This window comes from Poecile atricapillus, chromosome 15, assembly GCF_030490865.1.
Source record: "Poecile atricapillus isolate bPoeAtr1 chromosome 15, bPoeAtr1.hap1, whole genome shotgun sequence".
NCBI lineage: Eukaryota > Metazoa > Chordata > Aves > Passeriformes > Paridae > Poecile > Poecile atricapillus.
In genome coordinates, this window is record NC_081263.1 from 13,017,688 (window position 1) to 13,158,792 (window position 141,105).

General features: G+C 51.2%; 2 protein-coding genes across 6 annotated transcripts; one reads left to right on the top strand and one right to left on the bottom strand.

Moving 5' to 3' along the window:
* Positions 1-2,247: 2,247 nt before the first annotated feature.
* Positions 2,248-116,051, top strand: RALY (RALY heterogeneous nuclear ribonucleoprotein). Of its 5 annotated transcripts, XM_058851009.1 has the most exons (11): positions 2,250-2,385; positions 41,539-41,617; positions 50,795-50,838; positions 96,927-97,191; positions 101,912-101,984; positions 107,738-107,785; positions 107,960-108,120; positions 108,894-109,007; positions 110,347-110,492; positions 114,201-114,249; positions 114,467-116,051. In XM_058851009.1, the coding sequence occupies exons 4-10, from the start codon at positions 96,936-96,938 to the stop codon at positions 114,243-114,245; spliced, it is 843 nt and encodes a 280-aa protein (XP_058706992.1). In that variant the 5' UTR covers positions 2,250-2,385; positions 41,539-41,617; positions 50,795-50,838; positions 96,927-96,935; the 3' UTR covers positions 114,246-114,249; positions 114,467-116,051. The 5 variants fall into 5 exon arrangements, with proteins under 5 accessions (XP_058706993.1, XP_058706992.1, XP_058706994.1 ...); XM_058851011.1 differs by lacking the exon at positions 50,795-50,838 and having other exon boundaries at positions 114,354-116,051; XM_058851007.1 differs by lacking the exon at positions 50,795-50,838.
* Positions 116,052-124,488: 8,437 nt separating this feature from the next.
* On the bottom strand, positions 124,489-134,480 carry EIF2S2 (eukaryotic translation initiation factor 2 subunit beta). The gene is made up of 9 exons (XM_058850669.1): positions 134,342-134,480; positions 130,033-130,216; positions 129,031-129,134; positions 127,900-128,035; positions 127,514-127,614; positions 126,987-127,135; positions 126,118-126,174; positions 125,621-125,706; positions 124,489-124,964 (listed from the first exon to the last, which is right to left on the bottom strand). Exons 1-9 carry the CDS (start codon positions 134,354-134,356, stop codon positions 124,789-124,791), a joined length of 1,008 nt encoding a protein of 335 aa, XP_058706652.1. The 5' UTR covers positions 134,357-134,480; the 3' UTR covers positions 124,489-124,788.
* Positions 134,481-141,105: the final 6,625 nt, after the last annotated feature.

Genomic DNA, 141,105 nt, shown 5'->3' on the forward strand with positions numbered 1-141,105 from the left:
AATAATGAAAGAAGCTTTTGTATTGCTTCCCACCCATAGACTTTCAAGTGATTTTTAAGCAATAATAAATAGGTCTCTAAAGAAAATCAGGGCTTGATGAAAACTTGATTCTGGACTAATAAGAGAAGCACCTGCTGTTGCACAAGTTTACAGACACTCCTGGGGCTTTGGTTGGTGGAGAATTTTGGTGAAAGGTCTGAGTGTTCCAACCCTGGGATAATGTCACTAAATGATTCTGAAATGTTGTTGTATAGCTCCATGGGAATTAGAATTTGGAAGGAAACCAGGAGATGCCATGCCCAGGACAGGCACTTTGATGCCCTGATCCAGCACTGCTGTGATGCCTGTCCAATCTCGCTCTGAGGGGGAATTTATCATGGAAAGCCAAAGGGGATGTTGTTCTCTGAGGAGAGAGGGAGAGCAACATCCCGTGTCAGATTTGGATTTCCTGGGCAAACAATGTATTCCACCAGGAAGCTGTTGTGGCTTTCAACCCTGCCAAGGGAAAGCACATGGTGCAGGTGAAAAACTGAAGCTTGGAAAGGGATATCATGGAATAATGGAATGGGTTTGGTTGGAAAAGACCTTAAAGCTCATCTCATTCTGTCCTCTCCTGCCATGGGCAGGGACACCTTCTACTACCTCAGGCTGCTCCAAGCCCCGTCCAGCCTGGTCCTGGACACTTCCAGGAATCCAGGGTCAGCTACAGCTTCTCTGGGCAGCCTGTACCAGGGCCTCAGCACCCTCACAGGGAAGAATTTCTTCCTGATATCCCATCTCATCCCTGCCCTCTGTCAGCCATGAGTTGTCCAAGAAAAATTAAGCTGAAAAAGCCAGATAATTGCTCACATTTGGGCTGGTAGGTACCGAGTTCTCCAGCTCACAGCCAGAGAGGTCTTGATGTTGGCAGAAGAGTTCAGCTTACTGAGGAGTCTTTACCCAACATTCAGAGGCATCTTCTGAGCACCTCAACGTTCCCACCAGTCCCATCAGCAGTCAGCACTGTGTTGGGAAGTTTTGAGTTCCTGAGATCACTTCTATACCACTATAATTCTGTTGGGATGAGTGGGGGAACCGTCAGGGGGATTTGCCTTGATTGTTAATTAACCATTTGTGCTGTGGCACTATCCGAGACATGTAACAGGAATAAATTTCTTCACTAAAAGGGTTGTCCAGCCCTGGAACAGCTGCCCAGGGCAGTGGGGGGAGTCACCATCCCTGCAGGGATTTAAAAGCTGTGAGGATGCGGCACTTGGGGCCATAGGTTAGCAGTAGTCTTGGCAGTGCTGGGATAATGGTGGGACCAGATGGTGATTCTATGATTTATACCTCTGTGATGGGTCGCTCCTGCTGGTGAGCTCTTGCCCTTCCCTAACACGCTGTTGAGAGCAGCTGCATAAAACTATTTGCATTGATGTGAGCTGAAGACGGCTGCCGTGAGCTGGGAGCACACAGCGGGAGCCGTGGAACCGTGTGCCAGCTCCGGCCGGTGCTGTCCGCAGCCCGCGATTCCCCGCACAGCTCGGCGGGTGCCTGTCCCTCTAGCGCCGGGGCTCTCCGCCTGGGCTTCCTACGCCTCCACACACTGACGAAATGCTGGACGTTAATTTCGGTCAGGAAACATCATTTTCCCAAGAGAAGCGTTTTCTTCCCGGTGAGTGCCAGGAGCAGGCGAACGGAACAGCCGACCTGAGCATCGCGTCCTTACCGAGAGCCGCTGGGGAAGAGCGGCCGGGCCGGAGCTCCGGGCTGGACCCGCGGCTCCGCTCCGCGCTCAGCGGGGACGCCGCGGGTGCGAACTTCGGCTGCGGCTCCGCTGAACCGGGTGGAGGCAAAGAGCGAGAGGTGCCGGTGCGAGCGATGGGAGCGGCTGCTATGCAGGTCCCGGGCCGCGCTGCGGGGCCGGAACCCCCCAACACCGGGACCGGCTCGGGCCCCGCCGCGGCCGCCCCGCCGCTCCCTCACGGGGACCCGCGCCCGGAGCAGCCCCGCGCGCCCGGCCCCGCCCGCGCCCGCCCCGCTCTGGACTCTTCCACCGCGCGGGCAGCGGAGCGGGAGGGAGCGGGCGCTGCGGGGCGAGCGGCGCTGCCCCGGCCGAGCCTCAGCGGCGCTGCCCTGCCCGGCACAGCCCCGTGAGGGAGGATCGCTGCGGGCCGCGCCGCGGCAGCAGAGAGAGCGAGCGGCGGGCGGCGGGGTGGGTTCTCCGCGGAGCGCGGGTCCCCCCCGGCGTGGAGCCGTGGTACGGTCGGCGGGAAGGAGCCGCGGCGCGGGGCGGTGCGCGGCACTGAGCCGGCGGCTCCCGCGGGCGAGGCGGGACGGGCCGGGCCCTCCGTCCGCACGGCACCGACCTGCCCGGCACCGACCTGCCCGGCACCGACCTGCCCGGTGAGTGCTGCCGCCCCTTCCCCCGGCTGCTGCGGGGGCCGCTCCCGCCAGCCGGAACGTGCGGTCCGTACTGGCAGCGCGGGTCCCCCTGCCAGTGACTTAGTGCCGCTTTATCGTTATTTTTTTTTTTTTCCTTTAAATCTTCGTTTTTCCCACCGTGTGCGCTTAGGTTTTTTCCGCCCCTGATGCGCGTTTTCCCCGTTTAACGGGAAGCGGAGATGCCGGCGTCCGCGGGATGGGGAAGTGCCGCGCCTGGAAGCGGCTGCCGGGTGGGTCCGACCCCGCCGGGGCTGGCGATGGCTCCGGGGCTGAGCCCTCCGCGGGTCCCGGACGCTTGGGAGGGATATCCGCGGTGTGACCGCGCGATCGCGGGGTACTTTGTGCCTCTTGCGAACCGGAGATGCTCCGCTGCTCTGCCAGCGGGGCCTCGGGCGGCCGGGAGCGGCTCGGTAGCGAGAAAACAGGCGGAATATGGAGCCCGAGCGGCGCTGAGCCGCACCGCTCCCCGCGGGGCCGTGCGGAGCCGGGGCCGCCGGAGCTTCTCGGACGCGATTCTGTTGGGGCTGCTGATTTCTGTCGGGAGTTGTGTTTGGGAACAGGCTTCCCAGGGAAATGGTGGAGTCACCATCCTTGGGAATGTGAAAAATGAGCAGATGTGTCACTCTGCCGTACGGTTTAGTGGGCATGGGAGGACTTGGTCAGAGGTTGGAACTCGATGGGTTTTTTCCAACCTTCGTGATTCCACTGATTTGAGGTGATGTATGACACTCCGGGTTTTACTCCAGAGCAGCTTTGGTGAGTGTGAAGCAGTCAGATCCAGCCGTGTTTTTGGAAGGGTGTCTGGCTGCTGATTTCCTCTTTAGACAGCCACAAGCTGCCGGGATGGACAACGGGCTGGATGTGCACCTTTATTTTCCTGACTTGCTCCTGAAGAGCAAGAGCCCACCTGCAGGAACGACCCATCGCAGCCGTGCTCGCTGCAGTGCTTCAGCACAGAATCCCAGAATCGCTTGGGTTGGAAAAGCCCGCTCAGATCGAGAGCAGCCTTTAAACCCAGCACTGCCAAGCCCACCACTAAACCATGTCCCCAAGTGCCACCTCTACACCTCTTATAAATCCCTCAAGGGATGGTGACTTCACCACTTCTGAGTATAATTCTCCCGTGGTTTTGGCATGGGGAAGGGCTGGGAGCCAGCCCGTGCTGATTGTGGCTCTGGGGCCTTCCCACCCTCCAGCGGCTGCTCAGGCTTTTCAGGAGACTGAAGTCAGTGGCATCACGGCTGCCTTGAGCTGACTTTCAAGGCCAGAAGAAAAGACCCTCTTATTTCATATTGAGGAAATTGTTGTTTTTCCCCCAGCAGTAAATCCCGTGTGGTGACCGATGGCCGGGCAGGGAGGGACCGGGGTGGCAGCGCAGCTCGGACACCGCTGCTGGCCCTTCCCGAGCTGGCACAAGCCCTTGGCATTTGCCCTGGCTGAATCTGTTTTCCTCGGCTGTGTCAGCAGCCAAGGAGAGCTGGGCAGTGTCACAGCACTCCGGATTGTCCCTGCTGTGGGGAGGGCTGAACTCTTCCACAGGTGCCTCCACTCTTGGTCTCCCTATAGCAGTTAAGTGCAAGATGGTGCTTTCCCTTTCATTTTGCCCTGTCCTTTATTCTGTTTGTTGGGATCTTTGCATTATTCTGAAGGACAGGGAAGGAGCCTGGCTTCCAAGTGAGCTCCGGGATGGGGTGGCAAGGGAAGGACTGCTGTTGTCAGGGAGTTGAGGAGCTGTGCCACGAGCAGAACCGCAGATGTGTGACCCTGCAGCACCTTGGTGGGCTGCCTGCTCTGGGTGACAGCTTGTCACAAGGTTCATTGTTCCTGGAAGCCTTTTGTGACTTGTTTTTGGCCGCGTGTGAAAGCTTCCTTGGAGAGGGGTGGGTGTTCAGACTCTCCCAGCTCTCTGAGCCAGGGAGGATTGCTGCTGTTTCACTTCTGTCAGGCTAATATTGGAGACGGATTTCAGGGGAACGGCAAAGCAGAGAGAGGTGTGTCTCTTAAGAACCACTTTCTTTAGAAATGGCTGATAATAGGCAGTGAGTTTGGGGAGGATGTTTTATTTAGGGATTGAAAAGAGAGGATTAAAGCTCTTGACAGAGAACAGTTTATGTGGAGTAAGTGATGGGACTTGATCATTCAGAAAAAGACTCTAACGTGTTCCCATCACCAAGACAGCTTACAGCTCTCCTTGTCCCAAATCATTCAGTAAAAGCGACAAAACTCCTTTTGATTTGAGTTCTTTGCTGGTGGCTGCTAAAGGAGTTTTCAGACCTAGCAGTAAATTTGTATGTGCTCAAAGGAAACAGCCTATGGGTATAAAAAATCTGTGATTTGCTAAAGTACTGTGGATTTATCCAAGGTGTTAATTATAGGCATTGGAAGTAGCAGTGTCTGTCTTGGAGAATTGCAGCTTTTTCTTCCTTGCCCCCTCCCATCAAGTTACTGTGCTCCTGGATTTGCAAAAACACAGAGTCACTGCTCGTAAAATCACTGAAATAAAAAAGGTTTGTGCAGGGGAGAAGAAACAAGAATCAAATTTTAGGCTCAAATTGTGATTCCAAAACAAGTTGCTCATTCTTCTCACAGCTTGAGATTTGTGATGGAAAGGTTGCAAATACCCAGCAGAAAAACAGGCTGGGAAAAAAAAAAATCAGAATAAAGTGTCGTCAGAGAGTCTTTATAAACCTGCTGGAGAAAAGACAGGGAGCAACCATTCAGATCAATAACAAGTTCTTATTTTGTAACTGTAGAGCTTTAATCATATAGTTTAAAAAAATAATCCTAAATGTGTGCATTTTATACCTGTGCTGGTAGCTGGGGCTAAATCTGCAGAGTTCATGCTGATCTGGGTAATCTGAATCAAGCTGAATAGTAAAGAGGCTCTTAGGAGGATCTGAAACCCAGGAGGCATTTTTCAAACCTGAGTTATGTCACTTTTTTTAGAGGTGCCTGAGGCAATTGCATTTTAAGAAGACAAAGCTTTTGTTTTCAAGCTGGCCTAGAAAAATGCCAAGGATGAATCCAAAGTAAAGGCTTTCAGAAGTTGTCATTTGTGATTAAGTTGATTTTGCTGTTGTGCACAGAAGGCCGCTGCCTTTCCCGGCGTGCTGAGAGCTGGGGCTATTTTTATTTTTGCCACCAGTGCTGGTGTACCTGTTTAATTCCAGTGAGTAGCAGTGCCCAGGGGCTCTCACCTGAAAATGTGTGTTTAATGAGAAGGTCGGGTGTCTACCAGCTCCATCTCCAATAGAAAACGAGCTTATAAAAGGTAGAATTGAGGTGATACCGGGCAGGGATTGACTTAGATGAGTGTTCTGCAGAATTAACATCTGTCTGCGTCTACTTTTGTATTTGAGACGTTGGAAATACCAAAGCCAAGGCTTCGAACCACGAGCAAAGGCTGTTTCCTTTCACAGAGACCAGCCTGCACGCACGGAGGGAATCCAAAGCTTTTCTTGGGGCTTCTCACATTACTTGCAGCCTAAAACAATCAGAAAGTGTATCCTGCTGTTGCCAGGCTGTGGGCAAATAAGAGGAGCTGCTCCTGCAGAGCCCGAGCTGAGGGAATATTGTGCAGGATGTAACAGATGATGCTGGAGCATGGATGTGGAAAAGTCTGCTGCCTGCAATCTGGAGTGCTGTGAGCTCCCAGCGAGATGCTCCTTGTTAGAGAAAGGTGAAATCCTGCGAGTATTGTAATGACTTCTTGTTCTTAAATAAAACGAGAGTTGGTTTTGTCTGAAAATCTGTCTGAAAGCAGCTCTGGCTGCAGGAGCAATGCCACGGCTGTCTCACCTGGGCAGGGGGTGTCCCTGCAGCTCCCCTGTCCCTGGGAGCAGCTGATTCCTCAGCCTTTCCTGGCTCTGGATAGCCAGGGAAGGGCTAGAAGGGCAGCCTGAGTCATCCTTTTGGCTCTTGTATAACACCCAAACAATGCTGTTTGTCCTGCTCTTGGATTGCCCAGCACAGAGAGATGTGGGACTGGATGGACCTCTCCAGGAGCACCTCTGAGCTGCAGCTTCTGGAGCAGCTGGGTCCTGCAGCTCTTACCGTGGCACTTCATAATCCTAATTTTTATTTTTTATTTTTTTTTAAAGCAAGCCTCGAGAATGTGTTGGAAATGTGCAGAGCAAGTGGTGCTGGCGATCTGAGGCAAGACTTGGCCTTGCCTTTGCAGGGAAGGTTCCCAGTTGATTCCTGGGCTTTTCCTTCCCCTCTGTTGCTGCCTGGCAGGTTGCCAAGCTGTGTTCCATGAGCATCTTTGCACCTGTATTTCCTTTATTGAACATCCACACACTTTGCACAACTGTATGTTTTTTGGGGTTTTTTTTTCCTTGTTTTGTTTTTTTGGTTTTGTTTCAAATTTGTTCCAAAAGATCTGGTTTTAAAATAGAAAACACAACAGCGGGTTGCTAGGGTTTATTTCTACCAAGAGAAAGGTAAATAGTTGGGCACCTCTGGACAATGTCTGTGTGAATTGAGTGACTCGCAGGTGGTACCTGCAGCATCACCTCCATGTGGGGATGGTACCAAACAAAAGGAGCTGAGAAGTGCCAGGGCTTTATCTGATGCTTTTGCAAGCAGCTTACATTTCAACAAATACAGCCGCGCTGGGAATGAAGGTGAACTCATTTTCAGGTTGCTACTGCAGGCAGAATAAGAATGGCCAGGTTAAATGTGTGAGCTGGAGTAATAACTGAGGCAGTGCAGCTCCGGCTCCTGCTGGGTCAGGATTGCCAGTGGCTCCCACCTTCCCTGGAGGGAGAACAACCTTCCCCTGGGGCTCTGCCTGCTGGGCTTAAACAGGAGACAATTTCTGCCAGAGGAGGTGTTGAGGAAAAGGTGACAATGGATTATCCTTGTGGAACCATTGTTGTTCATTTTAATGTGTGAATTTCTGAGTTCAGGATAGGATGTGGCAAAGGCCACAGGGTGGACAGAGGAGGTGGTCGCAGGTCTCGCCCACCAAAGCTCTTGATGAATTTATTAATCTAAATCTTGTCCTGCCCTTCTGTCTTTAGCAAACTTTCTTTTGGAAACTGTCTTGGGAGCATTTGTGAGAGAAGATGTTCCTTTGGAAGGATGTGGGGAGCACTGGCTCTGCCAGTTCTGCTTGGGGCTGGTGTGTCACTGTGCCCTCGGTGCTCACAGCTGCCTCTCACCTGGCCCTCAGTGACATCCTCCACTTGCCAGGGCTTCAAGGTGACTCTTCTGGCCTGGGATGTGGCCCCTGTGTAGAAGACTGCAGGTGGCTGCTGCTCAAACATAATTGTGGTTTTTTTGCATCTAGAAAAATCTCAGTGGTTGCTGTGGGACAGACCTTGCAGAGGTGATGGTGCTGCCGGGCCTGAGCTGTGTTCCTGCTGAGGGGCAGCACTGGAGGGGTTTGGTGGTTCAGCAGCTCCTGGTTCCTGTCTCTGGAGCTGTGTCTGCTGTAAAACAGGTATTTTTTGTTGGTGCTGCAGCAATCTGCAATGCTTGGAGCTCTCACAGCTCCCAAAGCTCCTTCTGGAGCTGGTAAAAGCTGTCAGCACTGCAGAAATCCTCTTGAGCTCTTCTAGTAATTCAAACTTAATTTTTTTTTGTTTATAATTTTTAACTCCTGCTCCAAAGAGTGCAGCTCTTATGTTCACACATTTCAGCAGGCCAGTAAAACCTCACCTGTCTCTGTGGTGGCTCTGAGAGACTCCCAGGAAGGTTTGGGTTTGAAGGGACCTTGAAGCCCATCCAGTGCCACCCCTGCCATGGCAGGGACACCTTCCACTGTCCCAGGCTGCTCCAAGCCCTGTCCAGCCTGGCCTTGGACACTGCCAGGGATCCAGGGGCAGCCACAGCTGCTCTGGGCACCCTGTGCCAGGGCCTGCCCACCCTCACAGGGAAGAATTCCTGCCCAATATCCCATCCATCCCTGCCCTCTGGCACTGGGAAGCCATTCCCTGTGTCCTGTCCCTCCATCCCTTGTCCAAAGTCAAGGACCTGGCTCTGAAATGGCAGCTTAAGATGAAAAATCCTTGGTGCAGTTCACACCCTGCAGTGTCCATTCTGTACCTCAGGTGGCACCTAAGCACCCTCAGGGCCCAGGTGAGGAGAAACTCCCCATGGGAAGTTCCCCTGGCAGGAAACCTGTGCAGGTAAGGCTGTGGAGCATCTCCAGCACTGGAGGAGTGGCTGCTGCACATCAAAGGTGGGATCTGTGTGTTTTCCCCTTAACCAGGAGCCAGTGCTTCCCTGCAGCTGGGCTCCCCAGCCATTTGACTGCGGCATAAACAGCATTTCCAGGGAGGCCACGGTAATAAGGCTGAGTTTGCTGATACCTCCTGTGAGCACAGCCACACCTCGTGGCAGGAGAGAGGCAGGGAGGGCTTAGATGATTTAATTAAAGTTGTTGTGAGGAAGAAATTAAATTTGGTCTGTTGCCCTGGTCGTATTACGAGGGAGTGAGTGCAGCCTTTCTGAACTGAGCCTTTCCTTGCCTTCTGTTTGCCTTGGAAAAAAGCAATTTCTCTGGCAGCTTTTAGCCTGGCTCCCGAGCCCCAATTGCTTGTTTATCTTCAGCAGCTCCCCAAATCGCTTTGAAGATGGGCGTAAACATTGATCATCTCTTACAATCCTTCATCTTTCCTCTGCCAGCAGACATTAGGAGAGATATTTTAAATTGCCTTTTTTCCCCCCAAATGAATGGGCTGCGTATGGGCTGGGAGAATTAAAGCTTTTTCAGCCACGGTATAAGTCAGCTGCTCCCGTGTTTTCGCCCAGTTCTCCTGGATTCATCTTCCAGCCCAGTCTGCAAAGCAGCAGGGATTCCAGGAAAGATAAAAGCCAAAGTGAAACTTAATTTTGAGGCAGAATCTACCAGTTTTCCCTTTGGGGAGCAGGATCCTGTTTAAAAATTACTTTTTTTTCCCCTTTATTGCAGAAGTGGGATCTTTCTTCTTGCCACTCCCTAGGTAGGGGCTGGGGAGCCCCATGGGGTGATGCCCTCCAGACAGTGGGATGCAGAGGTGAGGTGATGCCTGACACTGGCAGCTGCTGGCAGGGAAGTTTGGAAAATAAACTTTGGATCACTTCCTTTGCCTTTAGAGCACTGAGATCTGGGGAAAAAAAAAACTACTCGCTAACAGCAGAACATTTATTCTGTGTCAAACAGGCAGCAGACAGCAGAGGTGGTTAATTCAGCATGGAAAAGCCCAGAGCTACAGCTGAACAGGCAGGAAGGTTTAATCAATCATTTGGAGCAGGTTTCTGATGCTCCTTTATGCAGACAGTTTTTTGCTGTGGTGTTGTTAACACTTCATTGGTAACAGGTCACACCAGTCTCTCTCCCAAGCACAGCCAGAAGGGAGCAGTTTATTTAGATGCACAGTCACCCTTATTCCTGGTGTATGTCCCAAAATACTGCTGAGAGGAAGGTCCTGCAGGGCTTGGGCTGAGGGGTTTGGCTCAGTGAAGGGGCATGCAGCAGCCTGAGCTGTGTGGGTTTGTGATCCAGGCTGGGGTCTGCATTCATTGCTTTTATTATCATTTATCCTATCACAGAGTCACAGGCTGGTTTGGGTTGGAAGGGACCTTAAGGCTGATCTCATTCCAGTCTCCTGCAGTTCAGTTTGCAGATTCCACGTCCCCATCCCCTTCTGTGTGCTGATGCTCTCTGCCTTTTCAACCCCTCATTTGCAAGAGGGGCAAAAACAGTGTGACCTCATAATGAATAGATTTTAGCCTTATATGTAGCATAAACATCTATATTTTATAGTTTATTGTGAGGCATTGGTGTAGGGGATTCTGGCTCAGCGAGTCAGAGGCTTTTACCACTCGGTAATTTATGGCTTGTCCCAAGTCTGCACAGCTGGGTTGCCAAACTACAGCATGTTGGGGAGTAAATATTGCATGTTTACACAAAGCCTTTTCTCTCCAAGTCCCCAGAAAGAGGATGAACCACTTTAACAGGCTGCTCAGGCTGGGTGGGTGTCATATCCCAGGGCAAAATGCAGTTGGACAAAGCAGCCCAGCAATCGTATAAACACAGTGAATTTCAAATTCTTTCCTGGGTTGTTACAGGAGGGGAGCATTCCTGAGCATCTCCACAACCTGCAGTGATGTGAGAGGGAAGGCTTTGTGCAGTGATGGCAAGCAGCCTTTAGATTCACTGAGCTTTTGTTAAAAGAAAGTGTTTTCAGAATCTGCTGCCTTTGGAAGTAGCTGCCCTCAGCCCATACTGGAATTGTTTTCTCTGTTAGTACCAAACAAGCTGATGCTGCTGAGGTGCAGGGAGCCAGGACTTGTGCTGCCAGTGGCTGCTTTATACATTTCCAGGTTAAATTAGGCAATGGGTTTGGATTTATTTTTTTTTTCTTATCCTGAAGCTTGTCAGCCTCTTATTTTACTCTGAGTCTCACAGTCCTGAGCAAGAGGAATCTCCAGCAAATAGACCAGCTGATAAAATTGATGGAAACCAATTTATTTTGTTAGAAATATGAAATACTCTGAGCTGGAAGGGACGCACAAGGATTGAGTCCAACTCCTGGACACTCCAACTATCCCACCCTGTGCCTGAGAGCATTGTCCAAGTATCCCTTGAGCTCTGGCAGGCTTGGTGCTATGACTACTTCCTTGAATTCTCCTTCATCCCTCGAATTTGGCTTCTCAAAGTTATCTAGTGAGAATAAAGGCAACCAGGAGGTATTGATAAGGCTTCCCACCCTCTAGAGTTGCTTCTGCCCCTACCATGAAAAAAAATTTTAACCAAATCTGAGAAATCTGTAGGACTTGGTGGGCAGTGCTGACATTTGCCGTGCAGCAGGGTGCTATCTGCAGCTCCGGGCTTGGTGCGGCGCGGTCGTGGCTCTGGCGTTGATGCTCTAAATATATAACAGGTAGGAGGGCATGTGGCTTGGCCTGACCTTGGGCAGCAGCAGAGCTGGGAGCCAAGCCAGCTTTCAGCTCCCAGTCCCTGCCATGTGACGTTCTCTGGGCTGCTCTGGCCTCCCCCAGACCCTGCAGGTCCCTGGCCCAGCCCCAGCGAGGTGCGGGGTGCCCGAGCCCAGGCGCTGCTGCTGCTCCCGGCCATTCCCACCCCATTCCTGGGGCTCTGCCCTGTCACAGCTGATTTTCTCGGAGGGTCTGGACTCCAGGGAATGGCTGGCACGTGGGATTTCGCTCGGTGCAGCTGCATAGCAGCCGTTTTTGCCGGGCTTAGTGCTGGGTTGAGGAGCTGGCCCTGCTCTGAGCACCCTCCTTGGCAAATCTGCCTGCAGCACCTGTTTCCTGTTGCTGCATCGACTGATTCTCCTTCCTTATTTTGTCTCAGGGTTAAACTCTGGGAGGTAACAGACACCTGAAATTACAGAATCACTGAGGTTGGAAATGACCTCTGAGACCATTGGGTGTAACTGTTAACCCAGCATTGTGTTTGTCACTAACCCATGTCCCCAGGTGCCACATCCACATGGCTTTTGAACACTTGCAGTGACTGTGCCTCTCCCCTGGGCAGCTTACCTTGATACCTGACCTCTCTTTCCAGTGATTTTCCCTAATATCCACACTAAACTTCCCCTGGCACAGCTTCAGGCTGTTTCATCCTGTTGTTTGCTCCCTAAGAGAAGAGCCTGACCCCAACCTGTCCTAATGGACTTGGACTTTGTCACCTGGGTGCTGCAGGCGTGTGCAGCTTATTTCAGGTGAAGAGGTTTTGCAGCAGTGCTGGCAGTGCTGTGACTGTCCCCTGATTCAGCAGCCCAGGGCTCTGTCCCTGTGTTGGTGCCATTTATCATCCTGTGAGGATCCCTGGGGGATGGATGTCAATCCTTCATACTCCTGGCCAAGGTTACAGGGCTGTTAGCCCTGGGAATAAAAGCTGTGCCCCAGTCTTGAAAATCATAGAATCCTGCAATGGTTTGGGTTGGAGGGACCTTAAAGCCCATCCCATTTCACCCCCTGCTAGGGGCAGGGACACCTTCCACTAGCCCAGCTTCCCCCAGTCCCTGTCCAACCTGGCCCTGAACACTTTCAAGGATGGACAAGTATATTTAAACAAAAAAAGATGGACGTGCTGCTCCCAAGTTCCCATCTGAATCCTGGTGCAGCACTCCTGTGCACAGCTGCCTTTTGTTCCTGCACATTCCCAGGCAAAGCAGGTGGTGTTTAATTTTTTTCTGCATTAAAAAAAAAAAAAAATAATCTGTGGCGTGCTGTGCGAGGCTACTCACATCTGTGCACTCTATGTAGGTCAGATGTGTGGTTGCTTCTTTACGAAGACTAAACTTGACAGCGTTTCCTCACTGCAGCCAGCGAGGGAGGATCACAAAATTCACATGCTGTCTCCATGAGAAATGTCCTCAGGGAAGACCCCACGGGGGCTGTGTGTGCAGGTGAAGTTTGTTGCCATCCTGCTGTGCTCCAGGTTTGTGACAATGAGCTTTTATTGATGGAGATTTATCGGAGCTGTGTATCCAGGCTTGATTCAGTGTCATATCAGATTAGCCTTGCAGCTGGAAATGCTAAATGCTTCCCTGCCCTGCTTCCAGCAGCTGCCTCTTGCTCTGCTCCCACTAAAAAGCCTGTTCCCTGATCTCTGCAGCCCGTGTTTCTCTTGCTCTATCTCTTCACCTGCAAACCCCTCTCCCTCCCCTTTCCTCCCCCCAGCCAGTCCTGGTCTGGGATTCCTTGACCTCTTCTGACTCTGGCAGTGGTGAAGGAGAAAAGGAGTTGGAAACAAGCAACCTGTCATGCCCAGGAGCAAGTTAGGGACCTGAGCTAACACCTTTCAGAGCAGTTGAGAGTCTCCCCTTGCTCATGGACACAGCCTCAGATCCAGGTGTGTTTGGTCTTGTGGGAGATGCTCCACTGGGATGAAAGCAGCAGGGATCAAGGACACTGTTCCTGCTGATCTGTCACTCATCAAAGTCCTCTGATCTCCTCAGTCTGATCCCAGCCCATGAAACAGGAGACCTGAACCAGTCTGGCTGCTTTGTACGTGTTGGGAGTTTCTTCTGCCTTCAGTCCTGAGGTTCCGTGGGTGATGTAGGAACTCTTTCTCACAGAAGGGGCTTTTTTGGAGGGGGAACTTGAAAATGGGTCCCTGAACATCCATTTTAACCAGATAAATAGAAGACCTAAGGTTCATTTATCCATTAAAACCAGATAAACAGAGGACCTAAGGTTCATTTAAATGTGAAGAGAGAACTGGCTTTGCTGCCCACATTACTTTTCCTTAGCTGAGATGCCCTTGGAAGTGACCACAATTTGGGCAGTGGCAGGGGGGGATCAGAGCAGATGAAGATGGATAATTGCAGGTCCTTATGTAACCCAGTGTAGGGTGGAAGATATTTCCAGTATCAGAATTGTTCTGCCTGCTCCACAAGCCTTACCAAGAAACATTTGAACTGAAAGAAGGGCCCCACATGCCACGTCTTCCTCTGAAAATGAGCAGCATCTGCAGCAAAGGAAGGATTCAGCAAAGGAGGGATTGTCTACAAGCACTAACAGCTTTCCAGGAGACTCCAAATGGGATGGGAAGTTGTGTCCTGAAGCTGGATGAGTGCCCAGGAGCTCAGGACAGTGGCATGAGCAGCTCCTGGTGACTGGAGCAGTAAGTGGTGGCAGGTGGAGCACTGATCCATGGGTCTGGGAGCATTGCCCTTGGGTTGGAGTAGGCTTCCAGTGTGAGGAAATGGACTCTGGAATTCATAGAGTCACACAGAGTTTCATGGAAACGAGGGGTGTTGGAACGCTTGGAGGGAACTTGGAGTAATTGGAAATTGCTCTCTACAAGAATTCCAGCTGCAGTCCTGATTCTTGGTGTGTAAATGAGTGTGAGGACATCCCAGTGCAGCTCTCTGCTGCAGAGAGCACCTTGCTAATTGCTCTGCTGCTGTGTTCAGCCACAGATCCAGGGATGAGACGTTTCCCATGGCTGCTCCTTTCCTTCTTCCTAAATAAGATGAAGAGTACCTTGTTAGGGAAGCTCCAGAGTGCAACCAATCTCCTAAACTCCTGCTGATCAACTGAAACTAAGAGGGAACTAATGAAATCCCTATTGCCACAACACATTTGTTTTGACCTTTAAAAGGAAAATGTGCTGGTGAGTCAGGAGTCCCACCAGGAGATCTGGGCTTGTTTTGGGCAGGAGATGGCCTGGGGACTGTGAGGGTTTAAAGTGGAGGCAAAGAGCAGGGCAGGGGGTGAATTTTCTGAGTTCTGGTGAGCTCACAAGTGGAGTCCTCTCAGCTTTTGGGGGTCTCAGCTGTGCTGGTTGTAAAACAAACAGGTGCTCCTCGAGTATTTTGCAGTTTTCTCCTGACTTGATGATGAAGCAGGGTGTAAACTCCTTATTTTTAGAGATTTAAAAAGAGAGGAATTAAGGGTCCTGTGCCATGCAGAAGTGAAATGACTGCTTTGGCCAAAACAATGAATCTCAAACATTTGCATGGCAGGAAGTCCTTCTGAGAAAGGTTTGGGGCAAGTTTGTGGCTCAAAGGGAGTGAGCTTGGCTGAGCCTCCCAGCAGCTCATCCAGGCCTTTGCTAATTTGGTGTAAACTCAGCTGGGAGAAGATGGGCTAAGGCTGAGTTTAGTGCTTTGAGGAGGTTTTCCTCCTGAAAGTTCAGAGGTAAAGAGGATTTTGCATTCACCAGGACCTCCATCCATGGAAAAGTGGCCTTGTGAAGTGACTCTACAGCTGTTGGGGCTGGCTTTCTCCTGGCAAGGGGTCTCAGTTGCCAAACACAGCAAAGCTCAGGTGTTTGGAAGGCACAGATGCTTTGGAGACATCTCTTTGGCTCTGCTGTCTCCTGGGCCCTTCTGTGGCTCCAGAGCACCAGAGGAGCACATGCAGCCAGTTCCAAACTGGTACCAGTGCTTTGATGGTGCTGGGCACAAGCTGTGCTTGCCCTTGGGGTGGTGGGCACCATCCTGCCCCGAGGCTGCCAAGAAAACCAGAGAGCCTCTCCCCGTGCAGGGTCTGGGCACAGCTGCTCCCCTGCTGCCAGGGAAGTGAGCTTTGTGTGACAGCTGGAGGCAGCAGCTCTGTGTTCTTGGAATTTTGGGATGGGTTTGCTTCCAGAACCAGGCTGCTTCTCCCAGCTGCTTGTTCTCTCCCTCCTTAGATCTGGAATGAAATCAGTCCTCTGCCTGAGCTGTTGGAATGATTTTTGTGACAACTCAGGAGGAGCAGCAAGGGCCACAGGGGTCTTGGGATTGTCAAAAGTCTGCCCAACTCTGTCCCTGACCCTGCTGCCCCCCTGTGTCCCTCCAGCCCATTTCTAAGAGGAATTTATTATCCTTCTGCAGTAATTTTCTATCTGGCTGCTCCTTGTCCAAGGCAGGCTGAGAGGAATTGAGGTGGAGCTGCCCCTGGGGCTGCCTTTGGGCTGGATTCCACACCTGCCTGCCTGGAGAGCTTTTCTGTAGGGAGCCTCTCCACATGGAGCCTTGTCCATCGCTGTTGCTGATTCAGTAGCAAACCACTCTGGCCAGAGTCCAGGAGGCACTTCAGGGGCTCCAGCACTCCACTGAGGTTAACTTGTGGAGTTAAAAAGGAGTAGGAGCCTCTGGTACTCAGGTGGAAGTGCTGCCTGTCCCTCTGCTGCCACCCCAGGCTGCCACCAAGGCTGTGCTTTGATTTGCCTCCATGCACACACGGATTATTTTGATCTTAAATCACCTGGGAATGCCACAGGAGCTGGGAATCCTGCTTCCCCTGCTCGCTCCAGTTTATTAAAATCCCCCATCCATAAACAATAACTCTTCAAAGCTGTGTGCTGCACAAGCTGCAGTGCTGGGTGATGTATAAAACATGACCCTGCCAAAACCAGCCTGCTCCTCTGGGGGCAGCTCAGATCTGGCCATCCTTGAAATAATGCTCAAAACAAGGTGTCTCCTGCTTGTTCAGCAGAGCCTGAGACTCCTTTAAATAAAAATGTGACACTGGATTTTGTCAACAAGATCTGATTTGTCCCTTGGAATGGGAATTATTTCCTGACTGATGTCAGCAGTGCCTCTGGGATGGTGGGATTTGGCTGCAGATTAGCATGAGTTACTTGGTTTAAAGGAAGGCAGAAAACATGCCAGCTCAAGGAATTTGACCAGACTTCACATGTGTCTGTGTTGCAGGGACGTGGGGAGCTCCCAGAGCCCAGGCTGGAGCTGTCAGTCAGTGCTGGTGGCTGTGTGTGACACCCTCTCCCCCTCACAATGGGGCTCAGGAAATGGGACAAGTCTCTTTTTGTGCCCTTTTTGGAGAAGAAATGTGCTGGTTTCATGGTGACTGAGTGGTGGGAGCTGGGGAGGGCTCAGGAGCCAGCTGTGAATCACCATCCCTGGATGTGTTTAAAAAAGCCTGGACGTGCACTCAGTGTCGTGGTTTACTTGAGGAGGTGCTGGGTCAGAGGTTGGACCTGATGATCTCAAAGCTCTTTTCCAACCTGGTTCCTTCTGTGATTCTGAGACTCAGGCAGGAGCCCTGCTTGTCTGGACTGTCCCATCACTACTGCACATTTCCCTTGGGTGGAACTGCAGTATTTCAATAATAATGTGGTACAGCCTGAAATACTGAACCAAACCCCATTCCTGTTTGTGCTATTTACTGTATAAAATATATTTCAATAAACTTTTGCTGTCCATATATACATCTTCCATTCTTGGTGGGTTTTTGTTACCCTTCTCTGTCCCAAGATAAGTATCCCTGAATGAGTGATCTCACGATTTCAAATTCTGTATTATTTTTTTGAGCGTTGCACTTTTCTTTCCTCTCTGCCTTTTGGTGCCTGGCCTCCTCCAGGGATGTTGCTTTCAAGATTTATTCTGCAAGATTTATTCTTGTAGCTATTTCAGCAGGATGACCAGCAGCAGGCATGGGGGAAAAACCCTCAGAAACCTCAGGATTTTCATGTTGCTTGACCTCGGGAGCCACAAATATCAGGAACTCAATAATAAACACTGCCAAAGCTTGGAAGGTGGTGGGAGCTGGTGACCTTGTAGTGCATGTTTGGAGAGACTTATGCTGCAATTTAGGGTTCCTGCTGGTCTCTTTAAAATGCTCTGCTGCACCTTTGCATCTGATGAAGGTATGGGAGTTTTCTCTTTAATATTTTTTTATATTTTATTCTGATTTAGGCCCCAAAATCCAATGAAATCCTTGAGGTTCCTTAAGGCTCCCCTGCTGTGAGTGTTTTTAATTCCTGTGTGCTCATTCACCATTGCAGCAATGAACTTGGAAGGGCAGCACAGGGAAGTGATTACAGTAGATATTAAAAAAAATATCATAACTAGAGCTTGAGGAGCCTTGGGGTGTTGCAGGGGATACATCCTCAGCCTTGGTCTCTGTAGGACCAGCGTGTGTCTGTGCTTCCATGTCACTTTATGGCACTCTCAGATCCCTGCTTCCAGTTTAATTCCACTGTGTGCTGTCTGTGAGAGAATCCCAGGGTGATTTGGGCTGGAAGGACCCTAAAGCCCATCCAGTGCCCCCCTGCCATGGGCAGGGACACCTTCCACTATCCCAGGGTGCTCCAATCCCATCCAGCCTGGCCTTGGACACTGCCAGGGATCCAGGGGCAGCCACAGCTGCTCTGGGTACCCTGCCCAGGGCCTCCCCATCCTCACAGGGAAGAATTTCTTCTCAATATCCCATCCATCCCTGCCCTCTGGCAGTGGGAAGCCATTCCCTGTGTCCTGTCTCTCCATCTCTTGTCCAAAGTCCCACCTCAGCTCTCTTGGAGCGCCTTTAGAGCACTGGAAGGAGCTCTCCAGTACTAATTTTTGAAGATGTCCTGAGTTATCACCTCTATCACTCTGTCAGTCCAGTTTGCCTTCACCTTGCCAAGTTCTTGATCTTTATGGTGGCATCTCTTGGGAGATCTCAGGGTGTTCCACAGAATGAGGTATTTCCTTGTATCAGGTAGATTTTAGTCACTGTGCAGCGTTTCTGTGCCAGAACACTTTCACAGCTGCTGAGCTGAGCTTGGCTTGCTGATATGCTGGTCCAAGCTGGGAGTAATTCTGGTTTCACTGCAGCTGTTTTGATACACAGTAATAGAAGAATGGAGCTCTGTGATAAATGGGGCTTTGACAGGGCAGGAGTGTTGGCAGACAGCACCCCTGGACCACACGGCTCAAAGGAAACCTTCCTAACCTCATCAAGTAACCTTAGACTTCGTAATTCCTAGAAAAAAAAAAATCAGGTTTCTTCTATTCTTTGTGTTCTGCAGACTTGTCCAGAGGTTTTCCTGCAGGGATTTAGGCTGAGTATTTCAAGGAATGGGACACAGGCCTTGGGGTGCTCCCTGTGGCTCAGCCTGGGGGGTGTTGTCACCTCAGTGGGTCACAGAGGCTGTCCCCAGCCCAGTGGTGGCACAGGGACCTCACAGAGGGGATGTACCTGGGGGGTGCCCAGGCTGTGGGTCAGCCCTTCCCAGGGGAGTGTGCAGGATCAGTCCTGCTGCCCCAGGAGCTCTGTTTGTCCCTCTGGTGTTCTGTGATCTCCTCTCTGATGGGCTCATCCTGCCGCTGTTGGACCAGCAGAGCCAAAGGCGCTTCCTAAGCCTTTATTTCCAGGATTATCTAATTCCTTGTTTTGTATGCACTGCAAGTGTGTGTGAGCCCCTCTGCTCCAAAGCTATGGAAGCCTTTGGAGAGTCTCTCCCTCGTTTACTAGCTCTTGGATGGGATTCTAGCTGTTTATGGAAAATCTGAGGATCTTGTGCCAAGCTGGGGCAGACAGGCCCCAGGTCCAGGCACAGAACCTCACAACCTCGTCCCTTGCATTCCTGGGAAAGGCAGCACAAACCAAGCCAGTTGGGTTTGACATAATCTGTGTTTTTCAGGAGCTTCCCCTTCCCCTGGGCATCTTGGATGTTTTCCATAGCAAAGAGGGCCCACCCTCAGTGCCGGCAGCTTTCTGACAGCAGAGTCTCTGGAATGTGAAATCCAAGAATTAAATCCCCCACACTCAGACTCTTCTGTGCCCATCCAGGGCAGCTCTGCTCCCAGCCCTGTCCCTTCTGCTCCTGCTCATGTGTAATGCTGAAAATCCAGAGCTATTTTTTCATCTTCAATTAATTAAGAAAGGATGGTTGATTATTTTCTAAATACCGTCTTTAGGAAGAAGAGACTTCAGTGAAACTTCATTTCCCTGGCTGCCTTTGTTCTGTGGTTGATAATTATTTTTAAACTGCCCGTCATGTTGTGAGCAGGGTTGTTGTAGAGTTTTTTTGCAGTTGTCAAAATGTCAATTCTAATGAAAATCTCCACAGACACGCCATACCTAAGTGATTTAAGCCTTTAGGCTAAACAGGCTGCTGGTAAAATGCTGCTCATTTTCAGATGAGTCAGAAAGGTTTGTGTGTGTCTTTTTTTTTTTAATATATTTTTGTTTGGTTGGAATGTCTTCATCAAAATTGGTTGTTGAAGGGTTTTTTTTTTCCCCCCCCTTTTTAAAGGCTAAGCAGCTGCCTGTCAGCTCACCCCAGAGCTGCTTGGAATTCAGCATCGTACACAGCAGTTACATTTGGGAAAAGGGAAGTTCCTGTGTAATAACAATAATTGAAAATTAATAGTAGATTAAATTAATACATAATTAGAAAACGCTAATGCTCCCTGTGAACAAAGGCTGATTCCTACAGGAGCCTTATGAACTGAAGAGGGAGAGTGTATGATGCTTTCTCTGGGCCCTGTCTATTCCAGCCTGCAGATCATTAAAGCAATTATAATTTCACAGAGGTTTGATCTGGAATTGATTTCTTTGTGATAATTCAATTTGGAGCCTTGCTTCCTCCAGGGGAGCAAACGACAGAAGATGAAGTGTGTAATTCCTGAGCTGTGTCCTCTGGCCTGGGGAGGCTGGAACCCACCCAGGGGGACCTGGATGGAGCCTGGGACCTCTCAGAGCTTAATTAGGAGATCATCAACAGCAGCTTCCTCTGGGTGGGAGGAAGGGATGGATGTGAGGTTTGGGTCCCCACATCCTTTAGCTGTTCCAGGGAGGGTCAGGCTGGATGTCAGGGCAAGGTTCTTCCCCAGGGGTGCTGGCACTGCCCAGGCTCCCCAGGGAATGGGCACGGCCCCGAGGCTGCCAGAGCTCCAGGAGCGTTTGGACAGCGCTGCCAGGGATGCCCAGGGTGGGGTTGTTGGGGGGTCTGGGCAGGGCCAGGGCTGGGCTGGGGGATCCTGGGGGTCCCTCCCAGCTCAGGATATTCCCTGATTCTCTGATCCTTGCTGGGAATGATCCCTAGAATCTTTTCCCATCTGTTTCACAAGCCTGTGGTGAAAAATTCATGAGGGTGTTGTACCATGTGAGCCTGACCTGGTGTTTCCAGGCTGCCAGCTGCTTTGGATTCATCCTGATTACCACAAAGCCTCCTTGGCAGTAGCTGGTAGAAGCAGGATGGTAAAACCTTTGGTCCTGATGGTGATGGAATCCTGGAATGGTTTGGGTTGGAAGGGACCCTAAAGCCCATCCAGTGGGCAGGGACACCTCCCACTGTCCCAGGTTGCTCCAAACCCCAGTGTCCAACCTGGCCTGGGGCACTTCCAGGGATCACAGCTGCTCTGGGCACCCTGTGCCAGGGCCTGCCAGGGAAGAATTCCCTGCTGATATCCCATCTAAGCGCTCCTCTGGCCATGGAGAAGCTGAGGAGCATGCAGGGATGTGTGTCCTGCTGTCTCATTCAGGGCACAGCACATCTGCTGCTGCCAGGCCTTGAGGGGCTTGTGGAGGCTCTTTTTCATTAGCCAGCCCTGGGGGTTGTGATAAAACAGAGAGAGATGAGGAGGAGGAAGAGAGGGAAGAAAATGAAGCACAGGACAGCAGAATACACAGAGGCGAAGCAAATCCAAGGCAGCAGGGAAAATTGGGACCTCGTGAAAAATAATGATAAAGTTTGCTAAGCAGCTGCTGAGCTCCATCCCTCCCCTCCCAATTAGGCTGCATTAGTGGCTTGTGGGAAGCACCACAGCCTGCTGAAACTAATAGAGGCAGAAAGAGCTATTCCTTGGTGAATTTGCTTTCTTCTTGGCCCAATACAACATTTAACTTTTATTTTTGTAGCTTTGTGCACAAACCCCCTCCATTTCCCTAATCTCTGAGGCTGTGTGTTTGGGAATCCTGGAGGAACAGCTACTTGGGCTGGGGTTTTGTTCCTAATTCTGTTTGTGTGTGTTGTGACTTCAGCTGCTCCTCTGTTCCAGGGCTTCAAAAAAAACCTAATAAATGGAACCTGTTCAGAAAGGAGAAAAATTGAGAGGTTCCTAGCTTTGAGTGCATTCATTAGGCTTGGTTATGATAATAAGGGGATGTTAGGGAAAGATGAATTTTAAAAAAAGTCATTATTTCAATCAAAGGCAGGGTTCATGGCTGATTCCATAACAGTTCTCAGTAGTGAGTGCTTATTCAATGAGTGTGGTTATTTTGATCTGTCTTAATCTCTATATTTAGTGGGGGGGTTAAAAAACCATCTTAGCTGTGTAGTTGTACCTTGGACTGGTTTGGGTTGGAGGGAACTTAGAGGTCATCCCATTCCACCCTCTTCCATGGACAGGGACACTTGTCACTAGCCCAGGCTGCTCCAAGCCTGTCCAGCCTGGGCTGGGACGCTGCCAGAGCTCTCTCCTCACTGCTGGGAGCTCACAGGGGTCACATCCCAATGGTTTTTCATGGGGTGGGTGCTGTTGATGTGGGGAGCTGGGGGGACACAAGATGTTTCCAGTCTAAGGGTGATGTGGGAAGCCCTAAGAGGGGATCTCAAGCCCCAGGCCCTGGGATTAGGGGTTCTCAGTGGTCCCAGTTCCAGAGGAAGGGATGTGACACCTCCTGGGGCTCTGTGGTTCTCCACAGCTCCCTAAGGGTGCAGCCAGCTCTGCTCCCAGGGAATGAGTGGCAGGATAAGAGGAGACACCCTCAAGCTGTACCAGGGAAGATGGAGATTGGATATGAGGGAAAATTTCTTCCCTGAACGGGTTGTCAAGCATCGGAACAGCTGCCCAGGGCAGTGGTGGGGTCACCACCTTTAATCCTTGGAGGATTAAAATCCATGTGGATGTGACACTCAGGGATGTGGTTTAGTGTGGCCTTGGCAGTGCTGGGGAATGGCTGAACCTGATGATCTCAGAGGTTTTTTCCAACCTAAATCACTCAGTGTTCCTTTGGCTGTGACACCTCCTTGTTATGATCCTGCTTGGGGTGTCGCAGCCATCATCAGCCCAAACTGGCAGCCAGGAATTTGGGGCTGAATGGCCTCTAATGTAGAGGGGAACCTTTTAAATCACCTCTCCTCTTCCTTTGAAGGCATCTCCCCCAGAGCAGTGCCCCCAGCTGCTGCTGGTGCCAGGTGTGATGAGCAGCCCCCCACTGCTGCCTGCAGAGAGCTTCTGGGACTGGGGATTTGTCTGTGAGGAATTCTAAATGCTTCAGTGTGTGACATCTTGACAAGAACATCTGACAGACTCAGAGTAGTGCTCACAGAATAAAAACAAATTTGGAGAATTTGGTGTTTTCCACTTCACTGAGGGGGGTTGCAGTCCCATTCATGTATCTGGGGATGTCAATAAAGTGACACATAAAATAAGGTTATTTTGCTGCTTATTTTATTGCAAATACCGATTCAAAAAAAAATCAAACTTCTTTTTATTTTTTTCTTTTTTGCTTTCACTTTTCTCATTAGAAAAGAACCCTTCAAACCGTACATTTTCTTCCAGGAAAAGTTTCATTGAGGATTCTTTCATTTTTGTAAAACCCCAGGTGCTGAGCTTGCTGCTCACCTGGGTGCTGTGGCTTGGGCTTTTCTGTGATCTGCATTTTTCATTCTTGCAGTGAAAAGGGACAGAGCAGGATTAGTTGTTTCACAGAATCCCAGACTGGTTTGAGTTGGAAGGGACTTACAGCTCATCCAGTGCCACCCCCTGCCATGGCAGGGACACCTTCCACGAGCCCAGGTTGCTCCAAGCCCCATCCAGCCTGCCCTTGCTTTCTGCAGATTAAATGTGTCCAGAAAAGGAATTTTGCTCCACTGCTGGAGTGGATGTGGTACCTACCTGGGCAGTGCTGGCTCTGTAGCTGCCCCTGCTTGGGCATGAAGATATTAAACATTAAGTTTAATAAGTTACTAATAACACAAAGTTACTGAACTTTGTGTCCTGAGCAGGTTCCATGTGGAGCAGGTGGGTTGGTGGGAGGGGAGGGGTGTCTGGACATTTTTTTCCTCAACAAACAGTGGACACACAGGGCTGTTCCTGGTCAGAGCAGCTCCTCAGTGCTGGGCTGCAAACACCAGGCTGCTCTCTCCTCCTGGCCTCTCTCCTGTTTTCACCCTCAGAAAGGATGAAAATGCATCCCAAAGGGTCACACCTGCTCTGGCAGCTCATTTTTCACCTGACACCAAGATGAATCTTTGTGATAACAAGCTCCAATGATGAAAAATGTTGCTTAAAGCAGCTGGGTCAAGTTGAGCTAATTGGCTCTGACCTCACTAATTCAAGACCCCAATTAATTCAGTGTGTTTTGAGGGCTGGGTTTTGCTGCTCTTCAGGGCAAAGCCCAGCTCTGGGTTATGTAAAAGCAGCTGGATGCTGGGCAGGGACTTTGGGAACAAAGTAGGTGATGGCTTTGTACCTAGAGCTGCCTGTGGCTGAGGAGTGACTCCATCTGACCTGCTCTTTCATGAGATGCAAAGTGTTGGTGACTCTCTGAAATGAAGATTTTGGGAGGCTGTTTGCTCAGAGGTTGGGATCCTGGCACTCTCAGCAGACATTAACTTGGGCTGCACCCTCCCCAGCTTGGCAATGGGATGAGCACAAAGCTGCCCCAAAAACTGTCTTGAGCTGTTCCAGATTTTTCCTAAAAAAGTTGCAGTGAAAAGAAGCCATAGTTGCTTAGAGGTTCTGATTCTGCAGAGGGATTCACATCTGCAAGGACTGGTCCTTGCAGGTGGAATCCCCAGACTCCTCATGGAATTTCACGCTTGGAGGCACCACAGCTGCAATATCCCGGGAACTGCAGCTGAATCTCACCTGAGCCAGGTGCACACAGTTCTTTCCAGTACTTCCCTCAAGCCCTGTTGGGCACAGGGCTCCGAGCCCTTCCCTCTGGTGCTGCACATGGAGTCACCTGCTGGGAGCTTTTCCTCTCCTGCAGGAGCCACAGGCTTTGTTTCTTGCCTGCTTTGTGTACAGCGGTGGAGCTGCACGTGTGGCTTGGATTGAAACAAGATATTGTGCTGCTGAAGGCAAGGTTTGAATTGGATTCCTTCACCATTTGGTAAAATGAGAGGTCTGTTCGTTTTGGGAGAGATCCCCAGGCCATCCCAGCATGCTGGGGAGGGAGGGGTGATGCTCCTGGCTGGTGTGTTCCTGTATCCCCTTGCCTTGCTCTGACCCCTGATAAAACACAGTGTGGTTACATTTAGGGGCTCTGAGCTGCTTTTAAAACTGTTTTAATGAGGAAGAGAATTGGGAGATTGTAGGTTTAGGAGCTGGATCCTGGCTGGCTGGGTGTGAGGCAGCTGAGCTTATGGAGTTTGGGGTAGGCAGGGGCAGCAGGACCTCGCAGGGATGCTCTGCTTGGCACCAGCACTGAGCTGGGAGAGGAGGAAGGAGCCTGTGGATTTGGGAGCTGGGATCTCAGCCTGTGCTCCAATAATCACAGAATTATGGAACATCTTGAGCTGGGAGGGACCCACAAGATCAGCCCGGCCCAGCCCTGGCCCTGCCCAGACCCCCCAACAACCCCACCCTGGGCATCCCTGGCAGCGCTGTCCAAACGCTCCTGGAGCTCTGGCAGCCTCGGGGCCGTGCCCATTCCCTGGGGAGCCTGGGCAGTGCCAGCACCTCTGGGGAAGAACCTTGCCCTGAAATCCAGCCTGACCCTCCCTGGCACAACTTCAGGCCATTCCCTGGGTCCTGTCACAGAGAAGAAATCGGTGCCTGCCTCTCCACTGCCCTTTGTGGGGATGTTGAGAAGGATAAAGGGAAAGTCTCTCTCACTTCCCCTTTGCCCACAGAGCTGTCCTCTTGGACCTGTTCCAGTCTGGATCAGTGGGAGCACACCTCTCAGCACAGCCCTGTGTCCTTGGGAAGGGGTTGCTTCAGAGGCTGCTTAGAGCAGCAGTGGCCCCATGGGGTGCTGTATGTGATGCTGCAGTGAGCCTGTGCCTCTGTACTCTGCTCCTGCTGCCCCCTTTCCCCCTGCCAGACTCCTCTGCCCCCCAGATCTTCTCTTTCTGTCCTTGCTTTGCAGTGGGCACCTCCATCTGCAGCCAGGGATGTGGCATTGCCCATCCCAGCATCTCTGCCTTGGTGGGTACCAGTCCCTCTGTGGTTCAGCATTGCCTCGGTACCTGGTAGTGATCAGCCTGAGCCCTACTGAAACCTTGTCCCAGGGGACCTGCAGGCTCCTGGTGGGAAAGAATTGCTCATCTGCACAGCTTGATCTCTGGCCTGGTGGAGAAATGCCCATTGGAGCCTGCTGAGCTGGAGTGAGAAGGGCACAGATGCACCAGGCACTGCTGCAGCCTCTCTGCATCACTGATGAGACAGGCCAGGATCACAGGGAGTTTGAGAAAACTGGAAAAACATCCCCAGGAATCCTCTGTGCTGCTGCAGATTTTTAAGAATTTTTAAGATTTTTAAGGAGACATTACAGCCACAGTCTGTGAGAGAACAAGGTGGAATATTGGGCTCAACACTGAGCAGCATTCTTCTATGAGAGAGGTGAGGTGGAAAGCATCATTCCTACAAATGGGATGAAATATGGGAAATTTCCAGGTGCTGGGAAGCAGGGGGGTGGTCTCTGTGAACCTTTCTGGATCACACAGGAGACGTGGTGCAGCAGCCAGAGGAGATGGGAAACCTCTGTTCTTACCTGTGAGTTCTGGGCTCCAGGACTGTTTCCAGCTGCTTTTCCAGGCACAGCAGTGCCACCAATTCATTGTCTCTGCTCTCTGACCTGGTTAATTTATGGAGCGCGGAAGAAGGGCTGATGCATTTTGATTTTTGTCCAGTTTTGAACTGGTGCCATAGTTTATAAAGACTAAAAGTTTATTTTGTAGAATGAGAGAGGAAAATCTTCCAGGTCCACATGGAAGGGTGAATACTGGTGCCAAACAGCTCCCAACCACATTTGGAATCCTGTGACTTGGATGTGGCCAGGAACATGGACCCTAAATGAGAAAAGAGGGGAGCAGTTCTGTGGATTTTAATATTTTTATTGTTCCAGTTCTTCCTCTTTAAATTCAATGGAATCTACACCCCCCTAAAGGCACTGTGGGGTTTGGATTTCGTTATATTTGGGGTTTGTAAGAGGAGGGAATAGCTGTGTGTCCATGATTGTTATTCCTCCTTGCCCATACATCCCAGGAGGGAAGCCAGGCTGGAGCTGCAGGGTTGGGTTTCTGTAGAAAGGACTTTGTGCCCAGTGAACAGATGGGTTTGGAAACTTGGCTGGGCATAAAATGTCTCATGGAAACTTGTTCTTGTGGAAAGATGATGGCTTTTTTTGAGAGACCACAGAGACAGCAGGACACCAGGTGGGTGAGGGAGGCTGTCCTGGTGGCAGCTCCTCTGGGATTCTGGGGAAGTTGTTGTGTGGGATGTGACATTCTCAGTGCAGATGTGGCTCTGCAGGTGGAGCCAGGGCAGCTGGAAACGTCATTTGGGCTCCCTGGAAGTGAGAGATGCAATAGTGGAGGTAAGACTGTACTTACTAAACCATGTTTACCATGGTTTCAATGGTAACATTTAAATGTTGAGCAGCCAGGCTTGGAGTGCAGCCCAAGTCTCTTCCTGACTTGTGTCTCATTTACATTCCTAATGAATTCCAGGGGTATTGGATCACCTACATTCATTCCCCAGGTGTTTTTGAAAAGCCAGGCCCAGTAGCTGGTGGTGGATCTGAGAATCACAGATTTGGGTTACAGGGACCTTAAAACTCAACCAGGTCACACCTTCCACTGTCCCAGGCTGCTCCAAGCCCCATCCAGTCCCATATTGGGCACTTCCAGGGATCCAGGGGCAGCCCCAGCTTCTGTGGGCACCCTGTGCCAGGGCCTGCCCACCCTCCCAGGAACAATTCCTGCCCAATATCCCATCCATCCCTGCCCTCTGGCAGTGAGAGCCATTCCCTGTGTCCTGTCCTTGCAAACCCTTGTCCAAAGTCCCTGTCCAGCTCTCCTGGAGCTCCTTTAGGCCCTGGTAGGGGCTCTGAGGCCTTTCTGGAGCCTTCTCTCCTCCTGCCTGAGCAATCCCAGCTCTCTCAGCCTTTCCTCAGAGCAGAGGGGCTCCAGCCTGCAGCATCTCTGGGGCCTCCACTGCCTTCCCTCCAACAGCTCCAGCTCCTTCTGTGCTCAGGACCCCAGAGCTGGGGCAGGGGCTGGGGGGAAGGCTCCTTTCCACACTCATAATAGCAATCCCAAGCCAATACTCTGCCTCAACAAGATCTTTACATTTTCTAACCAGCACAGATCTGCTCTGCTGCAAGAATCAGAAGTACTCTTGCAAGCTGTTTTGTTCTTCCCTTAAGCTAATGGGAATGGGAAATCAATTTAGGACAAATTGGGCTAAATCAATCCAGGGAGGATGCTCTTTGAAATCAGGGAAGTTCTTGTGTCTCCTCCCCATGGCACTGAGCTGCTCATGAGGCTGGGGACTGGTCAGGATGTGCTGAGCCCTTTGTGGAGGGTACCACAAACCCTGCTGGTGTCTGGGGAGGTGAAGGCACTGCTGCTTGGAGGGCAGGCACGGTCCTTTGAAGGAGATGTGGGCAGGTGTTCCCTCATGGGACAGCAGTGTCCAGGAACATGGCTGTGACTGTAGTGTGAGGGGTACAGTGTTCCACCTTCACTGTCGGGGGTGACTCCAGAGGGGATTTCAGCTGTATCCATTACCAGAGCCAGGCAGGGCTGTAGCCCTGTAAGACACCTTTGCTCTGTAATTCCCTTCAAGGCTGTTACCTTTCTCCTGTAATTACCACCATGTTTCACCCCCTCCCATCTCCCTGTGGCTCTTCCCTCCCACCACACAGACACAGGCTTAGCATCCCTTTCATTCCCAGAAGACAGAACAGTGAGGGACAGTCACTCTCCTTGGGAGGGGTGGGGAGCAGGAGGGATTTGTGTCAGGACCCTCTTGGATCAGGTTTCCATATCTGCTGGATGCAGGAGCAGAGCCCAGCAGGTTCCTGTTAATCCACAGCAGCTCCACCTCTGTGAGGACACAGCAGGAGTGTCACTGTGGATGTGGCAGCGGGGGGGCCTCTCCCTTCCCAATCCCAGATCGTATTTCCAGGATCCAGGTTCTCATCTGAACTTACACAGCCCTGTGTGAAGGCCCACAGTGAGCAGGAGTGCCCAAAATGGGAGATTTGGGGGGAACAGGGGTGGGCAGAGCAAGGGGAAGATGCTGGGGTTGGTCCAAGCTGCTTTGGCAGAGGAAGGAGCTGGGATCTGAGGCAGATCTTTCACAGTGGCAGTGGATACTTGGAACAGGGGAGAAGCCCATGTTGGAGTGCTGCTTAAGGGGGACCCTCTCCAAAACCCTTGGGGGTGTGCTCAGGCCATCCCCTCGGTGCAGCCAGCTGCCTCCATGTGTCTGGGCCAGCTTCAGCTGCCTCGTGGCTTTGCTGACCCCAGCTGACCTGCCAGCTGCCCCTGCACAGCCCCACTGTGCCAGAACTGCTCCTTTATGGAGGGCAGAGCTGGGTTTGGAGCCACTGTGTGGTCAAGGAGTCCCATGCCATCCCTGAATCCCAGATCTGCATGATCTGCCACAGAGCTGAGGGGCTGGGTCAGCAGCTCCTGGGCTTTTTGTGCAAGTTTTGAGTTGCAGAAGCTGGTGGGGAGCTGCAGGGATGCCCACAGGAGATGTTGCAGATAGCACACCCGCTGTTCTGGTTCAGTGAGTAAGTTTGGACTGTAACTGGAGGATTTCTGCTTTTAAGTGAAGTGAAAATGAACTTGTGCCCTAAGTCCATCTACTCTACCCCTGTTCTTGGAGTATTTCAGGACCATTGTCCTCAGAAACATCCTGTGCATAAAGGGGCTCCAAGAGAGCTGCCGAGGGACTTGAGACAAGGAATAGAGGAACAAGACAAGAGAATGGCTTCTACCTGAGGGGATAGGTTTAGATTGGATGTTAGAAAAAAATTCCTCACTCTGAGGGTGTTGAGGCCCTGGCACAGGGTGCCCAGAGAAGCTGTGGGTGCCCCTGGATCCCTGGCAGTGTCCAAGGCCAGGTTGGACAGGGCTTGGAGCAGCCTGGGATAGAGGAGGGTGTCCCTGCCCATGGCAGGAGATGGCACTGGATGAGTTTTAAGGTGCCTTCCAACCCAGAGCAGTCTGGGATGATGCACTGGGAGCAGCTCTCTGGGGACTCAGAGGTTCCTGTTGGATGCAGGTTCCTCTGCACCAGCCCCTGCTCCAGACAGGAGGTTACTCCCATGCTTGTTCATCAAGTTGTTATGGTGAAGAGTCTCAGAGTTGTTCAGCTTCAAGCAATGTTTGAAATTCCAGCTTTGCTGCTTGTTTGTGATTGGCCTGAGAATTTGGAGGGTCCCTGAGAGTCACTGAGGGCTGTGATTGAAGTCCCTGAGCAGTGGGAGCTGGAAGGGGGGCAGAAGTGTTATTCCCACAAGCAGGACTGGGAGAAATTTGAGTAGCAGGGACCATGAACCTATGGGAAAGCTGTGGAAAAAGAAAACCAGATTTTTGTGTATAATCTGACTCTCACCTGGTTGTGCAATTAAACATTTTGTTTGAGTTAGCTCCAAACATGACTGCAAACATGTATTAGAGTCCTTCAGATGTTTGTGAAGAACCTCCTTCAAAGTGCCCCTTAATCAAATGCTCTTATCCTCCTGAGTTGTTTGTGTAACTGATTCCCTCTTTTCCCACCTGCCAGAAGCAGTTTCATGGAAAAGAACTCAACAGAAGCCACGATTTTTGGAACATTGGTATCTCCACTTTTAGACCTGCTGTTTTCTCTCACTTCCAGCTTTTTTCAAATCCTGCAGTGACTTTTCCCAGCTGGATCTGAGCCAGTGGAGGTGTCACAGAGCCAGTTAAAAATGTTCATTTCTCAGAGGCTCTTTGGTGGCCCTTTGGCAACCTCTGACCCAGCCAAGGGAAGGTGTGGAGCATTCCTTTGGCTGCCACCTGGTCCCTGAGCACAGCTTGGCTGTGTGGGCACCCTGCCTGGCTGGGAGGAGTTACTCAAGGTGCAGACACTGCTCAGGGTAGCAGTCTGAGAGCAAAGCTGGCTGTTCACTTACCAGTAAATAACTCTGTGGCTGGGGGCATTTCTGGCTTCTTGCTTCATTTCCCCATCTGTAAAAATAGTCTAATGGGAAAAAAAAAAAAAATAAATCAGGCTCAGGTCTCTCAGGAGAGCATTTTCTTGCTGCTTCCCTGAATGTTTTGTGCTGTTGGTGTTTTCCTGTGGGGTGCAGAGAGCTCTCAGCCCATTACAGGTGCCAGGTGCAGTGCTGTCCCAGGAGGAAATGCCCAGGGAGCTTTTCAAAGCTGCAGTGCCACAGGGTGAGTCCAAATCTGCCCCTGACCGTGCCACAAGATGCTTTTCTGCCCTGGGGTGAATTAAACTGACTTTGGGTTCACTGTCTCCCCCAGCTGGAGTTTAAAGGCAGTGGCTGCAGCCTGTTCAGGCCAGGTTGGATGGGGCTCAGAGCAAGCTGCTCTGGTGGGTGCAATCCCTGCCTGTGGCAGGGGAACTGCAATGGTTTAAATCCCCTTCCACTCCAAACCATTCCCTGGTTTCTCTGTGTAGCAGTTTCTCTTTTAGCCCAGGTGATTTTCTGTCTGGTCTGACTCTTCCCTCTGTGAAAAGGAGCCTGGATCACCTCTCAGCTGGTGTTTTCTAGCATAAACAACCCAGAAAAGGGCAACCAACTTGCTTGGTCCTGATGCTCCTGATGCTGGTGCAGCAGCGGGGCTGGACCTGGGCTGTGTGGGTCAGCTCTTCCATCTGCCTGCCTGGCCTGTGCAAAAGCCTTCTGATCCATTAGGATTTCTCCCAGGGACTTTCTCCATGTTTGGTACATGAGTATCTCATTCCTGTGTCCAAGCCACAGTGGCCACTTGGGGACATCCCAATCTCCTGGTCCCAGCTGGGTGTTGGGGGCTCCTGATTGTGCAGCCTGAATACCTCTGCAGGAGGAGAAAACACTGGCAGGAACTGTCATGGTATTTTCCATGTGCTTTTTGCCTGGTTTCTGCCTTTCAGCCATGCAAAATCTGCCTGATGTTGAGCATTATGCACACCTTGTGGAGGTCCCAGAACTGGAGGTGTCATTTGTTCCGGGTTATCAGTCAGCTCTGGAAGCTCCAGAGGAATCTGTTGCTGTCTCATGTAACCCCACCCGGGCAGGACTTTTTCCACCGTGTGAAATAACTCAGTGAATTCCTAATTACACAAATCTAATTAAGGGCTGGATGTAATAACTGTGCCTAATCGTAATGATACACCCACCCATTCCATTACAGAAAAGGAATTGCTTGTGTACAACAAACCACCCAGCTGAGTGCAGAATGAACATCCCCCTCTCTGTAGAGCTGTGTGCATGCTGGGGATGTCCCTGGAGGTGCCCTGGCTGTGGGGAGTCTCCTGTGGCTGTGTTGGGATCACTGGCTCCTTTGGGAGGAGGCTCTCCAGAGGTGCCTGTGATGATGAGGGTGAGGAATTGGTCAGAGCTTTGAGGCACCATTGTCTGTGCACCATGACCGAGGGTCCAGGTGGCTGCTGGACTGGGATTTACTGGGTGTTGTGTCAAAGCTCAGCAGTGGCAGAGCAGCAGTAGCTCCTTCCCTTCAGTTTCAGACCAGCTCTGCCTCATCTGATGTGCTTTCAGAGGCCAAAGTAGCACCAAAAATCAATTACCTCACACTGGAGATCTTTTGTTCTGTGGCTCTCAGGGCTGCACCAGCGCCTGGAGCCAACAGCACCTGCTGATGGGTAAAACTTCTTGGATGCTCTTTTCCCACGAGGTACCTCTGCCATCAGCCTTGAAAATCAAGTGCCTGCTTACCCCAGAGCTCCAGCAGCATTCCTGTCAGAGGGATGTGGTTCCTTACAGCAGGACAGACCTTAACCCATGCACTGGAGTGTGAGTTGCAGAGGGATCAGCTGCACTTACAAGTCTGGAGTTTTCATATTTTTGTAGCAGTTAGTGCTGAAATCACTCTTGCAGAAGAAACTGGGATATTATCCTTCCTTTACCTTGGAAGTTTGTCCTGCAGTGTGAAGGCTGGGCCAAATTTCTGTCAGCCCTGCAAGAATTTGGATATCAGAGGGGAGCCAGACATGGGACAGAGGGAATGATAACATGGCAGTGAGGTTAAATAGACAGATAATTGATTGTTTTCAGTTCTGGTTTGGGTGTAAATCCATTGTGGTTAATGGAGGATGGCAAATTGAATTGAAGAGCCCTGTGTGGGAGGCTCAGCCTGGCACATAGCCAGTGCCAGAGGCTCCTTGTGGTGTTCCCTTGGTGTTCCAGTGGCTCCATCCTGCTGTGCAGGTGAGGGGAGCTGAGCTCTGACAGCTCCAGTCATGGACAGATTGCCTAGAGCAGCTGTGGCTGTCCCATCCCTGAAGTGTCCAAGGCCAGGTTTGATGGGGTTGGGAACAAGCTGGGATAGCAGAAGGTGTCCCTGCCATGGCATGGGGCTGGAAAGAGATTGTCTTAGATATCCCACTCATTCTGGGATTCTGTGATGGTTTTGTTGGAGCAGGCTCAGGGAGCATCCCTGTCCCTAGGACTGCCACTGCCAGCCATGAGGTTGCATCCCACTGCTTTTGGTGGTGGAAAATTTCCGTGGAAACCCCACTTTCCATGGAGCTGAGGTGCTTTGGGCTGAGGAGGGGCGAGGCCCCACGTGTGGCAGGTGTGTCCAGGTGTGGTGGGAGCACTGTGAGCAGCATGGGGCAGCCCAGTCCTGCTCTGGAGTGCAACATCTCCCACTGGTAAAGGCTGGTAGAGAGATTTCCATCTTGGATCCTGCTGATCCTGAAGTTTGCTCACAAACCTTGATAAACCTGGATCCTGACTCCCTCACCAGGGCCGTGCTTTCCATCCTTTGCCCTGTCCCTCTGCTCCTGCACATCACCCTGCTTTGTGAGCTAAAAATAATGGCAGGCAAGGTGTGAGGCTGCCTGGGGCAGGGGCCAGGGGCCAGCCCTGTGTGGAAACCAGACTCCTCCAGCTGCAGCAGCCTGTCCATCACACAGGCACCAAGTGCCAGGGGCTCAGGCTCTCTCTGGATGCTCACTGGCTACAGAAATAAAAACAGGTTCTCTTCATGCCTCTTGCTAGCCTTGACTTTTTGGCTTGTCTCTGTATTTTTAGCCTCAGGACACTCTGTCCCCAGGGCTGGAGAGGACCTGCCTTGCCTCATGCCTTTCCTGACGTGTGGAGCCAGCTCTCGCCCTTCCCTGCTCCCGATTTAGCAGAGGGGAGGGGGCAGTGCTGCTGCTTCCCACTGGCTCTGCTGCAACCCCAGCCCTGGGGTGGGAGTATCCCTGTGTCCAGGAGTTTATTTATGCTTCTGATGAATAAGATGGTTGTTTAGTGTGGGGGAAAAGGAGGCTCAGGGGGGGACCTTCTGGCTCTCTTTAACTCCCTGACAAGAGGGGGCAGCCAGGTTGGTCTCTGCTCCCGGGTGAAAAGGGATAGGATGAGAGGAAATGGCCTCAGGCTGTGCCAAGGGGAGGTTTAGGTTGGAAATTAGGGAAAATGTCTTCCCAGAAAGAGTGGTCAAGTCCTGGAACACACTGCCCAGGGCAGTGGTGGAGTCATCATCCCTGGAAGTGTTCAAAAAACATGTGGGTATGGGGCTTAGGGACATGGGTTAGTGGTGGGCTTGGCATTGTTGGACTCAATTATCTAAGAGGCCCTTTTCAGCTTTAATGATTCTGTGATTCCAAGTGAAGGGAAAAAAAACCCTCACACTTGATTACATTCAGCACATTGCACTATTTCTTTGTGTTTCACTGAGTGGGGGACAAGTTTGGGAGTTTATTCTCTTTTATTTAAAAGCACAGAATGATTTAACACAATGCAAAATGAAATGTCACTTTGAATAAAGGTTCAAATGTTCTTCCATATGTCAAGTGCTGGGATGAGCACATGACTCATGATGTGGTACCTCAGTCATGCCAAATCCACCTTGGCATCCTTCTCTACTTGTGCAGCAGAACCCACCTTTCCAGGCAGCTTGGGTTATCCCAGTGCTGGCTTTGGAGCCTCCTCAGCATCTTCACCCTGGTCCTTGTCCCTGAGTTGGTTTGAGGGCTGTTCTCCTGTGCATGGCTCTGCAGGGCTCTCAGCATCCCTGGGGCTGGAGCTGGCTGTGGGAAGGGCTCCAGGCTGGGTTGTACTTGGGCTGGAGCAGAGGCCCTCGAGGTGCAGCTGGGCAGTAGCACAGGTCTGCTCCAGCCCTGCTCCCTGCAGTGTGAGCAGGGCTGGCATTGTCCTGCTGCCAGCTGTGCCAGCCTGGCTCTGCTGACGTGTGTCCCTGTGGGATTGTGTGACCTGTCCCCAGGGAGAGCCGTGCCAGGGCACGGGCTGCTGGAAGCTCTCAGCACCCCTGCTCCTGACAGGCTGTGGAGACACAATTTTGGCTCTTCAGGAGGTCCCAAAGTGTGCAGGGACCGGGGGTGCTGGAGTGAGTCCCATCAGAGCTGTCCCTGCATTGCAGGCCCCACCTTGCAGGTGACACAGTGGCAAGTGATGCCTCAGGGTGGCAGAGGGAAATTATTTGGTCATTGAGATAAAAAGCAAGACAGAGCAGAGGCTGGTGCAGGTTCCTCAGGTCTCTGGGGACGTGGATCACTGCTGGGTGGTGCTTCAGCTCTGGGAAGCTCTGACAGCCTGAGCTCATCCTTCTTGTCCTCTGCCAAGAGAAGGTGATGTGGGCATAGCAGAGAATCATAAACCCCAGGATGGTTTGGGTTGGAAAGGGCCTTAAGGCCCATCCAGTGCCACCCCATCCACGGGCAGGGACACCTTCCACTGTCCCAGAGTTCTCCAAGCCCTGTCCAGCCTGGCCTTGGACACTTCCAGGGATCCAGGAAGGATCCCAGGGCCTTGGGACTGTGCTGTTATCCAGCTGGGAGAGGGCACCATGTGCTGCACAAGGCTTAGCAGATCTTCATTAAAGCAGAACTATGTGCAGATATTTGGGGGACAGCCATACAGTTCCTTGAAAGAGGCAGCTGCTGGATTTTCCTGGGCATTATTCCCTGCCCTCCCTGTGCAACTGGTGCTCCTCAGCCTCATCGTTCCCTGTCCGAGTGCTGAGCTAAACAGCTGAGAGATTTTGTATTTTTTAATGGCTCTCTACTGTGCCTGAATTAATGGAAAAATGAACTGAAACCGAGATGAAGGTATTGAAGGGAGAGGATGACAAATTGGCTTTGGAGCATGGCAGCAACGAGCACTGTCAGGGGTTCACGCACTGACCTTTATCTAAACAGAACTGTGTGTAACAGATAAGAATATTTAACAATAATTAATGTCACATCAGTGCCGAGAACAAAATGACTACATCAAACGGGCAAGAAATCCACTGCAAATTACTCAAAAGAGAAATGTCAGCTCCTCCATATCTGCAACCTGCCTCATGCTGATGGGGCTGGAATGAGCCGGGAGGGCACACGAGGAGAGGAGCTATTAAAAATGATTTAGGGACTGGGTGATATGTGCAGGAATGGAAACAGCAGCAGCTCTGCTGGACCAGAGTCGTGTACAATCAAGCACCAAACCAAGCTGGTAATTGGGTGTGGGAGAAATGTGTACAAACCAATTATCCCCACTGCTGAAGTTGTGACAGGCTGCTCAGGGCTTCTCTTTCCTTTCCTGTCTGTCTCCGGGGTGTCCCGGTGTGCTGGGATTCAGCAGGCACTGCCCTGCTCACTGAGCCCTCCTTCGTGTTTTATAGACAGGAAAAACCATCTGGCTGGGGATGTTGAGAAGTTTTTCATTCCCTTTCCAAGCTGGGGTTATCCCAGTTCCCCAGGAGCTGTGGGGGTGTCTGGAGGCTGGCAGGGTGCTCCACAGGCAGGGGCAGTGCTGGGGAGGGATGCAGGGGAAGCAGCTGGGCTCCAGGGGATGCCTGGGACAGGGAGGGCACTCTGCCACCCCTGATTTCATTTCAAGATGAATGAGGGTCCATTGGCTGTTCTCCAGTGTCGTGACAACACCAGCTGTGTGAGGAGGAGTTAACCCCTCCTGACCTGTCTCCTGCTGCAGAGCATCCCCTGGGCCTCTCACAGAGTCAGGAAATGGTTTGGGTTGGAAGAGACCTCAGAGCTCTTCCCATCCCACCCCTGCCATGAGCAGGGATACCTTCCACTGTCCCAGGCTGCTCCAAGCTCCATCCAACCTTACCTTGAACATTTCCAAGGATCCAGGGACAGCCACAGCTGCTCTGAGCACCCTGTTCCACTCAACCTGCTCAGCCCAGATATTGTGAGAATATTTGGAATATCCAGCTGGTGCACGAGTCTGGTGAAAAGCTTAACTGTCACTGTCAGACACAAAATGATTCACACGGACACAGCTCGAAGTGAGATGAAAGAAGAAAGAAGTTTATTTGTTCTTTCAGTATTTATAGGTTTTTGACCAGGGATTGGATAGTCAGGTTAACACCTTCCCAACCACACTGGCCATGAGAGACGTCCATCAAAAGGCCAATCTTTAATGGAATGTATAAACACCTGTGTTTATAGTTACTTTCCTGGGAAAGTGGCTGGAAATTGTGAAAACAATATTGAAAGGTCTGATTCTCAGGGTGACACTTAACCAAGTCATATTTTTATTCTAAACAGACCTTTGTGTCCATACTACTGAATTATTTCCTCACCATAAATTCATGGCCACATCTGGAAAGTGTTATCAGCCTCAGTGGGTAGAGCACAGAGCTGGAGGCCAAGGTCACAAAAGGAGCCTGGGGAAGAGCCAGGAGCTGCTTCTGAATCCCTTGAATTTTTGGCTGGTACAGTAAAGGCCAGTGCTGTCACCCAGCCACAGTTCTGCTGCCCTCTAATTAGTTTTGTTGTCAGCATTTTGCCAGTGGAAGGAGGCAGCCAGGTGCCTCTGGATCAGCCAGGGTGTGAAAAATGCCTTTCCAACTGGCCTGGTGACCTTCTGACAGCAGCAGAGAATTCACAGGCAGAAGGTAAAGATGTCAAGATATAAAATTAGGGACGATGGGGAGCTGTGTCTGCCCCTTGAAGTGAAACAGGAAACCCTATCCCTGCTCCCATCCTGGCCTGGGATATGGTTTAGGGTTTCCTGTCTCTGTTACAGAAGTTGCTGCTGTTTGCCTCATTCAAGGCACATCCTGCTCCCAGCCTGCAGCTCCTGCAGCAGGACAGTGTGGGACAGAGGTGAGAGCAGAGCCAGCTGCCAGCACACTCCCTGAGCAGCATCCTGGCCCAAAAGCTCGGTCAGGAAAAGTGTCTGATGTGTTCAGTGGCTAAAGAAACCCAGCCCAAGGTGAGATGAGCAGAGAAGTGATAATTGAAGGATCAGCAGCCTGCCCATGGCAGGGAATTGGAACAAGATGATCTTCAAGGTTCCTTCCAACCCAAACCACACTGGGATTCTGTGAGTATGGATCCACAGGGGAGAAAACAGGACATTTAAAAACTAGTTAAGACTGAAGCCAAACTGAGGTATTGCTTACAGTGAAAGGCTGTGACTTTGCATCAGAATACAGGAGCAGAGCTTTGGCAAAACAGGCAGTTAATTAAAGTGCAATAATTAAACGAGGTTCCTCCCTATTTTGTCTCCCATGAGAGGAAGTGCAGAAAAGGTACTTGTTAGAAAAATAGATTTGAATAAATCCATGGTGTTAGAGATAACATCTGGAGAAGCACAAAGGGCAGAGACCTCTGCTCTGGTGTGTCAGGAGGAACTCTCACACTTCCAGCTGAGCCACTCTTTGAGCCTTTGGGTGAAGTCAGATGGTTTGGTTTCTCCAGGTTTTCTGCCAGTCTCTCCAGTGTCTCCCAGTGCTCAGGGACCATGCTCACCCCCTGGTTTTATGCCCAGGAGAGGCTGGGGCACAATCAGATCCAAGCTCCCAGCTCCCATGGAAAGCTGGAGGAGTTCTCAGCACAGAGGGACACACGTGAGGATTCTGATTTGGGGCTTCTTCAGAAGGAAAAGCCTCATCTGTGGAAGCTGTTTAGGACAGGCTTGAGCCAGCTGAGCTGCCTTGAATTCTGTAGAGTCTCCCCAGCAGCTCAAAAGATGAACTGCAGGTTTCCCTTTCCTTAGAACAAGGAGCAGAACATATCCATGAGCTCTCCTTGCAGTTCTTTGACTCTGCTCCCTGCAGGCCATCTGAAACCCTCAGTATTAAAGTGATTTATCACATCTCTCCTCTTGGTGCTGGAGCGTGGAGAGAGGGGCTGGGACACCTGAGGGAAAGCAGAAAGCTGTCCCACCTGCCTCAGCTCCCGAGGCAGACATCAGCACCCTGATGTCACTTGGTCAGGGAATGCCTGGATTTCCAGGACAGCTCTGGTCACCTGAACCTTGGCTGTGCTGTTGATTTTCCCCTCTCCGTCCTCAACACCAGCACCAGCCCTGCCCCACAATTTCCACGACCATTGCTGGGACCATTTCAAGGGCCATTCTCTTTCTTTCAAACCCCTTGGCTTCCTTGAGATGCCATTTCTTTTCACCCATTTCAAAAGTCAATTTTGCAGAGAAGTTTGAGTGGAGAGAGTGAGAGAGAACGCAAAGGGAGCAGGAGTTTTGAGGTTGCACCACCTGATTATCTCTGAGACACGCTGCTGCTGTCAGCCCTTTTTATGCACATCCAGGGCTGGTGCCATCTCACACCTGCTCCACACTTGTTTTGAAATGACACATCATTATGATAGGCACTGCAAAGATGGATCTTTATCCACAATTAAATGGCTTTTCATTTCCTGCCCCAGTTGAGGAGCAAATCCCTGGAGAGCAGACTCTTTAATGAAGTGGGAGGTGCCTGTGAAATTAAAGGTGATCTTGTTTGCTGGAAATAAAATCAGTGCTGATTCTTGGTGTTTCCAGAACACTGGGATTGTGTGTGATGCCCTGGGAGTGTTTCAGGTGACTGGAAGTGCTGATGTCAGGATCCCAGGTCAGATGTGAGAGCATCCCGTGTGGGATGCTCGGAAATGTCTGGATCCCGCTCCAGCACTGGGCTTCACTTTGACTCTTCCCTTTTCCTGGAGTCCCCAGCTGATCCTGGTGTCAGTGGGACAGCCCTGGGAAGGGAGAGGAGCAGCCCTGGCCATCCTGCAGGGCCTTTTGGCTGAGCACTTTTGGGCATTTTTGGGAAATCCCCCCCAAACCCCATCTGTTTGCAGGTTCTCTGCCCTCAGCAGTCAGCAATGGGTACAGAATTGTGGCTTTTGGGAAATGAGGAGGTGTTTCTGTCAGGGTGTCCATCCCCAGGTGAGGAGGGGGTGCAGGTGAGGTGCTGGGGTGACACTGGCTGTGATCTGAGCCTGCTGGGAGCCTGGACACCACATTCCAACCCCTCAGCTGTGCTGGGTGTGCTCCCTTTGCTGCTCCATCCACACTGAGCCCAGGGTGCAGAGTCCCTGCCTGGGTACGAGTCCTGTGTTTTTAAGGGTCTGTGATATATCTTAGTCAGGATCTGCACTGTTCCATCCCTTCTCCCCTCCTCCTGCTCCCTCAGAATGCCATCCAGCCCCGTGATTTATTGCTTTTCAGCACATTTCCTTCGCTCTTGGAGAACTTCTGTTTAATTTTTATGCCCGTTATCATTCAGGGAGAGAAGGGAAAGGCTTGGGGAGCCCAGAGTGGAAATAAAGCAGCACATTTTAGTGCAGTTACTTCGTTCAAAAGATGCTGCATTTTGGCAGAGCACTTTCCTCCATTCTCCTTCACTTCTGCATTGTGGGTTGAAGTGATTCTGCAAAAATTGTGGGATGGGGCACTCAGTGGATCCAGTCCAGCCTTGCAAGGGCTGGGCTCAGCTGCTTTTGCTGCCTGGATTCCATAGGAGTCGCAGAGTAAGGGGGAATTCAGTGTGAGAGCAGGGAATGGCCTTGAACTGAAGGAGAGTAGATTCAGAGACTGGGCAGGGAATCCTCCCTGTGAGGGTGATGAGGTCCTGGCACAGGGTGCCCAGAGCAGCTGGGGCTGCCCCTGGATCCCTGGCAGTGTCCAAGGCCAGGCTGGATGGGGCTTCCAGCAGCCTGGGACAGTGGAAGGTGGCCTTTTTTCAGCTCCCTTGATTTTGCTCCTGGTGAGGTTTTTCTGTGGCACCTTTTTGCTGCTTCCACTCCAGGTTATCAGTCAACTTCTTAGACCTCACCCAGGCTTAATTCAACATCCTTGGGGGCACAAAGAGCTGAGAATCTGTGCCCTGCACCCTTCCCTGTGAGGAGCATCCCTGCACACCCTGTCTGGACCAACCCCACTGCGCCAGGAGCTTCTGGGTGACCCAGCCAAAAAATGCCTTAAAAATCCCTGCAGCTTCCACTTCTGAATCCTGGTTATGTCCTGGCACATCTCTCATGCTGGGCAGGTATCTCAGCCATGGCAGGGAAAGGAAAGACCTTTAATTTAAAGTTCCAGGAGGATTTGGGGCATCTCAGGGAACATAGAGGAACTGACTTAAAGCAGAACATTTCAATTTCATCAAGGAATAGTTTCAAGCTGGTCTAACCCAAAGCAAAATCTTCAGTTTCAAAAGCACATTTTCCAGATATTAAATAAATAAACAAAACTGTGGAAAAGTTTTACTGTGGGATATTTCACTTTGAAGAAACTGTTTTTTCCGTGAGCCATCATGACCAAAAATTCCTGCCTCTGTCCTTGTCCTCTGCCAGCATTAGCCTGATGGAGCAGTTTTTGTGGGATTTCTGGTGCCTGAGCCAGCCTGAACCACCTCCCCAGTGCTCAGCCCTGGGAACACAACCACCTCTGTCTGCTCTGCTTCCAGCTCCGTGCTAAGCAGCTCAGAGTCTTAGCTCAGAAAGTCCCAGCTCTGATCCTTGCAGACAGCAGCAGCTTTGCTTCCCAGCACTGCACACCCTCACAGAAAGTCGTGGATTATCTGCTTACCCTCCCTCCATGTCCTGGTTCCTGCAGGGTGAAGAACCACGGAGAGGAGCTGCTCCCGCTCCAGGAACGGGGAGAGTGACAGAGCCCCAGAGCCCAGGCAGCCCTGGTGAGTGACTGTGTCTGTGCTCTTGGGGTGCTGGGAGAGATCCTGCTGCTGCCCTGTGGGGCACACAGCAGTGGGATCTGGGGCAGGAAATGAACTGGATGGGTACCTTGGTGCTGGGCTCAGTCTGAGGATTCCTCCCGTGGGAGCCTGCTGGGAGAGGCTGATTCTCCCTCACCCTGGCCTAGTGGGAGTGTTCAGGGAGTCAGAGGTCGATGGATTTGCTGAGAACCAGCCCCTGGTGCTGTTGGGGATGGAGTTGGGATCACTTCAACCCAGGCAGGTGCTGGAGTCACCATCCCTGGAGGTGTTCAGGGAAGGTCTGGATGTGGCACTCAGTGCCGTGGTCTGGGTGACAAGGTGCTGTTGGCTTGGACTGGATGATCTCAAAGGTCTTTCCCAGCCTAATTCTTTGCCTCTGTGGCTGTGATTACACCCTGTGGGTTGCTCTGGACACGGGTTTGGGCAATATCCATCGCTTGTGTTGCTCCTAAAAGTTCTGTTTGCAGTTGGTGGAGGTGGAAGCGAGTGTGACTTGTGAGTAACCTGGAGGTGAGCTCTGCTCCTCACTCTGCTGGGCACATCCCAGAGCAAGGGCATGCAGGGGAAGTGCTGCCCCTGGGGAATGCTGTGTTTGGGGCAGGCAGAGGTGCTGTAGGGCTGGGGGGAGCCAGGCTTTGGTCACCTCTGGAACTGTCTCTGTCAGGGGGAACAGAGCAGCCTCTGGCACTTGTGCTGGGAGGAAACGTTTCCCATGGTATTTCCTCGTTGGGGCTGTGTTTGTCAGTGCTTAGGTCAGGACAGAGGAGTTCCCCATCCCCAAAAAGGGTGCAGGGGTGTCCTCAGGCCACAATTTAGGAAGTTTTAACATCCCCCAGACCTAGCTTGGCCGGGGGGGCTGAGCTGAAATCACCTCTGTGAAGCAGAGGTTTTCTGGAGGGATGGGGAAGGATTTAGGGATCAGGTGCAGTGGTAGCATGACCTGAGGGTTGGGAAATGCTGGCCTGGGAATGACTGTGGCTGTTGGAAACTTGCTGTGCTTCCTGAGCCCTGAGGTCAGGGAGGGCTGGAGCTGGGAGGGCTCTGCCTGCTCTGCTGGGAGTTTCCTTGTGGGAAGAATGGATTAGCAGGACTTCAGAGCAGTGAAACCTGGAGTTTGCTGCAGAGAGGGTGAGGATTTCAGGGTGTCCTTGTTCTGTGCTCAGCTCATGGCAGGAGGATGCAGCAGTGCAGTTTTCAGCAGTGGATTTTCTCTTCCAGTTCCTGGGCAGATGGAGGAAAGCAGAAATTACAGATTAACAGAGCGGGTAAGGAAGGGACCTTAAAAATCATTCAGTGCCACCCCTGCCATGGGCAGGGACACCTTCCACTATCCCAGGTCACTCCAAGCCCCATCCAGCCTGGCCATGGGCACTTCCAGGGATCCAGGGGTTCTCAGTTTCCAGTTCAGCAGGGTTTGCAGAATTTGTGTTTTAACTGGTATCACAGTTGGAGTTTTGCTTTGGATATTACATAGAAGAGAGAAAAAACAAATGTGATGAACTAAAACTTTTTATCACAGAGGTAGGAGCTCTGCTGCTGTGTGATGGACCCCCAGAGATACCACACATGGTAAATAAGGGTCTTATTTGGAAATCTAATCCAGGAAACTCCAAATAACAGCAGGGAAAAGATTCACCTGAACTTCTTCAAATCAAAATGAGGCAGTTGAGGGAGAAAGGGAACTTTGGTTTGATCAGATTTGTCTATAACCATTTTCTGTTCCAGCTCAATGTACCTGCCCATGGTGGTAGTGGGGATATTTTGACACAAAATATTCTGGTACATGGGTAGATTGAATAAATGACCTGACTAAAAACCCTTTCCTGCATTGACTAAGACAGCCACTATACCCTAATTCCATAGACCAGGATTTAACTCAGCAAATGAAATTGTGGGATTCAGCAACATTGAAGAAACATTTTTACTATTTTTACCATTTACTGGATTTCTACTATTGAAGACATTTTTACAAAGAAAGCTGCCTGAAATATTTTCAGGTTTTGTTTTGGCTCTTGGCATATTCAGTAGAGCTTTGAAGTGTGGACCTTTCTTTTTGTACGAGGTGTTTCCTGTAAGTGGAGGGAATTGTCTTTTATCCAGCAAGTTCTTCCCTATCTCAGGACTCCTGAGCCCCTGAACACTGCTGGCTGATTATTTGCTCTTTCATTTTTCACTTTTCCCTGCACTTTCTGGTGGCACACAGAATAAAAGTAGATTCCAGAAGGAGCTGCTGAGCTCCCTGTTCCTTGGGAAATATTTCAGTGGAGAAATATCTGTCATTCAGGCAGTTAGAGAAGAACACAGAGAGTGACTGAAGAACAAGGAAGGCTGATGAAAATGCCCATTATTCCAGGAATGCAGGGGAAGTGTTGGAAATAGCTGTTATTGAGTCCATCCTTGCAGAGCTGGGAGTGCCCCGTAATGAGAGGACAAGAGGAGCATCCTTGGGTGGCTCAGCAAAAACGGGATGGCTGAAATTTTCTGCATATCTCAGAAAAGCCTGGGGTGCAGGGGGCCACCAGGGCTCTGAGCACAGATAAATCCAGGCTCTAATCACCTGCTCAGGTCGTTAGCAGCTCGGGCAGTTCTGTCTGGCCAGGATTAGGGGGGCACTGGCAGCCCTTAAGCTACGATCTGTGGTGACCTTCTTAGCACCCCGTGGGCCAAGGAAGGAAGGGATGTAACAGCTTCTTAATTTAGAGAACACCGGGTCAGGAGGAGGTTGCAGATCCTGGAACCTGGCAGGGGCAGGAGCTGGGAGGGCCTGCAGTGTCCAGGGACCCTCACAGGGCTCATGGTCAAGCCTAAAAATGCCAAACTCTAGGACTGAGTTCCCCTCTGTGCCTGAGGTGCCTCTGTCAGGGAATGGGTGGTTGGATCACTCAGGTTGGAACTCATTCCAGAGGCTCCACAGGAATTGGGAACCATCAGAAACCAGGCTGAGGAGAGCACAAGCAGAAATTCCCCCCAAATGCACTCTCCCCAGTCTTTATCTGCTGTAAAAAAAAATTCAAAGACACCAAAAAAAAAATAAATTCAAAGTTAAAACTCATGTTGTAAGTAGTCTCCCAGGAAGGATTGCCCTTGTCTGTGCTGGGAATGATCTCATGGCAAGTGCAGTACTTGGGAGTGGTTGGCTGGAGCAGTTCCCAAGGGTCTGGAGGAGGTTTTGGCTGGAGCAGGCTCACTCCTGTCCCATGGGAATGGGCTGTGGAGCCCACCTGGCAAAGGCAGCCTGGGAGGAGAGGCTTCCTCACACAGAGACCCCAGTCCCTGACCACTCTGCAGGGAAGCAGAGGAGTTTGGGGATGTTCTTGGCACACAGTCTCTAGTGAAAGCAAAGCACAGAATCCTTTGGGATTGGAAAGGACCTTAAAGCCCGTCCAGTCCCACCCCTGCCATGGGCAGGGACAGTTTCCACCATCCCAGAGTGCTCCAAGCCCCGTCCATCCCAGCCTTGGACACTGCCAGCTTGAGGGGTTGTTTTGGTTGAGGATGATTGGGGCTCATTCAGTGTTTGCACACAGCAGGAGTGGGGGCTGCAGGCTCAGCCCCTGGTGTTGTCCAGCTCTGAAGTTCTCAGGGATGGAGCCATCCCCTCCCAGTGCCCCCAGTGCCTGTGGGAGCTGAGCTGGGCTGGCTGGGAGTGGGGACCCAGGCAGTCCCAGTAAGGATCAGGTTTTCCAGTGACAGCCAAATCCTGACACACCGAGCTGCCACTCTTGACACTGGAACCTTCTGAGCTGGACACTGCTGGATGGAGCTGCTAATTAACCCTTTATAAACACCCTCATGGCTCTGTCCCTGGGCTTACCTGAGCTTTTAAATAAGCAAATGAACTGCCTGAAGCTCTCAGCTCTGCCAAGTGATGCAGGACAGGACCCTCTGCTCAGGACCTTGCTGGTGCAGTCTGAGAGTGGAAGGCTGTGTGGCTCAGCTGTCACCTGCAATCTGGGAAGAGCAGAGTGTGCTGGGTGTTATTTAAGGGCTGTAAGGCTGAACAGAAGATCAACAGAATCATGTTTGATCCCTCAAACACCAGTTCCCACAGCAAACATGATCCAGTGCGTTGCACCTCACCTGCTTGGGGATGTAAAACCTGGAGAAGCAGCAGAAACTCGAGCACGTGTGTAATTGTTAACCTGCACATTCAGGCAAAGCTGTCACGCTCCGAGAAAGCCATGGGTTAGAAAGCACCTTCCTAAGCCAGTGATTCATCTCTAGAGCTGAGCTGGTTTTCTGTGATCAACCCAAATGTTTGATTCTTTTAAGAGCTGAGCAAGTGATTCTTAATGAGCAGTCAGTTTTCTGCAAATCTCGATCTTACTGAAATATGATGTTGATTTAAATCATCCCACTGGGGGATTTTTGGTTTTCTTTTTTCATTCCTGCGTTTCCTTTTTGAAATCATCTGTTTCTCAGAACCTCTCAAGACTTGGAGGTTAATTCAGATTAAGGTTGTGCATGGACGGAAAATGTAAAATCTTTTCCCAAATAACTGCTTGTGCAAACACCAGGCAGGTGATGGCACGAATCCCTTCTTCTGCTGTGCCTGTGCTAAAACTTTGGAGGAAAATATTGGCAGAATGTCCTCTCCTGACTGGGTGCAGCTTTGTCCTCACTTCTGGAGCTGGAATGTGAGTCAGAAAGGAGGAAATCAAGGGGGTGCCTTAAAATGAAAGTACAAAAATAGATCTCCCTGCGCGTCTTTTCTCAGCTTCCCCTTACAAGGCTGCACTGACGTGTGCTGGATGGGGTATGACGGCTCTGGCCTTGGCAGATGCATCAAATATGACATGTGAGCATGGCTTTTAGGGATTTTTTTAAGGAGACAAATAGGGGTCAGCAAGAAATGCAGAAAAGATAAACAGTGAGGTGGCCACAGTCCTTCATCTCTAGGAATCCAGGCATGAGATTTGCTTCCAGCTCAGCCTGAAGTGGAGATTTCAGGAAACAAGCCAAGAAGTTGCTTATTTTGCCATTTAATCATCAAATGTGCTGCTTCCCTGGGGCACTGGCCTTTCACAGGCAGTGCTGTGACAAAAGATGTGGTGAAACATGAGGGACCCTGTGCTGGCTGGAGAGGTTGGGCTGTGCCAGGCAGAGCGTGGGAGATGATGCCACAGCCCCTGTGTTTGGGATGAGCTGTCTGAGGTAGGCTGTTGGGATTCTTTTCTGCTAAAATCCTTTTTTTAATTTCCTCCTGAGGGTGGAGGTTCCATTGGAAAGACAGGGTCAGTGGATCAGTGAGGCTGGTCCCCCTTCCCAGGAGAGGGACACGAAGGAACCGTGGCAGCCTCAGTCTCCTGCCTGTTTTTCCTGTTGTAATGGGGAAAAGCCTTGAAATCAAACCTTGTTTCATTCCCCCACATCTTTCCCTACGAGCCTGGGTTTGCTGTGCTGTGGGGAATCAGGACATCTGCACCCTGTTCACCTCCCAGGGGGTATCTCCTCAGAATCTTGGAATCATTACAGGTGGAAAGGACCTCCGAGACCATGGAGTCCAACCCTTAACCCAGCACTGCCGAGATCATCGCTAACCATGTCCCCAAGTGCCACACCCACGTGTTTTTTGGATACTTCCATGGATGGTGACTCCACCACTGACCTGGAGCAGCTTCTTCCAATGCCTGACCACCCTTTTAATGTATAAATTTTCCCCAATATCCAATCTGAATCCCCCCTGGCACAACTTGAGGCCATTTCCTCTTGTCCTGTCCCTTGTTCCCTGGGAGCAGAGCCCAGAGTTGTGGAGAGCCAGAAGAAATCCCCCCTTTTCCCCCCTTCTTATATCACAGCTTCCTTGAGCCTGTGGGAGTGGGGTGCAATAAACCATCCCTTGGCTTCCCACAGTTCTGATCCAAACCAAGGAGAAGTTTGTCAGGGCAGGGAGAGGTTTGTGGGCCACTGAGCTTTCTCTGATGTTGTTAATTATCCATCATTTCTTCCCCTACTTTCCCCACCAGCCTTCCCTGCCTGCTCAGCATCCCCTGGGAAAGTATTTCTGCTTCTTCTGGGCTGGGTGGCTCAGCCCCACAGAGATGTTCTGAGTCTGTTCCTTGTCCAGCTCTGCCTGTCACTGTCTGTGCCTTGATCCTCCTTGTACTCCTCCTGCGAGATCCAAAAAGTCTGCTGCATTCTTTTTTTTTTATTTTTCCCCATCTTCTTGTCATAGCTTTGAACGCCTTTATTATTCCTTCTTCCCTCCTCTGGCAGAGGTGTCTCTGCTTATAATCTTCTTAGCACTGAGGCAGCCTGTTCATTTCAAAGAAAGCTGCTTTAAAGGCAGGTGTGAGCCAGACTTGGCCGATTCTTTCTTTTCCCCTGTGGCTTGAAGGGCCTGAAAATATTCCTGTAATCATTTCACAGAATCCCAGAATGGTTTAGGTTGGAAGGGAGCTTAAAGCTCCTCTTGTCCCACCCCTGCCTGTGGCAGGGACACCTTCCAGCGTCCCAGGTGATGCAGGGAATGGATCACCAGGCTTTGGGCTGACCTGTGCAGCTCCTGGCTGATGGACACGGGACACAGATGGGACTTCAGGCAAGTTCTGCTCCTGCCATGCTCGAGTGAGGTCCCTGAGCTGTTCTCTCTCCACCCAGCCCCTCTCCAGCTCCCAGCTCGTGGCACTCCTGCGTTCCAAGGAGCAGTTCCAAGGGAAGCAGGGTGTCCCCTGTGCGCTCCAGCCCTGATGGGACCCAGCAGGGATGTGGGAGTGGGGCTGTGCTTGTCCTGTGGCCTCAGCCACGTCCTGCCCGTCCCCCCAGGCTGCAGGAGGCAGTGGGGTCACCCCACAGATGGGCTGGGCTGGGCTGTGGCAGCCAGGGCCGGTGGATTCTGCTCAGGAGCTGGGGGATTCCTGCAGGGATGGCTTCAGGGAGAGCCCTGGGGGCAGCCAGCTCCAGCCTGCTCCCTCACCCCTCCCCTGTGTCTGTGCAGACACCCCTGGACACAGCCAGGGAATTGCTCCCCTCTGCCCACCCTGCAGAGGGGCAGGGGACTCAATACCCTGCTGCATTTTGGCTGCAAAAGACAAGGAGTGAAGTTTGCTATGCCAGCACCTCCTTCTACAGGAGACTTTTCTTCCCCGAGGCTTTCCTGCTTCTCAGAGTCTGGAAATGCATCTGTATTGTTTACCTGACCCTCCCATGCGGTCACAGCCTTTACAGCCTCTGCCTTGGCTCCTATTCCACTTCCCAAAGCCTCTTCATTGCCTGACTCCTCTAATCCTTCCAGGAGCACCCATGTTTTATGCCTTGGTTATGCCTCCCTTCCTTTTAATTAATTTTTCACTCGTCCCTGTTGCCCTTTTTGATTTAATTTATTGCTCACTAGCCATCACAACACCTGGGCAAGCCTTTAATTTATCTCTTCCTGTGTCCCTTGCCCTCCACCCCCGTCCTTTTCCATTATTGATTTCTCCAGTTTGATTTCACCCTGTGCTTGCCAGCATCATCTCCCACCCTTCCCTCCCACTCAGAATTGCTTGGATGAGTTTTCCCCCCCATTTGCTGCATTGTAATTCCTGGCCCAACAAGTCTGGGATTGCTGCTTGTTGGATCCCCTCCTTTGCTGGGGTTTGGCTTCCACCCCAAATGTCCCAAAATTGCCTCTGGGTAATTCCCATCCCGTTGCTGTGATAAGGAAAAAGCTCCTTTCCCAGTGAGTCTCATCCAGATGGAAGGGGTTGATGGCCATGACCTGGTGTAGCTTCTGTGCTGTGGTTCCTGCAGGCAGGGAGGTGTTCCAGGAGCTGGGCTGGGCTTTGCTTGGTTCCAGCTCTGAACAAGGAGGGAGCTCTGTGCCCCCAGCAGCTCTTTATTCCTGCCATTATCCTGGGGATGAGGATGTGCAGCTGAACCTGCCCTGGGGAGCCCTGGCTGCTCCCAGCTCAGCTCTCCTGCTGCTCTGAAGCTTTTTCCTGCTCTGCATTTAAACAGTGAAGAAATTGTGGAAGAGGGAATAAATGACTTTTCCTCTGTCTTTTAGCTGCCCTGTGGCTGCCACAGCCCAGCTCCCCAGAGCTCAGACAAAGAGGGAACCCCTGCTTTGCTCCATGGCTCTGAGGAATTGAGGGCTTTTATTTGCCACCATAAATGGTCCATTTACTTACAGAGCAGTCCCTGCCATTACCACGATGGCTTTGGAAAGCACATTACTGCAGATATTCAGGTTGTTTTGTCATTTGTGGCCATGTGATTTACAAGTTGAGACCACAAGTGGGAAAAAGGGGTCAGAGGATGGGAGCCATGTGTTTGTTAAAAACACACAGCAAGGCAAGATCATGAGCCATTACCTGCTCCCCTGTAGAACAGGCACAAAACACAGCAGGCTGAGGCTCAAAAGAGTGGGAATTTACATAGTTCCCTGTTCCTGCTAAAAAATACTTTGGTTAGAGCTGTGCTCATATATGGGATTTTCATTTCCATGGGGTCTTGTGTAGCTGAGCTGGTTCTGTCTGATGGAGGAGCAGGGTGGGGCTGCAGCTGGCTCTGGCAGTGGATGTGGTTGGATATGTCGTGTCCTTTGGATATTGGGAAAGGTTCTTCCCCAGAGGTGCTGGCACTGCCCAGGCTCCCCAGGGAATGGGCACGGCCCCGAGGCTGCCAGAGCTCCAGGAGCGTTTGGACAGCGCTGCCAGGGATGCCCAGGGTGGGGTTGTTGGGGGGTCTGGGCAGGGCCAGGGCTGGGCTGGGGGATCCTGGGGGTCCCTCCCAGATCAGGATATTCCAGGATTCCATCATTCCACCTCCTGACTCCCAGGGCATCAAACTGGTAATTCCTTGAGTGTAACAGCCCTGGGATATTATCAGCATGTGGAAAATGAGGAAGTACAACAGGCACTGCATGGGTCATGGAGAACTTAGAGGATCTCAGAGGCACCAAGGGACCATCACTGGTTTAAAGTTGGTGGTTGGTTATAAATACCTGGAGTTCCACACTGAGGTATTGGTGTGGTTAGATTTGGTGAGGGAATAACATGTGGGAATTGTAGGATGGCCTGGAGGAGCTGGCTAGGCACTCAGCAGAGGTGTGTGGGAAACATGGGAACCTGCTCATTCCACTGATTTTATTCTATTATCTCTCTTTTATTCTTTTCTCTTCCTCATTCTCCCTATTTCCCATTCTTCCCTCTTCAGCTGAGTTTAACACTGCAGGTGGGATCACCCTATAACTCCTGAAGGTAGGTCAGTTCCCTGATGCTGTCAGGGAAATCTGTGGGTGTCTGGGAGGTGCTGACCCTTTTTCCAATTTAAGAAGCTCTCCTTGTCCATCATTGACCATTTTTATCAATGCACGAGCAAAGGAGACCAGCTCCCTTCTCCCTCTGCCTCCAGCTACAGAAATATCCTTTTTTCATGTAGGAACAGCCCCCCATGATATCCATCCTTACCTTGCCTTACTTTTTACAAAGGTGTGGTGTGACAGGAGAAGGGGGAAGGGCTTTAAGCTTAAGGAGGGCAGGGCTGGATGGGATATTGGGCAGGAATTCTTCCCTGTGAGGGTGGGCAGGCCCTGGCACAGGGTGCCCAGAGCAGCTGTGGCTGCCCCTGGATCCCTGGAAGTGTCCAAGGCCAGGCTGGACAGGGCTTGGAGCAGCCTGGGACAGTGGAAGGTGTCCCTGCCCATGGTAGGGGTGGAATGGGATGAGCTTTAAGGTCCCTCCAAGCCAAACCCTTCAAGCAGTCCATGGCAGAGCACTTTGCAGCACTTGGGGGAGGATTTGTTTCCCAGCTGTCAAAGGAAACCTTTAAAGAAGCTGGAAACCATTTGGGGATCAGTCAGTGACACAGTTTGAGGTTCAAAGTGAGACTCCAACTTGAGCAAACTCAAAAACTGGAGAGGAAAGCTGTACTTTAATGATAGACTTCAAAGAGGGGATCCTGCTCTGTGTTTTGTGAAGATTGTATGGAGACAGTAGCTGACAGACAAGGATGTGTTTGGATCTGTTTGGATAATTTATCTTCTATTGTGAATTGTGGTTCTTTTGTGAAACACCCCAGGCCCCTCGGTGTGGTGATTGATTCAATCCATCTGCCTTCCCCTGGGAATGACACCTCTTCCCCCTCTCCATGGGCTCTCTGCAAACAAGGAGCTATAAATAAACACCAATATCTCTGTTTGCAGGGGGTGGAAAGCTGCGCTGGAGCTTTGCCTTTGTACTTGTAAATAAAAACAGGCAGGTAAGAGATGCTCCAAGCCAAACCCAGGCAGAAATTGGGAGCACACATAGATGCTGCTTTGTGGCACATGAAATCTGCAGAACTGTAAAATCAGGCGATATTATTTTGTAATTTGAGGAAAAAGTGTGAAAGGGATGGAGAGTTTTTGATCTGGACCCAGGCAAGTCTTTCAGTGAACTTTTTCTTTCCCGTGCTCACAAGCAGAGGATAAATGCTGGAGTTTATAGTGCTGGGGGGTCCAGGTTTGATGGACTCAGTGATGCACTGAGAGGGGTAGAGGAAGCTGCACTTGCCTTCCCTGGCTGTGGAAATTCTGCTGAGACGCATCTGCAAGGAGATTTGGGGAAGAACCTTCCTCCTGTAGGGTCCTGGTGCCTGGGTGGTGCCTCCTGAGTGATGCAGGGAGGAATTGAGGGCTGGACACGGTGTAGCAGCGTTCATTGGAGCTGCTGGGAAGTTGATGGGCAATCTAAAACTCGGCTGAATTTCGGCTCTAGGACTCTGTGGTGAAGGAATTCCCACAGGTACAGGTACAGCTCATGGGGACACTCAGCATGGGAAGCGTGTCCAGGGAAGGGAATGGAGCTGGGGAGGGCTGGAGAATTCCTGAGGGAGCTGGAAAGGGGCTCAGCCTGGAGAAAAGGAGGCTCAGGGGGCCCTTGTGGCTCTGCACAATCCCTGCCAGGAGGGGACAGCCAGGGGGGTCAGGCTCTGCTGCCAGAGAGCAACAGGATAAGAGGAAATGGCCTCAATCTCATCAGAGGAGGTTTAGATTGGGTATTGGGAATACTCCTTCCCTGAAAGGCTGGTCAGACATTGGAACAGGGCAGTGGTGGAATCCCCATCCCTGGAGGTGTTCAAAAATGTTCTTGAGGACTTGGGTTGGTGCTGGGCTTGGCAGTGCCAATGGGTTAATGGTGGCACTCAGGGATCCTAAAGGGCTTTTCCAATGATTCTGTGGTTCCATGAGCCTGGAGGATGAGGCTCTCATCCTGCTCAGAGCCAGCTGCAGAGCTCCTGGTGCTCGGTTAAGAGCTGTTCTGTCACTCTACAGGGCAGTTTTTCTAAGAGAAATGACCCCAGAGAATGGTTCCCTGAGCTTTTCTCTACAGCACTGCCATTTCTTCCTCTTGAGCACTTTTCCTCAGAGTTGTCTCCTTGGTGAACTGTGATCCATAGATCAGGAGCTCCATCCCAGAGCCACATGTGGCAGGAAAATCCTTCACCATCTCCTACCAACAGCGATGGAATCTCGGCAGAAAGCCCAGCTGCTCCCTGCTGCCCTTTCCATCCTGCCCTCCAGACTCCCAAGGGTGCATCCAGGGAGGGATGTCCCAGCTCTGGCATCAGGACCCAGCTGCTCTCAGCTCCTCCTGCACACTGGTGAAGTGTCCCTGGACCTAGACCTGTGTCATGAGGGCTGCACATTCCTGAAGGGAGATGGAGTTCCTGCCTCTGGCCCTTCCTGGGAGCCCCTCCAGAGCTTGGGGGATCAGGGAGTGTCCTGAGGGCTGATCCCAGAGTTCCTCTACCCTGAAAGCCTCTCTGGGACTGGTGCTGCAGCAGCTCCAAGGGTGCCCAAGGTCTGTGATTGTGGAGTCATGGAATCATGAATGGTTTGGAAAGGCCCTTAAACCTCATCCAGTTCCTTGTGCCATGGCAGGGACACCTTCCACTGTCCCAGGCTGCTCCAAGCTCCATCCAGCCTGGCCTTGGACACTTCCAGGGATCCAGGGGCAGCCCCAGCTGCTCTGGGCACCCTGTGCCAGGGCCTGCCCACCCTCACAGGGAGGAATTCCCTCCCAATATCCCATCCATCCCTGCCCTCTGGCAGTGGGAGCCATTCCCTGTGTCCTGTCCCTCCATCCCTTGTCCCCAGTCCCTCTCCAGCTCTCCTGGAGCCCCTTTAGGCTCTGGCTGGGGCTCTGAGGTCTCTCTGGAGCCTTTTCCTCTCCAGCCTGGCTCCAGAGCAGAGGGGCTCCAGTCCCTGGAGCATCTCCATGGCCTCCTTGCCACTTGTTCCAACAGCTCCATTTCCTTCTCAGGCTGGGCTGGAGGCAGCTCTGAGCTCACCTGAGCTCTGAATCCCCTCCCTTGAGGTGATGAAGTTTCATGCTACAGAAGCAGGGCACTACTGCACCTGAAACCACTTGTGGTGGGCTCAGTGAGACCTTCCCACATGTGAACTTCCCCTGTCCCTCACTGCCCGTGCTCTGCTTCACCTCATTTCACTTGCAGAATTTTCCAGAGTGCCTGCAGTGGTCCCACAGTCCCACAGGATGTTTGTGCTTCTGTGCCTTCATCCTCTGCATCCTCTGTGTGCACTGAGTGCCAGGGCTGCTGTGCTGGTGCAGAGGAGCTGTTCCCAAACTGGGATAACATCCCCTGCATTCAGCTGACTTGCATTTCCTCCTTATCCTTGGTATTAATCCCAAACTTGCAGAATCACCAGGTATTAGGATTTGATAGAGACGCTGCTCTTTGTGTGACGAGCCAGCTGATGGAAGTCTTAATACTGCAGGTGGTGAGCTGCCAATCCATCTAAAGCCAGGCTGCATTAGCACTCTGGGATCAGAAATATCCCTCCTGATAGCGGGAAGATCCCTCCAAGGGAGAGCTGGGGAAGCAGAGTGTGTTACCTCTGTGCCTGGGCTCGTGTGTGAGCGCTGGCTGTGCCTGAATCTGCCCAGTGTGGCACATCCAGAATGGCTCCTGTCCATGGATGTGGCTGGGAAAGGCAGAGAGAGAGCAGCATCCTGCTCCCATAAGTGTCAGGCTGCAGGGGAAGAGGCAGGAGGAGGGACAGGGCTGAGGGAGCTGGTTTGGGTTGTGTCTGCAGGATTAGGGGGACTCACTCCCTGTTCCTCCATCGTCCTCCAGATCCTTCTTCCCTCACCATCCTCTCCCTTCCCACAGCCCCGTGGTCAGAGTGGGGTCCTGAGCCTCCCCAGAGTGTGGGGACCCTGCCTGGCTCAGGGATCCCATATCCAGACCCTTTCCCAGGGCAGGGAAAGGGTTGCCTGGGATGTCTGAAGTGTGATTTGGGCTGGTAACTACACCACAGCTATCTTAGTACCAAAAACCTGCTTTCTGTTGGGCCACTATAATTTTCCAGTTCTAGGAATTACCTAGAACAGTCAGCAGGATACAAAACATATAATTTATAAAATGAAACCATTGTGGTCATGGTGGACAATAACATTTTCAGAAAATCCTTTTTTTCCCCTTCTCTCGCTGTAATTCTCCACAGTGACCAGGCTGGTTTTCCCCACCTGGTTCCAAAAAGCAAACACAGCTTAGTTCAAGGTAAATCCTGCTCATCCCTCCAGGGTTCATCATCCCTTAGCCCTGTACAGATCCATCACTTGTCTGGTGTTTCAGGAGCCCAGCTGAGAGGAAAGGCTGGGAGGAAGGATGGGCTGCTCTAAAAACCCCAGCTGTGATGATGGAGCAGCATTCCATGTGGTGGGAGCAGTCTGGGCAGAGCAGACAGTGGATAAATACAGAATATATTCTATAAAGTAACTTGATTCTCAATTAATACCCTAATTTCCCCTTTTTTTTTTTAATTATTGACTCCAAAATTACTGAGCTGAGTTGCAAATGCCGTGGAATATAAAAAGGAAGGAAGGACTTTTTATTGACATTTCAGAATTACAAATTATGTTTGTTGTGAAAAAATGAGAGACCGTCTGTTTAATTGGTTGTAGGATGCAATTTGTGAGCACTTAGGTAAGAAAAATGCCGCTATCTAGGGGATCATTAAAGATCCCTTTCCTCTGAGTCAGCAAAGCTCAGAGCTGGGGAGAAAGCAGATCTATATTCCATAAAATTCAGGGTAACAAGGAGCTCTATCCAAGGGATTGCTCTTGGCAGGGAGGGCAGTGGGATGGACAGAGAGGAACAGAAAGTTTGGGGACCCAAAAAGAAAAAGCAGAGGATTTGCTGGCTCAGTCCTATTCCACATTCCCTTCTGGAATGTGGGGCGAGCCCCCTGGGACAGAGGAAGTTTCTGACTGCAAACAGAAAATAAAATTTGGGATTCCTCTAATGGTTTTTAGCTCACAGAGGGTTGGTTGAGGTGGGATATTGGGAAGGAATTGTTCCCTGGGAGGGTGGGCAGGCCCTGGCACAGGGTGCCCAGAGCAGCTGGGGCTGCCCCTGGATCCCTGGAAGTGTCCAAGGCCAGGCTGGACGGGGCTGGGAGGGAATGTGATGCCAGTGTCATTCCCACAAAAAAAAAGTGGTGCTTGGAAAAGCACCACTGGGAACTTGCTGTTGCAGGCAGATTTGCTAATTCTAACCAGCAATTAGAAGTGGAACCTAAACTCCGGGTGGCAGAAATCTCTGGAGATTAAAGATCAGCATTTGGACTGAGAAAGGCTCTGCTGTTACTGACTGGATGAATTGGGATTTGGCACAGGATTTTGTTGTGGAGAAGGGGATGGGGGCTGTCTGGTGCCATCATTTCCCATCAGAGAGCAGGAGAAGGGGGTGCTGGATGGCACTGAAACGAGGGGATGTGTGGAAGCAGTCAGGGAGAGCCAAGGGAAGGTGAGCAGGGATGGAGACCTGGATCTCGTGGTCCTTCTGCAGGCTGTTGCCTCCTTGTGTCTCCCCCCTGAGAGCCTCCTGTGTGCCCTGGGGTCTGGCAGGTCCTGCCTGCAGTGCACCCCACCCTAAAGCATCCCTGTGCTCAGGGAGGTGTGACGGGAGCTCAGGTGTCTGCAGTCCCTGTCCCCAGCTTGTCACCATCTCCTGCACTGCTGGCAGTGAGGCTGATGCTGCCTTGGACACCCTCATGCTCACCTGGCCTTGCAGCTCCAGCAGGACAGAGCCACCCCAGCCCACCCCAACCCAGCCCACCCCGAGCTTTGCAGGGCCCTGACCCTGCTTGGAACTGCACAAGGAACGATGGTGTTGGAGCAGGGCAGAATTACAGACTCTGGAATGGTTTGGGTTGGAAGGGATCTTTCAGATCATCCAGTGCCACCCCCTGCCATGGCAGGGACACCTTCCACTGTCCCAGGCTGCTCCAAGCCCATCCAGCCTGGCCTTGGACACTGCCAGGGATCCAGGGACAGCCCCAGCTGCTCTGGGCACCCTGTAGGTTGCTCAGCCTGTAGGAAAGGTGCAAATTTCAGCCCTCCCTGTGTTCCTGCACCATGGCCAGCGTGGGAGAGGCCACCAGGCTCCCTGCAAAGCGGTGATGGAAGGAGAGGTCTGCACCAGGATGCTGCTCTTGAACCTCACTGGAAAAGGTTTTGAAGCTTGTGGACCCATTTCTCTCTTTGGACCCCCCATTTTCCTGCTCCTTCAGGCTATTCCTGCCTCTGGCTGGGTGCTGGGGGGCAGAGCAGCTCAGGAGCTCTGTAAATCAGGAGCCCTGAAATCCTCACCCACATCAGCACCTTGGAAACAACACAGTTAACAGGAACTCCTCCCCCAGGCTGAGACTGAGTTGAGGAGCAGCTCTAAGTCCCTCCTGTGATTTTTTTTTTTTCCCTTTTCTGTTTGTTTTACCCAGATCTAATCAATGCTATAAAGGGCAGAGCAGTAGTTTTATTTATTTATCACGGGGAGCAGCACAGCAAATAGTGAAGCACTTGGCAGTTTGCTGACAATGCTCTCGATAATCAGAATTTTTCAGGCTCTTTGCAGGGAAGTCCTATGGAGTGGGGATACATCAATAATGCCATGATCACAGAATTTGATGGGAAGGCCACTTTTTATAGATTTCATAGCTCTCCACAGCGATAGCATTGGGGATTTTGTTCTATAGAAGAAAAATTAAAAGGGTGAGCTTTAATTCAAGTTTTTTGGTTAAAAATTACTTTTGCAGTGCAAGTTGGCATAGAATCATAGAATCACAGAGTGGTTTAGGTTGAGAGAGACCTCAAAGGTCATGGAACCATGGAATATTTGGGTTGGAAGGGACTTCAAAGCTCATCCAGTGCCACCCTCTGCCATGGCAGGGACACCTTCCACTATCCCAGGCTGCTCCAAGCCCCGTCCAGCCTGGCCTTGGACACTTCCAGGGATGGGGCAATTGTCATAGAAAGTTTTTCATTTTGTAGTTGTCATGCTTCTAATAGGAAGAATGAAAGCTGTAACCTTTACTGAGGAACAGTGAATTATAACTTTGAGTTTTAATCTCAAAAAAAGGGGTTAGAGTTGATACATTTTTGTGTAAGCTTTGTGATTTCATGGCAAACCCTTTTCCCTCCCTTTCCAGTTGCTCTCCAGTACTGTCAGAGGGTATTTTCTGATAGGAGAGAGAGGATTCTTCAGCAGAACCCCAGTCCCTGCTGCAGGTACTCTGTCCCTCTCCCAGACACCTGAGAATCCCATTCCAGGGAAGCCTCATGGTCTCTTTTCCCAGCATGTGCCACTTCCTCAAGGGCAATATTTGCTTCCAAGCCCGTCCAGAGCAGCGTGGGCTGCTGGAGATAAGGGTGACAAATTGGCACACAAGGCATTATCTTGGATTCCTGAATAAACCTGCATCCTTGAATGCCATATCCACCCTTTCCTGGGATGAAACACAACCAGGGCTCAGCACCTGGGCAGCTCACAGCTCACCAAATGTCCTCCTTAAGGGACTGAAAATGTTTGCCTTGGTTCCCTAACAGGGGTGGTTCACCCTGTCCCCTCCATCCTCAGTGCCAGTCCCTGTCCCAAAAGCCTTTCTGCTCAGCCACTCCCAATTTTCACCTCCCAATTAGCATTAATTGCTTGATTTCTGGGGTGGTTTTCCCTGGACTCCAAATACAAGTTTTCATGCCTCTGGCAGGGCAGGAGCCTGATGTGGGGCAGCCTGTGATGCCCAAATCCAGCAGCTCTGGCAGCTCCAACTGCCAGGGATGGAGGGATCGGCAGGAGTGGACAGGAGCATTCCCAATCACAGGAAAAAGGGATGGATCCCATTGCTGCCCTCTGGAAAGGCTGGATCTGCCCAAAACCTGCTGTCTCCTGGTTCAAGGAGCCAAACAGAGCCTTGCCCAGGAGGTTTCATGGATCATGTCCATAGAAAGACTTCTTAAGCCTCTCACCTTGAGCTGTGCTTTTCCAGCAGGGAGTTACTGGATGTCAGCTGTGTCCTCTGCTCAGGGCTGGGTTTGGGGTTATCCCAGCAGGATTCAGGACCAGTCCCGTGGCAGAAGGGAGCAGCCTCAGTTTCCCCCAGGCAGGCACCCTGAGGTGTCCCTGGGTCCCCACCTATGGAAAAGGCGTTTGCTGGGGCTCTGGCAGAGGAGGAGCAGCCTCAGCCACGCAGCTCCCCCTCCATCCCTCTCCTGAGGATGCTGTTCCCAGCCAGGGAGGCTGGCAGGGTGGAGCACACAAATATTTGCTCAGTGGAGGAGCACTTGGCAGCCTGCAGGTAAATTCTGTGGGAGCAGTGACTCCAGCAGTGCATTCCCAGGGATGTGGACACATCTGCCACCAGCATGAAGGAGTCCTGGGCTGGGAGAGCAGCCTGTGTGTGCCCCACCAGCTCAGGGCTGGGCTGCCAGGTCCACCCAGAGCCATGTGGGTGCTGGGTGTCCTTGGGAATCAGGGAAAATACATCCTCCTCTTCCCTCAGCTCCTGAGAAATGACCTGGATATCACCCCTGGAACTGTCTGTAGAGGGGAGAACCCCAGGATACCAAAAAATCCCAACTGGGGCTCCCTGGCAGTGCAGAGCCACTCACCTGTCCCATCCCTGGCTCTCCCAGGACACGAGGGCTGTGCAGTGCCTCAGGCAGGGCTGCAGCAAGGAAAATTCCTTCATGGAAAGGCTTGGCACTGGCACAGGCTGTCCAGAGCAGGGATGGAGTTCCTGGAGGGATTTCAAAGGCGTGTGGCTGTGACACTTGGGGACCTGAATTAGGACACGGTGCTGCGGGGTGGGTGATTGGACCCGATGGGCTCAGATCCCTTTTCCACAATGATTCCATGATTCTGTGCTGGACAGGGAGCACCTGCTCAGAGCTCCAGCCAGGGACCCCCAGAGCTGCTGGTGCTGAGAGGAGAAGCTCTGGGGCAGAGCTGCCATCCAAGGAAGGATTCCAGCCGAATTCCAGCAGGATTCCAGCAGGATTCCAGGGAGGGACGCACCCCTGCAGCTCCAGCATCAGCGCAGGGATTTGTGCAGCAGCTGCTGTCAGTAAAGTGTGGATGAGCCTCATTAACGCTGCCTTACCAGTGCAGTTGAGTGTAATTGTTCTCTGTGCTTAAAAACCAGAACCAGGGGGAATTGCCAGAATATATTCTCTGGGTGTGAAATGTGGGAAATAATGGAGCTGGAGCTGGTGTTTAGAGCAGTGTAAAAAAAGGCAGAGCTGTGATTTAAGGGAGCAAATAAAACATTTCACCTGGTGCTGCTGTTTTACACAGACAGGCAGGATCTTACAGCTCCTTCTGCAAAGGTGACACAGAATCATAGAATCATATGAATCTCTGTGAGCTAGAGCTCATAGAGGGGGTGGGCTGTGCATGGATTCCCAAATCTGTGCTCCCCAGGAGCATCCTACAGCAGGCTGGCATTTCCCATGAGATCAGGGTTAACCTGCTGCCTCTGACCGCTGGGAGGATCCCTGCCAGTGGATGCATTTCCTTAAGGAGAAGCCTGGAGGGTCTGGGAGGTGTTGGGATCATCCCATTGCTGTCATTGCAGAGTTGTTTGTGGCTCCTGGTGCTCACTCCCAGTCCAACCCAGCCCTGAGCCTGGGAACCTGGGTGTGATTAAAGTGTCTCTCTCAGACAGAAATGCAGTTAAGATGTCAACAGTCAGACTCTCCTGCCCCCCTTGTCACTCGTGCCAGTGGTTAATCATTTCCCTGCTATAATTTGTGCCCTTTATCTCATTTGAATTGGTTGGGCTTCAGCTTGCAGCCATTTATTCCTGTTCTGTCTTTACCCTTTTGATTAAAGAGCCCTTTGGTATCTGGTATTGTCTGCAGATGAAGGTTCTTACACACAGTAATCACATCACCTTCCCATAGCCCTTTTGATAAGCTAAACAGAACAAAGTCTTTAATTTTCCCTTTGTCAAGCATTTTCTTCCAGCCCTGAATCACCTTAGGGGCTGCTTGCTGTACTTCATATATATTTTTTTAATCTGTAGAATTTGATCTTGAATTGAGTGTCTCAGTTTTCAAATCAGAAGTGCAAAAGTGCTGCCAAGCCCTGAGTTTAGAGTCTGACCCATGCCCTGGACCTCACCCTCCACAGAGCCCCCTGTGGATCCTTGTCAAGCAGGAAGCCCCAGAGCCTGGGATTTAGGATCTCTGCTCTGAGCAGGCTGGGAGAGCTGGGGGTGCTCACCTGGAGAGGAGAAAGCTCCAGAGAGACCTCAGAGCCCCTGCCAGGGGATCCCCCCTAAAGGGGCTCCAGGAGAGCTGGAGAGGGACTGGAGACAAGAGATGGAGGGACAGGACACAGGGAATGGCTCCCAGTGCCAGAGGGCAGGGATGGATGGGATATTGGGCGGGAATTGTTCCCTGTGAGGGTGATGAGGCCCTGGCACAGGGTGCCCAGGGCAGCTGTGGGTGCCCCTGGATCCCTGGCAGTGCCCAAGGCCAGGCTGGACAGGGCTTGGAGCAGCCTGGGACAGTGGAAGGTGTCCCTGCCCATGGAAGGGGTGGCCCTCAATGAGGTTTAAAATTCCTCCAACCCAAACCATCGTGGGATTCCTTCTGTGGTTCACCACACAGCCACAGCCATCAGCCTTCAGAGCAGCAGTGTGACCCAGCACAGAGCCATTCTCAGCCAGGTGTCTGATCTGCTGCCTCCCCAAACTCTCCAGATGTGCCCCAATAACCCTTTTTGGCCAGGCCAGTTCAGGGCCAGGACAAAGGCAGCTGCACACAGGGTTCACATGGATCTGAAGTTGGTTTCTCCAAGCCTTGCTGTTCGTGCCTTCCTGACGTGACTCCCTTCACTGAGAGCACCTCCAGTTCTGCTTGGGCATTTTCTTTCTGATTCTCCTGTCAGATCATGCAGGGGAGAAGAAGAGACACCTGAAGGGACTCAGTTTGGTGAAACTTTGCAGGAATCCCCACCACAGCTGTTGGCCACTTCCAGGATCTTCCAGCTTGGTCCATACAGGTGAAGAACCCAGGGGAGTGAACTGCAGGAGGAGTTCAGCAGCTCTCCCTTTTGCAGCTGGAAATCTGGGATATCCTCCTCAACTCAGAGAAGCTGAAGCCATTGAGGATCAAGCCCCTTAATCAAGATTCCTGACGCTGTCTCAGAGCCATTCCAGCAATGATGCATCCTCATTTCTTTGCAGCAAACCTTGCAGTCGACCCAGAGAGGGGTTATATTTGCATAGTCTTCACTTTTTTTTATTGCTCTCTCGTGTTTTTTGAAAGGTTGGATGTCTGAAGCACTTAGCTCTGCGTTGAGTGTCTCATTAAATTGCAGAACCCTGCTTTTCTAGGCTCCGTTAATTAAGCACTTGATTGAAAGTCTAAATCTGAAGGCTTGGGTATTGACTCCAGCTTTGCTAACCTGAGGTGATCTGCTCAGTGTAGTTACAGCTTGCCCAGACAATTTCTGAATGGCCTTCCCCCTGCTCTCCCCAGGCATCCCAGATTGCTGCACACCCTGGTGTTTCCACTGCCTTGCCTGGGAAGTCTCTGAGATTTATTTTAGCTCCTGAGCTCTGCTGTCACTGGAGTTTGCTGCTGCAGTTGTTGGTTAATAAAGAGTGCCTGGCCATTTAGCAGGCAGCAGATAATGGCCAGCACGGATTTTGTCTTGGATGCTCGAGTAGCCTCTTGGTTTTGTCACCTTATTTTTTCATTTTGTAAACAATTTCATATATTTGCATAACAAGGAGCCTCCCTCTGGATACCAATGTGTTTTTCATCTGTCTGGCATGGAGGAACAGCCAGGTTTCCAGAACTGAGCACCTGGTGAACCTGATGGGTCCCACCTGGGCAGTTCTGGGGTGTGGAGCTGCAGCCAAAATGCAGCAACGTGGCTGCCACGTGCTGCTCCTGCCCACGCTGCTTTTCCATCAGCTCCTGATGAAGTTTTCCTTGCTGAGGGAAACCAGCCAGGCAGGAGAGCAGAGGACAGGAGGTCTGAGAGGTCTGTGCTGTTTGCTGAGTCTGCCCTGCAGGAAGGAGGCAAAGGAATGTTCCCAAAATGAGCTGTCCCAGGCCAGAGGGGAGCTGGATTAGCAGAGGATGGCACAGAACTCCCAGTCTGGGCAGTGGGAGACCTCCAAGGCAGCGACTCAGGGAGGTGTTAGCAGCTGGGTCACTCCTCTAGGTTTGTGCCTTGTTTCTGTCAGGCCCAGGCCAGCAGCCCATGAGGGCACTGGGGCCAGATCCCTGAGAATTTCTGCCAGTGCATCGACTCTGCAGCTTTCTGCTCCCCAGTGCTGCTCACATCAGTGAGATTCACAGCTCAGGCTCTGCTGCTCACCCTGATGGGCACCACTTGCTGCTGGCCCTGTCTCCCCCTCTCTTTTGAAAGGAATCCATTTCTGGAATTTGTTTTTCTGGACTCTCCTTGCCTATCTCATAATTCTTTATTTTAAATTGCCTCCTGCAGCTGGTTTGTTCCAGCTGCTCCAATATTTGCTCTGGGTCCTGCATCTCCTATCTGCCATCCCTGGACACTTTTCCTTCCTGCTCTTCCCTCCCCAAATCATACCAGGCTGTGCCCATCCCTGGTGTGCCCATTGCATCCCTGCAAAGGGGCACTCAGGGCAGGCTGTCATTTAATTGAATTTTCTTCTGAAGCTCTAAGTGGAATAATCCTAAAGCTTAGCTTTGCCTCTGAGTCATAGCCTTTGTGATCTGTGAAAGGTTTTCTTTATTAGTTTCTCGGTCTAATCAGCATCTCTGGTTGCTGTCTTTGCTCCTGAGGAATATTTCTGATGTGTTTGGAGGTGGAGGATCACTGAGACCACACAGCTGCTCTCAGAGCTCCCTGTCCATGTGTGTGCATAGGCAGGGAGGCTCAAGAGTGGATTTGGAGGGGAAAAAAGTTCCTGCTCCATGCAAAAGTAGCATTTTTATTTTGTGAAGGAAACAGACACTTTCTGTCCTTCTGCACCCAGTCCCAAAAGTTAGAACTCCTTTACAGGGCAAGTGTGTTACAGGGTACAAATCTGCACAGAAATGTGGCCAAAATAAAAAAGGAAGCACTGAGCAGCCCCTGCAGTGGGTTTGCTGTGAACCTCTGTCAGAACCTTTCCTGGGCAGGCTGTGCCCTCCCTGCTCAGGGTTGCAGTGCCCTGCAGCTGATGGATCTGCAGGGACTGGGGCCCCTGCCTGGGCTGCAGTTGCAGATGGCCCTGCAAGGGTTAAATACCTGGGGCTGAGCCCAGAGCTGGATGCAGATCCCACTGGGAGCTGGGCTGGCCCTGGGGTGGTGATGCAGGACCCCAATGCTGCAGCACCAGGGGCTGGTTTGGGAGGGCACAGGGTTAATTTTCCTCCCAGGAGCTGGTTTGGATCTGTGCTGGGAACAGTGCAGCTCCTACAGGGATGTTGTAGTCACACCTGAGCAGGGGGAGCACCAGGAGTTGGGAGGGGGCAGCTGGGCTCAGCTCAGCTGAGGATATTCCAGACCATGTGGGATCGTGCTCAGCATGGAAAGCTGGAGGAAGAAGGAAGGAGGTGATGTTTGGAGTGATGGTGTTTGTCTTCCCGAGTCACTGTTAGGGCTGAAGGAGCCTGAGATGCTCTGCAAGTGTTCAGGGTTGGACAGGGTTTGGAGAATCCTGGTCTGGTGGAGGTGTCGCTGCCTGTGGAACAAGATGAGTTTTAAGATCCTTTTCAACCCAAACCACCCCACGAATCTGTAATGATTCTGAAACCTGCCTGCCCATGGGAAGTGGGGGATGGATTCCTTGTTTTGCTTTGCTTTCATGCACAGCTTTTGCTTTCCCTGTTAAACTGTCTTTATCCCAACCTACTTTCCTCATTTTTACCCTTCCAGTTCTAACATCCCACCCAGGGGAAGGCAGGGAGCGGCTCTGTGGGACTGAGATTAAACCACAACAAGGTGAAATTTTGAAGAAAGTGGCTTGGGATGAGCAGAGAAGTTGGGACACAGATGAATTCAGAGCAGCCAGAGCTGGGGAAAACGCTGTTATTGATGTGCAGCTCTTGGTTCCCAGTTCAGTGCTGATCACCTACAGCCACAGTGTGCTCAAACTGGCAGCAGCCAAACCCCCTCCAAACCAGCTGCTGGTAATAAATCCTGCTAGAAACACGCAGGAGGAAGTTGCCATCTTGTGGAAGCTGGGGGTTTCCAGTGCTGCTGGTTTGGGATGGTTTTGTTTTTCCGTGGTTTGATTTTCAAGACCGTGTTGGACAAGGCTTGGAGCTACCTGGTCTGGTGAAAGGAGTCTCTGCCCTTGACAGCAAGGTTAAAACGAAATGGTCTTCCAGGTTCCTTCCAACCCAACCCATTCTGTGATTTTTGGGGAAATACAGGGATTTTTTGACACAGGGTTAGTAGAAGCTCTCAGCAAAGCCCATGGTTTTGGGGCAGTCCTGGCGGGGCTGGCAGCAGTGCTGGGACATGAGCAGGTCACCACCAGAGCTGGAATCTCTGAAGCTCTGCAGGCTAAGGGAGATGTGAATTGTCATTTGGGTCATTACAGGGTCATTTGAATTGTCATTTGGGTCATGTCATTTGTGCAGCCAGGTCTGGCTGTGGAGGGTTTCAGGGGGTTGATTCATTTGAGGAGGGCTGGGAGGGCTGGGAGTTGTTGGTAGATTGGGATAATCCTCTTTGCCATCCTGCCTGCTGGGCAAATTCAGCCCCTCCAGACTGGGGAGGAACCCCATTGTTCCACAGGCTTCCCTTTGTCCTTGGCATGGCTCCAGGTGAGGTTTGCTTGGATCTGGAGGCGCTCCTGGCAGGCAGCAGCTCAAGGACCAGCCCTCTGCAGGTATGGGCTGGTCCTCTGGGGGCATCCAAAATCAGTGGGAAACCTGAGTCACACAGTCTTGTCCCTCATTTGGGAAAGCACAATCATTCCATTTTTCTCTTTTTGACTGAAAAGATAAGGCTGATTCCTTTTTGGGTTCCATGTGGGCACAGCGTGGTGGGCAGGGGAGGATGCTCTCTGCGGGCAATGCAGATCTCCTCCTCCCTGCCTTAAAACCACAGCTCTCAGCTTTTTGGAATATAAATTGTAAACTGAGGAGAGCATTCAATAAAGGCTACATTTCTCCCTCCAGCCTTCCCCGTCAGAAGAATTTAATCAAAATCCCTCTGTATTCTGCACAGAGCCCCTGGCTTTATATTTTATACCAGGGAGCTGGTCCAGAAAAACACTTAAGCTGGAGGGGTGTCCTGTTGCATCTAATTAGGCTGCTCTTGGGCTCAGGTTTAAACAAATAATTAACTGAGTGCCTGGCCCAGCACCAGGGTAGGGAGCACTTCCACAGCTGCCCCTTCTTGTTGTGGAGCAGAGGATTTCACGTGGACGGACCCTGGTGACCAGGAACAGGACCCAAGGAACAGCTGGAGCTGTGCCAGGGAGGCTCAGGCTGGATGTCAGGGAAAGGTTCTTCCCCAGAGGTGCTGGCACTGCCCAGGCTCCCCAGGGAATGGGCACGGCCCCGAGGCTGCCAGAGCTCCAGGAGCGTTTGGACAGCGCTGCCAGGGATGCCCAGGGTGGGGTTGTTGGGGGGTCTGGGCTGGGGGATCCTGGGGGTCCCTCCCAGCTCAGGATATTCCATGGTTTTTCCTGTGATTCCCTTCTGCAGCTGTGCTGGCACACAGAAAAGTCCTTGAGAACCTTTCCAGTTCAAGGGCTTCAACCTTCACCCCAAGGGCAAACCTGTCCTTGTGGGGGCAAAGATAAAGCTGCCTTGAATGGAAAATCAAGAAAATCAGAAATCTGGGAATTCACTCTGCCAAGGAGAGCTTTGGGCCAAGCATCACTTGAGCCCATGCCTTATTTTCCTCTTGAGTCCAGGGCTGTGTTTTATTGTGGAAGTTGCAGGAGCTGACGTGCTGGGAAGTTCTGAAGAATGGATTTCCCAATTTTTAGTGCATTCTTTTGGGCAGGGAATGAATTCAGCAGAACTGATGCTGTGGTCCTTTGGATCAGATGTTTTACATACCTGGACTTGTAGATGGTTAAATCAAAGACCAGGTCTGTGGTCTAGAAACTGCAGTCTGGAGCCCAGGTCCCTCAAAAGGCTTGGTGCCAGCAGCTCCAGGCTTTTCCTGCCTCTGTGGGTGACAGTCCAAGGAGGAGCAGCAGGAAGGGGAGGCCAGGGCTCGTGTCAGGCAGTGCTCTGGGTGAGGGAAGAGGGCAGAGTCACCTCTGCCTGTGTTCCCTGGAATCCCAGGATGGTCTGGGTTGGAAGGACATTAAAGCCCATCTCATTCCACCCCACTGCCATGGACAGGGACACCTTCCACTCTTTCAGGCTGCTCCAAGCCCTATCAAGCCTGTCCTTCAGCATTTCCAGGGATGGGAATGCTTCTCAGCTATATTTCTTCACTTCCTCTATGAAATGACTGGATATATTCAGTGTTACCCTGCACACACCACCCCTGTCCACAGGGATGGATCTTTGGTTTGCCCTGGGCCAGCAGTTCAGATGTTCCTGTGGCTGGTGGTGCCAGCAGCAGTTGTCACATTTCTCTAAGAGGTTTGGAAGATGACTTCCAACTGGAATTTTGAGGAGCTGGCAGCTGTGCCACAGCAGCTTGGATCCTGTCCATGGCCACCTTCTCCAGACATCCTTACTGGGAGGATTTGGCTTAGCCAGGGTCTGAAATCATGTTCTCTGTGCTTTTGTCCAGTGCTGTCCCATATCCCACAGCAAAAGGCACTTTGGTGACCTGTGTGGGTGTTCCAGGCAGGATCCCATGTAAAGAGGAGAGCTCCTTGTATCCAGATTACACTGAACATCCCTGCCTGCAAAAATCCCTGGACAGCTGGATGAGTCGTGGGGAAGTGTTCACTGTGCAGGACATTTATCTTTTTCCTTTTGTAAGTAACAGCACCAAAATCTGTGTTATCAGGCAGAAAGGGAAAGCTGCTCCCTAGAGCTCTCAGCTGGGGCATTCAGCCTCTTATCTGAGTAAGCAAAATCCCAGATATCCAAACACAGGCAGGCCCAGGCAGCCTGTGGAGTGTCTGGGAAATGCAGAACAAAAGCCTCTTTGCACTCCCAATAAATCGGTCCCATAGGAATTTTGCTTTGAAATTCTAATTGACCCAGGGAAGAAAATTATTTCATGGACTTTGAACTCATAAAAAAATCTCCATCATTCATCCACAGTTTATTCCTGACACTTAATCAAAAGCAATGTAATGATCTTTCTAACAAACATAATGTGATGTTGTTGGGGATGTGTCTACTCCCCAGTACACAGCACCTTGTAGGAGTGGAAGGTGTTTATTACCTTTTTTTATTACAGTTACCAAGCACCTCTCAGGAGTTTCAGAAGTTTCCAGAATTAGGAGCAATTGTTTTGGCATTTTTTTAATCACAGATTTTTGTGGATTTAGGGAATTGCATCTCTTGTGGAATTTCATATCTTTAAAACTTTATTTTCTACAAATGGAAAATAAAATAAAGTGTCAAACCCCTGATTAAGAAAATCTAGAAGATATTTTTAAAACTCAAACGTGAGTGGCCATTTAAAATCAGATTTGAGTGCACAAATGTTAAATTACAGGGCATTCACAACACACCAGCAAATCCCCCAGAGGTGTCAAAAAGCACCTGGAAGTTCAAGGAAACATTTTCTATTGTAGCACCCTGAATCCTCAGCATCTTCAGAGGGAGAGAGGATGTTTTCACTCAGGAGGGTCCTTAGTGATATAGAATTTGGGGCAAGAAGTCACTTTTCCTACTCAAACTTTGCAGACTTACAAGATCTCATTTTTCAGTGCATTCTAAGTGGGATGTTCTCTTCTGGAGCAAGTGATGTCAGACTTAGCCAAGGTCATGGTTGTGGAGAGCCTGAGTTGTGCAGTACCCTGGGTTTTGGAGAAGTGTAATTCCTCCAGTCAAACTCCTGGGACATGTTTCACCCCCAATCATGATAATCTGCTAACCCTGAGATCACAAGGTGTTCTGGAGAAGGTGCTTAAAATCAGGATCTGTGGTTTTCACTCATCCTGAAAATCAGAGGGTTAGAAATTGTTTGGAAGTTTGTAAATCCTACCAGCAAATTTCTTACTGAGCATTGTCACCTGGCAATGTTTCCCACAGAGTGAATAAAACCAAGTAAAGTCCTCCTGCTGTTTCCTTAGGGACCAATCCTGCTGCACTGAAGTTAATTATTAATTATATTTAATTGTCTTCTGTAAAAGCAGGGCAGAGCCTGGAGTTCCACGAGCAGCTGCTGCTGCTGCAGCTGGTGCAGGGCAGCTCTTGGTCTCAGTTCATGGACTTGCCCACAGAATTGTGCCAATTTGAGCTCTTTCTGGGTATGAGTGTGGAATGTGAGTGGCTGGTGGTGGGGAGAGGCTGAGACCTGGATTTTCTCCCGTGCTGGGCTGGAAGGTTTTCTGCACCTGCATTGTTCAGAAGTTCCCACTCTCTTCTCTGATGTCTAAAAAGGGTCATGCTCCTGTCAGAATCTTACCCAAGAGGCTCTTTAAGGCCTTCCTAGAGGTGTTCTCAGCCTCTCATTTTTATGGAACTTGTAGTTTACACCTGAGCTGCAGGAGCAAGAGCAGCTCTGGGGTTTGCCAGGAGCAGGTTTGGGATGCACACGCTGTCCCAGTCCCATCCTTCTGTCCCCATCTGGGATGATGTCAAGGACAGCAAGAAGGGCTTTTTAAAGTATGTTAGTAACAGAGGGAAGAGTAGAAAGGAGAAAAAAAGAGATGGTTCCTGGAAACCCACCCAGATCCCAGAGAGACTCCCAGCACCTGTGACCCCCCAGTGCAGGTGAGGGGGTCACAGCCACACCTTCCTGGGCATGGCAGAAGGTCTCATCTCCTTTCCCTCTGCCAGGCCAGGACTCAGCCAGCAGCACCTCCCACACCAGTGAGACACAGCCCCAAATCCCCCTGAGATCCCCAGCCTGGGTCACTGTGTCACTCGGGGCTGGGGAACAGCCAGTGCACCCCAGAGGGCCCCGGTGTCCAAAGGAGGGATGTGAGGATGGGGAAGGGCCTGGAGGGAAAGCCCTGTGAGGAGAACACTTGGAGGAGACTGAGGAGACACTCATCACAGTCTGCAGCTTCCATGTGAGGAAGAGGAGGGGAAGACACTGATCTTTGTGACAGGAACAGGACCCAGGGAGCAGCTGGAGCTGTGCCAGGGAGGATCAGGCTGGATGTCAGGGCAAGGTTCTTCCCCAGAGGTGCTGGCACTGCCCAGGCTCCCCAGGGAATGGGCACGGCCCCGAGGCTGCCAGAGCTCCAGGAGCGTTTGGACAGCGCTGCCAGGGATGCCCAGGGTGGGGTTGTTGGGGGGTCTGGGCAGGGCCACTCCACGATCTCTGTGTGTCCCCCAGCTTGGGACACTCTGGGATTCAGGGATTCCATGTGTTTGCTTTGAGCCATCTGTTGGATGCCCACTGGTGTGGAGGTGCTCTCAGGTGATGTGCCCTGTCCCTGGAGGCTGTGGGTCCTGATGGACATATTCCACTGGGGAGCTCAGGAGAGACATCTGGGTTTATTCCTGACACCTTTAAAATCAAATAAAAGCATTAAAGGCACTGCTTGCCTCTAATGCTCAAGCTGGGTTCCTGCGAGTGCACGTGCAGATGTGAGCCTGCAAACCAGGTCAGGAAATAGAAGATGACACTTTTTAAAGAAAAGAAAGTGTGTAAACCTCATGAAGTTTCCTTCCCCTACCCCTGCCTGTAAATCCTGCCAGTGCTGGGAAGCAGCAGGGCTCCCTTCCGGTGTCAAAACTTCTCAAAATGATGAAAATCCCTCAGTGGCAAATCCTAAAATTCCTGGGGCAAAGGGAATGCGAGCGGCTGTGCGGAGCCACACTGTCATGTGCAGGATGGGGAGGCACCAGGGGTTTATTCTGCCTGGCAAGGGGGGGATGGATGGATGATGGATGGATGATGGATGGATGATGGATGGATGATGGATGATGGATGGATGATGGATGATGGATGGATGGATGGATGATGGATGGATGATGGATGGATGATGGATGGATGATGGATGGATGGATGGATGGATGGATGGATGGATGGATGATGGATGGATGGATGATGGATGGATGGATGGATGGATGGATGGATGATGGATGGATGGATGGATGGATGGATGATGGATGGATGGATGGATGATGGATGGATGGATGGATGGTGGATGGATGGATGGATGATGGATGATGGATGGATGATGGATGGATGGATGGATGATGGATGGATGATGGATGGATGGATGATGGATGGATGGATGGATGATGGATGGATGGATGGATGGTGGATGGATGGATGGATGATGGATGATGGATGGATGATGGATGGATGATGGATGGATGGATGATGGATGGATGATGGATGATGGATGATGGATGGATGGATGGATGGATGATGGATGGATGGATGGATGATGGATGGATGGATGATGGATGATGGATGATGGATGATGGATGGATGATGGATGGATGGATGGATGATGGATGGATGGATGGATGATGGATGGATGGATGATGGATGGATGATGGATGGATGGATGGATGATGGATGGATGATGGATGGATGGATGGATGATGGATGATGGATGGATGATTGATGGATGGATGGAGGGATGGATGATGGATGGATGATGGATGATGGATGGATGGATGGATGATAGATGATGGATGGATGGATGGATGGATGGATGGATGGATGGATGATGGATGGATGGATGGATGATAGATGATGGATGGATGGATGGATGGATGGATGGATGGATGGATGGATGGATGGATGGATGGATGGATGATGGATGGATGGATGATGGATGGATGATGGATGGATGGATGATGGATGATGGATGGATGATGGATGGATGGATGGATGGATGATGGATGATGGATGGATGGATGGATGGATGGATGGATGGATGGATGATGGATGGATGATGGATGGATGGATGATGGATGGAGGATGGATGATGGATGATGGATGGATGGATGGATGATAGATGATGGATGGATGGATGGATGGATGGATGGATGGATGGATGGATGGATGATGGATGGATGGATGATGGATGGATGATGGATGGATGGATGGATGATGGATGATGGATGGATGATGGATGGATGGATGGATGGATGATGGATGGATGGATGATGGATGGATGATGGATGGATGGATGATGGATGATGGATGGATGATGGATGGATGGATGGATGGATGGATGGATGGATGATGGATGGATGGATGATGGATGGATGGATGGATGATGGATGGATGATGGATGGATGGATGATGGATGGATGATGGATGATGGATGGATGATGGATGGATGGATGATGGATGGATGATGGATGGATGGATGATGGATGATGGATGGATGGATGAATGGATGGATGGATGGATGGATGGATGGATGGATGGATGGATGGATGGATGGATGGATGTGCCCCAAGAACCCCTGAGAGGAGGCCAAAGCCACCATTAGTCACCTGGGCTATAAGTGCAGAGCTGCCCCTTGCCATCCCAGCATTGGGGAGGCGTTTCCTCCTGGGCACAGACACAAGGAGAAGGCTGACCTGAGGAATGCCTTTGGGGATGTGGTTTGTTGTCCCTTGGAAGGAACACTGATGCCTTGCTTTGTGGTGTATTTCTTGTCTGGATGTTTTTACCCAGTGAAATGAATTCATTTTGGGGCTTGGTGGGAGTGTGACTGGTTGAGCAGAGGAGCTGTGGAAGATAACAGGGCACAGATGAGCACTGGAGCAGATTCAGGCTGGTGTTGGCTGTTCCCAGCAGCAGATCCCCACCTGAGCCCTGCCAGCTTTCACCCAGAGGAAGATTGTCCCCACAAAACCAGCTGGGTCCCTTTCAGTCAGACTTTGTGTGATCCCATTCATCCTGGATAAAACCCCAACCTGGTTATATTTCCTGTAAATGGAGGCATTTCTCATACACACTCATCCCACTGTAAAGCAGTGCCATTATCCATGTGTGGCTGGGCACAAAACCCTCAGATATATTTTGAACATCTGACATTTTTCCAAGAATAAACAGTAGGAGAGTTGGAAAAATGTTTGCAAATTTTTCCTTCCCACTTCTTAACCTCCAGGCAGCAAGCAGAAGATATTCAGTCCTTTCAGATGTTAATGAAATTCTGTATTTTAAAAGAAAAAAGTAACAAACAGAAACATTTCTCTCCCCAGCTGATGCTGTGACTTTGTCCCTTCATTCTGCCATCACGGTCAGTTTGTTCCTTTTCATCTTGTTGAGAAGTTTGTCCTTTTGTCACACTGGGTGGGTGGAGTGGCTGAAGTGCTTTAAACAGAAGGTTATAAAGTTTATTCTGATCTTTTCAGGACCAAGTGAGTCCACAGTGGAGGTGTCAGGACAGGAGTGGTGTGGAGTGAGAAGCACGGCTGGGCTGGGGACACAGACAGGACCTGTCCTCTCTTTATGCCTCATTTGCCATCTTGGCCTCACATCCCTTATTCTGGCTCCCAAAATCACCCTAATCAATGACCAGCAATAAACTGGAGTGTGAAAACTTTTAATTCAAACTGTAGAGAGGAAGCATTGCTGGACATGTTCATCTGCCTGTCAGCGGTGAGCAGAAGGGAAATTGATTTATCATCATTTTATCATCATTTTCCATGGGGGTGTGGTTCTTGGGGACAGTGGGCTTGGCAGTGCTGGGGTAACATTTGGACTCAATGATCTTAGAGGGCTTTTCCAAGCCAAATTATTCCACAATTAGGTTGGATCCAGGCAGGGTGCTGGTGGCTGTGCATTCCCAAGTGGAGCATCTGGGCTGTTCCCATGGTTTCAGCACTTCGGGATCAGGTTGCAGGAGTCAAAGCAAGCCCTTGGAGAAATAAATCAGGGCTGCTGTGGGAAGGGATTATGAAGCATTATTTTGTTATTATTGCTGTGATTGTCTGGTTCCTGTAGCTGCTGCAGGGTGGGAATGAGCAGCAGCTCGGGGTGGTATTGCAGGTTGGGTGTGCAACCCCTGGAACCACCCATGGGGAGAGCCACAGGCTCTGTGCCAAAATCCCAGCCAGGATCCCACTCCTTTTCCAGATCTTTTCCATGGATCTCAAGTCCTTTATTCATTTCATTCCACTGAGCATGGAATCACACCATGGAATCCCAGAGTGGTTTGGGTTGGAAGGGGCCTTAAAGCCCATCCCAATCCATCCCCTGCCCAAGGCAGGGACACCTTCCACTGTCCCAGGCTGCTCCAGGCTCCATCCAGCCTGGCCTTGGACACTTCCAGGGATCCAGGGACAGCCACAGCTTCTCTGGGCACCCTGTGCCAGGGCCTGCCCACCCTCCCAGGGCCATCTAACACTTACCCTAAATCTCTTCTTCCAGTTTAAAGCTGTTTCCCTGTGCCCTATCGCTCTGTGTGAAAAGTTGCTCACTGCAAGGGGCTCTGAGGTCTCTCTCTTCTCCAGTGAACACCCCCAGCTCTCCCAGCCTGGCTCAGAGCAGAAGGGCTCCAGCCCTTGGAGCATCTCTGTGGCCTCCTCTGGAATCACTCCAGCAGTTCCTTGTCCCCTGGACCTGGGCACGGTGGGGTCTGACAAGGGCAGAGGAGATTCAGCTACAGCCCTTGGGTGTAACTCAACGCTTTAGGCTCCTTTGGCCTTGGAAGAGTTTTGTCCAAAATTCTGGCTGGGATGGTGGGGAGATCTGAGCCAGTTTTTGGAAGCAGGATCCTTTAATCCAGCAGTGAACAGTGCATGCCTGCTGCAGGTGGTGTCTAACCCATTAGAGAGAGATCCCCTCACTGCTTATTTACCTCTGTCAGAGCTTATGAAAGAAAAATAAATGCTGTGGGATTAGTCCCCTAATGAATAGACCCGTGTGTGCATGCATGTAGTGCTGCATCTTACAAGTCCATCTCAGTAGTTTTTAGGCCTGAGAATGAAAGTTATAATGAGGAAAATATTGATTTCCCATAAAAGGGCTTTAATCAAATGCCCTGACACCCCAAGGGGGACAGAGCTCTGCTACAACACCAAATTGCACTTCATACACCATCTATTTCTCAAACACTGTATAAATGAGCCTGCCCAGTGGATATATGAGAGTTCCCTGATGTCGTACATCACAGGAGCAGGGAGAGCTGTGAGGAGAGCCAGTGCTGCCTGGCTCGGGAAGGAATGGAGGGGCAAACCCCTGGGAGCTGTGGGGACAGCAGGATTGTTCTTCCCCTGGGCAGAACCTGCAGGCAGATGAGGTCTGATAGAGGGGCACTTGCTCAGGACTTCAGAGTCCTCGTGGCCCTGTCTGTCCCTAAGTGAGGGTATTTGTTCTTTTCCTTGGGGCTCTGAGGTCTCCCTGGAGCCGTCTCCCCTCCCCAGCTCTCCCAGCCTGGCTCCAGAGCTTGTTTGTGGTCTCCTCTGGACTCTCTCCAGCAACCCCACATCCTTCTGATGGTGAGGACCCCAGAACTCGGAATTAAAAATCCTTTCAGGGTCTGTGCCAACACAGGGGCAGAAGGAAGTTTATTGCTGCTCAGATCAGCAAACTTGAAAGGAGCTTCAAGGTGTTGACCCCAAGGTTCACACTTCTGTTGAGGAAAATAACAGAGCAGTGGAGATCCAGATGAAAGCTTTGCCTTCAGGAGGCAGTTCAGGCATTTCTGGGAGCCAGTCAGTCTCAGCAGCTTGCATGATTAGCTCTAGTTTTCATTGCTTCTATATTTCCTCCCCACCATCCTCTGCTGCCTCACCTCACCCTACAGTTGGGAAGTTCATTATTTATGTTTTGGCTTAAATCAAATCGCCCTGGCTGTGTAGCAGGGAGCCAGGAAATATTAGCACCAGGGCATCAGTATTCTGGAGATGCATTGCATTGCTTCCTGAGTGCTTATTTATCCATCCTGGAGGAGGGGAGGCTGTGCCTCCTTGTCCTGCCAGGAGCATCCTCCCGGCCCAGTATCTCCCTCCAAATGGAGCTGGGTGCCAGGGTTCTTCCAGGAGTTATCTGAACTGCTGTTGATTTGATTAGAGCAGTTTGTCCTTCCCTGCCACACATAATTCCTGTGATGATGGCTCATTTTTCTTGGCTGTAAGTGGAATTGCAGCAAACAGATCAGTTGTCTGGCTCTCCCCCGCTGATGGATCGCGCTGCTTCCTCGCAGTGCCAGCGCTCGCTGCCTGTACTCCTCTGCCCCACAAGAAATACTTCCCTACACCCAGTGTAAATCTCACCCAGAGCCTGGGAAGTTTGGGAAGTGCTCTGTCAAGTCTCAGTGTCCTGGTTACTGGAGCCTCCTCTCTGCATCACCAGCTTTTCTGTGCTCAGGCTGGGGGAGGCTGAGCCCTGCTGGCTCCAGGTGGGACCCGTGGGCACACGGAGGGGCAGAGAGGCACAAAAGCCACCCCTGTGGTCCCCAGGGCCACCAGCAGCTCCTCTGAGGCAGCCAGAGGCTGCTTGGAAAGTGAGAGAATCACAGAACCGTTCAGTCTGGAAAAGCCTCCGAGACCATGGAGTCCAACCATTCCCGCAGTGCTGCCAGGGCCACCACTGAGCCACATCCACAGGGCTTGGGAGCACCCCCAGGGATGGGCACTCCACCACTGCCCTGGGCAGCCTGTCCAGTGCCTGACCAGCCTTTCAGTGATGAAATTTTCCCTAATCTCAAACCAAAATTTTCCCTGGTACATTTTAAAGCTGTTCCCTCTCCTCCTGTCACTGTTCCCTGGGAGCAGAGCCTGTTCCCTCCTGGCAGGGATTGTGCAGAGCCACAAGGGCCCCCTGAGCCTCCTTTTCTCCAGGCTGAGCCCCTTCCCAGCTCCCTCAGCCCCTCCTGGTGCTTCAGACCCATCCCCAGCTCTGTTCCAGCCCCTCAGTGCCTTTGTCATGAGGGGCACAAAACTGAGGCCAGGATGTGAGTAAAGAGAGGTGACCCTGGTCCTGCTGGCCACACTGTGGCTGATAAATTGCTGACAACCCCAGAAATAAATCAGGAGCAAATTACAGAAAGCAGCAAGGTCCACCTCCAAAATTAGGGAATGAAGGAGAACCATATCAGGAGCACTCTGGGGTGTGATTACAGTGATTATTGAGTTTTCTGCAAGAGTGAACCACGGACCAGATCAGGAAATACAGCCCCTCCCTGCAAGGCACAAAACAAGTGAAATGAAGATCCAAAGACCTCATGATCATGGTCAGGCTGCTGGTTCCTGGAAACCCCAGTGGAGCATCCCTGCTTCCAACCTTCTCAAATTAATGGGTGGGATTTTTGGAATTTAATTGAGGCACTGGAAACTACTGAATTCCCTTAAGAGTCCTGATTTGCCTTAATTTAACTTTGCACAGGGGTTTTGAAGTAGATTAAGAGGTTTAATACTCCAGCTCATAACCCCTGGCATGGCCCTGGTTTTGTTATGGTTTATGGCATTGCATGGGAGACTAAACTACATAAAAATGTGTCAGAATTTACACTCTCAGATTGTCAACTATTCACTAGTGTCACAAGGTTAATTATAGAGACCCAAACCCTTCTCACTTTCTCCTTCCCTTCACATGTCATGTTTACTCCCCACTCTGCACTGAAGTGTCTGGACTTTGGGTAGATTTTACGAGCACAAATAATGTGTGACTCCAGAATAATGTGTGACTCCAGCTCTACTCTGCTCTGTGAGAGATAAGATACATCAAAAATCATCCAAAATGGCTTTTTGCCTGGCCATTTCACACCACCCCTCCTCCTCCTCCTGGGACCCTTGGGATAAATGATCACCTGGGAGGGTGGGCAGGCCCTGGCACAGGGTGCCCAGAGCAGCTCGGGCTGCCCCTGGATCCCTGGGAATGTCCAAGGCCAGGCTGGATGGGGCTTGGAGTAACCTGGGACAGTGGAAGATGTCCCTGCCCATGGCAAGGGGTGGCACTGGATGAGCCTTTAAGGTCCCATCCAGCCCAAACCACTCTGGAGTGCTGAGGTGAGTGAAGTGGAAGCAGAGCAGATGCCTCCAGAGCAGGGACCCCTCCAAACTCAGCAGTGTGTCACACAGGGGTCTCACTGTGAGTCCTTCTCATGCTGGGGTCTCAGAGGGTTTCTGGAGATGGTGCAGCTGTGCACAGTCAGGGATGGTCTCTACAAACCCACAAAGATGGTGAAGGGCCTGGAAGGACCATAGGAGGAGTGACTGAGGGCACTTGGTTTGTCCAGCCTGGAGCAGAGGAGGCTGAGGGGTGGCAGCTCTGATCTCTGCTCTCTGTGACAGGGACAGGAGCCAGGGAGCAGCTGGAGCTGTGCCAGGGAGGATCAGGCTGGATGTCAGGGAAAGGTTCTTCCCCAGAGGTGCTGGCACTGCCCAGGCTCCCCAGGGAATGGGCACGGCCCCGAGGCTGCCAGAGCTCCAGGAGCGTTTGGACAGCGCTGCCAGGGATGCCCAGGGTGGGGTTGTTGGGGGGTCTGGGCAGGGCCAGGGCTGGGCTGGGGGATCCTGGGGGTCCCTCCCAGCTCAGGATATTCTGTGATTCCATGAGAATGAGCCTTTCATTGCAGGCACACACTGCCTGGAATCCTGGCCTTACAGAATTAATGGGATACACAAGTCAGCAGGGACTGAGGATGGAGAAAACCGTGCTTGCAGGGGCCAGCACAGAAAGGAACCTACCCTTGGAATTACTTTTGCAAGAACTGCATTCATGGCCAAGCAGAGACCTGCAGAAACAGGCCTGGGGAGCTTTTGTCCAAGTGTCTGGGAGCTGTTAGCCAAAGCCAGGATCCTGCAGTCCCTGCAGCACACCCATCCTGCCCTTCCCTTCTCTCTGCCTGCAGAGAATGGAGAGCAAAGAACATATTCTAGAGCAGTAAAGTCCTTTTTGGAAAGCCTCCAACAGCTCTTTCCACCTCTTCCTTCTTGCAGGCTCAGGTAAATTTTGGTTTAACCAGGGCTGGATGCTAAACTGGCCCAAGCTGCCATTCAGTGTGGGAATAGCACATCCCAGGTCAGGGATGGAGGTGAAAACAAGGAGGGAGCCCAGCAGGATGTTGCCAGTGCTGAACTAAAACACTGCTCACATGTCTGTGAAAATAAAATATCTGCACTTTACTCCTCCTGCAAGTGCTCCACTGGGACATTTTGGGAGTAGTGCTCAGCCTACCCCAAAATACAGTTTTTTAGTCAATGAACTACTCACGTGGAAATGTGCTTCCAGCTCTGCTCTAGCAGGGCTTTTTTCATTGTGTTCATAAACCCATGTCCTCTGCCCTCCTACCATCCCCCTTCACTCTCCTCACCTCTCTCATAAAGAAGAGAAGCTTTTTGTCTGCACTGTATAAAATATACATTGGTACTTCCACATGGGATGGGCCAACCATTTTACTGGTCAAATAACCTTCCCTCACAGTGAAATCTTCCTGTGGGAGAAAATCCTCACTCCATTCATTTTTAAACAGTCCTTGTAAATTAAGACCTTGGTACTTTCTAAAACCCCTCACTTCCCTGCCTCATCATTTATAAGCTTCTAATCCCTTTAATCTCTCTAGTCAGGAGGCGTCCAGGCAGCAGGGAGCTTTGTAAAGGTGTGGAAATCTCCCCAAATTCCTGTGTAATGCCCTCTTGCTCTGCCAAGGCACCTTCCCCCACTGCCAGAGGGGGAGCACAGAAGGGCACTGCCCAAAGGGGGGATGATGATTTCATAAGCTGAAAGCTGATTAAGAAGAAAGGGGTCTCTTTCTAAGCCCTTTCCTCTCCCACTTCTGGGAGTTTCACCCCTCTCCACCACGTTCTGGATGGACCATGGCCCTCTTTGGCTGTCTGGCACCAGCACAGGGCCAGGATGGTGCTGCTGAGCTGCCCTTGGCACAAGGAGTCACAAACTGCACGTGAGGAGCACAAGGCACAACCCGTGCAGAGCTTCAAGGTGGCCAAATTTGAGCTTGGCTGAAGTTTTTCCACATGTACCTATTTAATGTTTGGATTTGCCCATCTCCTCCTCACTGAGCTCCATTGCTTTTCCCAGAGGCTGTAACTGATGATTTAAACAGTGAATAATGCCATTTCCAGAGAAGTTTTGTTGCCCAGATGGACAACTCATTCTGAAGAGCAGAAATGAAATGTGATGGTGGCATGAACTGTGTCATCTATGGAGCTTCTGTAGAAGTCCTCTCAGTCCTTTGGTTTGACATCGTTAGATTCATAAAATCATGGAATGATTCAGGTTGGAAGGCACCTTAAATCTCATCTCATTCCAGCCCTGTGCCATGGCAGGGACTCCTCACACCATCCCAGGCTGCTCCAAGCCCTGTCCATCCTGAACTTGGACACTTCCAGGGATCCAGGGGCAGCCACAGCTGCTCTGGGCACCTTTCAGAGAGAATGGAAAGTAGGTCCTGAGCATCCTTTAAATGGGGGAACTCGTAGTTTAGCAGCCAGAGGCATGTTCTTAGATATTTTAGATAAGAGTTAGAACTGCCACAAGCTTTAGCAAAGCAGCTGGACTCCTGCTTCTGCCAGGATGTCCTGGTGCTGGCAAAGGGAAAACTCCTCTGGATGTGAAACCAGAGGGAGACAGCACCATGTGCTTGAGCTGTCATGTGTGTGATAAATTGCTGAATAAATTTATTAACTCAAATTATCCCTTAATCTAACCACCTATATAAATCAGGTCCCAGGACTGCCCTGAATTCCTTATTAAAGGAACAGGTAGCAGGTTTTTTAGGAAGATTATCTGTCTTGCTTTAAAAGCAACAGAGGATCTGTCAGAGCAAGAAGCCTCTCAGGCTGATTACCCCCAGCATTAAGTGTTTGTACCTGGTTTATAATCTGCCTTTGCCTCATCCTCCAGCTGCTGGGTGTTGTCATGGCTCTGTTTTGACACTTGCAGCCCTCAGCCAGGTGTCAGAGTAAATGTTCAGATCTCAGAGTGAAAACACATGCCCCAAGTCAAACATCTTAAAGAAGTCTCAGTTTATTGATGCATCTTCACCTCTATAAACCCAGCTTGGGATCTTGCTGTAAAACAGTCCCTCTTGACTGGCCAAGATGTATATTGGATGTGTGGGGGGTGATGTTATCTATTGCAGATATCACTGGCATTTACAGGCTGCTTTCCAGGTGATTCACAGCCAGGAGCAAACCTTCACAGCTTCATCTTAAATCCAAAAAACAATTCACATGAACTGTGGCACGGGGAGGTTAAAGATCAGAGTGAAAGAAAGAGAATTTTTCTCAGCTTTCCCAAGTAAGATGTTCCCATGGCTGCTTGAAACTGGGAGGTTTTCATCTCCTTGGATGAATGCTCTTCTTGCAGAGCCCTCCCAGTTTGAAATGTCCTCCTGAACTGGCAGCCAGTCAGAGCCTGTGTGAGCCACAGAGACAAGGAATCAAACAGCTCTGGAGGAGGTTATATATATATATATATATATATATATATATATATATATATATATAAAAGGGTATTTCCTCCTCTCTGCTCAGGAGTGAGGGTTCCTCTGGGCAGGGAGACAAACACAGATGTTAGGAGTTCTTCCCTCAACCTCTGCACTAGTTTGATTTAAAATAAAAAAAAAAAAAATTTAAAATAAGCACTCTTTTCTCTTTATTCCTGCCATGTCTGAGGGTTGTGTGTTAGGGGTGAGTTTGGCAGTGCTGGGATAACAGCTGGACTTTATGATCTTAGAGGATATTCCAACCCAAGTAATCCTAACATTCTGCAGTGTTTGGGGTGTATTTGCTGTTCTCTACTGCAGAGGCATCGCAGGAGTTGTGGCTGACAAAATCAAAGGGAGTTTCACAAAATCCCCTGGCACCAGGAGAAAGTGCAGGTCACCAGTGGCTTCCCAGTGCAGCCATTAAATGGGTGCCAGGTACTGCCAATACAGACCCACCTGTAAAGAACCGAGCAGCTGTCACTAGTTTAACAAAACAAAAGCCATGTGGATGGAATGGGCTTAGGAAATGCCTTCAAAATGGAATTTTCTTCATTTTTCTGTCTCTAGTGTTGGCAGTGTGCAGCAATGGGGTCTGAAGCAATAACCACGTGTGGCACAGAGGCGTTGGTATGGCTCAGACTCTTGTATAAAACAGAAATGGATAACATGATAAAACCTCCTGCCTTTCCCAGAACCAGAGTGTGACCAGGAGTGTCAGAGGATTCATGGGTGTCATGGCTGTGGGTGTGGGCTGAGGGAAAGGCTGAAATCCCACTACAGTGAACACTAAATTCCACAAACCGATTTAAATTCCCCATTCAGGTTCTTCAGCTTCGGCTGATCAGCGAGCCAGGGCTGGGCCCCTGGTGTTTGTGTGGAGGAACAGGGGACACAGTTCACAGCAGCTCATTTGGCACTTGCAGATGAGCACTCACCAGGGGAAGAGAGTTTTTGGGTTGGATGCTCAGGGTTTATCCATGAGGGTCAGTCGCAGATTCCCTGGGGGTTCATCATCCATCACACTGGAACGAGCCCTGGGCATCTGAGAGCTGAGACTGAGCCTTCAGCACATGTGGGAAATGCTCTGGAGCAGAGTGGGGTCTGCACTCCTGGGGGTGCAAATAACAGAGCCAAACTCATCCAAGCAGGGCAGGAACTCAAGGTTATGAAAATGAAATCATTCTTCTTCTGCTGCTTTCCCAATGACTGCTACTGTTAAAATGAATAACTGTGGAGCAGCTGTGTCCAGACAGATCTGTTTCTGCTCACAGCTCTTTGTGACAGTCAAAGATGCCCTGCACAGTCAGGAAAGCAAACAGAGCTGGGAGTCACGCTGGCTTGGGTGAGCCCCAAGGGGTCTGTGCATCACTGGTGGAAGGCACAGTCCCAGGCAGCCAGGTTTGCTGATAAAAGGTTGCTTTTGACTGGGTTAAATAGGAGAAAATAGAATTTACAGGGTAAACTCCTGCCTGCCTCCATGTGAGGGTGAGTGAAGGATGATCAGCTTTTGGGGATGAGGATGCCAGGCACACCCAGGGTAGTCAAGGGCTGTTCTTTGTCATCTCTGCTGCTGTCACAGGCAGGGGTTGGGTGGTGGCCACTGCCAGATGCAAACCAGAGCTCCTGGCACTGGTCTGGTCCATTGTGGCAGCCCCACATCCCTGCTCTGCTGTGGCACCCCCAGGACCCCTCAGAGGGCTCTGGGAGAGGAAAGTCTGGAGAGAAGCTTGTCTCAAAGGTTTTAGTGGCAGCTTTTGTTGCCTGGAAAAGCAAGGTTATCCACAGTGCTCCCTCCACCAGGCCCAACAAAGGAAAGCCAAACAGGAAAATGTCCAGGGGCCGTTACCCCTCTCCCGGGGGAGGCTGAGTGTGATGAGGGCCAGATTGCCATTTGATGTGATCTAATTGATTTTATAAGCTGTTGTGTTAACAAGAAGCTCTCCAGTGTCCCCTGGCATCAGCCAGGCAGTTTGATACGTGATGTGTGCCCTTCCCCAGTGGCACTGGGAGAGGCTGGGGGGCTCCAGCTTCGTGTGGAACCCCCACAGTGGGGCTGGACCCTGGGAGAGGGTTAGAGAAAGGATCTGCAGAGACCTGGAGAGCTTCTGCCTTCCTGCCAGGACTGAGGGGCCAGCAGCCAGTTTGGGGCCTGGTATGAGTAGGACACTCCTGCCCCAGTGGGAGCAGGAGGAGAGCCTGCCTGGTGTGGGGGAGCTGCTCAGCATCCCGTGGGAAGGGCAGAGTTGAGCATCCAGTGTGGGTGAGGAGTTGTGGGGAGCCCACTGAGCCTGCCCTGCCCTGGCACGGAATTTTGGCGTTACCAGGATGATCTGTGGGGAGCCACCTCCATCCCAGAGCACAGCCAGAAAGGTCCTGACCCCCAGTACTGTGTACAACCCCAGCTGCTGTCCCAGCAAGCTCTCCACACTCCTCCTCATCTCACCAGGAGCAGCTTCCCTGGATGGGGGACACTGCCAGTGCTCCAACCTCAGCTCCTGCAGCCCTTCAGCCCCATCTCCTGCCTGGGACCTGCTCCAGCCACTCCCCACACTGGGCCCAGGGCTTGGCTAGCACTGATAAAGCCACATGTGCCTGCTCCCTGGGGCCGTGGCTGGAATGGTCCCAGCAGCTGTGAGGACATTTCTGTAGCTCTGTGTTTATGGATTCCGAGGGTCCCTGGTGATTGAAACAACTCCTCACACATAACAGATGAGGTGCTGGTGGAGGGGATTTGGCATTGCTTCACTTCCCTACAGCAAGAAGGGCTCATAAGTCACAGCTGACAATCTGCTGATGATTTTTAAACTTCATTTACAGAAAAGAATGACCATAATCAACAAAAAACAATGGGCTACTAATCTTGCTGTTTTATTCCAAGGGGGTCTGTGTCTTCAGCCCCTTCTGTGAGAGCTGAATGCTGTCCCCAGGAAGGGCTGGCAGGGAGTGAAGGGGTGAAAGCAGCATCAGCAGAGTCCCAGGAGCCCTCCAGCCCTGACCCATCACCCTGGCATGCATGACGGGCACGCTGATGCTGATGGAGCAGGAGAGCAGCAGATGATGTGCTTTGATCTCAGCTTTGGCCCAGAGCCCGCTGACGTGGGAGGGAAATCCCAGACCATCAGACCCCAAGGGGAGCACAGCACCCTCTGCAAAACCAGCTTTGGCTTTAGCCCTTGCATCCATGTACAGCTGGAGAGGCAAAGGCCAACAGATCAGGGGCAGGATTTGTTATTTTTCAGGAGGAAAAGGAATGGTTGCCACCACAGGCCTTGCTGTAGCTGTTCCCAGCCACTCTCCAGGTCTCCCAGTCCCACCTGAGATGTTTTCCCTGGAGAGAAGGTGCCTCCCCAATCTCTGTGGAGCCTCAGAGGTGGCATTTAGACAAGCAAACCTCAGCAAATCCAACCAAAAACGAGGCAGGAGCCACATCCCAGCCACTCCACAGAGATTTGTGTCTTAATTGTTCATGTCATTCTGCATATTGGAAGTGTCTGAAATAATTGTGAAAGGCAATCAGCTGGTAATTAACTCAGAGAGAAGAAAGGAGCGTGGCAAAACCCTCAGCTGGTGAAGGTTCTCAGTGGGACTCCCTGAAGTTCCTCATCCCATGGCTGACCCCATGTCTGCCACAAGCCCAGGCTGTGGGAGTTTGGTGTGAGTTCTGTGTGAGTTTGGTGGTGCCCCTGATGGGGAGTCCTTCAGCAGGTGGGAGGACAATCAGGTGTTTTGTCTGCAGGAGAGCATGGACTGGCCTTTTGAAGGCTCAGTCTGCTCTGGCTCCCTGGGACCCCTTTGTTCTGGCTGGTGACTGTCCTGCTGTTGGAGTTTGCCAAGTCTCCTGGTGGCTGGGGCTGTGCTAAAATCCCCAGGGACAGGAAATCTCTGATTTCTGCTCAGTTACTCAGGACGAGCCATCGCCCTCCTGGCTTGGCAGAGGAGACCTGGGGGATGAGCAGGACCAGTTTGGCTGGGAAGGGCAGGGCTGGAGTGCTGGAGCAGCACAGGGCAGGACCTCTGCTCAGGAGATAAGGGCAGTGGTTGGACTTGGATGATCTTGGAGGTCTTTTTCAACTCTAATGATTAAAGAGACTAAGGGAGCTCAAAAAGGGGATTCCATCAGTGAAGCTCCACCCCTGAGAGCTCCTCTTTGGGAGCTGGGTGTCCCTGGAGGGGGTTAAATTAAATTAATTGGCAGCACAAAATGGGGGCCTCCCTGGGGCCCTGATTCTCCCTCTAATTCAGCATTTCCCAGTGGAAAATGTCCTTCCCACAGGAACCTGGGAATGGGGAGCCTGGGAGAGCTCCTGGACATGGCCAGAGGGGTTTGTGGGAGGAGGAGAGCCCTGGGCTCATGGATGGGGGCAGGAGATACTGAAAGCAGCAGCAATTCCAGCTCATTGCCAGAGAAAAAACTTCCCAAAAACTTCCCAAAAACTTCCCTTGCTTTTCCCCATAAATAAATCAATCATTTGCTGTTAAAACAACAATTGGGCTGGTGGGGGGTGTTCATTAAGGAACATCAGAACCCCTGTGAGTGGGAGAGGGGGGATGGAAATATTGTGGTTTTCTGTTAGGCTGGGAATGATAAAGAATTAAAGAATAATTCTCAAGAAATTAGTCATTAATGAGCATCTTGGTAACACACTAATGAGCTAGCTTCAGCTGCCTGTAAAAAAGGCCTTTAATTAGATTAGTGCATGTAGCATTGTCCAGTGCCTGGTAGGTAATCATCAGGTTTTGCACTGGTGGGATTACAGATGACATTCTCTTTAATTGCTGTTTCCTTTTTCTTCCTCTTTATTTTTTTTTCTTTTGAAGATTCTTTCCTCCAAAGAATTTTGTTTCTGTTCTCAAGCAGAGCCTAAATGTTGTCCATGGAATTCTGCATCTGAAAGGACTGCCAGACTGGGCTTATCTGATTCAATTGACCTTTAAAATTTATTTTGCTGCTGTCAAAAAGAATGTTGGTCTGTTCATGAGAGATTTCTGAGATGATTGGAGGCAGAGGCTCCTGAAAACTTCACTTGTTGCATATTCTGCAATCAAAGGATGCTCCTATTTGGGGAGGGAAAGCTTCTAGGAGAAAAGTGCCTTAATTTAAAATACATTTTCATGGAGAAAATCCTTTCGAAGACAAAACTTCAGCCTTGCCAAGAGATGGGGATGGTGGCTGCCCCATCCCTGGGGATATTCAAGGCCAGGTTGGACTTGGAGCAGCCTGGGATAGTGGAAGGTGTCCCTGCCCATGGCAGGGGATGGAACAAGTCCATTTTTAAAGGTCCCTTCCAGCCCAAACTATTCCATGATTCTTTGGGGTGAAGCACTGTGTCCAAAGGGGATGCAGATGAGCAGCTTTGGGGTGATCCCTCCTGTGTGCAGTGAGTTGTGCAGCATTTGGGGGAGCCCCAGATGTGTGGAGACAAGGCAGGGTGAGGAGCAGAGGCTGCTTGGACAGCTCTCACTGTCCAGCTCTAGCTCCTCCTTTATCACACTTATTAGGAAGGATTTATTGCTCTAATGAATAGATTTTTAAGCTTCTGCAGGCATAAATAATGTATAGGACAGATGGTAACGAGCCACAGCTATAAACTGAGTGCTGACCTGATGGACTTTGTGACTATTGCACCTTTAACAGCTGATTAAATACTTATTTAAACAGCTATTGATTATTTATGGCTGCCTTATGGAGGATTTCAGAAATTTAAACCTGAGCCAGCTTTTCAAAGGATTGGCAGGATTTTGGCAGTTTGAAATGACTTGTTTTAATTAAAAATTCAAAAAGGAGGCTCTTTGCACAGGAGGCTCTTTGCACAGCGGGGTGGAGAGCTGAAGGAAGGCTGGGGTGAGCCAGTCCTGTCCCTGCATCAGCCAGGAGTGAATCCCAGATTTGTGGGGATATCACTGCAAAGGAGAGGGGTGAAAGGAGCTCCTGCCCTTGGCACAGAGGCAGCAGCACAGGTGACATCGGCCCAGGTGAGGCTGTGCTGGAGCAGCTCCAGCCCAGGATGCTCCCAGTGCGGATGTCCCCTGCATCAGCCGGGATGGGGGGCTGGAGCCACCCCTCCTGCAGAGCCACATCTGCTGTGGGGACAGCCTGGGCTGTTGCTGTGTCCCCATGAGCCCACACCCGGCTCTTTGCTCTCCCCGGGTGGTTTCAGACCGAGTTTGGGCCGGTGCAGCCTCGCCCTGAGCGTGGGGAAGGGGAGCAGGGTGGGGAGCAGCTCCCCCATCTCCCACCCCATAACCTGAGTGCAGCAGGCAGTGGGGTCAGGTTATAAACAGGGCTGGGAGCTCCCTGGGGGTGTCCAGGTGCTTCCAGGGAATGTCTGGGTGCTCTGCCACGACCTGGGGGTCTCAGCCTCTGTCCCTGGGGCTGTCCCCAGCCTGAGCAGTGGCAGCTGAGCCTGCAGCTCAGGTGTGAACACAGCGTTTCATTCTTCCAGGGCAAACACGGGCTGCCTGAGCCTGAGGCTGCCTGCTCGGGAGGGAACCTGTCCTCCTGGCATTCCCAGGAGGTGCCTGGGGCTCACTGGGGATGCACAGGAGCTGCATTGGTGCCTTCTGCTCCAGCCACACAGCCCTGATGGGGTGGGCTGGCCATGGAGAGGGGGTAGGGGACAGCCAGGGGTCCCCAGCAGGGACACCCTTGGTGCACCTGCACAGCACCAGGAGGTTGGGGACTGCCACTGACAGAGCCTGAGCCTGGACAGGCGGGATGCTGAGGCCTCAGGTAGTGCCACAGGAGGTTTATCTTGGATGTTGGGAAAAATTTCCTCATGGGAAGGGTTGTCAAGCACTGGGACAGGCTGCCCAGGACAGGGGTAGAGTCACCATCCCTGGAAGTGATCAAAAAACCTGTGGCTGTGGCACTTGGGGGTTTGGTTTAGGTGGTGCTGGTCCTGGTGGCAGTGCTGGGTGCATGCTTGGAGCTGACAATCTCAGAGGTCTTTTCCAGCCTTACTGATTCCATGATGTGCAGGGTGGAGCCCTGGGAGGTGCTGGGAGATGTTCACAGGCCCTGTAGAAGGAGCCACGTGTCCGGTGGGAGAGGGGACAGCCCCAAATGGCACTCGAGGGACCCAAATCCTGCCTGCAGGGATCTTCCCTTCCTGGGATCTGCACTTGCAGGGAGAACCAGCTTTGCAAAGGGACCCCACAGCTTCACAGTCTGGCTCCTGCTGAGCTCATCCCCAGCTTTCACAGCTCTCAGCACAGCAGTATTCCCCCAAGAGACAGCCCTGGGCCTGCAGAAGCAGTCTAATAATTGTGGCACCTTTGTCTACCCCCTTTTTTAATAACTTCCCAGTCCTTTAACACTCACGTTTGGGAGGATTGAAGCTGTTTTCCCCCGAAAACCCAAGCACTGGTTTCCTCTCAGTGTATTCTGTTTATTGGAGCCCACAGCAGTGAGCAGGATCTTCCTGCTGACTGTGGGGAGGGCTGAGCCTCCAGGTTTGTGTGCAGGGCTTGCTGGGGACTCAGGAGTTATTGAAAAGAGTGCAGGGTTTGTGTTGGTTATTAAACCAACGCTTCTGAGCTCGGCTCTGGTGTCTGGGGACTCGCTAGGAAATTACTCAGGGCTCTCCAGGGAGGAATGACTGGCACTGGAGGTGGCAGGGACTGCACTTCCAGGGCTTGTGGGGCTCTGTGCTGCCGATGGAGCTGGGCAGGGCAGTTCCCTGTCTCACAGCTGGCTGAGTTTCTTTTCAAAAGTCTTTTTTTTCAGCTTAAAGGAAAACAAACAGGAGCAGGGTGCCCTGAGCTGTGGCTGCCCCTGGGTCCCTGGAAGTGTCCCAGGCCAGGCTGGATGGGGCTTGGAGCAGCCTGGGACAGTGGAAGGTGTCCCTGCCATGGCAGGGGGTGGAACAGGATGATTTTTAAAGTCCCTTCCAACCAATTCTGTGATCCTGTGATTCTCCTAAACCGCTCAGAGCCAAAGAGAGACTTGATGGCTGCCCAAAGTGAGATCCTCCCTGTGGGACAGCTGTGCCAGTTTGTTTGTGCTAGGGAATGTTGACTGCCCAGGCCTTCCCTAACACTCATCTTTCTTTCTGGCTGCTTGCAAGGAAGTGCAAATCACTCCCGTGGTGGATTTTTGTCTCCAGTGTAATGCTGCTGATTTAGCCTCTAAGTTCATAGAAACAGAATGGTTTGATGTGGAAGGGACCTTAAAGCTCATCCCATTCCCACCCCCTGCCAAGGACAGGGACACCTTCCACTATCCCAGGGCCCATCCAGCCTGGCCTTGGACACTTCCAGGGATCCAGGGGCAGCCACAGCTGCTCTGGGCACCCTGTGCCAGGCTCTACCACCCTCAGAGGGAACAATTCCTTCCTAATATCCAACCAGAACTGACCCTCTTTCAGTTTAAAACCATTCCCCTGTGTCCTGTCACAACAGACCCTACTCAGAGTTTTAGTCCCATCAAGTTCCAAAAATTTTCTGTGCTGCTCCCTTGCAAGTGGCAAGAAAGATGTTTGTATGGAAGAGGTTTGGGATGAAAGCGAGGTCAGGGCTGGGGTTTGCCCTGCACAGGAGCATCTGAGATGGTTAAAAAGTCTTGAACAAGGTGCACCCCACTCACATTGGCTCCAGCGTGACGATCCAGGCTGGATCATCCATCCATGCTGCCAAGACACAGGTTGCTGGTGCTTCTTCCAATACCCCTGATGCCAAATTAGCCTCAAACCTGGCAGGGACCAGGTTTGTCCCTCTGTCCCCGTGCTGGAGGTGCCTGCAGCATGTCTGCATTTGTCAAACCTCCAAGCTGGAAAGACGTGTGACTGGTGTTCAGGGTGGAGATGTGGGCAGGATAGGAAAGCACATCTCCCCTCCCGAGAGCAAATGTGATGAGAGGGGGGAGAAGAGCCTGGCTGCTGCCTCACACCGACACAAAGAGCTCCTGCAGGAGACAGGGGGGCCTGGCTTTGCTTTTTGCTTTCCCTTCTCCTGCCGTGACAGTTCGTCACTCACCCGGGCCCCTGGGGTTTGCAGCCACCTGGCTCTCAATTAATGGGCTAATCTGGGAAAGAAGGCACTGAGAGCAGGGAATCAGCACACCAGTGCCAGCCTTGGGCTCTTCCTGGGTGGAATAGCAGGATTTTTGAGGGATTCCTGCATGTTGGTAGCAGCAGGGACAGTGTGTGACACTGCTGGCAGGTGTGCTGTCACAGGAAGAGAGAAGCAGAGGCAGGGAGAGGAGTTTTTTGGCATCCATCCCCCTCCCAGCATGGCACAGGGGCCTGTCCTGGGGTGTGGGAGCTCACTGGGACCCTGCAGTGGTCCTCAGCAGCCCTTAGAAATGACATGGGGGGTCCCCTTGAATTACTGGGCTGCAGAGCTCAGTTAATCCCTGTTGTATTTACCTGCTAGTGGCACACAGGTCAGGCCCAGAGGGATGCACCCCTGGAGAGTCTTGGGTAAAACCCAGGCTCCAGGGGTGTGTGCAGGGTCAGGTTGCAGGGATGGTGTTCAGAGGGTGCTGGACAGCCCAGCCTGGGTGCAGATGGACATCCCCAGATGTTCTGGGGTCACTGCTGTCCCCTGGGGACAGAGGAGATGGCACAGACAGGAGGGAGGGAAGGAAAGAAGCAAGCAAGGAAAGGGGGAAGGGAGTAAGTTTGGATTGGATATTGGGAAGAAATTCATCCCTGTGAGGGTGGGCAGGCCCTGGCACAGGGTGCCCAGAGCAGCTGTGGCTGCCCCTGGATCCCTGGCAGTGCTCAAGGCCAGGCTGGATGGGGCTTGGAGCAGCCTGGGACAGTGGAAGGTGTCCCTGCCCATGGCAAGGGGTGGAATGGGATGGGCTCTAAGGTCCCTTCCACCTCAATGATTCTAGGAAGGGAAGAAGGAAGGAAGGAAGTATGGAAGGAGAAATCTTAGTCCTGGCAATCTCATCCTTAAGTGTCCTTGTGTTTTTGGGGGCATTTGGGACTGGGAGTGCCATTGCAATATCCCTGGAGGCTTTGGTGAGGCTGGGGGCACACACACCTCCACCCCAGACCTCTCCTGTGTGGACATCAGTTTCCCTTGCAGAAAACAGGGGTAATCCTAATACTCTGTCCTTGGTGTTCCCTGGGCTCCTGGAGGTGAAGAACCCCTTTACACATTCATTTACTCATGTCCAAGTGTTATTCCTGTTGTCTTTTCTCCTTTCCAACTCTAGTCCATCTTGTGGCAGCTGTGGGATGGAGGTTGAAAGGTGAAATCAGAGCTGTGGAAATGCACCTGCTGATGCCAGCAATGGTTATTGGAATATCCTGGAATTACCAGGAATGCATGTGTGTGCTGTGTGGGTGTTTCTGACCAGGCTCATCCCCAAGTTTCTCTGCTCTGACTCTGCTGGATGTTCCCTGGTGTATCCAAGTGATGGTGGCTGAAGAGGCCTCTGTTCTCCCCAGCTGTGGAGCTGTTTCCCAGCTGATGGATTTCACCTGGACACACATTCCCTGCTGGAATCCAGGGAGGGGGAGTATGAAACACTAACAGCCATGGTTAAAATGCCCTTTTCCAGTTGTTACAGTGAGGAGGCCAGTAAGTGGTGCCAAGTGGCTGCTGTGTTTAAGAGGAAATCCCAAATGAGAGGGACAGAGGAGAAGGGGAGGCTGATTTCTGCAGGGAATGCCTGGCTCGTGTGTGGCAGCAGCAGAGCTGCTCACAGAGCTCACACGCAGTGCCCAGGGGCTTGGGAGCCACCAGTGATGGGGCCCAAACCCTCTGAGCATTCCCCAGCCTTGGCTTTCCCTTCTCCCTGCTGCCAGATCCCTGCTGCCTGCCCAGGCAGGGCCAGCAGAGCGTGGGCAGATGGCCCTGGAGAGCTCCCATCTGCAGACACCGGGGTCCCACTGCCTCTCTCCCCAGCAGCGTGGCCATCACCTTGCCTGACCTTGGCTTGGCCATCTGCTGGCCCTGTCCCATCTCCCATCAGCCCAGGCACGTCCCTGCACAGACCTGCTGTGTCCTGAGGTGGCCCTGGAGCCACTGGGAGCCCCAAGGGATGAGCTCCCTGCTCACTGTCCCTGCAGTGGGGCTGTGTCTCCTGTAGGTAAGGCTTTACAAAGCCCTTCCACAGACCCCTGTGTTGCTCATCCCATGCCCAGCTTGATGGGATTGTTGGGACCCAGGGGAGGACACAGCACAGGGAACAAGCACAGCAGGTGCTGGTCCAGCTGCAGGAAGCATGGGGAAGGTCACAGGAGCCAGACAAGGAGGGTGCAAGGTGGGGATGGGCAGCAGGGACCCAGGAGAGGCACAGATTCCCCTTCTTCAACCCCCCCCAACTCCATGGCAGCCAAAATCTTCATCTTGGGAGATGCTTTGGGAGATTTCCTTCTCCCAGTGAAGATCCTGCCCACACCTCAGCTTCATCCAGATCTTTTTTTTACTAGCAAACCCACATGGGGAAGGGTCCATTGACAGCTGCAGAGCTGGCTCACGAGGCACCTGCTGAGAGCCCATGGAATGGGGAGGAAACCACAGTTTTATATCCCCACCCTCCCCACATCCCACCTGAATCCTGCAGCCAGCCTGTTCCAGCCCAGAGAAGCTTAACCCACATCCCTCCTACACAGGCTTAAGGAGCTCAGCCCCTGATGTAATTGGGGTTTGCAGCTGCAAACAGCTGGGCAGAGCTTCAGGCTCAAGTAAATAATACCTGACTGGGCTGATTAGTCCTTGGGGAGGCTTTGGGCTTTGCCTGATTTGGGAATGGGGGGTAGCAGCAGTGAAACTCTTCAGTGCTGGGGTGTGAAAGCAGAGCCAGGGGTGTGTTTGATGTGAGTGCTGGGTCAGATTTTGATGAAGAGAACCTTCCTCAGCACTGCCTGCAGCAGGGCCAGGACTGCAAATGGTGTGGCCAAATTTGACCAAGCTATTTTTTTTATTGTGGCATAGTGGTTGGTGTCTGCCTTAACTTGAGGAAGGCTTTGGATATCCTGCAACATCCTGGAATCCAGGTGGGACACAGGCCCCAGGGCAGTGCAAGCTGGATGGGGGCTCCAGGCATGGGGAGAAGGGCTCACACTCTGCCCAGGGACCAGGGGAGTTTCTCTTGAGGTCTGGGGGAAAGAAGGGCCATGGGTGGGTAGAAAATTGGTTGGAGACTTACCCAGACTCCACTAGATGGGGATGGAAAAGTGGGAGTGCATCCTGTAGAGGGGGAAGCAGCTTAAAGGGACCAAGGATGTCCCTGTGGCATGGCCTGGGGTGGGGGAGAGAGCTGCCAGGGCAGGCTGGCTCTGAAACAAGAAAATATGAGCTTCAGGAGCTGGAGACTCCAGGAGAACCAGATGTGACATTGCTGAATCCCCAGGGAAGGGAGTTCACAGCAGGACTGATGTGTCCTCAGGGCAGCAAGGCCACCCAGGGCCACCTGGCTGCAGACACCCCACAAGTGTGCAGGCTCTCTGAAGGTCCTGCACTGCCTCAGCCACTCCCAGCATGTTGAGGATGGAGATGGAATTTGGAATTGGAATTGGAATTGGATGGAGAAGGAATGAGCACTGGCCACATTCAGGAGGAGATTCCCTGGGCACTGGCCACCCTGGAGCCCAGCCTACACCTGGGCTTGGTGCAGCTACTCAGGATTTCTAAGAAATGAGTCCTTGAGGGTTAAGCTGGGTACCCAGAGTGACCAAAGAGCTGGAAACAGCCTCCATTTCTCCCCATCTGCACCGGTTTCCTTCAGGAACCTCTTCCAGATGGCATTGGGAAAAAAAAGTTCAAATAGAGAAATTAAACAAGGGCTGATATGGGGGTAGAAGTTGGAGCATCACTTGCCAAAGGTTGAGAATTTAATTCACTTGGATTCCTTTAAAAGTCGTGTCCTTTGGCTATTTTTCCCAGTGTTTTTAGGAAAACTCTGCCTGCCAGGAATTTGTTTTAAAGTAATAAAACAAAAGTCTCTGGCTCTTTTAATCTGTTAGCGTGAAAGGGAAAATACAATGAGCCAGACTCAGACAAAGTCTAACTTTCTTTTTTTTTTTTATGATTGGATTTAGCAGGAAGATTATTTCCAGCCTCAGTGGCAGGTTAATGGAGTCACAGGGGTTGGAGCCAGAGGGGATTTATTGTGGAGCCACATCCTGACAGAGAGGCTCAGACTTGCCAGGTGTCTCCAGTGCTCTGTGTGGTCTGGCTGTAAATGGTGAAAGGGATGGAGTGTCCAGCCCTTTGTGCTCCCAGGTGGAAGGTGGAGGTGTGTCCCTGGCAGCTGGGCACAGAGCCCACTGGGGGATTGTTCCAGCATCCTCTGGCTCCTGGGTCAGGCTGCAAACACCCTCTGCCTGTGGGATGGGGCAGTCTCCTCCCGTGTCCCTGTCCTGGAATATCAGCCCCTGGGATTTGGAGCAGTGCTGGTGAGCCCTGACACCAATGGGCAGAGTGGGGCTGTGGCAGGAGCAGATCCCGGGGCACTGGGAGGGAAAACATCCCTGAGGAGCCAAAACAGAGGTGTGATGATGTTCTCCCCTCTAACAGAGGAGAGAGAAGTAACCAGAGATTTTGTGTCCTGTGGGGAATCTTGTGCAGGAAGGGAGAAGCGGGACTGGGGTTTTGGAAAGTCTTGGATGCAACCCCAAAATATTGTGGCTTTTTGCCAGGCTCAGCCTGTAGGAAAGGGAACTGTGTGGCTGAGGGCTCAGCAAAGCTGGAACATCCCCCAGGGCCCTGTCAGTGCCTCGGGCAGGCTGGGCTGGGGGCAGCAGAGCCTGCCAGGGCTTGGGGACCAGGGGGACAGGGTCCACAGGGGCTGCAGCAGTGCAGGCAGGCAGCTGCCACCATCCCCTGTTGCTGCTGGACACAAAATGAGTCACACACACACACCTCAAGGGGTGGTGAAGGAAGGAGAGAACTTTATTTCTTCTCCCAGAATTTATAGATTTCTGACCACAGCCAGGGATTGGATGGTCAGGATAACACCTTCCCAAGCTCACTGGCTGTGAGAGATGTCCATCACAAGACGAGTATCAGAAAGAATGTACAAATATCTACATATACAGTTACTGTCCTGGGAAAGTCTTTAGAAACTACGTCAACAAGATCGAAAAACGGAGTTTTTTGGGCAACACTCCACCTCGGACCAGGCTCTTCAGACTTGGGCTTGGAGCCCAGAGAGCACCCCAAGACCAGGGCAGGTGCTGGGTGTTGTAGTCTAGGGCATTGCGCTGCGGAAGAATTCGGGATGTAACGGAAGCTGCTAGACCCCCTCTCTGTTAGGATAGCAAAACCTGCAATTAGCCAATAGCACTTAGGTGTGACGTATGTAGATGGGAGTAACACAATGACCCTAGGTTATAAATTGTCAAATTCCCCTGCAATAAACGCCATTGCTTCGCCATCCATCATATTGATGTCTTGTGGGTAGATTGGCCAGGGTGGCCCGGGAGAGAGGCCACGGGCTGGCTCCTGGACTAGGGTGTTTGCCTTGCTTGGAAAACCCACAGCTGGGGACCACCAGGCAGGGGACAGCAGGCCCTGTGGTAGCAGTGCAGCCCCTGTGCCAGGCTTGGGGAGCTCCAGAAGCTGTGCACACCCTGGTGCTGTTGCCCTCGGGAATGGGAACGCCTGTGGTTGCTGCTGGAAGGGGCTGGGGAAGGGCAGCACCTCAATGTACATCACAAAACACCTGGCACAGCTCCCAGGTAAATCCCACTCCCTGTGTGCAGCACAGCACGGATCCCAAAGCATCCCTCGGGCTGGAAGGTGGAAATCAAGCTGATCTCTCTGGACAGCTGAGGGTTTTGCTGCAGTTTGAGCAGACAGGCCACGCTGCCTTGGATTTCAGGCAACTTCCAGCCTTTCTCTCGTGCTCAGAAGGCAAACCTGTTCCCAGGGGATGCCCACGAGGTACCTGAGGCACGAAGGAGGATTGGGAAGGGGCTTGGAGTGGCTCCCAGCTGATGTGATGGTGATTTCTGAGCTAACAGTGACACCTCCTGTTGGCACAAAATCCAGCCCAAAACCCGGCGTGCAGGCAGTGCAGCGCAGGTGCCAGCAGGAGCACATGGGCTGATCACTGCTTAAATCTCTTCATTTATATCCAAAAATCCCAAGTCCCCTTCCAAGTGCAAGTGTGGCCCCACAGGGACAAACCCATCCCTGTGAACAGCGAGGGCTGGGCTGGGTTGGGAGGTGCTGGCAGGGGAAAGCCTGGAACAGCGAGCATGAGCCAAGGTGCTGGATGCAGACTGCTTCAGAAAGAGTTCTTGGAATTGTGTTTTAGCATAGAGAGGTAAAAGCTTTGGTAGGACAGCATCAAAGCTTTCACTTAGATATGAAATGGATTTAAATCTTGGTTTCTCCTCTAAAAGCAACCTTAGAATACCCAGAGGTGGAAGGGACCCACAAGTCCCATTAAAGTTCAGCTCCTGGCCCTGCACAGAACCAACCAGGTTCACCCTGATCAATTAATTTCCAGCAAGAATTTAGGATGGACTGTGCCAGTGCTCTCCCAGCACCCAGGGGCTCCCAGAGACGGGATCTGTCCCACTGTGACCTGTTGAGATTGAGGAGCTGCTTCCTCCACTGATTAATCCCCCACCCGTTTTCCTGTGAATCCCTTTGCACACCCCCCTGACTCCCCACCTGTCCTCGCAGGCCTCCAAGATGTCCTTGAAGGTGCAGACCAGCAACATCACCAACAAGAATGACCCCAAGTCCATCAACTCGCGGGTGTTCATCGGCAACCTCAACACGGCGCTGGTGAAGAAGTCGGATGTGGAGACCATCTTCTCCAAGTACGGGCGCGTGGTCGGCTGCTCCGTGCACAAGGGCTACGCCTTCGTGCAGTACTCCAACGAGAGGCACGCGCGCGCCGCCGTGCTGGGCGAGAACGGCCGCGTGCTGGCCGGACAGACCCTGGGTGAGTCCCCAGCCCACTCCCCCTGCCTTTTCCCCCATTTGGGAATGAAACCCGAGAGCGTTTTGGTCAGGAGGTAATGTAAAAGTGGGTTGGTTTTTATTTTATTTTATTTTATTTTATTTTATTTTATTTTATTTTATTTTATTTTATTTTATTTTATTTTATTTTATGTTTATTTTATTTCAGGGGGCAGTTAAGGAAAGACGGCCACAAAAGTCCATTCCCTCCTGCCAGGAGTGAGGATATTTTTCTAGGTTTAGGAAATTAGCGTAATTGATAAAAAGCAGCAATTAGGAGCACAAGTGGTGATGCAATTCCCCGCCCCAGGTCAAGCCCCTTCTCTGGAGCCCCCCTTCAGCACTGGTTGTACTTTGTCTACAAAAATGTATCTTGAAGAGTTGTTTTTAAGTTTGGTACCCAGGAAGAACCAAGATAACACAGGGGTCTTGTATCCCCCAGGGCTTGGAGCTCTGGAATTTGTTTTGGTTTTCAGCCTAGGGAAAGGCTGTGGAAAATTACTGGGAAAACTGGCCATTGATAGGATAGGCTACAGATAAATGTGCAAACAATACAGAGAACATAGAAAAGAGCAAAAAAGGCAAAACCCAAACAGCATCAGTTCCATAGGGGATGGTGAAGGGGTGGCCACTCCTGGGTCACACTGGGATGTTGGATCTGCAGAGCAGGTCAGGGATGCCCCAGAGTGATGAGGCAGGGTCAGCAGGATCCATGGCCAGGCACAGAGCTGGAGATCAGCATTCCCACAGCACCCCCAGGCAGGGCCTAAATGCTCCCAGCTCCTGTGTAGGATGGGATCAGAGGCACCACGTGTGACATTGTGGCCCAAAACCTCAGCTCTGGGCTGTGATTGTAGGAGCCAAACAGCAAAACCACAGTTCTGGATCGTCCCATGGCCTTGTCCTGGAACTGCTGGGGAAGAACAAGGGTGGGGAAGGACATTGCCTGGTATCACAGACATGGATAGGATAAGGGGGAATGGCATTAAACAGAGGGCAGGGATGGATGGGATATTGGGAGGGAATTCCTCCCTGGGAGGGTGGGCAGGCCCTGGCACAGGGTGTCCAGAGCAGCTGGGGCTGCCCCTGGATCCCTGGAAGTGCCCAAGGCCAGGCTGGACGGGGCTTGGAGCAGCCTGGGACAGTGGAAGGTGTCCCTGTCATGGCAGGGGGTGGAACTGGATGATCTTTAAGGTCTTTTCCAACCCAACCCATCCTGTGATTCAGTGATTCCCTTCCAGGACCAGGCCCTGCCCTCAGCCTGTCAGGAGAGCTGATCTCCAGAGCAGCTCAGCCTAACTTCAGCCAGCAGATGCTGAATGAGAGAACTTCCCCCCACCTCTGCACTGCTGTGGGATGAGAACTAACAAGCAAATCCCCTCAGCTGCATCTTTGCTTTCTCAGATTGCTCTGAAGTGTCATATTCTGAGGTGGTCTTGTCACCAGCTCCAAGTGAGAATTGGAACTGGGGAGAGGATTTTTAATGAAAAATGGTGATTTCCAAGCCTGCTGTGGGCAGTGGGCACCCAGGAAAGCAATTTGCAGCCCATTCCCACCCTGCTGCTGGCACAGCAGCCTGACATAAGGAATTGTGCTGGGGCCATGCTGCTTCCTCTGAGGTTTATGCAGGTACCAGAAACTTCTGCTCACTTCTCTCGAGCTCCAGAGAGCGGAGCTGCAGACCTGGCAGAGCTCAGGGTGCCAGGAATGCTTCCAGCCCAGGTGTTGCCCACATGTGCAGCCTGAGATAGGACGGAGGGGGCCCTGGGGAACCCTTGTGATGCTCCAGACAGATAGAGGAGATATGGCAAGAGGCAGGGAGCACCTGCTCACTTAGCTGAAGAGAGAGATGTTTGCTGTGAGAAAAACCTCCTCTCAGAAAACCCCTGAAACCTCTCATCTCTGATGAGAGGAATTCCAAAAAGGCCTGGAATTCCAAAAGAGGGCAGAAGGGCTGTGTGGTAGCTGAGTGTCCTGTACATGTCCTGGACAAGATGCAAACTCCGTTGCCTTTGATCTGCCTGCCCCTCATGGGCCAGTCTGAGCACAGGAGAGCTGCTCAGGCTTCCCCTTGCTGCTCCTGGCAGTGAGCAGCAGGGTGCAGGAGAAGCCAGCACAGAGGAGCTGTGCTGAGACAAGGCTGGAAGCTTTCCTCTAAATAGAGGAGGGATGGCCATGTGGGAATGTGGAGAGGGAGGACAGGCTGGGACTGCCAGGGGACACTGCAGACACCCTGCTGAAGGGACTGTCCCTGCAGGTCCTGGCAGCCTCTGCAGTGCCTTCTGCAGCCACCCCAGGCACTGCAGGAGGCTGCTGCCCTGGGGAGGCACTGGAAGCTGGATCCACACCATCCCCTGCCCCTGGACAAAGCACAAGCTCCCCACTGAGCATGGAACAGGTGCCTGGGTATGAGCAGGAGGGATCAGTACTGCCTTGGGGTGGGCAGATGGAGCCAGTGATGCAGAGGAGGGAGCCAGAATGGGAATGAGATGTAAAATCTGTCCAGGCTGATGTTCCTGCTGAGCTCTTGTTTCTCCTTTTTCACTCTCAAGGGAATCCTGTAGGATCTGACTGCCCCTCACCACCAGAGCTGAGAGTATGAATTCCCTGCTGCTGTCAGGTGCCAGTGAGGGCTCCACAGGGCTCTCTGTAGCAGTGGGGACCAGCAAATGGAGCTAATTGTTGTCCTTCTCCCCTCCTGGGCTCCCAGTGCCTCTCCCTTGGAGGGTGCTGCCCAGCCTGGTGCTGTCAGGGGCTCTCCAGGAGCAGTGAGTGGCCAGATGCACCCTGGCAGCAGAAAGGGCTCTCAGCCAGGGAGCTGCAGCTGGGCAGGGCTGTGTCCTGGGCTGCAGCGAGGCAGGATTGCTCCCTCTGTTCCCCTGCAGTGCCAGCAGCCTTGGTGGCTCAGCAGGCTCCGAGAGGTGACCCTGTGTGAAATGTTCCTGCTGGCAGCAGCTGGCCCTGGAGCCATGTGCAGCCCTCTCAGCATCCAGGCTCAACCTTTCCCTGCAGCTGGGAGCTGTCCTGTGCCCTCTCAGTATCCAGGCTCAACCTTTCCCTGCAGCTGGGAGCTGTCCTGTGCCCTCTCAGCATCCAGGCTCAACCTTTCCCTGCAGCTGGGAATGGTGGGGTGGAGGAAGGCAGCAAGGGAAGCACGGGCTCTGGTGGGAATGTGCCTCCACTGTGCCATGGCTCAGCCAACCACACCACACCACATTTGTTGTTCAGGCTCAGAAAGAGGCCAGGCTCCAGCTTCAGCAGGGATAAGGTCTCTTGACAGACCCTAAAAAGCAGCCAAGGAATTGGACAGCAAGGCCCTGAGCAGTGGGAACATGTCCATGCTCCTCCAGAGCCATGTGCAGCCTGTGCTCCTCCTGCTCAGCTCATCCCAGCAGTGCTGCAGCCTTCCTGTGCTCCTGAAGATGATTTTCCTGGTTAATACCTAAGTCAGCAGGATGTTCCTTTGGCTCACTTTGTAGGCTTTTTATTTTGATGGCGTGTAGACCCACCTGTCCACATTTCCTCATAAAATCCCTTCATAAACCATGAAAAAAATATAAGTTTTAAATGATCTGATGTGCTAAAAGGTTGGCTGGATGTCCCCTAAGGTGCAGATAGCCGAAAGCAAGGCATCATTGAAGAAATTCCTCCCTGGGACGGTGCTGAGGCTCTGGCACAGGGTGCCCAGAGCAGCTGGGGCTGCCCCTGGATCCCTGGGAGTGCCCCAGGCTGGGTTGGATGGGGCTGGGACCACCCTGGGACAGTGGAAGGTGTCCCTGCCATGGCAGGGGTGGAATGGGATGTGCTTTCAGGGAAGATTTCTTCCAACCCAAACTCTCACCACCTCTCTGATCCATCCCAATGCTCCAGTGGGGTGTCATGGAGCTGCCCTGAAGACCAGTCTGTTCAGTAGGTGACCCAGCTGTGATGCAGAGTCTCCTGAACTCACACCAGCTGATGAAGAGTGTTCTTAACCAACCCCATGGACTCAGCAGCTGTTCTTCCACTCCCTCCTTCCACTGCTTGCATGTTTGAAACATGAGGGGGTTTTTACATAAATACTCCTTTCTCTTTATTCCTGCTGTGTCTGAGGGCCATGGTTTTGTGGTGGGCTTGGCAGTGCTGGTCCACATGAGGAAATCCTGTCCTGCTCAGCACAGATCTGCCATGCCCAGAGGTCTGACACCTCTTCATACACATAGGAAGAACCAACAGGGCTTAGGGCTGGTTGGAGAAGGCAGCAGGGCATTTGCCACCGCTCACCTCTCTGAGTTCTGGCTCCACACCCCATGTTGGATTGCCTGGCCCAGCATTCCTTGTTATTCCCCAAGGATCCAGGGCTGGATGCTCAGCAGTCAGCACCATGCAGCAGGTTTGGATTTTGCCTTATCACACCAAAATCTCCCAAGAAAGCTGTCCTGGATTTGTGTGTGTGGAGTGGACCATGTGCAGGGTGCTGACAGCTCAGGGAATAGCGAGTGGCTCTGGGAAGGAAAAGGAAGAGGTTTGCCAAGTGCAAGGGTTTATTCACCTTCCTGTGGAGCCCCCAGATGTGCCAGAAGCAGGTGGGCTTGGCTGGGGGGTGTGGGGGAGCTCCTTTCTCCCTGGCAGGGCTGTGTGCATCCGCCCCAGCTCCGTGCCCAGGTTCAGGTGGGGGTGGTCAGGGACGGGCAGTGTCACAGCTGCGTGTCCCTTCCTTGCAGACATCAACATGGCCGGGGAGCCCAAACCCAACAGACCCAAAGGGCTGAAGAGAGCAGCTTCTGCCTTGTACAGGTAGGTGTTGACCACAGTGGGTGAGGTCTCTGGGCTGGTGTTTGCCCTCCAGCACCCCCCTGAGCTCCTGCTGCCTGCCCCCAGCAGCCTGGGCACTGCTGCTGAGCTTCTCCCAAGGGCTCCTTTCCCTGGCAGTGCCCCTCAGGCAGTGGCAGCCCCAAGGGTGGCCAGTCCTGGGGTGCTGTGGGAGCTTTCCTGGGTCCTGTGCAGGTGCTGGGCCTGGAGAGGGGTGGGCAGTAGCTGCCTTTACCACACCACAGGAGGGGAAGGAAAAGGAGCCAGGGAGCAGGAGAGGGCACAGAGGTGCTGAGTGGGGGGAAAAAACAGGGAACAGGGATAATTTAGGGAAAGAGAAGAATGATTATCAAAGGGAGAGAAGAAGGGAAGAAAGTGGGAAGCCCTTGGGGTGAGAGATGGAGGTGAACCAAGGAGGTGGCTGGGGGAAATCCCAAGGGAGCCTGTTCTGAGGAGCACAACCGAGGGATCAAGGGAGCAGGAGGGGAAGGTGGGACACGGAGAGGTCTGAGGCACATGGAGCGTGTTACAGGTGCCAGTGAACCCTCAGCTCGAGAGAATTTATCATTACTTCCACAAGAGGTGAAGATTTTCATTTAAGCCCCAGACTCTGGAGTCAGGGGAATGAGGGGAGAAACTCATTAAGTTCTTGCTTCTGGTTGCAGAAGGAGAAACTTGAGAAGGTGTATCAGGAGTGCCCTGCAGGTTCAGGAACCCAAAACCAAATAACAAGGTCCCCAAATGTGTTTTATTTATAAATTGTCATAATTTTGATGTCAGTCTCATGGTGAGGAGACTGAGGGGCTGAGACAGGAGTTGGAAGATGTAAGGTTGGGAGGAAAAGACTAAAATCAGTATTTGGGTTTTAGGTGGGTGTAGCAAAAGGGGAAATCACGAGAACTGGAGATTTTTCCAGAAAAAGAAGAAAAAAGCAAGAGGGGTGAAGAAGACCTTGTGGTTCAGACTGAGCCATGTGGTCCTGCACTGCTGTGGTGTGGAATGGCAACTCCTGGTTAGAAAATGCAGCTCTGGCACAGCCAGAGCCCCAGCAGCCTCCCACCACCCACAGGGCATCCCTGGGCTCCTTCCAGGAGCCTCTCTCCCCCTGTGCAGCGTTCAGGCACGTGTCTCCTCCCACCCTGGGACCCTTTGGCCTTTCCCAGGACATGGCTCTCTGCATTCCCAGGGGATTCACTTGAGGGGAAGGAGATGGGAGCAGAGATGACACAGATCCTGCTGTTCAGCTGCACGTGGCCTGCTCACGTGGGGCTGGGGCCATAACACACATCAGCTCCTTCCATACATCTTGCACTAACGAGCTTTTCATTTACTGCTCAGCCGTGCCTGGAGCACTAATCCCTTCCTCTGGAATGACCAATATTTCAGAGTTCCAGACTGCTGAGAGAGATGTTTGCTTCCTCCCACAAATATGGATATGCTAAAATATGGGCCAGAGAACTGCACTGCTCCGAGTCCAGCAATATTTCATCCCAGACTGGCTGTCAGATAAAAACTTTGCCATCTGGACTGGCAGAACTTACGATATCACCTGGAAAACAGGGATCCCAGGTTCACAGCGAGCTGTGGTTACAGCTTCCCAAACCACCATCAATTTTACTAAATGTTAGACTTCAAAAACCACAGCACTGTAATTTATAAGAAGTGCTGTGTTAAACACAGCAGAGGATTTTTTCCAAAGGCTGGATTTGCCTCACTCCAAGTCTGCATGGGAGGGTCGAGGGGAAGGCAAGACAAGGGAAATTCCATTTTGAACATACAGGAAGCAACAGTTGTGACATTTTGATCTATCCACCAGCCTAGGTGGGTGTCCAGGTGTTTAGCAGAAACCCTTGGGGATGTAGCCTCCCATCCACCTCCACCCAGGCTCATGCCACCATCAGTTTTCTCAGGTGTCTCCACACAAGACACCTTCACTTGCTGCCATCACTGCTGTCCTCCACTCTTGGATCTCTGCTCCTGCCTCGCTCCCTCTGGCACTTCCCAGAGCATCCCTTTGCACAGGGAAGGTCCTGCCTGGCACCCTGGCCACCACCACAGGCGTGGCTGGGCAGTGAGCTGCTGTCACCGTGTCCCCAGGGAGTCACTCACTGCCTCTCCAAATCTGCCTTCTGGCAACACCTCTTTTTGTCTGGGCAGGATTTCCTGGGGCATGTGGGGCCACGTTCAGGTCAGTGCCAGAGGTCCCACCCAGATGCTGTCAGCTGGCTGTGAAGGGAAGGTGTTGGAGGCACAAATCTCTGTCCTGCCCTGCAGAGCTGGGGCTAAAGCTGGCCAAAAGGACAGAGAGGACAACCTGAGCAAGAGCTGCTGGGTGTCTGCAGCTCAGTGGCCCCAGGAGGGGTCTCTGAAGTGGTGACAGGGACAAACCAGTGCTGACTGACTGTCACAGGCAGTGAACACTGGCATCCAGCCCCTGTTACACCCAAAGCTGGTGTCAGCCCACCACAAACAGCTTTCCCGGGCCCTGTGCTGGAGCAGTGACATCCCAGAGCCAAATCCACATGGACAGGGCTGAGAGCAGCCTTGGGGCAGAGGGGGAGGTGAGCAGTGATGTCCCAGCCTACAGCAGCCCCTTTGTATGGGGATATTTTTTGGGAATGCCAGGCTTCATCACACATCCCTTTATTTCCCACTGCCTTGGCCATGTGCAGGAGGAAGGAGTCACACAGCTCCACAAGATCATGTTTGATCAATGCCACATTTTCCAAGCAGCTTTCCAGCAGGTATTCCTTTCCCTGCTGCAGTAATTCCATGACAGAAGGGTTGGAGCTGAGCTCACTGTGGCACTGATTAGCAATATCAGGCAGTAATTAAAGCACAGATGCTCAAATGCACATTTGCTGTCCAGGTCCAGGCTCAGAAGTGGCCCCACAAATGTGGTGGAGAGGCAGCACATGCAGACAATCACCCCTCAGTTACGAACAGTTGCATTTTGAACCTGAGGCAGCAGAAATGTTTGATTGCTAAAGGCTAACAAAGCAGAGGCAATGCATCAGGAGGTGGAAGCATGGCATTCCTTGAAGCCTTCCTGCTTTCCAGCCTTTCACTCTGGTTGTCCCTGCTTTATTCTGAAAGGGTGCAACGTCACCAGCTGACTGAAAAACGGCAAAAACAATTCCTGTGCACAAAGACAGAGCTGCCAGGTCACTGAGGAATGATCCCTCAGTCTCAGGATGGCTCATCCCACTCAGAGCCCTGGAGCCAGGGGGAGATCCCACTGTCTCCTCTTGCCTGGGACTGGAGAGAATGCTGGCTCTGCTGGAGAGAGCCAGAAGCACTTCAGCAGAGCCTGTCAGGATTGAAAATATTACAAAATTGCAGCAATTTCATTTGAGTTGCATCTAAGGAGGGGGAAAAAATTGAAGAAGAAGAGTCTGACAGCGTAGAAGCATCCTACTTCAATTTTCCTTTCAAATGGCTTCCTATTTTGATGGTATTTTATATTTATTGGATTCAAACAGACCTGAAGTCAAACATCCTCAGTGATCAAAGTGAATTGGCAGGCTGAGGGGAGCTATTTTCTTGGTGAGTTTTTGTATCTCCAGGTTTCACCTCAGGGTGAACAAAAATCCCGTTACCCATCAGGAAAAGCTCCATGGAGGTGCCTGGATCCCTGCTCTCCATCCCCTCAGCCCCACAAACAGCTGGGCTCATCCCAGCAGCATCTCCCTTTTGGTCCAGAAGAGGGAATAAATGAACACACCTCATGCAGTGGTTGGGACAGAGGCTGTGGGATATTCCTGTCTCCTCTGAGCCCAGCAGGAATGTTGGCTACAACTCGGGTCAGAAGGGGAGGGCGCCTGAAAAGAATCTGGAATTCATCTGTCAAAAATGGCTCTTTTCCACCATGCAGTGGAGCCTGGGAGGGTTGTGGTGATTACACTCCACAGTCACATCTCCCCAGCAGTCTCCTTGCTGAGCAGTGACACCTGCACTGCCCATCCCATCCTCAGCCCTCTGGGAATGCCTGAGGCAGCAGCTGCTCAGGGATAAGGCCCAGCTTTATGGAATATCTCCTCACTGAAGTCCCCATGGCAGGGCATGACTGGGGCAGGAGGTGCACGAGCCACCTCCACATCCTTAACCCTGGCACCACCTGATGCCCCAAAGCAGCTCTGGTGTCTCCAAGCATCCACAGGTGCTCAGTTCCCCCCAGGCACAGGGTGGGTCTCCAGAGGCTGCCACGGGGAACCCAAGGAGCCTGGAAAAACCATCTTCCAGAAGCCAGGCAGTGACACTAAACACTGGCTGGGAAGCTCAGTGCCAGGACAGACAGGACAGCCCTCCTGGGTCCTGTTGCTGGAGATTTCAGTCTCCTCAGGGCTGAGCTCCCTTGGGATACTCCCTCACAGAGAGTTTCCCTTATCTCAGTTCTGTGTCAGGAAGGATTCTCCAAAGGCTCCTTAGGCTCTTGTTTCTCCTGTTTATTAACACATAATCAAAACACTTGGCAGGTCTTCCCCAGACTTTCTGCTCAAGTTCAACCCACCATGACCAAGCTCAAATTGGCTCTGATGGCACAAAATGACCCCAAAATACACAGCTCTTTTATCTTTATACTTATTTACCTCTAATTAACAATAGACACGTAAATTGTTTTTCTTAGTGACCCAATGACCCAACACCTCTGTGCTGCACTGTGGCATTCTCTATCCAATCACCTACTACTACCCAAAAACCTCTAGAAGAAGAAGAAGAAAGAAGGACAAGAGACAACACCCTAACTCCTCCATTTTGTCTTCTGTTCTCTAAACTAGTTTAAGCTTAAACTAACTTTTTCACCCAGTGACTTAAGAAAACTGTCTAATTTACATACACTTTTATTTTTTCTATTTAACTTTAACAGTTATTTTCATGGTGTTTATGAAATTCAATGTTTTCTTGGATGTCAGAGCCAGGTATCAGAGATAAGGGCACACACTCTGTGCCTCAGACTCCAGCAGGTCCAGCCTGGCATTCCTGGGACAAAGCACGCTTCCCAGCAGTCAGCCACACACTGTTCTTGCCACTTCTGTCAAAGATGCAGGACACCAAATTATCTCCCAGCAACGCACGTGGGTGCTCATCCTTCCCTGTCCCCAGCTCCTCGTGGCTTAGCCCTTCCCTCTCCCCCATCAATCTCTCATTCTTTTCAGCCACTCCAGGAGGAAGGACAGACTTTTCTGTCTGGGGCTGCAGTAATTCTGTTTGTTCAGAGCAGAGAGGAGATCACCAGCATCACTGATTTAGCCAGTGTTAATGGAGCCTCAGCACACCAGGGAAGGGTGCCCTGGTTTGTGCTGCCTTGTGAAAAATCAGCTGCAGCAAGGGGAAGAGTATTACTGGGTCTCCTGGGACTGGGAATGCTCCTACTTTGGGTTGAAATGCAGCTCAAGCTTAAGAACACAGGATATGGTCATTGCCTGGCTGAGGGGAGAGAGGTTTACATCAATAAATACCCCCATAAATATCCCCTTTGTCCCCACTTTTCTCCACACACATCTTCTTGCTCCTCCTTGAGATAAGCAGGAGGACAGCTGCCAACATCACGGTCCCCAGTGCCTTCAGCCCCGCAGTCTTCCTCCTGGGCACTCCCTGCAGCCAGGAGAGTCGCTCCTGAGGGGGGATCACTTTATTTACCCTCGCTGGCCCTGGGGACGCTCAGCAGGCAGCGAGGGAGCAAAAATAACAAATTACCAGCGCTAATTAACCCCTAATGCCCTGACTGTCTTCTGCAGTGGCTACGACTTCGATTATGACTATTACAGAGACGACTTCTACGACAGGTGAGGCACCGGCCCGAGGGGCTGTGTGGGGCGGGGAGGGAGGGCTGTGGGTGCGGGGGGTCCAGCCCAGCCTGTGGGGCGGCATCTGACGGCCCCAAGCTGCGGGGGCTCGGGCTGGGGCACCTCCCAGGCAGCCCCAGCTGCCTCCCCTCCCCTCCTCTCCCCTCCCCTCAGGATCTTCGAGTACCGGGGCCGGGTGTCCCCGGTGCCGCGGGTGGTGCCGGTGAAGCGGCCGCGCGTCACCATCCCCCTGGTGCGGCGCGTCAAGGCCTCGCTGCCCGTCAAGCTCTTCGCCAGGTCGGCTGCCATCGCCAACAGCTCGGCCAGGCTCAAGTGTGAGTATGTGCCAGGGCTGGGGACACGTGTGGGGCAGCACAGGGACCTCCCGAAAAACCTCCCGAAGCCCCAAACACCGGCGAGCAGCAGCCCAGCTGTGGGGGTGAACCTGCGGGAGGTGCAGGCACTGATGCCTTGAGAGGTGCCTGGAACAGACTGGGCAGAGTTAAAGTGGGGATTTATTAAAAGGCCTTCAAAGGATGCACCTTGGGCAGAGCAAGAACCCAGCCAAGGCTGCACCTGAGATGGATGACCAGTCATGAGTTCAAACTTTCATCAGTTCTGGTCCATTTCCATATTGGGCTCAATTGTGCAATTCCAGCTGCAGGTGATGCAGTCCCATCCTCCCAGGCTGCTCTCCTCAATTCGTTGTTTGCACTTTTGGGGCCCGAAGCTGCAGCGGTTTCCTTGGTTCTGGGGCTGGGAAAGGATTGTCTGAGCTGTGAGGAGAACTTGCTGACACTTTATCAGAAGTTCAGAGTTATGTACCAATGCAGTGCAGAGTCTGGAAAATATGAAAGTTAAACCTTGAGGCATCGGCACAGCCTGAGCGTGCCAAAGCCTGGGGTCAGCCTCCACAGCCTGCCTGGACACAGCACCCATGGGCTCTTTTGGGAGCAGTCCCCCAGCTCCTCTGCCAGTCTCTCAGCAAGTTCCCAGCCTGGGGTTCCTTTCTGCCTGCTCAGGGAGGTGCCCTGGATGTGGGGTGGGGCTGCTTTGCAGGGCACTGAGTGCCTTCCTTTCCTTCCTTCCTTCCTTCCTCCCCTCCAAGTGAAGAGCAGCGAGCTGCAGACAATCAAAACTGAGCTGACACAGATCAAATCCAACATTGATGCTCTCCTGGGCCGGCTGGAGCAGATTGCTGAGGAGCAGAAGCTGTCTGCAGGTCAGTGGGGTGTGGGGCTGGCCTTGGGCATCACACCTTCCTCAAGGCACTGACAGGGAAGTGTCAACCCCCAGCTTCCAGGGTAGAATCAAAGGCCCAAATTACACATCAAAATTCTTGAAGTTATGAAGTTGGGGTTTAAAATGATGAGATTTTTTTTTTCCTTTTGTCATATAGTTTGTACTTTTTAGTTGGCTTTTTCTGTTCTACCATTCTGTTTTACTCTGTCATATCCTATCATATCATATCCTATATTCTATTCTATTCTGTTCTATTCTGTTCTGTTCTCTTCTATTTCTGTTTCTATTCTATTCTATTCTATTCTATTCTATTCTATTCTATTCTATTCTATTCTATTCTATTCTATTCTATTCTATTCTGTGCTCTGCTCTGCTCTGCTCTGCTCTGCATATTTTCTATTCCTTTCCCGTTCTTTTCCTATTCATTTCCTATCCTATCTCTGTTTTATCCTATTCTATCTTATCCCCATCCCCATCCCATCCCCATCCTCATCCCCATCTTCATCCCATCCCCATCCCCATCCTCATCCCCATCCCCATCCCATCCCCATCCCCATTCCATCCCATCCCCATCCCCATCCCCATCCCATCCCATCCCATCCCATCCCATCCCATCCCATCCCATCCCATCCCATCCCATCCCATCCCATCCCATCCTCATCCCCATCCCCATCCCCATCCCCATCCCATCCCATCCCATCCCATCCCATCCCATCCCATCCCATCCCCATCCCCATCCCCATCCCATCCCATCCCATCCCATCCCATCCCATCCCATCCCCATCCCATCCCCATCCCTATCCTGCTGGGGGGTGTAGGACCTGCTGTTCCCTCTCCATGGTGTCCCAGGCTGCCTTCTCCACACCAGCAGAGCTCTGGCTGCAGGGAGCATTTCCATCATTGCCATTTCCCTGTGGGGCTCTCCCAGGGTGCCCAGGCTGAGGCCCTGATCCAGCCCTGATCCAGCCCTGATCCAGCCCTGATCCAGCCCTGATCCAGCCCTGATCCAGCCCTGATCCAGCCCTGATCCCAGCCCTGATCCAGCCCGGATCCAGCCCTGATCCCAGCCCTGATCCAGCCCTGATCCAGCCCTGATCCAGCCCTGATCCCAGCCCTGATCCAGCCCGGATCCAGCCCTGATCCCAGCCCTGATCCCAGCCCTGATCCCAGCCCTGATCCAGCCCTGATCCCAGCCCTGATCCAGCCCTGATCCAGCCCTGATCCAGCCCTGATCCCAGCCCTGATCCCAGCCCTGATCCAGCCCTGATCCAGCCCTGATCCAGCCCTGATCCAGCCCTGATCCCGCTGTTGCCCCACAGAGGCCCGGAAGAAGGCGGAGAGCAGCAAGAGCGAGGTGTCCCAGGAGGACACGGCCTCCGAGGCCGAGGCCACCGCCGAGGAGCCGCTCAACGGGGACGAGGGCGAGGAGGAGGGGCTGGCACGGGAGGAGTGTGAAGATGAACTGGTAAGAGAGCTTGGGTAATGCACCCCTGCAGAAAAGGAGGCCAGTAGTGGGCCACAGTTTTACTGGAACTTGCCAAATCCCCAGGAAAAGTAGTTTTTCCTTCCTCCAAAGAAATCACTGTATTTAAATCTGATTGTTGCTCACAGCTTCCAAGCTGCTCTGCTGCCTGCAGAAGCACTGTCCATGCAAGCACGTGTGGAGGTGCTGAAGAAACACAGTTGGCTCTTGAAATTCCGATATTTATCCTTGATTTCACAGCTAGGAGTGGTTTAAACCAAGGTGCTCTGTTCCCAAGTGATCCTTAGATGAATTTAAACACACAGCAGACAGGCTGTGTTAGATGAGCTGCATTTGCAGTGCCCTTGCAGCTGCCCAGACACCCCCAGAGTCACAGGAGGGTTTGGATTGGAAAGAACCTGAGATAACTTCTCATTCCACCCCCTGCCATGGGCAGGGACACCTTCCACTGTCCCAGGCTGCTCCAAACCCCATCCAGCCTGGCCTTGGACACTGCCAGGGATCCAGGGGCAGCCACAGCTGCTCTGGGCACCCTGTGCCGGGGCCTGCCCACCCTCACAGGGAAGAATTTCTTCCCAATATCCCATCTAACCCTGCCCTCTGGAAATGTGAAGCCATTCCCTTGTCCTGTCACTCCAGGCCCTTATCCAAAGTCCCTCTCCAGAGGCACTTGTCCCATGGCACAAGCCAAGATCTGACCCCAGCGGTGTGTGGGGCACACATCAGCCCCTCTGCTCCTAGTCCTGCCCCAAACAAGGGTGTTCCTGGTGAACCCAGTGACAAATCTGTGCATTTGGATGGGAGCCCAGTGTTTGGGTGCAGAACAGGGCATTCCAGGCACTGTGGTAACACTGGCAGCACTGTCATTTATCCCAAACCCAAACTGCTGAGAGCAGGATCAGCTCCAGATCCAGGCTGAGGGCAGCAGGGCTGCAGGGTAGAAGGACATGAGCTGCCCTGAGTGGTCCCTGGAACAGCTCCAGTCCCTCCCCACCCCAGCACTGATGGCAGCAGAAGTGAGGATGAAGCTCAGCGTCCCTCTCCTCTTCCTCACCCCCCATCCCTGGGGTGACCCACACACCCACAGCACTTCCCAAGGCCTTGAACTCCTCCAGCTCCAATCACTCCCAGCTGGTTTGTGCTGTCCTGCTCTGTCCTGCTCCAGCCATGATGGGTGAGGGCTCTGAACCAGCTCCTTCAGCTGTTGCAGGTCTGGGGCCTCATGGCTGGAGTCCGTCAGTCCTGCGGGAGGACAGACGTCACACCAGGCACTGGGAAGAAGAAAGGCACAGGAAAAGGAAGGCCAGGTTTGAGTTACATCAGGGCAAACAGATGGTAGAAATTAGGGGGAAACTTGCTGATGTTAATGATGATAAAGCATCACACAGCCTGTCAACAAAAAATGTGCACTTCTGTGCCTTTGCTGGGGTAAGAAAACAGTGCAGAGACATCTGCTGGCAGTGGTTTGGGAAGAGCTGGTCCTCATTAAGAGAAGAAGAAAAAGATGATTGTTTCAGCTCACTTACATCTCTGTTTTCTGTAACTCCCTGGTCCTGATGTGGCATCAAGACCAGAAACATTCCACTGCCAGCCTCAGACAGGCTCCCAAGTGCTCTGGATGCTCAGGGCAGTGTGTGCAGCTCATGTGCAGGGAGCTTCTCGAGCCCTGCAAGGCAGCTCAGCAGAGCTCACAGCACTGAGCAGTTCTGAATTCCCCCAGTTCTGGGGAATCCTTTATCCCACACCCCAGTGTGGCTGTCACCACCTGCTGTCCATGGACATGGCACCCACATGGGGTCCCTAAAATCTCTTTGGCTCTGAGGGGCAGGGGATTGGCAGAAAAAGAGACAGAGGTCACTCAGACAGGGCTGAGGGAGTTTATTGAGTTCTGAGCCATAAATCTGGATATGGAAAATATTGAGTAAGTGCAGCTGGATTGGTGGTCTGTATTATTTACTACACCTAGTAGGGGATACAATTATTGTGTACTTCCCTCAAATGTCACATATGTGCAAAAAATGTCACCTGCCAGCCCATCAATGCCTGGTGTCAGCTGAGGGGTGTCTTGAGGGATGGGCCTGCTCAAGAGGAGATCCCTGCACATAGACAGCTGCTCTGGAGGGAAAGCTAAAGTGTTCAGGCATTTACAGCACAGTGGTTGATTTGCAGTCAGATTTTCTTCTGTTTTCATGCAGTTTTGGTCATTTATCTGCCCAGTCTGCATCTAAACAGTTTTTGGGGTTGGTGCTGGGTGCCCACTGGAAGCTTCACACCACTGGAGTCCAGATGTCCCAGCCTCCTTGGCCTCCAGAGCAGTCTCACATGGGATTTTACCAGTCAGACCCCTGAACAACCCAAAATCTGCTCTCTTAAGTTCAGGGATTTGATCCTGCTCTTGGTCACTTCACTCAGGGTGCTCAGGTTCACAGTCCTGTGAGCTCTGCAGCCAAGGCTTCTCTCCACCTTCACACCCTGACCAGGTGTCCTTGGCCATCAGGAACCAGAACCACGTCTCCCCTGCTCAACTGGATCAGAACTTACTCTCAGTGCTTTCCAAAAGTCTCCTGTCTGTTGCTCCAGCCCTGCCCCTTTCCCCCAGATGCCAGAGTGGTGGAGGTCACCCCAGGGTGTGCAGGAGATGCCTGTCACAGTGTCACCCACGCTGGGCTGGCCCTGGTCCTCCCCCCAGGCTCCCAGCTGGCTCAGGCCTGCTCCAAGGCACATCCCACTGCAGCTGGGCTCTGCCCAGGGCAAGGCCACCTCCCCTGGCTTTCAGCCTGTTCTCTTTCCTTTTGGAGCCCCTCATGTCTCCTGCAGATAACTCCTGGATCCATTTCCATCCCTGAAGTCCTCACCCTGTGCAGGAGGTTAAACAGCACTGCTGAGCACCCCATTCCCCCAGTGATGCTGCTCTGCACAGCAGATCCAGGAGGAAATTCCACTGAGAACCATAAAGGCTGGAAAAGACTTCCAAGACCATCAAGTCAGTGCAAACATGTGCTGTGCTTTCCAAACCCCTGCATGGGGAGCAGTTCAGCACCATTTTTGTGGCCTTTGGAGTGATGGATGAATGTTACTGTCCTGGAGAATGAGTTCTGCTGCAAACTGAGAGCAGTTCCTGTGCTCAGCAGCAGAATTCAGAACACTGATTTGCCTTTGTGGACTGATGCACCTTGGCAGCACTGGGCAGTTCCAGGGAAGAAGAAACAGGATGAGAGGAAATGGCCTCAAACTGCCAGGGGAGGTTCAGATTGGAGATCAGGGAAGTTTCTTCACTGAAAGGGTGGCCAGGCATTGAACAGCTGCCCAGGGAAGTGAACATGGAGGGGCTGGGTTACTGCTTGGACTTGGTGATCTTGGAAGTCTTTTCCAATCTAAATGATTCTGTGATTCTGTTACTTCCCAAGCCCTGGAGGGAATTCCACACCCCAGGTCTGTTTGGCAGAGCTGTTTCAGAACAAGGAGCCAGAGGAAATTTGTGTTTTTTCCTGGGCCTGTGTTGTGGCAGAAAGCACAGCCCTGGCCCCGGTGTCCATGCCAGGTGTGGTTTGTAGCTCCTCCATCACACTGAGCAGCCTGGCACTGCTCTCCCACAGCATGGCACCAGCTGGTGACCACATGTGAAGTGTCCCAGTGTCCCAGGCAGGGCAGGAGGGTGATTTACTGTTTGTGATTCCCTTTTCCCTGCAGGAGAACAGCCATTACACAGACGTGGAGGATGCCAGGCTACAGTAACCAGGTACAGCTCCCGTGCTGCTGATGGAGCCAAAGCTCTCCTGTTGGGCCTGGGGGGTTGCTGCTTCAGGAAAAGCTCTTTTCCACTGATCCTCTGTGTTTTCCTAGCATGGAGCTTGGCTGCTCAGCTGGGTCACTGGCCAGCCCTTCACCCCCTTTCCTGAGTGACAAATCTCTGGGGTTCAAGGACGGTGCTGTAGCTCCCCCTTCTCTCCTTGCAGCTGTGAGCAACAGTGTGAGGAAAGCACGAGGCTAAACCCTGTCCTGGCACGTTGAGCAAGACAAGCTGAATGGAAGTGCTGCTGTCATCTCTACCTGGCATTCAAAGGAGAAACATGGCCCGACATCTTCCATCCATCTGTAAAGCAAAGGCAAAGAAAACTCATCCTCCCAGCAGATCCCCACCACCCCTGCAATGGATTCGGAGCTCTGCAGCCAGCAGAGGAGGCAGGAGCCAGACCTGCACAACCCAGAGCCACCACAGAGAGCAGAAGTGTCCTCAGGTGTTCTAGAGCTGCTTGCAGGAGAGCAGAGAGCTCAGCCCAGCCCAGTAAAGACATTTTTCCTCTGCGAGGTGAGAGCCAGAGCATTTCCTAACTGAGGGAGAAGCAGTGTCTCAGTTTGGACAGTTTGTGTTCTTGTGCTGAAGATCCAGCTGGGTCAGAGGCTGTGGGGTGAGCTGTCCTCCAGCACAGCCACCTCCTGTCACCTCTCTTGTGCCCCATGAGCTGCTGTGTGTCCACGGTCACTTCCAGGTGGAAAGGAGTCGGTGCTGGAGCAGTTGCTGTGCTCTGGGAAGCCGCTTGAAGAGGGATAGGGGAGAGGAAGCTGCAGGAAAGCAAGTGATCCCAAGCAGGAGAAAGCAAGCAAACGTCACCCTCAGTGGTTTGGTGTCCTCATTCTCCACCGTGTGAGGGCTGAGCAAGCCTCTGCAGAGCGAGGGGTGTGAGCAGATGAGACCCTTTCCTTGGACCAGCTGCTCCCCAGAAGGGATGTGGAGCACCCAACTCCTGCAGCCTGGAGCCAGAGACATCAGCCCCTTCCCTGGCTGCCCACGTCTCCTCCTGCCCCGGTCAGGACACGCCAGGAGAGCGGTGCTGCCGCTCCTGCCTGAGCTCCAGCGCCAGGGTGACGGCGTGCCCGAGGCCGGGGACAGCCCGAGCAGGGTGTGCCAGCACCTCCCCTGCTCCCCAGATCCCAGCTGCTTTGCCCCCTGCCCTGTGCTGTGAGCAGAGGCCTCATCGTGGGACCCCCACACCCGAGAGGCCTCGGCCGTTCTCCTCCTCGTTTCTCCCTCCCGGGCTCCGTTTTCCCGGGACTGGAGCTCGGGCAGCTTTACCCAGAGCTGCTGTGTCCTGCCTGCCCTTCCCCTCCAGGACAGCACACACATCCTGCTTGGAACCAGAGCAGTGTCCACACCTTCCCCCAGCCAGTCCCTCCCACACAACACCTGTGTGCTCCCAGTGCTCCAGCCTCATCCACAGCATCTCCTGGAAGGGTGAAGGGAAAACAGCTCCAGGGGTGACACTTCCCTGCCCCTGGCACCGTCCTGGAGCACACGTGGCTCTTGAAGCACAAAGTTTTCTTTGCATTTCTTAGTTTGGGCTGCTTGGGGAGGGGTTGGAGGGAGCCCCGTGCTTGCCCCACCCTTGTTCCTGTGCAAGGTCTGCCCCGAGTTGTCCCGAGCTGTTCTCCAGGCCTGGAGAGATGAGCTGCAGGTTTGGCTGTGAACTGACTGTGCTGCTGCTGTTTGGGAGAGAGGTGACCTTGTACATACAATCCTGTATAATAAAAGAAAGAAATCTAGTTTGCTTCCCCTCTCTTCTCTCTGCCATGCACACACACTCGTTTCCTCTGTTCCAGACAAGTCTTTTTTCCCTCTCCAAGACTCGGCTCTGCCCACAGGATTTACTGTCCCTTGCCCAAGGGAAAGGGCTGAGCAGAACATCTGTGTTCACGGGGGTTCTGGGATTTTCCTCTGGAGGCTTGGAAACTTCTTTCATGTAGGAGAGCGGAGGCCAAATCCAGGCCTTTAATCTCTGGACTTTGCACTGGTCCAGCTCATAACAGACTGGAAAAATCTGGCTGCTTTGCCAGTTTGCACAAGCCAGCAGTGCTGAAGACTGCTCCTTAAGCAGAGGTTGGCACCAGAGCGGTGTCAGGAGGGACCAGTGACCACATGGGGACAATCCCAGAATCCCAGAATGGTTGGGATTGGGAAGAACCTTAAAGATGATCTCCTGGGGACACCTTCCACTGAACCAGGTTTCTCCAAGGCCCATCCAACCCAGATGGGCTCTTTGTGGCTGAGCCACCATCCAGCCCTGGAGGGCAAAACTGCCTGAGTTCATGGTGAGTGTGAGATGTTTGAACATCCACCTGTCCATCCATCCTGCTGTGAGTCACCAGTTCACTCCAACATGAGAAGCAGCAGCACCAGACTGGTGGTTGGGTGTCTTTGTGGCTGGAAGGAGGAACAGGAGAGGGGAAAAAAGCCCTAAAACCAAACCAGGGTTGTCAAGAAGATGGAAATCAGCCCAGCCTTCAGTCTGCTGAGCCGTACAGCCAGCTCTGAGAGCTGCAGTGCATCAGGGGCTGGGTCACTCCAGATCAGCTTTAGAGCATGGACGAGGCCTCCCAGCAAACAATTGGTTTGATTTTGTTCATTATTTTGTGAGGAGAGCTTTGGGAGCTCAGGCAGGTCCCTGCAGGGAGTTCACTCTGCTCCTGGCAGAGTGGGGCCCCAAGGAGATGAGTTCTGGGGTTTTGGTGCTCAGCGAGGTCTGTCCATGGCAGTGCAGAGAACCCAGGTGAGGGGGCAGCGGGGGGTGGGAAAGGGACACCCCCAACCCCTTCATTCACCCTTGGGGCCACAAAGCACCTGCAGAGCTCCCTGCTGGCTGCACTGGTCTGTCAGGAGAGGAATGGGGGCCCAGGAGGGGTCACCCCTGCTCTGAGCACTGTTTTCCCACAGACCCATTTAGGCTGGAAAAGCCCTCTAAGGCCATCCTGTCCAACTTGCCCAGTTTCTGCCAAGGCCATCACTGACCCACGTCCCCAAGTGCACATCACCTCTTTAAACCCCTCCAGGGATGGGGACTCCACCACTGCCCTGTGCCAATGCCTGACCACCCTTTCAATGACAAAACTTTCCATAATATCCAACCTAAACCTCCCCTGGCACAACCTGAGGCCATTTCCTCTTGTCCTATCCCTTGATACCTGGGAAAAGAGACCAGTCCCCAGCCACATCCCATAAAGGAGGGAGATTCTCCTTAGCCCTGCTGTTGTTGGTGATGTATTTACAACCACATTTTTTTATTGTCTTCTATGGCAGTAGCCAGATTAAATTCAAGTTAAGCTTTGACCCTTCTTATTTTCTCCCTGCATAACCCCATGACACCATTGTAGTTGTCCTAAATCACCTCTCTGTTCTTCCAAAAGTCAGAAATTATTCTTTTCTCCTCAGTTCCAGGCAGAAGTTCAGCCCAGCCAGTTTTCTTCCCCATCTCATCTTTTGGCACTGGCAGCTCCTGGCCCTTTTGGGTTGTCCTGCCTAACAGAGGTGTGGTCCTCCTCAAGTCCCTCAAACATCCATGACATAAAAAGATGTGTTAGATCCCATTAGCTCTTGAATGAATGTAAAGGGTCCCATCCTATTTGCACCCAACCTTGTTTTCCATGGTCCATGGTACAGCACTCCTGTAAATTGTCCCTGCCCTGCTGGGATGTGGGAAGATGAGGGTTGGGCCAGTCCATTCCCTCCAGAACAACCCCTCAGACAATTCAAGAGCTGCATATTCTGAAGAAAAGTGACCAACATAAACTGAGCAGCTCGACTGAACACACACACACACACACACACAGTGTGAGCTTGGAAAAAAAAATAAAAAAAAAAAAAGCTTTTGTGAAAGACTTTCCTCACCACCCACAGAGGGAAGGACCCATTCCCAAATGTCATGGACCTCAGCTGGTTCTCACTTGTGCTGCTGTTTGCTGCCATCCCATCAGTGGCAAAAGCAGCACAGTCCTGGTTAGAAACACCCCCAAAGTCTCAGTTCCTGCTGCTTTCCCTGCAGCTCTGCACAGGACGCAGGAGTGTCTGAGGCTGCTGACACACTTTGGGTTACGTGGCACAGCAGGGCACCCACAGATGTGCAGGGAGCTTTGCTGCTCTGGTTTTCCCATGCTGGCCTGGACAGGCATTAGAGCAGCAGAGGAGGGTTCTTCCAGTCCCAAATGCTCCTTCCATTGCTTCTGGACATGGACAATCAATCACTGGGGCCAAAATGCCTGCACTCATTCAGTCTGATCAGGAGACACAACAAAAACCCCCACTGACTTGAATTCCCAATAACTTTGAGGAGCATCACAGTTCCAGGCTGTGCTGCACTTTGGGAACACTTCAGTGACTGCAGCTGTAACAGGACTGTTCTTTGGGGCATTTGTGAGAGCCAGTTGCAGGGTTTGTCACAGTGGTCACATCCCTCCTGCATTGTCTTCTTGTTACCTACAGGAGCTTCAATTCCCTCTCCTCAACAAAGTTTTATGTGTGGAGATGTGGTCAAGAGCCCCACAGGCTCCTGGTGGATGGAGCCTGTCCATCCTGTGGCAGGAAAACACCCCCAGGCCTTGGATGGGGACAGTGGTGCTGAAAGGACCCAGCCACACTGGGAATGCTCTGCCTGCCCTGGACAGGGGGCACGTGGCAGGATGGACACCCTGGTCCAGCAAACACCGAGTTCAGCACCTTTCCTTGCCCAGATCTCCTCCCAGGCAGGGGCACTGCTGCCTCTGCCAGGCTGGCACAAGGGTGCAGAGCCCCCAGCACTCCATGGGTTTGCTCAGAGCTCCTGCTGGGTGAGCCTGAGCCAGGTGGGGCGAGGGGAGCAGGTCTGGCAGCTCAGCTGGGACATCCTGGGCTGCACCCTGAGCCTCAGCTCAGCCCCTCCCTTCTGTCCACACACACCAGGGCACCCTGTGCTGCTCTGGAGCCACCTCTGCCTGCAGCATCTCCAGAGGGACAGGGGACTCCAGCCCCAGCACACTCCACCTTCCTCAAGTCCAGGGATGTTCTTGGCCAGGGGCAGGATTTAAAGGCCACCTCCTTCATCCAGGGCAAAGAGGAGAGGCAAACAATGTGCTTCAGCACATGGTTTAAATGAATTTTGGGAAAATGGAGAAGATCTGGAATGAAAAACAAACTGCCATGTGTGGAATATTGGAGAGTCCACAGGCAGCCCCAAGCAAGGGCTTTCCCACCACCAGGGAAAGCTCCTGGAGCCACACCTGGAGCCCAAATCACATCAGGAGAAGCCCAGGGCTGTGCACAGCTCCTTCAGAAGAACAGAGAAAGCAACCACTGCTCTCTTGTCCAAGGGTGTCAGGGAGGGTGGGGACAAGGCAGCAAAGAAAAATGTTTTAAGCTTCATTTCAGATGAGCTTGCATTTCTCAGAACTTATTTTTTCACAGCCTTGGTGGAAAAAAGGCAATTTTGGTGCTGAAAAACAGCACAAGGCCTGCTGCAAATTCTGAGGGTTATGAGGAGCACAGATACATTTCAGTCCACAAAACAAAAAATGTAATTGAATTATTTTTTTGTCTTCTGTGCCTTATTTTCAAAATTAATCACATCTAGATTTCCTCCCTGTAAAAAAGCACCTGACACTGGTGACAATCAGGGCACAAACTGCTTTGCCATCAGTCCCACAGTGCAGTGCTCTCACACTGGAGAAGGAAATGCACCAAACTTACAGAATAATTACCCAAAGCAGGGCTGGGGGAAGAAACAATGGATTTTAGAAGTGATTTGCTTTACTACAGAATGTAGAAGTAAGGATGCTGCTTCTGTTAGAAAAAACAATTTCTGGGAGTCCAGAGACCACTGTGGGACATGCAATGAGCTGAAGAGGGAGGGAGGGAGGTACCACACATTTCTGGTGGCTACTGGGCAGAAAAAAGCTTCCCAGCACAGAGGTAAAGTGCTTTATTTCAGAATTATGCAGGTGTTTGCAATGTGCAAAAAGAAAAAAAGGATGAACAGCAAGCTCAGGCAGCAAGGAATGAGCCTGTGCTCACAGACTAGAGCAGAGGAAAGTGAGAAAGTATTTTTCTTCTGGTGAGGAAAACCCAATTCCTTGGGTCTGTTGGGCAGCAACACATTTCCAGGGCCAGCTGGAATTTCTCTTTCTGTACAAGGAACTTCTCCCTTGGGCTCAGGACAGACTGACAGCCATTCTATATCAAGGATATTTAAGAGTGTACAGGGTTATGCTGTGATACCTCTGTGAAAGTGTATTTAGAGCTCATCTGTATCCACATCTGGAGAAACACCTACAGGAAAAGCAGTCTTCAGGCTTTTTCCAACAACTAAAGACTGGCTGAATGACCTCTGATGGCACTGCCCTGTCTTCATCACTGAAATAGCTAAAATAATGAAAGACCTAAAATAATGACTAAAAAAACCCTAAAATAATGAGAGAACTGCAAACACCAAACTTCTTAACCCAGGGACTGAAGCCAGGTGAGGTCCCTTCAAAGCAAAGGCTTGTCCAGGTGAGGCATGTGAGGATCAGCACCAGCCCCTGAACTTGTTTCTCTTTAGAAGAAAAAGATGATTCACTTTAGGAGGAAGATATTGCCATGTAACATCTTCCCAAAATCCTTTTTCCTCCTCCTGTCACAAGATCATTTCAGCAACTGTTCAGAGCAACCTTTCTGCTCCCTCAGCTCGCTGCATTGGAGGGAAAGGACACACGGAATTGTGCTCCTTTCTCTGCCACAGGATTTGACTGTTCACCCAAAATCCTTCCAGCTGTTAACCCAAACTGGAGCCACTTGAGTTTCCCAAGGTGGACAAACCCCTGGAAGCAGAGCAAGCCTGAACTGCCAACTGTCCCTACAAAAGCAGAGAGCAGAATGAGGGGCAGAGCCAGACAGGTCCAGCCCAACCCTGGCTGCTCCCATGGACACTGAGGGAATCCAACCCTCTGCAGACTCCAGCTGTGGCCTCGCTGGCACTGCTGCAAAAACCAGGAAAGGTTTTCACCAGGACAGGCTTGTCCTGATCCCCCTGTGACCTGGGGCCTCTGCTACTCTGGCAACTGACCTTCACCACAGCAGGAACAACTCAGAAAGAAAATCCAGCAATTCTTTTAGCAGCTGGAGCAGCTTTGCACTTTGCTCTCCATCCAGACTGAATCTGAACTGCAAAATATTCTTGTGCAGCTACTGATTGCTGTTCAATGTCTGTGTTCAATCCTTCTCAAGGCCTGGCCTCTCACCTCCTTGGATGCTATTCCAGTAATCTGGAATAAACCTCTAGGGGAAAACTGAGCACAGGGGCAGAGCAGAAAGCTGGAGAAATGTTATTTATAAGATGAACAGATAAATTCTAATGATTCTCAGCTGTCAGCATCACACTCAACTTCCCACTTTCTTGATTTTCAGGAACTTCCTGCTGTTTCTATTCCTGTACCTCCCCTCCAGCCACCACCACAGGTCCTTTCACCCAATTAAAGTTCAACATCCCCTGCAGTTCATGACAAACCCTGTCCTGGTAGCAACAGCTTTGAAAATCTGCTCTTTTCCTCTCCGTGCTGACAACCCCAGGTGCCCCAGGCTCCCTGAAAAGCTGCCCCAGAGCTGTCCCAAAGCAGGGATCTCGGGATGTGCCTGGAGGACACCCTGCACAATGTGGCAGCCCCAGGAGCAACCAGAAACTCCCAGCTCTCCATGGAGCCATTTCATAAATGCTCCTCCTTTATACCAGCTGTGGTTACAAAACATGATTAAATTCTTGCTCTGGCCAGAAGCTCCCAGCAATGGAGTTTATTCTCACAGATTTTCATGGTAGCCACCAGTGACTTCAGCAGAACAGAAGCACATGAGCCCCAGGGCAGCTGATCCCACAGGATTTGTGATCAATTAGGGAATGAGATGTTTCCATTTCCCTGGTTACTTCAGGGACATGAGCACGGTCCCCAACCCTCTGTACTGCAAGCACCTGACAGTGGAGATAAAAGCACAAACTGGCAGAAGTGGAGGTAAAGAGATTATTCTTCCAAAGCATCAGTAAATCTCAGGGTGACTGACCACAACAGAAATTGTGTGTTCTCCCAGCACCTCCAGGGACAAGTCTCAGATGATCTCTTGAATGTTCTGGGCTGGAAGATGTTTCACCTTCACTGCTGGGAAGGAGCAGCCCTGCACTGCTCAGATTACTGGATCAGGTGGAGAACTGGGCATGGCAAAAGCCACGGAGAGGAGCAGCCCAGCTGTCAGTCACACAGGGACTTTCAGTACCTAAAATCTGGCTCCCACATATCCACACAGCCGATTTTCAGCTCAGAGAGGAAAAAACACAGACAAAACCAGCTCTGCCTCCAAAAGGGTATCTGCACACAGGCCCAGGGCAACCTCAGCTACCCCCTCCTCTGTTGAGAACTCCATCCTTAAGCTGCTTTCTCACAGCCAGCTCAAGTAAAATCTTTTTTGCCTCTGAACACAACTGTACTTCAAACTCACATCAGCCTCAGCAGCAGCATGAGGCATTTGTGTTCATACAACATTATCTGAATGTACTCTGGAAGTTTTTTCCTAAAAAAAATAAACCCCAACTGCTATCTGCTCCTAGACAGCCTTTTCCTGCATTAGTGAGGTTATTCCACAGCGGGGTCTGAGCCGACAGCTCAAGATGCTGCACTCAAATATCAGTCATTAAAAGCCTTCAGGGTTTCATGCACAGACTCAAAGCACATCTACAAAATACACCTATCAAATTCCTGCAAGCCAGAGCTCACAGCTGAGAGATTGGAATAATGATTTATTCCTTTATTAACTTGGATCTTTTTGATCCAATTCCACTAAATCAAGTGAAAGCACTGAAATACAGCACCAGCTCTAGACCACACTGTATTTTTTAAAGTATGTTAAAGGTATTTGACCCAGGGAAAAACAAGCATTTAAAAACAAAGTATTATTGCTCTTCAGCTATTTCAGGGCATCCCACCAACAAGTCACCAAAACAAAAAGGCAACTCGCACTTTTCCAAGGTTTTACTCCCAACAGGAGACTCTTTGCTAGAGGAAGAAACAAGAATACAACAATAATGTTACAAGAGGCACTGATCCTGGCTTTATTCACTTTAAGATACATCCAACATTGTTATAGCTCACTTGAAATTCAAAATGCTTTTAAGAAACCAACCATAAAACCTTGATTTTTCACCTTACAGCACTGTCAAAGTTTTCAAATAGCAAGTGAGTGACTCCCCAGCAATACTGTGCTCTGTGTTAACGTGCAAAGGTTAAAACTTAGTAGAAACCCTTCAAGTTGTGGTGTTTGCTGTATTGCCTTCAGAAGGACCAGCTCCCCTGGGGAGGAGGCTGCTCCCCTGACCCGCAGGGGTGGCTGCCCGGGGCCCTGAGCTGCTCCACCCTTCCCTCCCCCTGGGATATTTTGGCAATCGAGTGACAACTGTCCCCACTTCTGCAACCCAGGGGGGACCTTCACTCCCCATCTGCATCTCTGTACTCCCCAGCTGGAACAACTTCTACACAAAACCCAGCGAGGACAGCACCAGGTGTCCCCTGAGGTCACTGACACTGCCAGCAGAGGAAGGGCACGGGAAGATCCTGAAGCAAAATGTTAATTTGGAACCCAAATTACTTGGCAGTGTCTCCTGCAAATTCACGATTTATAGAAGACTGTGTTGCAGCCACCATACAATGGCATTTAGACCTACTAGTTTTTTTGTTTTTTGCTGCATTTAGATTCTTTTTAAAGTGATGAAGAGTGCAGGACTTAGAAATATAAATGTTTCTCTATTAGAAATTGCAAAATTTAGTACTATGACACTATGAAAACTTACAGTACAGTTTATTGATTCTATGTTAAGATTCAGCACTAATCTGGTGGCTGAACTCTCTCAGAGCTATTTTTGCCTAATTAAGCAGCACCAGCATGCCCTGACCCCCCTGTCTGTGCACAAGGCACCCATGGCTGTACAAGCAGGAGCAGGGCTCATGCTGGCCTGTCAGCACTGGGACCCTGACTGGTTTCTCTGTTTCATGACAGCATAACTAAAATAAGCCTGTTATGTAAAAGCAAAATAGCCTTTATCTCAAAACTTCATTCTGGGTCTTGGACATAGCTCAGTGACATGATCTGCAGAACAACACACCAACCATTCCCACCAGTGTTTGAAGAGGAAACTGAAGGAAAAATCCAAATCCAAGACACTCACTGTTATAGTATCTTTAATTTATCTTGTGTTTTACAGAAGTCTGAACGGATTAAAAAGCACCTCCTTTCCCACCACGCTCCTTTACAGTTGGTAAAATATATTCAATGAGCAAATGTATGTGAACAGCTTGAGGATCTGCATCTTGCAAGGATTTCACAGACCAATCAATCAAAAGCCAAATTTGTCGTTTTTACAACCTTGCTTTAATACAATGGTAAATCCACTCCGATTGCAAACCTGTCCAGTCCCATCTCCCCAGAACACTTTGCCAACTCCTCCAGTGTTGATTAGCAAACCTAGTTAGCTTTGGCACGGAGCTGTGCTCTCTTGCCTGTGACAGCCTGGAAGCCTGTTTTGATGCTGGCCACGGAGCAGCGGGAGTGGCAGGTCTCGCACTGCAGGAAGTATAACCGGGTGTCCTTCTGCAGGATGGTGTCGGGGGAGCGGCACGTGTGGCAGGTGACGTACTCCTCTGTGGGAAGCAAGGGCCAGTTAACCCAGCAGCAGCTGCTGCTGCACAGCTCTCTGGGAAAGCTGTGCCAACACACCCACCAGCTCAGAGGGGCTGATTATGGAAACCTAAAAATCACCCCTGGTTAACGAGGAGGAGGTTTTGGGTGCTACATCGAGCATTGATGCTGTTTTAAAGTTAATGACCAGTAATGAGTTCCCCCTGGTGCTCCCTGAGCTCCTCTGCTGAGGCAGCACTGCCAGGTGTCAGCAGCTCTGGTACTGACACAGCACTAGGGCAGGAGCTTTGTGACACAGAATCTGAGTCCTCTGACCAGCTGTGGCACACAAACACTGCATCTGTCAATTCATGGCTACAACAGACTGCAAAATTAACAATTACTGCTGTTTTCCACCGTTCTCATCAAAGCCAAGACACCAAGCTCAGATGAAAATAAGCAGTTCTCAAATGCTCTGTTTTCCTTGGCATGTTTTAGTGCAGGACAGAGTACAGCCCGTGGCCTAACCACAGCAGAACCACCTGAATTTGCATTATTCCATGATAAAGGGAAGTTAAAATGGCTCCTCAGCCTCCTCCACGGTGGGCACACACCTGGGCCCCTGGGCATCACAAGGGGCCTGAGAGAAATCTGCAGTGGGAAAGGGAGTTCTACTTACTGATATATCTTCTCAAGACATTTTCTATCTGTTTTTGCTGGAATCTTCCTTTGATTACCAGTTGGTTGTTACCATCTATTGAACCACTGATTGAAAAGAGAAAATAAATTATTTGATTTGCAGGTGTGAAGTGTTAAAACAAATCAAGAACATGAAACAAGGTATGGATGTGTTCTTCAAGAGGAGCACAGCCACAATTGTGTTGTAGGAAAAAAAAAAAAAAATGCAAAATTCTGAGGTACTTAGAGCTATTTCCTACAGGAAGTTTTGCCCAGGCACAATTTTCACCTGCCTGTCTCAGGGGAGTGAACAAGACCATTCCCTTGGACTTGGAGTTTCCCCTCTGTACCTCCTCACTAAAATGTTCTCTCCTCAATCACCCAGCACAGCACTGAAGTGCAGGGAACAAAAGCCTCATGTTCCAGCACATCTATACCCCAAAAATGTTCTATTTGACCAACATCAACCCTAAGCACACCACAGCCCAGCAGCCTTACCTTGTACCCAATTCTGCCAACAAAAATGCCAGGAGATGTTTTGGCTGACGATGTAATCTAAAAATAAAGTAAGGAAATGTTTAACCTTCCCTCTTCAGAGAAATTTGGTATTTATACAGGACTGGCAGGGTAAATTCAATTTAAGTTAGAAAGTTTCAAAGGGAGCAGTACCAGGGGTCTGCACTGAAGAGCACATAAAAAACAGTCCACACAAAAAACCTCCCACTATCTCCAACTCAAAATTACAACAACTAGTGAAAAGAAGTTTTCTATTAATGGTTTTTCATTCTTACTGTCTCATCCCCTGAAAAAACATTAGTAACTACCACTAAAAATTCCCCTTAGTGCACCCTCAGCAGGGTTTCACCAGGCCTGTTTTCTGGCATACATCTGATACCCGTCAGATCTGCATTCCCAGAAGTGCTCACAAAGATCAGAGCTGCCTTCACAAGACATAATTAAGATGTAGATATCAGTGCAGAAAACAGTGGGAAACACTACTGGAGTCCATGTCATTTCCTGAGAGGACAGTATTTATAGTCAGCTCAAATTCAAAAGAACTTTTCCCACCCTTCTCCTCAAGGCTCGCACATAAATGTCACTGGTGACCCAACTTGATAGAAGCCAATGAACTCACCAAGTTTCAGCCCATGCACCATTTTTGTAATTTAAGTATAAAATTAGAAATTTTCTCAATAAATCATGTTCAGAAGTATCTTCTCACAGAGAAATGTAACGAGCTCTCTGACTGAAATAGCTTCCACTCCTGGTTTGCCACAGTCACTTGCCAGAAAACTCTGCCTTCAACACAGGAGCACAGAGCAGTGCATCCATCTGCTATTCCTGGGAAATCCAGAGAGGAAACTTACAATTTGCAGATATCTGTGAAGTTGACAAAAGATGTTTTCTTGGTCCCTACTCTCACAACCTGCGGGGGCTTCATGACAAATTTCCGCTTCTCTCCAGCCACCATGTCCGGGTTCTTTTCCCGCATGATGTTAAAAACTCTATTGAGCAACTGCAAAAGAGGGATTCACACTCACATCAGCATTTTCCATTTCTCACAGCCCCTCACTTCTAAAAGCCACCTGAAACAGCATTCACAGTGAATATCAGACTACCTTTGCCTAAGAGCATTTCCCCACCTGCTTCAGAACACACTTAAAACGTTCTGATAATTGCAAACTCCCAACACCACTTCCCCAAGGGTTTGCTCTGCCCATGGCAGAGGTGTTGGAACTATAACCAATACTGCCCCATCTGAAAATTACTCTGATAGAAGACACACCTTGTTAGATTTACAAGTCCTTCACTCTGAAGTCAGAAATAGGAGCATAAGGCTCTACTGATGCAGATGAACATGGAAAATGTGTTTTAAGAGTCTCTGGAACATTACCTCATCATATGTGTAGTCCCTTTCTGAGCCTGCCCACGCAGGTCCTGACTGAAGGCTAAAGGAAATCCCATCATCTTTTTTGCTATCTTCATCCTCGAATGCTGTAGAAAAAGTTTTTGGGGATTCATTAAGAAACATTCTTGAACCTCATGCTTACATGATTTCTAAAAGGTACACAGGAGAAAGTTCCACTAAGATGTGGACTCGAGTCTTCTCTGTTTGTCAACAAGGGACACGAGCACTCATGGCAAATTTATACAGTGCTTTTACAGAACATTTTTCTGATCAATTTTGTAGCAAAAAAGGCATTTGAACAGAACTTATTCACATACAAGGTGGGCTGCATTTCACTTATGACATCTGACTGAGCTAGGTTATACTTCTACCTTCATCCTTTTCCATTATCTCATCTTCATCTGGAAACTTCACATTCTTCTTTTTCTTCTTTTTATTGCCCAGCATGATATCAAGATCATCTTCAGGTTCTACTGTCTCTGGCACATCTCCTTCAATTTTCAATTCCTGCAAAGAAGTAAGAATGTGGATTATCCAGTGTTAACCACAGCCCTCCACTGCACAGCACCACAAAGTAACACCAGCTGCACACTACAGAGGTGAATACTGGTGACATCCACCACTGCCCTGAAACCCAACAGGTAAGAATGGAATTCCAGCATGTTCAAGAGAGCCCTATACCCTGCACTACTGCCATGAGCAGGGCCAGACTGGCACTTCCTGGCTTAACTTGTGGCTAGCCAGGAACAAGGTCAGGCTGCACTTAAAGGCAGCAGCCATCTGAGGACAGGAGAGAACAAAACACCCCACATGGCAGCAGTAAGGGAAAGCAAAGCCATGCTACTCTAATCTGTTATCACAATTCTGCACACTGAAAGAACACAGAGAAAGCATTTTGTCTTCTGAGGCAGATCAGAAGAACGTCTTCTTCCCCATAAGGCAGAATCTGAAGAGGAGGTTTATGCGTAATGTCACATTTCTCTATCCTCTTGCTCTCTGGGCTTGCCAGTTACACTGACATGTGATACAAAAACACTACTTGGAATAAAACTTGAGAAGAGTAAAAATATCTTGTACACCTTCTGGAACACAGCACAGTGGCCAACCCTTTCTAAAGAAAACACCAGAGTGAAAACAGATTTCTTGGCAGATATATGCACTTTATTTGAAGTGCTGGCCTTTAGAGGACTGTTCTGTGCGTGGCTTCTGACATCCAGTTACCTCTCTAACCCCAAAAGACAATTAACCTTGAGGTTAATCAGCTCTTCCTACAGACTGCTCAATTATTTGCACATCTTTGTGCAGAGTAGGCAGGGTTTTCCACTTCTGGACAAAAAGTCCAGGCAGGAGAAACATGTTCATCAAAAAAAATGAAAGACATTTAAAGTTTATTCATGAACTGCACCAAGACACAGTGACAGACTTGAGACATCTCCTGCTCTTGCTCTCAAGAAAATGGAAGCAAGAGAGTTTTCACACATAGTCAAATTATGTAAACAAACCTTTACACCTTCTTCTGCTTCATCTATATCAAATATCTTTTTTGTTTTTTTCTTCTTTTTCTTTTGATTGAAGAAGTTTAAATCATCCAAGTCATCTGTTGTATCTAAAAAACAAAAACAAAGGATTGCCTAAAGAAGTGTAAATGTAGAAACAGTTCAGACATTAAGGTTTCTAATTTACATCCAAATCTTCAAAACATTACAGTAAGATATGAGCAATGATCTGTAACCCCTGTGGATATCCTTCAGGTTTGAAGAGATCATCCCCCTCTGCCCCCAAATACTGTTTTAGTTTCTGCATCTTCTGTCTTTTGATACTTTAAATGTTTAATTTTTCTTCCTGGTGTACAAGATAAATTAGTCACTTTTGTCATTAGAGTGCTTGGATGAAAAATGAGAAGTGCAGGAGGAAGGTACAGTTTCTTTGGTCTGCACCAGGAGCCAATTTTATCAACAAACTGGATTTAAGTTAATGGCACTCTCTGAATTAGGTAATCTTGAAATGACATTGGCCTCAATTTAAAAAGCAAGGTTTTATACACAATCACACACTTCCTAAAAGATTTCAAAGAACACCCTGGTTGCCACGTTCAGAATCGTCCACAAACTACAAACTCCTTTAACCATGTTTCTGACATTCACACTATTGCTTAATTGTTCAAATTAAAAAGAAACATAACTGTGGAATTACTGCAACAAGTGCACACGGAAGATTTAAAGCTTCACACTGTTTTAGAGAGTCTCTTTTCAGTGCCTCACACAAAGAACTGTTTGAGTTAGAAAACTGGAAATTATATAAGCCCCTGGGAGCTTGGTGATATCTGTGAACGTGATTCCAAGCAGGAAGGCAATGTGCCCTCCAAACAGGCACCAGAGATTAATCACAAATCTCTGAACAAACCAAGGCTCTGGCTTTATACTCTGGGATGTCAAATTCTTGAAACTGGGCTTGTAGTCTCAAAACAGTACCTTTGTGAGTTTATCTACATGGATTCACTTTACCTTTCTTCCTGCTGTCTTCTTCATCTGCTTCAACATCTTTGTCTTCTGTTGGCTCTGGTTCAACTTCCTTTGTTTCTGATTGCTGAGTCTCTTCCGTTTGTATGTCTCCTCCTCCTTCCTCATCCAGCATGAAGGGCTTCTTCTTTTTCTTCTTCTTCTTGCTCATAGTAGGATCGAAAATCATCTGTAAAAGTCAAGAGCTCCTTAGCAGCTCAATAATCATCCCCCATTTATTATTTGTAACAATTTTCCCAAACTGCTCCTCGGCTTCAACCTCAACTGTGTCAATTACAAGGGAAAACTGACAGAGTTCACAACATCTGCTACTTTTCCTGTAGTCCAAGTTTCCTGTCACCTATTTATTAGTGCAGCTGAAAATATTTTAAAGCTGTGACTCTCTGACAGGCTGACTACCATCTCTATTTCATGACCATTATGGACTCAAATTTTGCAGCAATACAGCACCATTCAACACAGAAGAAAATTTAACCCCACCAAAACACATGGTCTGATGATATATCACTTCCACTTGTGAGACACATTAATTCCCAGATTTATTCAAGGCAAGATTTGCCAACAATTCTGTTGACAAGAACACTCTGGATGAGGAGGAAACCTAGAAGGGGCTGATGATACAGCAACACCTGCATCAGCTCTGAACACTGAAATGGAAAATGTCTCATCCTCCCTCCCCAGACTGAGAAACTGGACCTCAGACACCAAGTGATTAAAAGCTGTTAATGAGCTCTTTAGCCAGCAAAGCAGCTTAATTCACCTTGTCTGGCTGTGAAGAAGGCACTAACCCCAGACTCACTTTTAACCTATTCATCATCTGCAGACCTGAGGGATTTTTTCCAACACCTTGAAGCCTTTTGTTTCACTTCAAACACAAGCTGACATCCCAGCTGTTGGTCAGTTTGCTGCACACATCTGCCTGGACTGTCACGCCATACTAAATATTAAATACAACAATTTTAGACACTTTCTCCAAGGTTTCTTGTCCAGTAATGGAAGAATGTTCTCCCAGAGCTGTACTTTACCATCATGAACGCCCTCACTCAGGGAAGAACCAGCACTCCACCAAGGAGCAGTTCTCCAGCTTCTTGCCCAGCCACTCCCTGAAGTCTGGTGGTTTTCCTCTCCCCGCAGCACAATCTTTCCTTGCACTTCTCACTCTCCTATACATGCTGTTCTTGCGATAATTCTTCCCATTTTCTGAAACATACATGTTTCATACAGGCTCTACTGAAGGCATCAAACTGCTCAGATGTGTGTCTGAGGTACAACATCCCCAAAGCCTGCACACACATGGGGGCCACTGAGGCTTTACAACTGCTGAAATGGGTCTTTAGTTGCACACGCTGTGCTGGAATGATCTTCAAAGGAGTTCTGCCAGAGGGCTTTCCTCTGCTGCTTCCTTAGATAGTGGTGTGAATCATGCTGCTGTAATGCACAGAAATCACAGCATGTCCAACTGGTTCCATGTCTGCTTCCTCCTGGATGTCCTCAGCCTGCTGGGACAGCAGGAGAGCTGCCTGCATGGGCACAGTGCACAGCCTCAGGATCAGGCACAAGTGGCTGACTCATTTCCACAAAGATGCTCTGCAAGACTCTGAGGAGGTTTTTATTGTCTCATGTGAAACAAACCTAAGATCATGCCTTGCCCAGATGTAACAGTTTCTAAGAAGGAACCAGCCCACCCAGCCCAAATCATTTTTTGTGAGGGAAAATACATCTGAAGCACCACAAAGGACCTCTTGTGTCTATGGAGACAGCGTGTCTGCAGCCTAACTACACTGAACTAAACACACCAAGACAACTCCTGGATGCAGGAGACTGGTTTTCAGCATTAAACCCAGGTGGCCTTGAGCAGGGCCATCCCAGGCAGGCAGGGCAAGCCAGGCTTCTGCACACCCAACACCTACTCAGAACATGTCACAGTCCACAACCTGAGGAGGAGGCCTAAGCCTGAAATATTTTGTTCACCAAGGGCTTCAACAAGCACTCAGCAAGAGCCTGAGGTCACATTTGCTTTAACAAGTCATGACATAAATGAACCAGTCTGATAACCCAGCCAGTCATGTTCTGGCTTTCTGAGACAGGTGTTTCCAAACTTTCTTTATTCCCTTTCTCTGCTCAGCACATTGACTTAGTCTGAACTTTATGATACCATTTAGTGCTGACAATCTACAAAGTTGCTGGTTTTCTACTGAAGGAACCGCAACCCTCAGCACCAATGTAACAAATCTGGATGCTTTTCCTGTGTGAAAAAAATTCTAAATTCTCATCCTGTTCCTGCTCTCAGAGCCAAATTCCCATAGGGGGTTTTCTCCTTTGTAGACCACATGGTTCCTTCTCACATCCATCTCCATATACCTGCTCCTTAATTCAAGTGTCTACACAGTCAAAATCCCAACTTAAAGAAAATTAGCAGGTGAACAAACAGAGGGGGGGAAACAGAATCAAAATTTCATAAACCAAATGCAACTCAAGACTGAAGCCAATGATCCTCAGAACTGCTGTGACAGTGGCAAACGGCAGAGGTTCCACCAGAAGTCACAAATAAATCCCATTTCCTTAGTCTGAAGAAACACAGGCATGCCTAAGAAGCAGACATCACCCCTGCCCTGATCAAGTCAGTTCAGGTGTCCTTACACTGACTATCTCTAGGGTGAGGGGCAAAACTGCTAAGACCAAGCAGCACTTAAATTTTCTGGCTGCTCAAAGCACAGCACTCTCTAATTTATTGCTTGGAGCTTCACAAAACTGCAGGATTCAAAGAACTTTTAGCTCTTCAGTGGGATTATGTACTTTGTAGGATTTTTAACAAACTGAACATTAACAGACCATTTCCCCCAAAAACTGGGCCTGTGCTGTCCCTGCTGTGCCCCAGCTCTGGGCAGCACTCAGGGATATTCCCAGCAATGAGTTTCTTTCACACACAACTCTGAAAACTTTAAGCTGCAGCTCAACACAATGAGCTTCTCACCATCTATCCCAGTTTCCAGTGTTAGTTTGTCTTCTGTGTCTTCACCTTTCTCAATTTCACAGGCTTTAAAAAGTTTCACCAACTTAACATCAATATCAAACTATCTGGCTCACAGCACCCAGACACACAGAAGTTCTGGAAGGCACCTGCACTCACTGCACATGAACCTGAAGAACAGTGCCAGCTCAACTGTGTAATCTGCCATCGTCTTTATTCTGTCACATAAAGCAGCCCAGAGGTGGAAACTCACTACAGATCCCAGGAATCACCTCAATATCAAATTAATCCACTAAGCAAGAAAACCAGTCTTACTGATACAAACTAAATTCAAAGCAGGACACTCCATGAACTGTTCCAGGGCTCCGTGATCACCTGAGTCAGACAGTACCTGATGCAACCATTCCTGAGTGCAGAGAACAGCCCAGACATGAGAACTGCAGCTCCCATGACACATTTAGGCACAAAAATACAACGTATCCATTCTAGATGCTAAAGTGGCTGAGTAAGTCAGTCATAGCTACCACTAAAATAAGTGGTAATTACACCAGTTCTCCTTAATGACGTAGAACAAGCCTGTCTCCAAGGCTTGAGTGATCACTTTGCTCTGAAGGAAACAAGCCACACAGGTATTTTAAACACCAGAGAGAAGACACAAGGCCAGAAGCAGCCATCTCCTGGATCCAGCTTCCCACGGCTACACCAGGCTGATGAGCACCTCACACACGGAAAACTTTCCTTTTCCCCAGAGAGCAATAGAAATGAGGCCAGTAAAGCTGCCAACACAGGGCATTTACAACAACTGAAAAATTTCTCAGACACGGATGTATCATCTTCCCTGGTACTGTGCCTAGACAAACACACCAGATCCGGAGAACGTGAAGTTATCATTCGTTCAGATGTAGCTATTCGGCTCTCAAGGTTAAAACCCGAGATATTAAAGCTCCAGAAAGCGAGTGGTAACTGCCTCAACGCTGCGTTTCGCCAAACACCGCAGAACACGATGGAGAAGCGGTGGCGGTGCCATCTGCCTCCCTCTCCGGCTTCTCCCTGCCGGCAGCACACCGGGAGCTCCGGGCCTTCCCAGCACTCTCGGCCCCAGCACACACCCGCGGGCCCGGCCCGGCCTGCGCCCCCCGCCTTGCCTCAGCCCCGGCCCAGCGAGACCCCCGCCCGCCCCTGGCCCCGGCCCCGCGCAGGGCGGAGGCCGCGCTCGCCGCAGGCCTCAGGCCCGGCGCCCACATGGCGGCGGCCCCCGGCGCGGCGCAGCCCCCGGGCGCGGCTCAGCCGCGGGTGGCAGTGGCGACGGCCGGCGGGCCTCACCTCGTCGCCGGACATGTCTGCGGCGGGGGCCGCGGGCCGGGGTCGCTCGGTACCGCGGGGTCAGTCCGTGCTCGGCTCTTGCATCAGCGCCGCGCGCCCGCCCCGCCCCGCGCCTGCGCGCGCCCACCGCGCCGCCTCGCGCGACTTGCGGCGCTCCCGCGCTGCGCACGCGCCGGGCGGCGGCGGGAGCGCTGAGGGCAGCGCTGAGGGCGGGGAGCGGAACCGCTGCCGTGTCCGCACGGCCCCGGGATCCCACGGACCGAGAGGGCTGGAGGCGACCATCGCCCATCGGAGCTAAACTGCCATCTCCGGCAGGGCCATCCCAGAACGCATCGCACGGGATTGCGTCCAGACGGTTCTGGAATATCTCCACTGAGGGAGATTCCACAGCCTCTCTGGACAATCTGTTCAGGGCTCGGTCTCTGCACAGCAAAGAATTTCTTCCTCCTGTCCAGGTGGAACTTCCTGGGCATCAGGTCCTGCCCGTTGCTCTGGTGCCATTGCCGGGCCCCAGGGAGCAGAGCCTGGGCCCTGCTCGGAGCCCTCCCTGCAGAAAGGGACACCCAGGGCTGAGGGCCCCTCTCAGCTGGGGCTCCAGGCTGAACAGCCCCAGCTCCCTCAGCCTTTCCTCATCAGGAAGGTGCTCCAGGCCCTTTCTTATCTCTGCAGCCTCTGCTGGGCGCTGCTGCCAGAGCTCCCTGTCCCCCTGTCCAGAGGAGCTCAGAACTGGACACAGCACTCCAGATGTGCCTCAGGGCTGGGCAGAGGGGCTGGATCCTCTCCCTGACCTGCTGGCAGTGCTTTTCCCAGTGCTTTCCTGGATCCCAGGGGCCACAAGGACACACTGCTGGCTCGTGGAGAGTTTCCTGTCCACCAGGATCCCCCAGGTCCTCACAAAGCTGCTTCCCAGCAGGTTGGCCCCAGCCTGTGCAGTGCTTGGGGCAGTTCCTCCCCAGGTGCAGGACCCTGCGTTGGCCCTTGCTGAATTTCAGAAGGTTCCTCTGCCCATCTCTCCAGCCTGCTGAGATCCCTCTGAGGATGTGACCCCAATGGGGAGGCATCGACCGCCTCATCCAATTCATTGGTGAATAAATTCAACAATAGTGGGCCCAGGAGTGAACCCTGGGGGACACTACTAATGACAGGCCTCCAGTTGTGGCACTGCTCTCTCTGACCAGCTTGGGGTTGGGATGTTGGCATTCCCATGCAAGTCTCCTTTGCTTGCTGAGGTTTTCCTGAGCTGGGTCTGAGCAGAGATTTCCACCATATGCTAAAAGTGAGCCCTTGATGTCTCTAATGGGACATGTTGTTGTAAATACCCCGTTGTCAGAACATCAAGGGCTTTTTTGTATATAAGAATGTACATTCTTCTGCTTTTTAATGTGAAAACACCTTTGGACATCATGGGTCCTGGTACACAATCAATTCCCTTGGCAAGAAGCCTGTCCTCACTCTTGAATACAAAATCACAGGATTGATTAGGCTGGTAAAGACCTCTGAGATCACTGAGTCCAAGCTATGAGCCAACACCGCAGTGTCATGTAATCATGGCACTCGGTGCCACATCCAGTCTTTCTTTATGCATTTCCAGGGACAGTGACTCCACCACTTCCCTGCGAAGCCAGTTCCTGTGCCTAATCACACTTTCTATGAAGAAATTCCTCCTAAATAGCTTAAAGCCCCCAGGCAGGTGTCATGTACCACCTGGAAAAGAGAGCTGACCTTCAAGCTTGTGCAGGTACAGGTTGGTTGGTCAGCCTGTGTGATCCCCAAACCAGAGATTTGGGGTGTAGGGAAGGACTGGAGAGTGTCTGGTCCAAGCTCCTTGCTCATACAGGGGCAGTGGGAAAGTTCCTCAGGATCTTCTACTGGGTTTTCAGTATCTCTCAGGATGGAGATCTCACCACAACTTTTTTGAGCCACCTGTTCCATCTTTACAATAAAATGCATTTTTTTCTATGTTTAAGCAGAATTTCCTGCATTTCAGCCTGTGTCTTCTGTCTCTTCTGTCACCCAGGAGAGTCTGGCTCTGTCTCTTACTCACCTCTGTACACACTGATATGATCCCCCTGATACGATCCCCAGGTTGAATGACCAGGCTCTCTCAGCTTCTCCTCATATGTCAGATCCTCCAATCCCGTCCATAAAATCACAGAATGTTTTGGGTGGGCAGGGACCATATAAATCAGACTGAAGCCCCTGCCATGGGCAGGAGCAGCTGCCTCATTCCATTTCTCTAATACTATCTGATAAAAGAATATGGCACAAATGAAAACAACTATTTACCATGAGGTGTTAAATTTCTGCCTCCCAACCAACTCTGACATTTAAAAATCATCTGTTTCATGCAAGGTATAGTGTTAGAGCAGGCAGAACCATCAACCCAAACATTGTCACAGGGTTTGTTTTACATTTTACTATTTCCATACCATTTGGGTTCTTGAAGGCCCATAACTTCCCATTAGGCGGTGTAAAACTTAAGCACACTATCATTTAACTTTGTCATCACCTACAAGAAACATCTTGTCTATCCTTGGTCTTTTTTTCCTCTGCCTTTCTCACTTGCCTCAGTGGGCAGTGAGGGGCCCCACCATGCTCTCTTAGCAAAGCCATCACTTTGGAGGCAAAGCAGGCATCAGGACAGAACCAGTTTTAGCTTTTCCCAAGATGACTGCAATACTTTTCTGTCAAACCCCTGAAACCCAGCTCCAAAAGATTACTTTCTTGCTTCTGAGCTACCCAAAACAGGGTATTTGCCTCACATTTGTGTCTTTGTCACTTGCTCTTGTGTCACAGGGATGCTGTGGATTTTCAGGTACTGCAGGCAGCTCTTCTTTAATCAGAGAGACACAGAATATCCTGAGCTGGGAGGGACCCCCAGGATCCCCCAGCCCAGCCCTGGCCCTGCCCAGACCCCCCAACAACCCCACCCTGGGCATCCCTGGCAGCGCTGTCCAAACGCTCCTGGAGCTCTGGCAGCCTCGGGGCCGTGCCCATTCCCTGGGGAGCCTGGGCAGTGCCAGCACCTCTGGGGAAGAACCTTGCCCTGACATCCAGCCTGAGCCTCCCTGGCACAGCTCCAGCTGTTCCTTCGGTTCTGCCCCTGGTCACTGGAGAAAATATGTTGATCAGACACATTTGGTGTTGCTGTAATACTGAAGGTGGTCTCCCACCAAATTCTTCTTCCTTCTTTTGCTGCAGACTTTTGCTTTGATATTCTTGTCATATGAGACTGTCCACTCTGGGATGCTTTTCCTTGGCATGAAGCCAGAGCACATGAATTGCTGATGGCTGTGCCTGCACTGCCCCAACACCTTCCTCACCTCCCACGGCTAACCTCCTGTCCTGAAACAGGATAATGATATTTTTGTATCATCCCCAGTTATGTGTGTCTATGCTGTTCTTAAAAAACACCATGGACAGAGATTCCCTCCACAGCCTCTTCAGGTGCCTGAAAACAAAACTTTTTCACCCTTCTTGCTGTGACTTAATCCAGTGGCTGTTGTGGTGTCCCTGAGGAAACAGCAGCTCAGTGTTCCCTGTGTGATAACCCACAGGCCTTTGGAATATCACTGTGCCCCTTCTTGTCTTGCCCCCACAGCCTTCTTTTTCAAAACATACAAATCCAGCCCTACCAAGCTTTTTGTTCTCGATTCCATTGCTGTCTTCTGCACCTCACCTAATGTCCATATTCCTAAAGCTCAGTGCCCAGTTCTGGGCACACCACTTCCATCAGATTCCTGGGCAGTACCAGACCAACTCACATAATCCCCTAATGTCTCATCCATAACTTATCTGTTAACACATTCTAGAATAAGATTCTCTGCTTTCTTTGTCAATAATACTTGGGCAATGTGTTTTATTGATGACAAATACCCTGAGATACTCGATGATCAAAAATCCCGAGATTCCCTGCAGCTGGGGTGCCTAGTGCATAACACATAACATAATGTTGTGCATGATACTTGGAAAACCTCAGGAGAGAAAGAGCTGCCAGGAGTGCTGGGCTGGGGTTTCTCCACACAGACACCAAAACGCTCTTTGAAGCTCCTGGTTGTAGCCCCACAACATCAAATCACACCTGGAAGATCACCTTACATTGATTTTTCCCCTTATCATGCCAAGAGGCTGTTCAGGATGCAGGACTGTTCTTTCTTCTTCCTTGCTTTCCTTGTGAATTAATTAAGTTCCAGAAATGGAAGAGTGCTGGTGCATTAATTGTTAATTAGTTATTACCAAATATATTTTGTCAAGACCAGGTAGAACTTGTATCTCTAATCTGATATTTTGGGGGAAAAATCCTACATGAGTTTTGGTAAGAAAAACACAGTCTAGGTTAAAGACCTTGTAGAAACACACAGAATTAAAGATTTCTTGTAATTTTTTCTCTTATTTTATTGAAGAGCAACAGTTGTGACAATAAGGAAGAGGCCTATGAGACAGAAGGTCAAGTAGAATTTTAACTTCAGTAACTAAAGTTCAGATCCTTAAAGCTCAGAATCTGGGTGCAGTACAAGTATTGTGCAGTTACCCAAGATACAGGGATGAGCAGCCACAGTTTGGGAGGAGTAAATGTCAAATGAAACCTTGAATTTGGGGGGATGGCACAGTGGAAATCCCAATCATGGGAAAAATCCTTGTGGAGGTTGTATGGTTTTGGGTATTACCCAGCCCTCTGAACAAATTTCTCATGGATTTGCCTGGCTGAATTCCAAGCCCTGTCCTGGGGCTCGCTGTGATGCCGAAGCCAGACTGTCACGGTGCTAAAACCTGAAGACATCACATCTGTTTGAAGTGGCCATTACACACCTAAACTGAGGTTATGGAATCATACATGGCTCATGTTCAGCCTGAGGAGAGAAGGGTTCAGGGAGACCTTAGAGCCCCTTCCAGTACCTAAAGAGGCTTCAGGAGGGCTGGAGAGGGACCTGGGACAAGGGATGGAGCTACAGGAGCAATGGCTTCCCTCTGCCAGAGGACAGGGTTAGATGGGATATTGGGAAGGAACAAGCGGTCAGGCTCTGGCACGGATTGCCCACAGAAACTATGGCTGCTCATCCCTGGAAGGATGGAGGGGATGCGTCCCAAGGCCAGATTGGATGGAGATTGGAGCATCCTGGGACAGTGGAATTCCCTGCAGGGAATGGAACGAGATGGGTTTTAAGGTTCCTTCCCAATCAAACCGTTCTGGAACTCTGTGATTCCTGTGGATTGTGAGTGGGAAGAGCCATGGGCACAGCAGTCATCCCAGAGGGCGTGATCCCTGAGGGGATCCGTGCGTGTTCCCGATCCCTGAGGGGATCCGCGCGTGTCCCCGATCCCTGAGGGGATCCGCGCGTGTCCCCGATCCCTGAGAGGATCCGCGCGTGTCCCCGATCCCTGAGAGGATCCGCGCGTGTCCCCGATCCGTGAGAGGATCCGCGCGTGTCCCCGATCCGTGAGAGGATCCACGCGTGTCCCCGATCCCTGAGGGGATCCGCGCGTGTCCCCGATCCGTGAGAGGATCCACGCGTGTCCCCGATCCCTGAGGGGATCCGCGCGTGTCCCCGATCCCTGAGAGGATCCGCGCGTGTCCCCGATCCGTGAGAGGATCCACGCGTGTCCCCGATCCCTGAGGGGATCCCGAGGGACGGCCGCGCCCGCCGCCGCCAGAGGGCGCCCGCGCTCAGCAGCCTGGGCCTGAGGTGGCGGGAGCGGGGCCGCGTGGGATACCGGGATCCGGCATTCCCTCCGCCGTGCCCGGGGCCGCCCGGGTTCCCCATTCCCTCCGCCGTGCCCGGGGCCGCCCGGGTTCCCCATTCCCTCCGCCGTGCCCGGGGCCGCCCGGGTTCCCCATTCCCTCCGCCGTGCCCGGGCCGCCCGGGGCAGCGCCGCAGAGCTCCGCAAACAACCTGGACACGGCAGCCCAGGGTTTTTCCCCTTTCTCCTGCACCTCATGTAGAAAGGGGGTACGTGAGGGCACAGAGGGTCGTGGTACAGCTCAGAGCTGTTTTTTCCAGAATATTGGAACAGCAGTCAGCTCTCCGTTCAAACTGGCAAGAAACGGTGAATAGAGAGGTTTATGGTTGAAAGCTCTTGTGCGTTCCTGGTGAAGGGAAGTTTAAACACACCACTCGGTATTTCAGAAGAAGAGGGGAAGGCAGGACTTTGTTCTTCTCCTGACTGTGTCCAGCTCTATGCTATAATTTGAAAATGGTGTTTGCAAACATTTTCAACAGTTACTGAACAAACCAGGTATTCAAAATTCACTGAAAACTGTAAATGTAGAGAGCCCAACTTCCCCTCTCACAGCTCAGTTTGCTAAACTTTCTGCCTGGACAGCCATAGACAGTGTCCTTTGAAGTGAATTCTTTGTCCAGCAGGTGAGAAATGCTTATGTTGGGAACTGTAGCCTTTGTCATGTAACTTTTATAGTCGGATTTCTTCCAGCTTGCTTTGGGAGCCATGGTACAGAATCTGTCCAGGAGCTCCCCAGAGACCTGAAGCACAGGTTGTTGCTGTTTATTGCTCTGCTTGATAAAAATCACAGAAAAATCCATTTGGGAATAAAATAATACGCAGACAGAGCTTGTGATAGGTACCCTTTCCAATACAGATTGAAAAAAAAAAAGAAAGAGAAAGGAAGGAAACATCTTTGGATATTGAAAAAGCCAGGAAAACAAACACACAGCTTGGACAAGGTCTACATGTGGTTGAGGAAGAGCAGGTGAAACTGGGCTGGTCCTAGAGCCAAGAACAATGTTCATGTTTAGTCCCTCCTCTAC

Excerpts from the sequence above, each read along its gene's own strand:
- RALY (XM_058851010.1), top strand. The coding sequence starts at position 96,936 with ATGTCCTTGAAGGTGCAGACCAGCAACATCACCAACAAGAATGACCCC. Across the intron at positions 101,985-107,737 it reads GCAGCTTCTGCCTTGTACAG|TGGCTACGACTTCGATTATG; the intron begins GTAGGTGTTGAC and ends TGTCTTCTGCAG. Across the intron at positions 107,786-107,959 it reads AGAGACGACTTCTACGACAG|GATCTTCGAGTACCGGGGCC; the intron begins GTGAGGCACCGG and ends CCCTCCCCTCAG.
- EIF2S2 (XM_058850669.1), bottom strand. Across the intron at positions 129,135-130,032 it reads AGAAGACAGCAGGAAGAAAG|ATACAACAGATGACTTGGAT; the intron begins GTAAAGTGAATC and ends TTTGTTTTTTAG. Across the intron at positions 127,615-127,899 it reads GATAATGGAAAAGGATGAAG|CATTCGAGGATGAAGATAGC; the intron begins GTAGAAGTATAA and ends CTTTTTCTACAG.